Source organism: Pan troglodytes, chromosome 3, assembly GCF_028858775.2.
Source record: "Pan troglodytes isolate AG18354 chromosome 3, NHGRI_mPanTro3-v2.0_pri, whole genome shotgun sequence".
Classification (NCBI taxonomy): Eukaryota; Metazoa; Chordata; class Mammalia; order Primates; family Hominidae; genus Pan; species Pan troglodytes.
In genome coordinates this window covers 111926845-112038130 of record NC_072401.2, presented here as the reverse complement: position 1 = coordinate 112038130, position 111286 = coordinate 111926845, and the positions used below count along the sequence as shown (strand labels likewise).

Below are 111286 nucleotides of genomic sequence, written 5' to 3'. Positions count from 1 at the left end.
TCCTGACCTCGTGATCCGCCCGCCTCCGCATCCCAAAGTGCTGGGATTACAGGCGTGAGCCACCGCGCCGGCCCACAGTCTGCTTTTAAGGAAGGGATAGCTATGCCTTACTTCCTTGAGGCAGAAGCAACTACATCACTTATTTGGACTTCTGCATAGGAGATTGTGTCTCCCATTTATTGATTTATACATTTATTTATATCACTATGGACTCATGGATATTTATTTTATACTTTGGGTTATAATTCAATACTATGTTATTTATTTTCTTGCCCCAGTTGGTCCAGCTTTGGCCACTGGGAGCTCTTTCAGTTGGCTTCTGTGTCCCTCTGACATACTCCAATCATAAAGTTTTTTTATTTTGCTTTGTTTGGTTTTTGAGCACTTCCTTGCTTTCTGATGCTATAAGATGCTACTGGCTCATCTTGTATATTTCCTGCCCCAGTCCTAGAATGAGCCATTTCTCCAAGGAACCCTGGTTTCTTTTATGGGAGAATGGTGCTAAATGTGCTCCATACTACTGTGTCATTGCTTCTAGTGTTCATCAACTGACAGAGCAAGGAAAAACGTGTATATACTGACCCCTATATATACACATAGCTATAAATATCTCTATATGTGACCATTTGTTTCTACATTAAGCTAAGCATGAGTTAATACTGATGCCTTAAACTCTAATCCATTACCACATGGCTCATTCTAGCCTCCTTCCCTTGCTTGTCTGTAACCTCTCACTCCGGTAGTGTGAAACCTGGGTCCTGCCATCTTCTATTTGTGTAATTGTTCAATTCCACCATATATGTAGAGCAGATCAGAATTGTTAATCAATATTCCCATGGAAAATAACAGTCAACTAAAGTACAGTGCTTATGTATAGTTTCTTTTGCACTCAATCTTGCAAATTTCATTCATTTTCATAGTTACAGAGGTCAGCACTTTTTCCCCAACCCCTTTAAATGAGGTTAAATGTACTTGTAATACAGTTAGTTTTGGTTACTTTTTGTATTTGATCTGGGACCCCCCCTAAAGCCCCTAAATGACTTTTTTTATTTGCACATATTAAGGTTTTTTCCTGTGCTGTATATTCTCTAGGTTTTGACAAATGCCTAATGCCATGTATCCACCATCACAATATCATCCAGTAGTTTCATTGCCCTGAAATATCCCCTGTGCTTCACCTATTTACCTCTCCCCCCGGCCTCAAGCCCCTGGCAGCCACTGATCTTTTTACTGTCTCTATAGTTTTGCTTTCCAGAATTGTATATAGTTGGAATCATACAGCACGTACCCTTTCAAACTGGCTTCTTTCACTTAGTAATAGTCTCTGAAGATTCATTCATGCCTTTTTATAAGTTGATAGCTCCTTTTATTGATGAATAATATTCCATTTTGTAGATTTATCATAGTTTGTTTTTCCATTCACTTATTGAAGGGCATTTTTGTTGCTTTCAGCTTTTGGCTATTATGCATAAATCTGCTATAGACATTCATATGCAGGTTTTTTTGTGGACATAAACTTTCAAATAAGCTAGGTAAATGGCTAGAAGTGCAATTGCTGGATCATATGGTAAGATTATGTTTAGCTTTGTTAGAAACATTGTCATCCAAAAAGTACCATTTTGTGTTCCCAGCACCAATGAGTAAGTTCCTGGCCGGGCGTGGTGGTTCATGCCTGTAATCCCAGCACTTTGGGAGGCCAAGGAGGGCAGATCACGAGGTCAGGAGTTTGAGACCAGCCTGGCCAATATGGCGAAACCTCATCTCTACTAAAAATACAAAAATTAGCCGGGCGTGGTGGTACGCATTCGAAGTCCCAGCTACTCAGGAGGCTGAGACAGGAGAATTGCTTGAACCTGGGAGGCAGAGGTTGCAGTGAGCCAAGATTGCATCATTGCACTTTGGCCTGGGTGACAGAGCAAGACTCTGTCTCAAAAAAAAAAAAAAAAAAAAGTTTCTTCCTACTGCTCCACAGTAGGAAGAAATTTAAAAACTAGCTCCTATTGCTAGTTTTTAAATTTTAGTCATTTAATAGGTTTGTAGTGGTATGTTACTTTTCAATTTCCTAATGACAAATGATGGTGAGTATATTTTCATATGTTAATTTACCATCTACATATTTTAATCAGTAAACTGTCTTTCAGATCTTCATTGGTAAACAGTTTGTTCAGGCTTTTTTTTACTTTAATACATCAAAAGTTTACTTCTTATTTTTATTTATTTATTTATTTTATTTATTTATTTTGAGACAGGGTCTCACTCTGTTGCTCAGGCTGGAGTACAGTTGTGCAATCAGGGCTTCTGCAGCCTCGACCTCCTGGGCTCAAGTGATACTCCCACCTCAGGCTGCCCTTGTCTCCCCACCCCCAGTAGCCGGGACTACAGGTATACACCACCACGCCCAGCTAATTTTAAAAAATGATTTTTTTTGTAGAGATGGGGTATCTCTGTGTTGCCCAGGCTAGTATGGAACTCCTGGGCTCAAGTGATTCTCCCGTTCAGCCTCCCCAACTGCTGGGAAAATGTTTACTTCTTACTCATGTTAAATGTCCACTGAGGTATGGTTGAGGGCTCTTTTTCACACATAACTGTTCTTCTCAAACTAGGCTGATGCAGCCACTATTTAGAACTTTGACAGTTGCTGTGCCAAAAGGAAAACAGAATATATTGAAGTTCTGTTTGCTCTGGAAGCTTTTGCTTAAGAAAGGCACATGATACTTACCCCTACATTTCAGTGATCAAACCAAGTACAATGACCATGTCTGATTATTGCTTTGGGGAGATGCAATTCTAACATGGGCCCCAAAAAAGAGAAAACTTGTAAACAATCAAAAATTCATGAACAATCCTAGTGAATACTAGATACAGAACACAGATATAGATATAGCGGTAGATGAAAATGTATTCATATTTTTTCATTGTGATAAAATATACACATCTTTTGCCTATTTAAAAATTGGACTTCCTGCACTTTGGGAGGCCGAGGCGGGCAGATCACGAGGTCAGGAATTCGAGAGCAGCGTGGCCAAAACAGTGAAACCCCATCTCTGCTAAAAAAGACAAAAATTAGCCGGGCATGGCGGCAGGTGCCTGTAATCCCAGCTACTAGGGAGGCTGACACAGGAGAATCGCTTGAAACTGGAGGTGGAGGTTGCAGTGAGCCGAGATTGTGCCACTGCACTCCAGCCTGGGCGACAGAGCTAGACTCCATCTAAAAAAAAAAAAAATTGGACATATTTTTTCTCCTTTCTGGGTCTTAAGAATGCTTTGTGGCCGGGTGAGGTGGCTCACCTGTAATCCCAGCACTTTGGGAGGCAGAGGCAGGTGGATCACGAGGTCAGGAGATTGAGACCATCCTGGCTAACGTGGTGAAATCCCGTCTCTACTAAAAATACAAAAAAAAAAAAAAAAAAAAAAATTAGCTGGGCATGGTGTCAGGAGCCTGTAGTCCCAGCTACTCAGGAGGCTGAGGCAGGAGAATGGCGTGAACTCGGGAGGCAGAGCTTGCATTGAGCCGAGATCGTGCCACTGCACTTCAGCCTGGGCGACAGAGCGAGACTCCATCTCAAAAAAACAAACAAACAAACAAACAAAAAAGGAATGCTTTGTGTGTTTTTTATACAAGACCTTTATCAGATATGTGTCTTACAAATATTTTCTGAACAGTATCTTTCACAGAGCAGAAGTTTTTAATTTTAGTAAGTTCAACTTACTAGTTTTTTTATGGATTGTGCTTTTGGTGTTGTATATAAAAATTATCACCAAACCTAAGACTTTCTATATTTTCTTCTAGAAGTTTTATAGCTTTGCATTTTACATTTTGGCCTATGATCCATTTTGAGTTAATTTTTATGAAGGCTTACATCGGTGTCTGCATTCAGTTTTTTTGCATATAATGTCCAATTGTTCCCACACCATTTGCTACAAAGATGACATTCTCTCCATTTGAATTGCCTTTGCTCCTTTGTCAAATATCAGTTGGTTATCTTTGTAGCTTCTTTCTGGGCTCTCTACTGTGTGTGTGTGTGTGTGTGTTTTAATCTATGCTTCTTCTTTCACCAATACCATGCTGTTTTGATGACTGTATTTTTATAGTAATTTTTAAAGTCAGAACGTTTGAGACTTCCAACTTTTTTCTTCTACTTCACTATTGTGTTGGCTATTCTAGGTATTTTACCTTACATGTAATATTTGCATTAGTTTATCGATAGCTACTACAAGCCTTGCTGGGATTTTGACTGGGATTATGTTAAATCTATAGATCAGGTTAGGAAGAACTGACATCTTAACCATGTTGAATCTTCCAATCCATGAACGTGGAATCTCTCTTCATTTATTTAGATTTTTTAAAATTTCTTTCACAAGAGTTTTGCAGTTTCAGTTATAGAATTTTTATTGTGTACCAGGTATGATGTAGATACAAGGATTACAAAGGTGTAACTGAGAAGAGTGCTGCCCTCAAGAAGCTGACAATTTAATAAGTGGAGATGGATAGTGTTAATGACATATGATAAGTGTTACAGGTTTGTGGGAAGAAAAGGTTGGAGTAGATAGTTCTATAGGAAGAGAAAGAAGGCACCATCATAGAAATGACATAAGTATTTGCTAAATGATAACATTTGTAGGAGGCCCTCTGGGCAGGAACAGTATTTGGTCGATTCACTTTTGGAACTTAGGGTTCAATGGCTTGGCAGTGAGGACTGAGGCTGAAGGGGTGCAGATCCCAGTAGATTGAGAGTGTCAAGTTGAGTGCTTTTAAGTCTATTCTTAAGACAGGGTGAAAGGAAGGGACTGTGCGAGCTGGTGAATGGCATGCCAAGATTTTCATTAAGAAAGACTACTTTGCTAGTAGTATAGCAGGGTAGAGAAAGGTTATTGTAATAGGTTACATGAGAATTGGTAAGAACCAAGGTAGTGAATGTGGGGATAGAAAAAAAGACTTATATTTGAGAGATATTTCAGAAGTTAAATTGATAGATGGATAGGATTTAGTGACTAATTAATTGGATATAGGATAAGTGTGATTCAGAAGTTTCTGGAAAAGTGGTTATGCCACTGGCCAGAATCAGAAATACAGGAAGATTAGATTAGTGGGGGTTGTGGACAACAAGTTTCATTTTGGACTAAAACTTGACAAAGTTCGGGGTGCTTGGGGGTTATCCAGTGAAAGGTTTTCATTTAGCTTTTGGAAGTACAGGTCTCTTTAGGGCTACCTCCTCAGAGAGGCCTTCCTGACAACCCTATCTAAAATAGCATTCATCCCTCTATCCCCTTAATTTTGCCTTTTATTTTTGGTATAATATAGCTCATCGCGATCTGACATTATATATTTATTAGATTTTTACCTCTCCCCCATTATGTCCATGTGAACATTGTCTATTTTACCTACTGTGTGGAATAATGTGCAACTCATATAAACACTCAATAAATATGTATTAGGTTAATAAATGAATATATATGTCTAGGTAAGGTATAGGCAAGATATTGGCCTTCAAATACAAGTTTTAGAGGCATCCCTATACAGATGCCAGTTAAAAAACATGCAGCCATGGAGCCCTAGGGAATAGCATGTGGTATAAAAACAGAGGGAGCACAGTAGCCATATGCAGAAGATTGAAGCTGCACCCCTTCCTTACATTGTATACAAAAATCAACTCAAGATGGATTAAAGACTTACAGGTAAAACCCAAAACTATAAAATCCCTGGAAGACAACCTAGGCAATATCATCCTGGACATAGGAACGGGCAAATATTTCATGACAAAGACATCAGAAGCAATCACAACAAAAGCAAAAATTGACAAATGGGATCTAATTAAACTTAAGAGCTCCTGCACAGCAAAAGAAACTATCAACAGAGTAGACAGACAACTTACAGAATGGGAGAAACTTTTGGCAAACTATGCATCTGACGAAGGTCAAATGTCCAGCATCTATAAGGAATTTAAAGAAATTTACAAGAGAAAAACAAACAACCCCATTAAAAAGTGGGCAAAGGACATGAACACACATTTCTCAAGAGAAGACATAGATGAGGCCAACAAGCATATGAAAAAAAGCTTAATGTCACTGATCATTAGAGAAACACAAACCAAAACCACAATGAGATACTATCTCACACCAGTCAGAATGGCTATTATTAAAAAGTCAAAAAATAACAGATGATGGTGAGGTTTTGGATAAAAGGGAACACTTATAAACTGTTGCTGGGAGTGTAAATTAGTTCAACCATCATGGAAAGCAGTATGCTGATTCCTCAAAGAGTTAAAAGCAGAACTAACATTTGGCCCAGCAATCCCATTACTGGGTATAGACCCAAAGGAATATAAATCATTCTACCATAAAGACAAATGCACTCATAAGTTCATTGCAGCACTGTTCACAATAGCAAAGACATGGAATCAACCTAAATGCTCATCAGTGACAGACTGGATAAAGAAAATGTGGTCCATATACATCATGGAATATTATGCACCCATAAAAAAGAATGAGATCATGTCTTTTGCAGTAACACAGATGGAGCTGGAGACTATCATCACTAGCCAACTAACACAGGAACAGAAAACCAAATACCACATGTTATCACTTATAAGTGTGAGCTAAATAAGAACTTATGAGCACAAAGATGGAAACAACAGATACTGAGGTCTATTTGATGGGAGGGACAAGGGAGAGGAGCAGAAAAGGTAACTATTGGGTACTAAGCTTAATACCTGGTGATGTATTAATATGTACAACAAACCCTCATGAAACATGTTTATGTAACAAACCTTTGCATGTACCCCCAAAACCTAAAATAAAATTTTTAAAGGAGAAACTAAAAAAAAAAAAGTACAGAATCATAGAAAGCATTAATTTTTAAGCAGCAGGTGGAGGAAAGTAATCTAGAAAAAGAGAATGAGAAAGAGTGGTCCAAGATGTACAAAAAGAAGTCCTAAGGATTCTAGAGGAGTAAAATTTCAAGGAGGGTGTTAAGAGTTGAATTGTGTACCCCAGAATTCAAGTACTGAAGTTGTAACCCTCAGTATCTCAGGATGTGACCTTAGTTGGAGGTGTGGTCTTTATAGGTGCAGTCAAGTTAAAGTGAGATCATTAGGGTGGTCTCTAATTCAGTATGACTGATATCCTTAGACAAAGGGAAAATGTGGCTACAGAGATGCACATACAGAGAGAATGCCATGTGAACATGAAGATGGCCATCTACAAGCAAGAAGACAGGCCTGGAACAGATCTTTCTGTCACAGTCCTCAGAAGGAACCAACCCTCCCCACACTTTGATTTTGGACTTCAAGTCTCCAGAACTGTGAGACAATACATTTCTCTTGTTTAAGCCACTTGGTTGTGATACTTTATTACAGCAGCCCTAACAAACTAATAAGAGGGAGTGGTCAGTCATCGTGCTTATTTTATTTTACTTTTTTTGAGAGAAGGTCTTGCTCTGTCAACCAGGCTGGAGTGCAGTGGTGTGATCTTGGCTCACTGCAGCCTTGACCTCCTGGACTCAAGCAATCCTCTCGTCTCAGCCTCCCAAGTAGCTGGAACCACAGGCACGCACCACCATACCTGGCTATTTTTTAAAATTTTTGCAGAGATAACATCTTGCTATGTTGCCCAGGCTGTTCTCAAATTCCTGGGCTCAGGCAGTCCTCCCACCTTGGCCTCCCAAAGTGCTAGGATTACAGACATGAGCCACTATGTCTGGCCCATCTTACTAATGATTGTTCTGGTTAGATAAGAAATGAAAAAAAAAAAACCTATTGAGTTAGTGATTAATAGGTCAGTGATAGTTTAGCAAGAACAATTTCAGATGGAGAAATCCTATTTTGGTGGATCAAGGAGTGCATAGTAGCACACCAAATACAAACCATTCATACGTTTTACTTTAAATAAACTTGACACATGGAAGGGAAGGTGGTTTGTTGAGGCTCTCATCACTTCAGACTTCCTACTTAATTGTATTGATTCTCTGGCTTCTTCTGTCCATCTTGTTTTTTTTTTTTTTTAATTAAATTAGTCTTTCTCCTTTTATTTTTTTTAATGTAGGTTCTTACTCTGTCACCCAGGCTGGAGGAGTACAGTGGTATGATCATGGCTCACTGCAACATCTACCTCCTGGGCTCAAGTGATCCTCCTGCCTCGGCCTCACGAGTACCTGGGACTACAGGCATGCATCACCATGTCTGGCCAACTTTAAAAAATTTTTTTGTAGAGACAGGGTATTGCTATGCTGCCCAGGCTTGTCTCAAACTCTTGGCCTCAAGTGATCCTCCTGCCTCAGCCTCCCAAAGTGCTGGAATTACAAGTGTGAGCCACTGTGACTGGCTTATTCCTTCTAATTTTTTATTTTCAGCATTTTATTTCTCTGTTCCAAAATTTTTAGTGGTTCTTTGATTGCCTGTAGGATAAAGGCCTTGGGTTAGTTTTCAAGACTTCACATATTCTGGGCCCTACTATGCCAATTCAGATTTTCCTTTCTGCATTGGGATCCTAGTCCCTCACTCTCTCTTACATATATCAAAGTTATGAAAAACTCCAGCCTCCTTTTCTTTTTTTGTGTTCCCCTCTAGCTCTATGTTACTATCCTTCAAGGTAAAGTTTAAGCTCTATCTCCATTAGGACTTTGTCTCTTCTAACTAGTAATTAAGACCATCTTCTGTTATTAAAATGTCAGTTAAAAGCTAACAATTTAGTTTTATTTACAAATATACATTTAAAGATGTACCTACAGAGGCAAATAGTGGAAAATTGGGACTATTTCTGAATAATAGTAGTCAAGCAATCCTGCCTTTATCTAAAAATCCTACATAGGCCATTAGTTAACTGAAATCGCTAAGCAAGTAAAGCTTTGTGCCACTCTAGAAGGAGCTCCATATTGATATTGGGTTTCAGTGCATCCATAAATTATATGCCTCCTTTTCCTCCAGCTGAATTTTCAGCCCACCAAGAGATAAGTAAGGAGTTATTACAGATTAAAACTAGATTGGAGGACATACCTTAGGCGTATGGTAATAACAATGAACCCAAAGAATTAGGTAGACTCACCACTCTGTCACAGCCATTCTGGGAAACTGCATCCTCACTTCCCCTATCCTATAGGGAGCCTTTATTGCTAAGTTTGCTTCATTGCTGAAAGCATATTAGAACACATGTTTCTTTGAACAGGTAGAAGATCCCTGAAAGAAAAAATAAAGGGTAGGTTGACCCATTTGTGCCTGATTCCTGCTGCTAAACAGGAGGGAGTAAGTGAGAGAGGAGCAGAGAAAGGCCAGTACTTTTGCTCTGTTTAAAGGTGCCTCCCCTTTAAAGGACACATTAGGAGTTAGCAATAAGTTCACACCTAACAGTCAGGAAAGATTTCTTCCTGAGAAGTTTCCTAGGGACTCATAGCACTTGGATCAGTATTCTGAAAAACTTCAAGAAAGAATCCTTCCCCTCCACTCTCTCTAACATAGCCCAAAGATTAACCTAACTCTTTAGTTTACTTTGTGGATACCTATACGTTTGAATTAATAGTTATAATTTCTAGTTTTTGGTTTGAAAAAGACTGGCAGTTAACAAAACAAGGCACAACTAAAATTATGTCCCTATGTGTGAGGTACCACTTGAAATCAAAGCATCCGCATCAGATCTTGTCACACTTAAATCTTACTCCTTATTGCCTCAAAATAAAGAACCTTTTCCTCTCAATGCCAACATAAAAAAATAAAATAATCCATGTGAGAAAATTTAAACATGACAGTCAGAACCAGGATTTAAAGTGGATTCCTGGGCACAATTACTTGAAGTATGAATTTGGTGAATGACAAAGATCAGATCTCAATTGAAACCCGGGACTCTTCGCTTCATAAATCAAGCCCACCTGCTCTAAATGTTATAGATCTCATGTTGCTCTGTTCTACTCTCATTTTGTGACTGCACATTTGACTTAAGGGTTTAAGCTAAATTTTGAAACTTTATGTACAGTCATTGATTAACCTTAGCTGGATCCACAGCATAGTTGATCACTTTATATTTAAAAGGAAAAAAAAAAGCACAGCCCTTTGCTTGCCCCAAATTATGGATCTCTTAGTTTACCAGGCATTCAAGTTTTTTATTGAGACATAATATGTTACATATTTATGGGGTACATGTGATACTTTGTTACATGCATAGAATGTGTACTGATCAAGTCAGAGGATTTGGGGTGTCCATCATCTTGAATATTTATCATTTATCATGTGTTGGAACATTTCAAGTTCTCTCTTTTAGCTATTTTGAAATACGCACTACATTGTTGCTAACTATAGTCACCCCACTCTGCTACTGAACATTAGAACTTATACCTTCTATATATCTGTATGTTTGTACCCATTGACCAACCTCTTTTCATCCCTCCCCTGCTCTGCTCTCACCCACATACCCTTCCCAGTCTCTGGTATCATTCTACTCTCTACCTCAATGAGTGAGCACAGGTGAAATTTATATTTCTGTACCTGGCTTATTTCTCTGCTTAACATAATGACCTCCAGTTCCATCCATGTTGTTTCCAATAAAAGGATCCATTCTTTTTTATGGTTAAATAGTACTCCATTGTGTATATATACCACATTTTTCTATCCATTCATCTACTGATGGACACTTAGGTTGATTCCATGTCTTTGCTATTGTGAATAGTGCTGCAATAAATATACAGGTGCAGGTATCCCTTTGATATACTGATTTCTTTTCCTTTGAATAACTGCCCAGTAGTGGGATTGCTGGATCATATGGTAGTTCTATTTTTAGTTTTTTGAGAAATCTCCATACTGTTTTCCATAGTGGCTGTACTAATTTACATTCCTATCAACAGTGTATAAGAGTTCCCTTTTCTCCACATCCTCACCAGCATCTGTTATCTTTTGGCTTTTCAATTATAGACACTCTGAGATAAGATGATATCTCATTTTGGTTTTTGATTTTCATTTCCCTGATGACTCATGATGTTGAGCATTTTTTCATATACTTATTAACAATTTGTATGTTTTCTTTTGAGAAATGTCTCTTCATGCCCTTTGCCCACTTTTTAATGGGATTATTTAGCTTTTTACTATTGGAGTTGCTTGTATATTCTGGATATTCATCCCCTGTTGGATGAATAGTTTGCAAAGATTTTCTTCCATTCACAGGTTGTCTCTTTACCTTGTTGTTCATTTATGAAGGATAACTTTGCTGAGTATTGTATACTTAGCTGGAAGTTTTTTTTTTCAGCATTTTGAATATGTCATTCTCTCCTGGCCTGTAAGGTTTCTGCTGAGAAATCCTCCATTAGTCTGATGGGGGTTCTTTTATAAGTGACTGGATGCTTTTCTTTTGCTGTTTTTAGAATTTTCCCTTTGCCTATAACTTTTGGCAGTTGCACTATAATGTCCCACAGAGAAAATCTTTTTGAATAGTGTGTATTTGAGGATCTTTGAGCCTCATGTATCTGGATGTCTAAATCTCCTGCTAAACCTGAAGAGTTTCCATCTATTATTTTGTTAAATGGGGTTTTTAACGCTTTTGTTTTCTTTTTGCCTTCTGGGGCTCTGAAAACTCAAGTATTTGGTCACTTTATGGTGTCCCATATGTCACTTAGGCTTTGCTCATTTTCTTCCTCTTCTTGTTTCTTTTTGTCTGATTAGATTATTTCAAAAGACCTGCCCCCAGTTTGTGAGATTCTTTCTTCCTCTTGATCTAGTCTATTGTCAAAGCTCTGGAATGTATTTTGTATTTCATTCCATGAATTCTTCAGTTTCATAATTTCTGTTAGGTTCATTTTTATGATATATCTCTCTTTGGTAAATCTCTCATTCATATCCTGAATTGTTTTTCAATATTCCCGTGTATCTCACTGAGATTTTTTGCTGAGATCTGTTCCTAGCTAATTATTTTTGGGGTGTGTCTTATTTTTTTGCTTTTTCATGTTCACTGTGTCCATACTTTAATATTTGTGCATTTGATGTAACAGTAACTTATTCCAATTATTTGAATTTGCTTTCCCAGGGAAGGACTTTTTTTTGAAGATGGATCTATGGCGTTGGTCGGGTAGGGTACTTTGGCTTTGGTTCTGAGTACATGCAGTAATGTAGTCTCTATATGACTTCTTTGGCTGTAAACAGTTTCAATAGTGTCTGTGATTTCCTCAGTGGCTTAGGGTGCAGTTATTAGTGGAGGCAAGTTCTGCTGGGGAGTGGTATGTCAGGTAGGCCAATCTTTAGGTCCCAGTGGTGGCAGCAATGGGCTGAACATGTCTGTCTTTGGGTTTCAGGGTGGTGTATACTGGCACTGGTGTCAGTGGGCCCTGGCAGGCCAATTATTGGGCCTCCAAATGGCTTGCTCAGATACCAGGAATGGCAGCAGTGGGCCAGGCAGGTGGGTAGGCTCTTGAGCCCCTGGGCAGTGGGCATGGTGTGGGTGATATCAGTAGCAGTGGTGAGGCAACCCCCTTGGGCCGAAGAGGTCTGCTCTGATGTTGGTGGTGGCTGTGACAGGCTGGGCATATCAGTCCCCAGGCCCACAAGTGGCACATGTGGGTGGGTGCCAGATGTGTTGATAGCAGCAGGTTGAGAAAGCCCAAACTCAGACCCTGGGAGGAGTGCTCAGGTGTCAAAAGCAGTGGACTAGGCTGAGCAATCCCCAGGCCCTTGGATGGTGTGCTCAGGTACGAAGGTAGGGGATTGATCCAGGCTGGGAAGTACTGCCTTCAGGCCCCTGTAGTATGTGCAGGTGATGGCTCTTGTAGGCAGGGGAAGGGTAATCTTCAGGCCTCTGGCTGAATGCTCATGTGGAGGCAACAGTGGCTGTACTGTGGCCTTGTTAATGGGGAGGGCAGAGTGGCAATAAGAGGGAGCAGCAATAGGCAGGTGGCTTGGGATGGGGTTGGGGGATATCACAGTGATGGCAGCTGCAGACAGTGGAATTTGTCCTCAGAACACATGAACATGCACAACCACTCTTTTGCTGGGGTGGCCAGGGTTGCTGATTGTGGCTACTGCCTCAGCCCAGGTGGTAGCCACTGTGAGCTGGCAATGTCAATGGGGCTCCAGAGACGTGGAGATTCACAGGCTATTGAGCCTCAGGACAGGATGCATTCTACTGGGGGCTGGGCTCTCAAAATGGTACCGTGCTGCAGCTGCTTAAGACTCAGTGGTTTGTGGGACCCAGCATGAGCTCTCTGTCTGGAGCAATGCCTTTTTACAGTCTGCAGGCAGCTCCCTATGTTATTCTCAAAGCCCTCAAGAGTCAAGGGACTCTCCTGTGCCTAGGATTATAGGGAATTGTAGTGCTGTGGGTCTCTCATTTTCCCTTTCCCCGCATTAAGGATCCTCTTCAGCCTCCCAGCTGATCCCAAATGAACAGCCTGCCTTGTTTCCCCCTCCTTACTTGCTTTAGGTGCTTCCCATCACTTCTCTGTTGAATTCCAGTGTTCTCTCTTAGATGATCTATTGAAAGTGTGACTATCTACTCATTTTGATTCTTCTCCATTAAGGAAGCCCCTCCTCAGTTTACCAGGCATTGTGTCTAAATTTTTATAACTTTATTCCTAATAAACTTCAAGTTTGAACTTTTCTGAAAAATTAGAGAGCATGTAGTCTCTTCACAATCATGTTGTGCATAAATCTCTCGCTAAAAGCATACATTCATTTGAGCTTTTATAGATCCTTAGGCCTTTAACTCTTTGGATAAGAACCAGTTATATCACTCAGGCATAATCATTGTTATAATTTTGACATAGATCTTTTCAATTATAATACATGTTCAATTTATCTTGAAGTGTTAATTGCAAACATGTATTGATTAAAGTTATAGATTTTATGTTACTTTATCAAGAGTTGCTTTATTATTATTTTTCTCCAAGGGGAGATGGCTGAGGAGGAAGCTCGGCAATATTTTCTTAAAACATTTTATAGACTAAAACAACTGGAGCCATGTTCTGCATCCTGTAATTTTGGGGAACTTAATAATTTTGCCTCTGTGTTACAGTATATGCATGCAAAATTATTGATGTAAGAAAACCTTATCTTTGCACAATGGTTCTATTTTTGGAGTGGATTTTATTGAGATAGCTACCTCTCAACTTTCATAAGAGTATGTCAACATTTCCTCAGTTCATCTGACTGTGAAAGTAGCAATAGAGAACATGTATACTCAAACTCACTTGTTTTCATGAAACTTACCAAAATTCAACTGAGTATTTTAGAGAGATTTTCTGAAGAATACAGATCATTTAATTTGTCAGATATTCTAAAATATAACTTTAGACTTAGCCAGTTATCAGTTAAGTCTGTACTTAGACATTATTATTTTGGCTTTCTGTAGAATTGCCTTGAGAACTGACTACTGAATTTAGAAAGGTGACTTCAGCAAGCACAGTGTTAGTGGAAGAGTGGGGATGAAAGTGTGAGTAGAATGGGCACAAGAGCGAAATTTTAGATGATCAGAAACAACTATTGAGACTAAATTTTTTGAGAGAGAGCCTTGCTCTGTTGACCAGGCTGGAGCCCAGTGGCGCAATCTCGGCTCACTGCAATCTCCGCCTCCCGGGTTCAAGCAATTCTCCTGCCTCAGCCTCCTGAGTAACTGGGATTACAGGCACATGCCACCAGACCCGGCTAATTTTTGTATTTTTAGTAGAGACGAGGTTTCACCATGTTGGCGAGGCTGGTGTCGAACTCCTGACCTCGTGATCCGCCTACCTCAGCCTCCCAAAGTGCTGGGATTACAGGCGTGAGCCACCGCGTCCAGCCAGATTATGTTCTTTTAATTAGACAAGTATGTGCATTCCAGAAAAGGCTGAGGATTCAAGAATATAGAATAAGCCTTTGCAGTTGACAGCCTTTTTCCTTCTTGTAGAAAAGTAACACAATATAAACTTTTTAAAAATTTGTGCTTGTCATAAAAATTAAAATTTTCCCTAGGCATTTAAAAATACATAATTTAATATGACACATGATTAAGTTAACAAACTAATATCTTTTAAGCCATTTGTTTTATCCTGCTTCTTTTTTTTATTTTTTCCTTATGTAGTTTAGCTGCTTTCCCCAGTGCTAGTCTCAGTTTATGGGTGAAAGGGGAGAGTTTTTATTTGTATTTCACATGGACCCAGAATTTCAACAATCGATTGCCTTTATTTTAATGATAATGCATATAACATTGATCTCAGTTACTAGGACTACTGTTTAATGTTTCTATTTCTAAATTTTCAAATGGAAAAATAAAATGCCTGTCATTTTTCCCTTTGGGAAGTAAACTATTGGAAAAGAAATGAGATTCCTTCCATTCACATGCTGATATATGGTGATAATTATGACAATTTTATTATCTTCCTTTCCTTTTCAAGTAAAGTATCCCCTCACTTGTAGCTTTTCTTCCATCTTTACTTCAGTTTCCCTCCCTTCCTCTTTTCTGTCATTTTCTTCCTTCCTTCCTTCCTTCCTTCTTTCCTTCCTGTCTTCCTTCCGTCATTCCTTTCTTTTTTTTTTTCAAGAATACTTACTGGCTCCTTTTGTTAGTCTTAACAATTATTTTCCATAACATTCTTCCCTAGCTTATAAATTTTTCTTGGGGTGATGTAAAGAAATATTGCACTGGGGACTCTTTTCATTGAAACTGAGAGGCTCCATTTAAACCAGCTTACACATTGATATTATAGGCTCATTTATTTCAAAGATCTAAGGGATGTCTATATACGGGTAGCTATTAAATACATTTAGGGTCCCAAATAATGTCAGTTTCTCTGTATCCTTCCTCTCTTAACTCAGCTTTTTTCTGCTTGGTTTCTCTCCATGTAGCAGTAAAATGACCAGCAACAGCTCCAGGAATCTCCTAGATTAGTAACCCAAGCAGAAAGAGAAACTTTGCTGCCCTAATAGTTATGTACCATAACCCTGAATAAATACATTAATTTACTCTGCTCAGATCAAGTGAATACTCCTGAATTTACTACTGCAATTGGAGGATGGGATATTATGGTGAGAGGTAGGGGAAAATGAAGCTCTGTGATTTTCAGTTCTACCAAGATCACATGGAGTCCTGATGATGAAGAATCCAATATAAGAATGGGTTTTATCTTTGAATAAAAATATAAAGATTTTTCAGAATTAATGATGCAAATTCTTAAATCTGAAAGTAGAAGCAATTTGAAGGAGACAAACTTCATTAGCACCTTGACAAAAGGAAAATTATCACTAACTGTTGCAGGGACTATAAGACTTCTTCCTCAGCCAGTGCCACTCTGTGATTTATTTTAGTGAAGTGCTCAGGAGGAAAAATAAGTCTTTAAGCAGTAGTTTTATTGAACGATAAATATAGTATATTCATATACTGTAAAATTTACCCTGTTTAAGTATACAGTTCAGTGGGTTTTGGTATATTTACAGAATTGTGCAACCATCGCCATTATCTAATTGTAGAACATTTTTATCACCTCAAAAAAAAGCTTTAGCAGTCTCTCCCCATATTCCAAACCCCTGACACCCACCAATCTACTTTCTGTCACTATAGATTTGGCTATTCGGGACATTTCATATGAATAGAATCATATAATATGTGGCCTTTTGTGAATAGCTTCTTTCATTTAGCATATTTTCAAGGTTCACCCCTGTTAAAGTATGTGTCACTATGTTCTTCTTTATGGCTGAATAATATTCCATTTTGTGGCTGTACCCTCTTTGGTTTATCCATTCACCAGTTGATGGACATTTCAATTATTTCCATTTCTGCTTTTCGGTTATTTGAATAATCCTTTTGTAAACATTATTGTATATGTTTTTGTGTGGACATAGGCTTTGCTTTTCCTGGGTACATTCTGAGGAGTGGAATTGCTATATCATTTGGTAACTCTACATTTAACATTTGAGGAACTAGGGAAATCAATCTTGATGGTTTTATCAATGGTGCGTTCGAATAGGTCTGTGTGTCCTAACAGAAAAGAAAAACACATTGCTCCAGCTCTTTTCCCTTTACCACAGGAAATAATCTGTTCCAAATGCTACATGTAATCATTTATCTAATACTCCCAAAATTATCAAGGCTGAAGTAGACTCTCTGAGAGTCAGTCCATTCCATCAGTCTGTGCCAAGCAAAAGACCCTGCTTGCAGTTTTTTATATGCTACAGACAATGGGCAGGAAAGAAACACAGAGTTAAATGAAAATATAAACCAAAATAAAATCTGCAGTTCCATTTTTTATAATTCAGGCGCCAGTTCAGGAACTTCTCAAGGTATTCCAAGCAGAAATGGATTATTTCAGGAGATTAGGCAATTACATGCCATTAAAAGGCCTTGAGGGATAGAAATTAGAGGGTACATGCCAGCCTTTTGGTTTAAAGGTGGCATATCTCCACCTTTCTGATCCAGACATTAAAAACTGCTAAGATCACCCAGAAATGAGGACATTATGAGAATATATCTGAGCCTCCCTGAACCGCAGAGTTTTAGTAAATAGACAGGGACATAGAGTTCAGAGGCTGCCAATTCATGTCTACCCTCAACATTGTTTCCCCCTGCACTGTCATGGAAAGAAGAATAGCCTCTTCTCTCATTTCCTTCCGAATCTCATACGACTGCACATCATCAGCGGAACTGAAATCATGTGGAAGCCTGGGGAGTGCAGTCTTTAGCATCCCAGCCCTGCAGTTAAGGAGGACAGGATATAGAAGGTGGGAGAATTGGTGGCCCAGTGCCAGCAGACAATATCTAGCAGATCTTTTTACAATCTAAATTGCCATTAGGTCATAGACATTTTATTTATGTACATGGCAAAGGTTAATATTTAAGGGCTCTCTAGCGGAATATCAGGCCAACATATTGTCAACTGCTGAAGTTAGTCATTCTTCCTGCTCCATTTGTCTCATCCTATCCATTACTCTCTTAACTTGGTTTCTCTTTCCAATTGTTTTCTAAATCCACTCACTAATGTAGGACAACCAGTACCTAAAATAGGGTTTATTATATAACAGAAAATTTATAAATATTAGTTATTTGAATGAATGAATGAATGAGTACTTTATTCAGTTGTAATGACTAGTTTCATATGTCAACTTGACTGGGCCACAGAGTGCCCATATTAAACATTATATCTGGATGTATCCGTAAGGAAGTTTCCAGATGAGATCAGCATTTGAGTCAGGGGACTCATGAAAGTAGATTGTACTCACCAATATAGGTGGGCACCATCCAACATCCAATCTTTTGGGGACCAGAATAGAACAGAAGATGGAGGAAGGAGGAATTTGCCCATCCTTGCCCCTCTTTTTTTCTGTCTAACTGCTTGACTTCGGAGAGCTCATCTCATCTTTTCCTGCCTTTGTAAATGGGATTTACACCATCGGCTTCTCTGGTTCTGAGGCCTTCAGACTTAGGCTGAATTTCACCACTGGCTTTCCGGGATCTTCAGCTTGCAGATGGCAGACTGTGGGACTTCTCAGTCTCCATGATCACATGAACCAATTCCTCATAATAAAATTCTTTTTTAAGTCTTATATATCTTCTTTTATATGTAAATAAAATAAATTTCCATTTACACATATAAATTATATATAGATATAGCTCCTGTTGGTTCTATTTCTCTGGAAAACCCTGGCTTGTGCTAGCATTCTCTTTATTATTGCTCCTTTCCCCAGGCATTTTTGGTCTCTTGATTTCTGTAACCTTAGGTAGGACTACGTTAAGTCAGCAGCATTCTCTTACCATTATGGGTGCTTAAATAATGCCTGCAGCTTCTATTCACAAGTTTAAGGTCAGGCGGTGATTCTTAATTGAAGCTATTTGGCCACCCAGAGGACATTTGGCAATGTCTAAAGACATTTTTGGCTGGAGGAAGTGTTACTGGCAACTAGAGAATAAAGATCAAGGATGGTACTAAACATTTTACCGTGTGCAGAATAGCCCTAAAAAATTGTCAGGCCCGGCCGGGCACGGTGGCTCACGCCTGTAATCCCAGCACTTTGGGAGGCCAAGGCGGGTGGATCACGAGGTCAGGAGATCAAGACCATCCTGGCTAACACAATAAAACCCCGTCTCTGCTAAAAATACAAAAAAAATTAGCCGGGCTTGGTGGCGGGCGCCTGTAGTCCCAGCTACTCAGGAGGCTGAGGCAGGAGAATGGCGTGAACCTGGGAGGCGGAGCTTGCAGTGAGCGGAGATCGTGCCACTGCACTCCATCCTGGGCTACAGAGCGAGACTCCGTCTAAAAAAAAAAAAAAAAAAAAAAAAAAATTGTCAGGCCCCAAAAGTGAATTGTGTTGAAGTTGAGAAACTCTGGGTTAGAGTGCAGAAGAAGAAGAAAAAAAAGAACTTTAGGAGGCTGAAGCAGGAGGACTGCTTGAGGTCAGGAGTTTGAAACCAGCGTGGGCAACATAGTGAGATGCTGTCTCTACAAAAAATTAGCCTGGGGTGGTGGCACATGCCTGTGGTCTCAGCTACTTGGGAGGTTGAGGCAGGAGGGTCACTTAGGCCCAGGAGATCAAGACTGTGGTGAGCCATGATCTTTCCACTGCACTCCAGCCTGGGCGACAGAGCAAGATTCTATCAAAAAAAAAAAAAAAAAAAAAAAAAAAAAGAATTGAATGCAAAAGGAGGGAAGGAGTAAAGATGATATCCAGCAGGGGTCACCAAACTTTCTGTAATGGGCCAGATGGTGAATATTTTAGTCTTTGTGGGCCATAAAATCTATTGCAATTACTCAGCACTGCTGTTGTAGCAGGAAAAGAAGCCATAATCCATACATAAATGAATGTATGTGCTGTGTTCCAATAAAACTTTATTTAAGGATGCCGACATTTATTTAAATTTTATATAATTTTTACATCATGAACTATTATTCTCCTTTTGATTTTTTCAACCATCTAAAAATGTAAAACTATGTTTAGCTTTCAGGCCTTACAAAAACAGGCAGGCAAAAGGTCACTAAACCCTGAAGTAGAGGAAGGAGGAGGAGAAAGAACAAGAAATAAATGACTATGGTAGAGGAGTATATTAGTTTGGTGTTTATATTAGGCTAGATTATGCTACAGTAACAGACAACCTCAAAATCTCAGTGATTTACAATAACAAAGGGGTATTTCTCATTTACAGCACATGTGTACTCTGTGCTGGCTAAGTTCTATTCCATGTTGTTTTTATCCTGGAATTCAGGCTCATAGTGCGGCCTCTATCTGGAATACTGCTGCATCTAGGAGCAGAAGAAACACGGAGAACATGGCAAACCAAGTGCTGGCTCTGGACGTTTCTGCCTAAAATTGACATACATCATTTTCACTCTGTTTCACTGGCCAAAGCAAGTCACATACCATGCTAGACTACAATGGGGTAGGATATAGAATCCTCTTCCAGACCAGGGCAATTACTATTTATGAACAATAACACAGGCTAACACATAGCCTACCCTTAGTGCCTTCAGTTGCTTAGGTTTGGTTATTCCTGAACCAAGGTTTATTTTATTCTTCAAACTAGTGTCTTAAGTAGGGATGGGGAGATATAATAGTAACAATAATAAGAGCTAACACTTATTGAGTGATTGTTATTTCCTATACATATGTCCTTTACATGCATTTTTGTATTTAATCCTCACAACTACCATTGAGGTAGCTACTATTTTGATCCTTACTTTATAGATGAAACAACAATGGAGAGGTTAAAAGCACTCAACTGCCAAGTAGTTGATATTCCAACCCAGGTCACTCTGATTTCAAAAGCATATTTTTACTCTAATACAGATTAAAATGTAGATTAGAGTGATAAACTGCCTGGGTTCAAATACTGGCTGGTGCCAAATACAACTTTTGTAGCCTTGTGCAAGTTCTATAACTTCTCCATCTCAATTTCTCCACTCTAAAATAAGAACAATAACAGTATCTACTTTAAGGGGGTTTTGTAAAAATTAATGTTATGTGGAGTGCTAGTGTTTATAAAAATGCTTGAAAAAAAAAAGGAAAGTTTGATGATGATGATTACCTAACCGTGTTTTAGAAAGCACCACTGGTAATTTGAATCCCCTCTTTTCTACTTCCTTCTCATCCCCCAATTCCCTTTGAGAATTATTGTTCTAGATTTTTGCCCCTACTCTGTTTTTTTCTACTTTTGGACTAACACTTCACCAACTTGGAGGGTAAGCTGTAGGAGTATCATTACCTTCAACCCAGGTATACATCTCACCCCTGCTTCCCAAACCTCCCTTGCCTGTCAGTTTTACATCTATGTTTTATTATTTAAACTCCTAATTTATAATTATGTGGGTACCTAGCAATGATCTGGAATACAGGAGTGGGCTGCCTAGAGGGGAGGCAGTAATACTGGCCTTGCTTTTTGCTACATGACCTTGCTTCCCATATTTTCCAGTTAATTCTTGAAATTAAATGGTTACATTTTTTTCAATTAAAATTAATTATTTAAATTTACTGTGGCTTAATTTTGGAAACATCATATTAAATTTTTTGTCCCCTGTGAATACTATGCAAAACCAAGCAAGCAAAGTAATAAACTGTGCTTGGCATAGATCTATCTATTGGGCATCAGCCTTTTAAAAAACAGGTATTGTTTGAGAAGGACCTGATGGTCTAGAAGACTTATTCTGACAAAGTATAGATCCATACTTTGAGTGTGGAGTGAAAAGAAGTAAACAATTTGTTCTCAGTTTTAATGCTTAAAATAGAATGAAATAGAACAACAAAAGGAAAACGCATGAAATAGAATGTCTTGTAGGCAAGTTGAAATCTGTTTTATTTACCACCCCCTTAAACTAACATTTTTCTTTTAAAATGTATTAATTTCATAAAACAGAAGCATAAACCATCTCACCTCATAATATGTCCTACTTGAAACAATACAGAGACTTCAGGTGCTGGTTCTGATTGTGGTCAGAATTTTAAGTTAATCTTATGAGGATAGTGGGGTTTTTCTGATAAGTTATGATGTTAATATGTTTTTGCTTCTGAAATAATTTAAAATAATATTTAATATTTTTTGGTCTGGAAATTTCTTCTTCTATATCTGCCACCCACAACCCAGTCTACATTTGAATTTAGTAGTTTGGCTGTACGGATTGAGAGGTGATAATTAAGAAACAGCAACAGGAAAGTTTATAAAGTTTCAGAGTACATGATTAGGGCACATTATTGTATAAATAAAGTTAAAGCTAAGGTTTTGTTTCCATATGCTTCAACTCTCATCAAGCCGATTCTAAATTACCTTACATTTTTGAAAGTTCCAAATAAATTTAGATTTTCTAGATATAGCAGATTGAAACATCGTAACTTACCATCTTTTCTGCCTATTGGACTTACATTATGGATCTAGGAGGTATCAAGTGCCATATTAAACATATTCTTGCCACCAGCTTCTATGAAATTGATGTCTTTAATCAAGTCATGCATTTAAATTTGATCAGTGCTATTCTGTATGGATTAGGATCTAAGGGTTTATACATAAAATTGATCTATAAGGAGATATATGCTCAGATATGCAGAGTCATGCTGGGGATGCCCACAGGTCTCCCCATTTTCACACTTAGATTGCGAGGTGAAGTCAAAGCTAAATTCTAATTCCATTTAGTTTTAAGAAATAATCTGCCTTCTCTCTTTCCTGAACAGTTTCCAATTATTTAGCTTTTTTCCTCTAAAATCCATGGAGCAGAGTTAAGCACTATGTTCCCTCTAATTTCATAGCATATTTGAAGGAGCTTTGTAAGGAATGGAGCAAGAGAAGAGAGTACCAAGCATGAAAAAGGCCAGATTCTTGAATCATATTTGCAATGTGTTAAATTATTTGGGGAACACTGCAGTTATTTTTATTCAAGAGTCAAGTGACACTGGAAAACAATACTTTTTCAAGATAATCATTTAGATTTATTTTTAAAAAAAGAGGAGAGTTCTCTTATTGATTTTATAAGAGCAAAGGCAACAGTCAGCCATTCTTTTGGCTAATTCATATGATCCTCAAGTAAAACTTAAGCCCAGGTTACTTTGGTAGGATTTAAAGTAGTAAGACATATGTGAATAAAATGATATTAGGTCTGTATAATTCTGAATAATAAAATAAAGATTAAGATGGTAATATTGGTCCCTCAAGTACTGGTATTTAAACTTTAAAAATCAATCAAGAGAGAAGATTAAGTGGTGTTTCTTTGGTACTGAAAATGTAAAGCTAAGACCAAATTGTTCTACTTCACAGATTTAAGATACAAAGCATGATATTTAAAGGTATTAAAATAACTATTTCATTATCTTCAGTTTGTAAAGAATCTCTTATGAAGTACACTTAGAAGAAATCCCTGAGTATATTAAGTACTCTATTAGTATCTTTCTTCATAAACAAAGAGGAACAATTTAAAGGCTTTGCAAGACATATAAACACAGTGCTTAGTAAAAGCATTATCTGTTTATAAGGCTCTCTCCATCGTGCTTGTAAATTAGGCCACCAAATGCTTCAGAGGAGAAACAATAGATTCACAAAATTAAACTCTAACATTTGAATACATTAACCACTCTCAAGTAAATTAAAAAACCATTCTCTGATGGTGTTTCTATGTTGTTTTAGCCACTCGATATTGTTTTTCACTGTTTCCAGCACTTGTTCCCTAGGTTTTTCTCCTGCTCCAGCTTGTGGATATTTTGCAAAAAAGCTCTCCATCTAGAAAAGAGAGGGGAGTAATTAGGATTGTCATTTATAGCCAAATTAGTCTTCAAGAATTTCATTCACAAACTGGATTTGCTTTCTTCTTACCTAGAAATTCAGTATCACTGCACAACATTGAGCTACACCTCTGGCGCATCATTCAGACTGAACCCATCTCTCAGATTAGCAATAGTTACCCATGGCTTTTGGATCCCCACAGCATGTCAAGCCAAAATAGGCTCTGACATTTTGGGGAAGGATGGCAGCATGTCAGTCGCTAGCATGCCCATTTCTGTTTCTGCTGCTTTCTCTATTTTCTCTGAATTCCCCAAGGTGTTCCCTGGAAAATCTCACCTATGGAGTGATGGTTTTCCTTAGCCTTTCACTCCAGGAGTCTGGAGTATTTTAATGTACTTTCAGTTCACTTATTAAGGACTCATAAAACAAATCTTTCTTAAAATTAGTGCTGTACTCCCTCTGACCTCCAAAGCCCTACCCCAAACTCAACCATACTAGGATTATTTGCTATAAAAATAAGAATAATTTGGCTTTTTAACATACAGAAAACTCTTAGCATTCAATATCTAACACACAGATATTGAAACTTCATACAATCTCTACCTGTTCAACATTAATAGACATCTCTCCTCCTTTGGACTTGAGATATTTGAAACCTGAAAGATTTGAGATTAGTTTTGAAATTGCAAAACTATGAATTCTGAATGGAATCAAATCTTGACCTACTTGTTCCAGAGTTACATTTACAGGAGAGGCGAGACTTTCTGCCCATGATTTCATGAGCTGAACTGTCTGGTGTGGCCTTCTCAGCCCCCCGCCACCTCAACTTTTGCAGCTTTTAAACTTTCTTAGAGGCTCTTTGAATTGTTTTATGTTTAGAAAAAAAATAGGTGTACATTTTATTAGATACAAGAATTATTTCTCAATTCACTGTGTATACTTATCAGGATAAATAAAGACATGTTTTACACCTTAAATATATATAATTTAAAAATACAAAACCAAAAAGAATTTTCTTTCTCATTGTCTTCTGTGATTTGAATTGAGAAAATATCATTTCTATTTGAAAAAATAGTTTCATTCTATCCCGTTACTGGGTATATACCCAAAGGATTATAAATCATTCTACTATAAAGACACATGCACATGTAGGTTTATTGCAGCACTGTTTACAATATCAAAGACTTGGAACCAACCTAAATGCCCATCAATGATGGACTGGATAAAGAAAATGTGGCACATATACACCATGGAATACTATGCAGCCATAAAAAGAATGAGTTCATGTCCTTTGCAGGGACATGGATGAAGCTGGAAACCATCATTCTCAGCAAACTAACACAGGAACAGAAAACCAAACACTGCATGTTCTCACTCATAAGTGGGAGCTGAACAATGAGAACACATGGACACAGGGAGGGGAACATCACACACCAGGGCCTGTCAGGGGGCGGGGAGAAAGGGGAGGGAGAGCATTAGGACAAATACCTAACACATGCGGGGCTTAAAACCTAGATGGCGGGTTGATAGGTGCAGCAAACCACCATGGCACATGTATACCTATGTAACAAACCTGCACATTCTGCACATGTATTCCAGAACTTAAAGTAAAATTTTTTTTAAAAAAGTTTCATTCTGCTCCTTCTTGGACAAATGCAGAGGAATTTATCTTCATACCTGCCACAGTTGCAGTTCAGTGTTGAACGGCTCTGCTATTGTGACAATTCGGCCAAGGTTTCTGTTATTGAGTGTATATCTGGAGAGAAATTTAGAGTAAAAGGAAGTGTAAGTGCTCAGAATGTTACATATTTTCTCTAAATGCAGATGTTTCCTTTTTATTTCATAGTTTTTAAAAGTAACTTTCAAAGTAAGCAAAACACAGTAAGAAAACCCATTTTACTTAAAATCATTCTATTCGAGATAAATTCTTAGTACACTCTGCACTTCTTTTGGTAGACAAATTGACACGACCCTCTCAGATATGGAAGACTGCTTGTTGTAGTCCCCAAATCTGTTTTTTTTTTTTTTTTCTGCACACATGAGCGCCCTGCTAGAGACTGTTTCTCAGGCTCTCTCATAGCTAGATGTCCACAGGTAACCCAATTCCTACCAACAGAACATTAGCACAATGTTCAGCTGCAGCTTCCTTGCTTAAATAAAGGGAAATTGCTTGCCTAGACTTCTTGGTTTTTTTTTCCTCTTCCCCCAAGCTAGAACATGTACATACCAGTGATTCGTCTTCAGCCATGCAGACAGGATACTGGCCTGGCCTCACAGAGCAGAAGCACGCTAACAACTTGGACCACTCACTTCAGGAGTCTAACCGTAGTGAGAACTAATTACCCACACATGCCCTTTCAGCGGCTGCCTTTCTATGTTTCCGTTACGGCAGAACACCTCCAGCATCGTTATGCTAATACTCTATGCATCTTCCTACTGGTACAGAAATTTAAATATAGGCTATTTATTCTGCTTTCGAAAAGCTTTATTCGTTGCTGGCATGTGGGGGTTATGATCTGTATCAGTCTGCCTAAGCAAAGAAACCTAAAGCTAAGTTCCAAGACAGAATTTTAAAGATGATATTCTATCCCTGTTCTCTTTGCATTTTCTTTCATAAAAAGCAAGAATCAGAAGTTTCCTTATAGACCACAACTGGTTGTGATAGAGGTAAAAAAATCTCATCACAACTAATCACAGTGCAAGAAACCCACAAAATTATGTATAAACCTTAAACCCCTGGAATGTTGAGGAGGGATACAAGAAAATATGTACACAGCAATAGGATAAATTTTACATTTAAAAATTATTACAGGCTGGCTGCGGTGGCTCACGCCTGTAATCCCAGCACTTTGCCATCTCAAGGTGGACAGATGGCTTGAGGTCAGGAGCTCAAGACCACCCTGGGCAACATGGCGAAACCCCATATCTAACAAAAATGCAAAAAGTAGCTGGGCACGTGGTGGTGTGCGCCCCACAAGTAGTCCCAGCTACTTTCGGGGCTGAGGCGGGAGGATCGCTTGAACTGGGGAGGTCGAGGCTGCAGTGAACCAAGATTGTGCCACTGCACTCCAGCCTGGGTGACAAAGTGAGACCTTGTCTCAAAAAAAAATTTATATATATACATATATATAATTTTTATAAATATTAAATATTTCCGTTCCTATATATATATGCAAAGGCAGAAATCATGAAGATAAAAGCTGATAGATTGTTTTATGCAAATTAAAAACTTTTATACTGAGCTGGGAGGTGATGGTTTGCCCTTGTAATCCCTGTGACTTGGGAAGCTGAGATGAGAGGATCCACTGAGCCCAGGAGTTCAAGACTAGTCTGAGTAACAAAAAAGTTTTATACAAAAAAAAAAAAAATCCTACCATATACAAAATTAAAAGCCAAATACTAATGGAGAACAAATCGTTGTAATATATATGATAAAGAGCAAATATTTTTGCCATATAAAGAACCCTTACAAATTGGTAACAGGGAGAAATATGCCAGCATGAATTTAGCAAAAGAATGAAAATGTACCAATGAGAAAAGAATAAAATGTTCTAGTAATCAAGCATGATTTCAGTGTACCAGGTCCAGTGCCCACTCTTATCACAGATGCCACTGAATTTAAAGCCAATATGTTTTTTCATCCCTAATGTCATCAGTCATTATCTAAAATGTGATTCTGAGGCATTAGTAATGCTGCCCCTAAAAGTGTGTACTTTCTTGCCTCTGACACATTTCCTAGATCTCCCCAGGCTCTTGAACCCTTTCACCTAGCCCTCTGGAACTGTCCCTTTACAGGGAACACTACTTCTCATTCTCACTTAGAAAATGTTTATATTCCCACATCCTTTGTAGCATCAGGTCAGGAAGTAGTCAGTGTGCTCATGCTCCCCATTGCTGCTTCCAGACCAGCATTCCTCCAGCCTCTTTAAAAACCTCTGTTCCCTTATGTTAGTCCCTCGCATTTAATGATACATTCTGGTACCTGACTCCTCCAAGCCATGCCATCATTCTAGGTAATTTCTAGATCCACATAGATGAATGATATAACATCTCGTCTCTTAGTTCCTTAACCTTATTTCCGATGATATTTTCTTCACTCGACTTCAGCCACCAAATTCCTATGATACTTTGTGATCATCCATAAGTCATCTGCCTCTAAAATTGCTAATTTATTCACCCTCTATGACATGTTATGTCTTTCAGTTTCCACTGTGACTGTTCTTTCACTTTACCTGGACTTCTGGCCCTTTGACTATTCCCACCCCTCTATCACTTAAACCATCAGATCTTCCTATTCTTGCATTTATTTCTTTATGTAGTTTAGATTCCATGGTCTACCATTTTGAATAACATTTTTGCCTAAGACCTGAACCTTTTTATACTTTAATAATTTATGTATAATAAAGTATACATGTATTTGTGTGACTCTTTACTTAAAATTTGTCTCTACTCAAAGCTTCATGACGACGGAGAACCAGGTCTGCTTCTCCTTACTACTGCATCCCCAATGCCAGTCATAATGCGTAGCACAGAGTAGGTGCTCCACAATATTTACTGGATGGAAGAAATGTAATTTAAAATGAGATATCAGTTTTCATATATTCAATTAACAAAGATACATAAAAATAACAACACTGAGCATTGAAAAAGGTTGGGAACATAGGCAGTTACTAGCAACAGTTTTTAGAATGGCAATTCTGCAACATTTATCAGAAACCCTAAAAATAAACACATCTTTTCACCCAGTAGCATTACTTCTACCACAACTTGTATTCTAAAGAAATTGTCAAGGACATTAAAAAAAACAATGAAGGATTCAGTGTACAAGACTGTTCATCAATACACTACGTATAGTTGTAGGGAAACAATTCTATTGTCCAACATATAGGGATTGGCTAAATAAACTAAGATGTATGTACACATTGAAACATTATTAAGCCATTCAAAATAATATTGAAGATGCACACTTAAAGACATGAAAAGACACCCACAATATAGGATGATGAGGAAAAAAAGCAAGTTATAAACCATATTTATAATATGTTTCCATTTCTGTAAATTAAGTAAACAGCCATGGAAAAACTCAAGGAGAAACAGTAATATGACAATAGGAGTTATTTCTTGGTGGTTGCATTACAGGTAATTTTTGTACTTTTATTTTTGTTTGTATGCATTTTGTGCAAAAAACACATACCAGTTTCACAATAAGAAAATAGGAATTTAAAAAAGCAAATCACACTGAGTTGCTTTGATGAGATTCTATAGATTCAAAGAAAGTCTGCTAATTGCAGCTAATAAAACAATTTTTTCAGTGACCTTCTATAATTTCTGTAATATTTATTTCTGTTTTGTCTAAAGGACATATTTAGAAACTAGCAATGAATATGCTGAGTGAAAACTGCAACTACTTGTTTAAATACCAGAAATGCCAGAACAAAATATGTACACCCCAGGAAACTAATATCATATAAAGTATAGAAAATAAGGGAAAATATACTGCATGCTTATCATATTGGTTATTTTTAAAAACTAAAATAAGGATTTAATTATATTTTAAATAATTTGAAAAAAATTTACAAATATTGTCTTCTTGGATTTAATATTTATACAAGTATTACTGTTATCCAAAGAAATAATTTTAATACACACAAAACTTTTAAGTGCTTATTAAATTGTTTGGTTTATGAGGTAGTATTTGAAGGGTTTCAATCATGTCCTAACGACTTAGTTTTTCATCTACTGTCATAAACTAAAATCACACCACCTTATTATTGGGTCAACTCAACTTCACAGTTTCATCTAAGAGTTTATTGGAAGAAACAAAAGCAAAGAATAATTTCTGAAGTATCTTTGGGACTTTGTGGCTAAGTCTCAAACTGGCAAGGACATTAGCAGTGTGGCCATCAGTTGTCATAAAAATCACATGACAAAAGCTTTATTTAAATAGAAGATTATTTATTTCAGGATGACCATAAATTGTTCAGAAATGGAGATAGTAAAACTATTCATCCTGAAATTTGGAAAATGTTCAAGTGTTTGGGATTATTTGGATAAAGTTTGGCTCATTTTTGTTTAATTTTTATTATCCAATTTTCATAGGGAAGTTCTGTTTATTCAAGCCAAGTACAATTAATATTGGGTGTTTGTGTGTATTAGACATGTGGTTATTAGCAATTTTACGTTTGGGGCCATTTGAAATAATGTCTCATGAGAATTCGATCATTAGATTATGAAGAAATGCTAAAGCCTTGGGCAAGAGTTTTGGAGTACTTCTGGAAATAGTTTATCTTCTTATTTTATCTTGAAAAATAATCAATTTACCAGGCCTAATACATTTATTTTAAGGCCAGACACTTATGAATTTTATGACAAGGCAAAACCTATTTTTTTCTACTTCTTAATTTTCCTGAAGTGAAACAACTAATTTTTAAAAATGAAAAATGCATTATTTGAAATAAATCACAGCATAGCTACTCAAATAGGCCTTGAGAAATATTTATTCAATAAACAATAAGTTAATGGCCATTTTATGCAAAATAAACCATTATTTACTTATCTTTTCATAGTAACTCAAAAGTAACTTTTGTGCTTCATCTACATAGGTTTCCTGCACCACACACCACAGAAAAAGAGATAGTTGTATGGTCTTTTCAACTAAAACAAAATACGCAGTATTTATCACTAGCCATATATTTTTCAAAATGGAGGGTATTACCTTGCATGATATAAACAGTTACATCTAGATAATAACATATTCTTAATAGGTATATTCATTCATTCTAAATTAAGCATTTCATTTAAACAATCATAAAAGATGAACAATGCACATGTGTGCGTGCACACACACACACACACTCACATGCACACCAACCAATCTTCATAGAGATGGATGAACAGTGACACTCAATAGTTACAAGAATAGAAAAGGTAAAGATTTATCACAAGCAGGCAGAAGCAATGTAGTGTATTTTGGTTGGGAGCTAGAGGTAGAATCTGAATCTCAGAAGGAAAAGAAATGTAAATGGACATAATAGCACTCTGGTGAGCTGTGGGGTAGAAAAGAGAAAATAATTAAAAGTTATAATTAGAGTTGGTATTTCTCACAAGGCAGTCATTATCAATGAGACAGTGCCGCTGGATTGACAGGAGAGATTAAGAGGAGATAACACAGGCTATTTCCTAATGTACGGATTACAGATGGTAAAGGTCTTTTCATCAATGTTTATATGTTTATTTGGGACATACGTTTATTCTATATTCTATTTTATACTCTATCAAAGAACTGCCTTTTGGATGGAAATTGTGCATTATATTTAGAGTATCAGAACCAAGAGCAGCAATCTTTCTTCTGCACAGGCCTGAGGAAATACGAAGTTTGGAAAGGCATCTCTTTAACTGATTTTGCTCTTTTCCTTGCTATTTCCCATTTTAAAAGTTCTATTGCCTAGGAAATATAATTCCCTTTTAAGAAACATTCAAAATACTTGAAATTTCATTATCTGGTCAGGATAGGTAATAGTTATCACCCACATAAGCTCAGTATGATATAGAACTCTAATTTGAACCCAGGTCCAGTAATTTTTACCTAGCTTTCATCAAACATTAATTGAGAACTAAATATGTGCCTGGCATTATGCTAGGTACTAGCACAACAGGCAGAATTGTATTAACTTGTTTTAACCAAACTAAAAATAATGCAATTTAGTCTTCCAGATCTCAGAATCCTATAGGTCAGTTGAAACAATAATTGTTCTTAAAATTAACTAGTACATTGCTTCCCTGGAAGGATAATACCATGATCCTTTACCTCTAATAATATGCCATTTTAGATATTGTATAGATGTCAGAGACAGTGGCCCAAAGAAAAATGAAGGAACCAGTAGATAGTATGAAACAAAGAGAACAGCAGACCATTATCAGATCATCCCACCTGTTGACTAGATAGTCCCAGTTGAGTTGTATCCAATTCCAGGCCATGTTCTTCCCATAGCTGTTATATGAGATATATCGAATGACTGTAAACACATCCTGAGTTTTAATAAGGTTCGTGTCCTTGAGCAAATCCAAATACCTAAGAGAAGCCAAACAGAAAAACAATTCAAAGTGAACTTTTAATGTTCACCCTTAGCTAAATTCCAATACAAAATAGTTTTCATGCCAGCAATTCAATTCTTGAGGTATCAACTGACAAAGTTAATTAAATATGACAAATGATGAAAGACAACTTAAAATTTTCTGATATGTTTAACTGTTTTAAAAGACCAACCTATGATTTTAAAGACTAGTGGAATGTAAACTATAAAACATTTAAAATTAAATTATTTTAGAAGCACCAAAAACAATTTTAAAACACAGAATTTTAACCAATAATATTTTAAAACAGCATTTATTGAATAGAGTACTTCACACACTTACCTATTATCCCACTGGATTTTTAAAAGAAGCCAGTAAATTAAGAGAATGTATCTATGCGCTTATATTCTATAGGAAAGCAGTTGTTTGCTCTTCCCTAGATTGTAAGAAATAATCCTATAATGTAACCTATATGGCTATATTAGTTGGCAATAATTAAGAATACAAATAAGTACAAGATAAATTAAATGACTAAATGGATAGGTTTAATTGTATGCCATGGCTATACCTAGAGTAGCGTTTCTAGCCCAAGATCTTACAAGTGTATATTGTATTGAAAAAGTGTCTCCAAATAAGGTCAGCACACATTTTGTTCACTGTGACAAGGGAACCTCAAAAATAGATGTCTACTACTGATAGATTAGATGTATTTTCATGTTACTCAAGTCTTGCTGCCCCATGGCATCCTACCCATTGGCTTAATTCATTTATATCTTTAGGAAGATATTGAGATAATAACTACAACAAAGGGATCACTGTTCAACTTGAGTTGTGAGCCTTTGAGAGTCAGCCTTTGTCAAACAGAAAAGGTATTTCTAAATTATGTATGCTTTTATTAATATATCAAGACCCTTAGCATACTTGACGTAGAAATTTACCCTAAATGAGACTGGAGAAAACTCAAGCTTAAATAAATTCCATGCCACATGTGAAACTGGACAACCCCTTAAGAACAGGTCTATAGTTCAGCATGTACTTTTGTGCTATGCCAAAATGGCATGGGAGAGTGATAGTACATCGTAGGCAAGGTGAGGTGAATATATTACTGAGTTTAAGGTAATGATCCTGGTTCCTTCGACTTGTGGGTCCTGTTTATGGGAAGCTATCAGTTTCTTCAGCCTAGCAATAAGAGGCAGGGACACTGGAAGACCTGATGGGAAAACAAAAATACCATACATACAGCACAGGTACTTCATGAACAGAAGCAAGTGACTGGGACCACTGCTTTCATCTCTGGATGACAGATAGTGCACCAGAAGGTAAAATATGATCAATGAAAACTCAGCAGACTCTGGCCCAGACCAAAATAGGTAAACACCTTAAGGCCAAAGCAGCAAAAATCAGAGGTCTCTTTCTCCATCACCACAAGGGTGGCATGTCTCCCTGTGCAGAAGGACCATGAGGAAGGGAAGGAACTCTAGAAGACTGAACATTTACTCCAAGAGACTATTTCAATGAGAATTCTAGTTTAACAACTCATTTAAAAACTAGACTGGCAGACAAAGATAGTCAACATCAGTTGTTCTCCCTCTCACTGGCTCATCACTCAGCAGTGTGAGAACTCTTGGGAATAATCAGATAGAAAATCAAGGTCCTACATTTTCTTTGCACTTGCAGTTGTGTGGGTAAATCTACTTATATGAAAATACAACATATCAATCACATGTTTCAAATAAGAAAGGGATTCCAAGGAAGCTCGTACTGCAGCCTGGACTTGCTGCAGAATCTTCTTTTACTCCAGTCATTATTTGAAACTGGAAGACTCTGTAAATGGTTAAAGTAACACACTCAAATGTGAGATATGTTGCTTCCAAAATTTAAAAAAAGTTTACTAAGTCCACTAAAATAATCTTTTTCTGTGGCATGTCAGTCAAGGTGCAACAAATTTCTTTTCCTTTGGAGGGAATGTTGTGATATGCTTTAAACTATTGAACTTCCAGAAATTGCACTAAAGTGGTGGGATCCTGAATTTATTTCATCCCCTAGTTCACAAGGTTCTTACTAAGGCATCTAAAGTTCTTGCTAATTTTCTTACCAGATACAATCAGCACAATGCCATCAAAGTAATGAATTAGTGATGTTTTGTGAAATGTGAAAATGATCAAGTTCTTTTTTTTTTTTTTTAAATAGATACGAGGTCTCGCTATGTTGCCCAGGTTGGTCTTGAACTCCTGGGCTCAAGAAAACCTCCTGCCTCGGCCTCCCAAAGTGCTGGGATTATAGGCATGAGCCACTGTGCCCAGCCAAGATGATCAAGTTCTTGATGAACTGTCATGGCAGAGAGCAGGAGAATTACTATATAGCCCTGAGGAAAGAGGCTGAAGGTATATTATTGGCTCTACCTGGTAAAAGCAAACTGCTTCTGGTCGTCCTTTTAAATTGGTACTGCATTGTAATTTACTGTTTACATTCTGCCTCTCCCATGAAGCTGTAAGTATCTCAAGGATAGATGTCATTTTTATTCATGTTTTATTCATTTTTATTTCCACAATCTATATATCTATACATAGAAAGGACACCATAAGTGTTGGTTAAATAAATGAAGTAAATAACTCAGACACTATAACTAAGCAAAAAATGAATTAAGGAAGAAGCTTGTTGATTTCAAGTATAAATGCAGAGTGGGAAATGAGTCATAGATGAGCTTTGTGCCTTCTGAGTAAAGTGTAAATACATTTGTGGCAGACACTCCTCTTTCTCTACTCACAGAGCCCAGTTTTGCTCTGATACCATTAGATATCCTTGATCTTAGGTAAAACAGACGTCTACCCCAGTCCCAGATAATTCTAATTGGCTCAAATCAGCCAAAGGAATTCAAGTTCACCCTAGTGAGCAAAGGATCAAGTAGCAGACCCAGAGTGTGACTCACAATGATGAAGGGTGACCCAGTTCTGGATTATGAGGAGAATTGGAGACAATTGTCCTGTTGGCATAAGAGACAGAGCCTTGTCAGGAAACTCTTTTGCTCCTGTCCTACCTCCATTACACATGTTTGTGTAAAAACAAAATGTTTCAAGCTCTGGAAGTCATGAGACATCCAACATGTCGATCATTGAAAATCAGAAAGAGAAGAGCCTGGGTCCTTGGTGAAAATGTTGAGCCGCTGCACACAACTGGAAGCTACCTACCTCCAGAATGTGTTCATATGAGATTACATTTCCTTATTGTTTAGGCCAGTCTTACATGGATATTTTGTTTCTTGCAGGGAAAATAACTTTTAATGGATTTTTTTGGAAACAAAACATCATACTTTAATCAGACTCTTAAAGAGACTGTGACACATAAACTATTAAATACTATTTATATATGTGAAATAAAAGCCCAACTTACCTTGACAAAAGAGTAACGTTCTTCACTGATGCTAATCCATACAGCAGTTTTTCTTTTTCTTGAGCTAATGAAGTTTTCTGGTATTGCTCAAGAGTGTAGTTCCATGAAATCTCATTGCCAGAGTTCTGCATCCCATACCGATACACCAGAAGCCTGAGATTTACGGGAAGGCTAGAAGAAGAAACAGTGTTTCAGAGATTTCAACTACTCTTTTCTCAAATGTGTCTTCTAAGCATAACAATGTGAGTAATCACCTTACAGTCCCATTTAGCCACTGCTCAAATAACGAGGAAGCATTGTTCAAGGCTTCTCTGTCTCCCATCTTGCACGCAAACCCTAACACGGAGGAACGGAGTAACCTTAAAAAACAAACAAATACAAATCCAGGGCCTTAAGCACTTTTCAACAAGTCTTAAAACAAAAAACAAATGTTAAATGAATTTTAGTTGTTAAAAAGTGAGAATAACTTTGTGACATGGTCTCCAGCATCATTCCATCCCAGAGAATCTGCAATAGGCTTCACTTGACCTTGGAAGTATTCCTGAAATAAAAGTATTATGTACAATAAGTAATAATTTACTACATATCAGTAGTATCCCAATTATTATACTCAGCAGCCCCTGTTATAATCTGTTTTCCTACTAATTCAGAGAACTTTGCGCTTGTCCTTAGAAAAACAATGTATTTAATTTTTATCACATTGCAATTTTTTTCAATCCTGAAAATATAAACCATCCCGGACCTTCCTGTAATGTTTTATAAAACTTTGGGTAAGGCCCTTTTAACCCCTATTTCTTAGTTAACATATGTAATAAATAGGAAAACACTCAACCTACTTTCTGCACTAAGATTGTTTAAGCATATATGAAATAATAAAAATAACTGATATTGCTTTAGGTTTTACAAAGCACTTTCATATTATTTGATCCTCACAATCCCATTACCGTAGGCAGGCAAGTGCTGGCATTCCTAATGTACAAAGGAAATTAAGACTCACAAATGTTAAATCATTTGTTCAAGATCTTTCATTTTGTAAATAGAAGAGCTAGAGATTTGAATCCAGAATTTGTTTAAAATTACAAGTGTCCTACTTACGTGCTACAGAAATCACAAAGCAAAGAAACGGTATTTAGAATGACTACATATGATAAAATCTCAATGTGGAAATACCAGCAGTAAGAATAAGAAGATATAATATTATATTTTAGAAGAATAATTCACTTTAACATAAATAAAGTCCATTTTAAAAAAGATCTAATTAGTATTTATTGTTTAAAATGTTGTATATTTTAAGTAAAATATTAATTGTTGTATTTCTTCTAACACTAAAATGCACCTAAGTGGTATGTATGCAGAACAACAAATTCTGATGTACTTCAAATTGAAAAAGAATAGACAGCATAGCTTTGCTTTGATTAGTCAAGTCATTGCACTTTCTTTGGATTCCACCTGGCAAGCAAACATGGTTTAGGTCCCCAAGAGCTCCTTCTCTCAGAAAGCATCCTATTCTACTAATGGCTAAACATTTACTTTCATAAGATACCATAGCATTAACGTCACCTCAATCATAGGATATAGCTCTTTATCATCTTCAAACATGCTAATGATGTATGTTACAGCTGAAATTGCTCTCTGCCATGGTAAAAAATTCTCTTCCCTTTTGAGATACTTGGTCAAGTTCAAAGCCACCTTATAATCTAGAAGTTGAGCTCTGAGAAAGACAAAAAAAAAAAAACCCACAGTTAATTAAAAACCACAGACTTTAGTTTCTATTTAACTGAAAGTTTTGGCGATCAAAGCATTCCATGTTAATGAGGATTCTTCCATTCAACAATCAAGGAATTGCATTTATTGGTTGAAGCCCAATCAAAAAGTTTTGTCCGAAATTATACATTAGGGCTTTCATACATTCAATAGTAAGGAGGAAGAAAGGCATTAAGATGTACATTTGAAAAAGCACAACAGCAAAATTTCAAATAAAACAAAAGCCATTTAGCTGTACAGTTAATATTGACAAATAGAAACTTTTAAATTTTAGGTTCCCAAGTGGATTATAACACATAAAGACACTATTATAAATGTATTTTGTTGAAATTATTTACATTTGCTTATGAAGAAGAAACATAAATAACAGTACTCATTAATCCTGAATGCTTAAAACATTCAAATTGAACTTTTATTGTCCTTTATAACATCTTCTTTCTTATACATTTCCCAGTAATATTCATTAAAAAAGTAAATTTTTCTCTTCTAGAAAATTTGAAGACACTATTGATATTTTAAAGGTTAAAGAATCCACTTTCTTCCCCTTTTGAAAGAATTTTAGAACCTTTTGAAATCAGCTCAGCTTTCCCCACTTCCCTGTCCTGTTTTTTGTATTCCCTGTCTCATGAAATTACTCTCTCAAGAAACCACTAGTACAAGAACCTCTATTTCTGACTCTACTTCTAGGGAACTCAACTCAAGACTGCTAGCATTCTTACTCAACTTTGGGTCTCAAACTCCATTTAAGTCCATAGACAAACAGCAATTCTGAAGGCCAGACTTGATTGAGAATTTTCTTTGTTCAAAAATATTCTGTTTATATAGTGAGAGCCCAGCCTGGGGGACTTAAATTATAGAAGTCTACTATATTCTATAGTGTAGAGAGGTTGGAAGCTATAGCTTAAAATTTCCACCAAATAAAATGAAGAAGAGGACAAAGGTCATATGAGAGCATTCTTGCTCTTCTATATTGAGCTAAGGCACCTAGGAAGGTTGGGGGACTCTTACAGCAGGTTTGTTTTTTGTTTTCCTGAGTGTAATTTGGAAAGACTGCACAGTGCTGCTTAGAGAAGCCTGAGTTAAGTAGTTAAGTATAGTGTCTTGTCAAACATGGCTCCCTAAAGGGACAATAAAAATTGTTGAGAGGTACCTGGGGGAGTAAAACTGACCCCATGTGCTTGGGTTCTTCGGCTAGTTTTTCAGGTGGTGTGAAGGGCATAAAAAGTTCCCAGCTGTCTAGTCACTCAACTGAACTTGCCAATTAAATTCAGGTTTCTGGCTTAAAACAGTCATTTTGCAATTAACTAAATCACCTTTGGATTCTTTTCCCATTCCCCATCTTCTCACTTCCTTTAAGGGAAGTCCATGAGAGGATGGGAAAAGTTGCTTATAGAGTTCTGTGTTGTTCTCTGGTCATCTCTGCAAACACTTACAAAAATGTTTGTATCTAAGGTCCATGATTTTGGCTTGACTGATGTTCACCTGCTGGTTCTTATTTGCTAACGTGGCCATTACCTTGCATATCTTTGGAGCCAGTGGTCCTTGAAACCTGGCTGAAATTCTGCTTAGATCATTAGCTTAGGTGGTCCTTTCAGCTGTTCTCTTTGCCATTCGTCCCTTACCTAGTGACTCCTGCCCCCACCCACAGCCTTGTCAGCCAGCATACTCTGCTTTCCCTTATGTTATTACCCACCCTCTCCTGGCTGTAGCAAGAAGTGGGCTGAAGAGGACAATATAAAGTAATTGCAAACAGAAAACAAAAAACAACAAAAACTATTGTAACAAGCAGGGGGTGGGGTGGGGGGAAGAATTATTTCTGTGTCTGTTTTGGCAAGGCCCCAAGACTAAGTCCTATGCTCCAATGCTCCAAAGAAAGACGCAGGACCCCAAAGCAGGACTAACATGGTCAAGAACAAGACTGTGTGGCTCTTTGCTGATAGCCCACCACCAGCCTATAAAAGAGGTTGGAGAAACTAAGGAGAGACATTTTAGTGGAGGCCTTTCAAAGAGTGCTGTCAGTATACTGAGTACACTGTAAATGCTCTCCCCTCCAAGGGCTAGGGGACCAGATGTTTTTCTGTCTAATTAAGACTCAGGAGAGAGGTTTCAGTGGGACCACTTGAAGAGGTTTACCTGTGTCTCCTGGAACTTGGAGGCACCGTGGCTTGGTGTCTGACACCCTGAGAAATCTAAAAGATGAGAGGCTATTTGGCTACTGCTCTGGCCTCAGAGTGAAGAGATGGGACTGCATGGGGTGGCCTGTTCTTCCAAATATTGTCAGGACAAAGCACACATGACAACTTCCTATGGACCAGAAGTGGGTCAGAAGTGTCCACCTGCCCACCTCAAGGAAACTGCAGGAGAAAGATCCTTCTCAATGGAATGGATATGGGTAACAAAAATCCCATAAAAACACAACACAAGGAAAAGAATCAGCATTAAACATCAACAAAGTTCAGAGAGGACCAAAAGTAGGCAGCACATCAGGATTTTTCTCCCTCTCACCTACTCTCCCACCCTGTTCTCTTTGCCTTAACTTTGGAGAAACCAGAGGCAGCACGGTGACTTGGGAGACATAGAAGTTCCAAGCAGAGAAACGAAGAGGAAATCAATCACCCCATTCCCATTGCAGGTGACTGGCCTGAACCTGGCCTAAGCTGGGGGCAGGGAGAAGCTTTAAATGAAGTAGAAAGCTTTGATGATTTTACTTGACTGAGCAAATTATGGAATTGAGAGGGTTTGGATGAACTAGTGGTGATGGGTAAATTTCTTACCTTGAAAAGAGTCATATGCCCAGCCAGGGCAGTAAGAGTACTACCTCTTCACATCAAGTTGGAAGAGACAGGGGAATAAGAAATTCATTTATTTTCAGATGTATCATTTAGTTCTGATTATTAAATATAATGGTTACTACATTCCTTTGAATACCTCAGTAGACTTGTTTAAATTCTAATCTTGCCACAGTTGCTCACCTATTTAACTACGCATTTCTTCTCTCTTCCACCCCCTCCACCAAAGTTTCATAATGGTCTTAGCTTAAGTGGTCTTTGAAGCTGCCCTCTTGGCTCTAACCAATGCTCGTTGAATCTGTTTCTCTCCGAGTCCCATTTTCCTCATGTGCTGCAGAACCTCATTGAGCCAGGTGATAGCACAGGTATTTTCTAGCTCTCTCGTGTGATCCTACATATGTTTTGAATTTCAAATTTGTTTCATTTTCTTCCTCTCCATAGCTCTTCACAATTTTATGGGGCTGTGGCCAAGGAGCTGAGCAAATGTGAGCAAGTCTTTCAGTAGTGTAAGTTATTTGCTTTATACTCAGTTCCTCAGAGAGAGCTGTTCAAGAGGCTTTCACTTCATCCTGGAATAGAAAGGACCTCCTACATTGTGGTGCAAATTAAACTGTAGAGATAGTACAGTTCTTTGTAATTTCTAACAGTGAAGAAGCTGAGCTTTGGAACAGGACAATTTAAAAATAAAAACTAAATGATTCTGTTTAAAAATACTTATTGATCATCTCATTTCATCATTTAATTTCCCAGATTCTATTCTACACAGTGCCTGGCACATAGTAAGTTGCCAATGTTTATTTATTAAATGAGTGAGTGGTATACTGTAATATAGTGAAAATAATCTATTACATATCCAGGAGGTTAAACTTGGAGATTCACTAGAACATCATATTTTCTATTAGCTACAAAACGAGTGTAGATTACAAATTCAGAAGAGCTCTTCTAAACGCATCTTCACTACTAATTAATGGTGGATGCATTTTGGTCATGTAATACAATGTATTGAGTTTCTACATGCCAGATAATCTTTTAAGTGTTTTATGTCCATTATCTCATTTATTCCTCACAGAAGTCTTATAAGGTCATCTCTACTTTGGTGATATGAAAATTGAGCCAGAGAGAAGTTAAGAGACTTACTTAAGACTATATGGAACCAGGATTTTAATGGGGTTCAAGAGCCTGTTTTCGAACCCCATAATTCCTTCCTTGAAATATGTCAAGGTTTTCTGACTTTTAATATACTATCTAGGAACTCTGTGTAAAATAGTTTCCCCATGCCTTTAGTACTACTATACTATTCTGCCACCTCTCTATTTAGTCAGTATTTATTATCAACTATTATTGGCCACGTACAGTCAGGAGCTGGGTTTGGGTGCCTACCCTCATGAACCTTCAGTTTGATGGGTGAAATGCACAATTAATAAACAATAACAATAAAATATTATGAGGAAATATAGGGTCCCATAAGAAGGATACCCAATCCAGAGAAAGAGGCCATGGGAGGCTACTGAGGGAAGTGGCTCCTCATTCTTAGCACATTGCTCATATCTAGAATGAGGCCACTACAAAGCCAGAGAAATAAAATTGGCTGTGTCCTCAGCTTCTGCAAAGTGCTAGGAACTTAATAAATGCTTGTTAAATTACTGGTGTTAGACTATGTGAATTAAAAAAAAAATAGAGGTACCATGGATACTACTTAGTTCTCCCAATCTACACTTTTTCTAAAGAGCAGGTTACCTTCAGACTATGAGAAAAAGAGTCAAATTTTCCAAATGGTCCCCTAATTCTGATCAGTTCTAAAGCACCATAGCTCATTCTTCTTACCCCAGTGACCTGAACAAGATTTGACAATTCTAGCCATAAAATCTTACACTGGGCTTGGGCTCACAGAACTGAATTAATAAAATACATTGTTTGTCTTTATATTAAATCAAATTATGAAGGTACATTTTTGATCATTTGCAAATGTCACTTCTAATTAGCTCAAGGATCCTGATATAGACAAACCATACTCAAAGACAATAAGTTAGGTAAGTTTTTGTGTATACCTTAAGGGCTAATGTCAGTATTTTGACTATTAGGCTCATGTGAACTTTTGAAAAGAGAGTTAAGGAAAACAATAATGTTTTAAATAGTGGCTTTGGATATTTTAAGCTAAAATTTATTAATACTGCAATGTTTAATTCATTTTTAAAAGATTTATGACAAAACCCACAGTATTTTAAGTAATTTAGTCTCATTCTAAAACGCACCTTGCCAAGGCAAAAGCATCATCAATAAGACTTGCACGATCTGCTGAAGAAAACGTCTGGGAAGAAGGAGAAAGAGAGATAAAAAACACAATTCTTAAGGCAAAGCATGTTGAAAAAAATTAATATCATTAAGATGCTGTTCTTAGAACAAAAATAAAAGTTTCCAACCATTGCTATCTCTTACCTTGTGGTTCAAGGAGAGCGCTGTAGCTATCGAGTCCCAAGTTGCTACTTCATAATTTACACGATAAAACCCAATATGATCTGGGTTTATTTTGAGAAAAGCATTTCCACTAGGATTAGAGGAGTTCAAAGTGATTCCTGTAGTAGTAAATAAACACTAATGAGCAACATGTTTGCATGCACTGTGAACACAGAGAAATTAGACCCAGAGGGCAAAAAGAAAATAAAAGAAAAGAAATATTAGCTCAAGGAGGCAGGTTTGATTTGGATCCAAAACCCAAAGCCTAATTTTTACTTAGTTGTCTAACTTTAGAATACCACTATAATGAGTGAGCTAAAAAAGAAATAAGTAATATAAATAATTATACTGTAATTTATGATGGATAGTTTTTACTGGCAGAAGCTTGTCAAATGGGCGAAATAATTTCGTGCTGGTCAATCCATCAATAAAAGAAAACAATGCCTCGAGACAGAGAAGTCCATGCCTTCAGGGGTAGTCCATAGATCCCTAATCATAATGGATTGATTACACAAAGAATATTCACCAGGGCAGCCTGGGGAGGGGATACAAATGTAAATACTCAAAATAATACTTTGTTTATTAAAATCAACATTGAAGTTGATGGAAATGGCTATTGCTAAGCAGGATAATACATTGATAATCAGCAACACTTTTAAAATGTTACTGTATCAAGAAGACCTGCAATAGAATTGAGATCTGAATGAAACGTTCTTGATTTTGTAATCGACTTCACACTTGTTCTTCCAATTTATTTATCTTTGTAAAGCCATCTACTTCCTATTTCAGTTGGTTACAACAATACTTTTCCATCAATGGATTTATCAAATTAGCATTCTTTCTAAAACAACATCCATATATATGTCAGGCTCTATTGTATAGATTTTAGAAGCCCAATGCTGAAGGAGCAGAGACTTATGTTTTAGGTAAAAGATATGTACTTAAAATAATAGCTATGCTTTGATATAACCATGTTCATTAGCGTTACTCCTATATTTTTCAGTTCATACATCATACACTCTTTTGTTTACATGAACAATATACAATTTAAATAATGGTATAGGAACATAGTATAGTTGAGAAGTTTCAAATATTTTAAGGTACCAACAATGTAGGTTGTGATATTGAAAAATAGGAGATGATGCTGGAAATAAAAGTCTGGCCTCCAGTATGAAGAGCCACATGCCATGTTAAGAATCCATCTTATGAGAGGGGAAAAGAGTTTTAAGCAGAAAAATAGCATGCTCAAGTCTATTTTCTGGAAAGATTTCACTAGTGGTATGGGAGATATTTTGGAGGCGATTCTAGCGACAAGAAGACTAATTTAGAGTCCACTGTAGTCATGTAGGGCAATAGAGGATGAGGGCTTACACTAATGTGGAGATGATGAAACTAGAAAGAAGTTGATGCATTCAAGAGACTTATCACAGGTAAAATCAATAAAATCCTTTTTCTGACTTGATGTGGACAGTCAGAGGAGGGGAAAATGGATTGCACAACTGGATGAATAATGGTGCTGCCAGTAGAGAATAGGGGAAGGTGAGTCAGTTTGGGAGGAAATATGATTTAAATTTTGGAAGTGTTTGCAAGGTCTGGAAGATATCCAGGACACAGTAGTTTTTCATAATATATGAGTAACCTCTCCAACAAGACAATAAGTTTCTTTAGGAACTTTCGGAGTAGGTAATTGATAAATTATAAACCCTTACCTCACTCATGTAGAATTTCTCTTTCTTTGTCATCCTCCCATGGACAAGTTGTTGAAAGGAAGCTAATCTTTTGGCATCTGTACACTTTGAATGTTTGTATCAGAAGGAGAGTTGCTTGCTAAGCATAAAGCCATATGTTACAGGAGAAAGAGCATGAACTTTTGAGTCTCACAGACCTAGGATAAAATCCTTGTTCTGTGACTTACTAGCTGTGTGACCTTGGTCAGATCACTTGACCCCTCTGTGTCCCAGTTCACCCCAAGGAAGACAGGGACAAAAATCCCTCACAGGGCTGTTGTGAAGATTAAATAAGATAACATAGGTAAAGTGTTGGTCACATAGTTATGTGCTACGTCTCCAACAGATGGTAGCTATCCCCATTATAATGAAAGGGGATATGCTGCCAGTTCTATAAATAGTGAAGCAAATATAAATAACGTTGAGAAGTTCCTGGCAATCCATCTAAATACTGCCATATTTTAGTGTGCTTTATATGTACCTAGTTAAGCCTGTCTAGAGTTACTGTGATTTTTCTCACTTTATAGATGAGGAAGCTGAGATCCAGGAAGTCAGTAGTTAAGGACTTTCCAAGTTCATGCTACTTTTGGAACAGTTGTCAACAGCAAAATACTGTTCAGTTGTTTAGTTACATAATGAGTAGAACTAAAATACTCTAGTAAGATTAAAATACAGGACTAATATACTGTATGTTTCCTTCTGTTACTCCATTTACTATTTTTTTTTCTGATTATAACAATAGTATGTATTCTTTATGGAGCACTTGGAAAATGCAAAAAAGTATAAAGAAGAATATAAAAATTACCCACCACAGTTAACATGTTTTTACCTGTTGTGTGTGTGTGTGTATCTTCTATATGCACACATGCACAAACACACAACAAATATAATGGGACCCTACTGTTTTTATGATTAGCAATCCTTTTTCATTTGAAATTATATTTTAAACACCTTGCAATTTCATTTTATATATTTGGAAATCTAAGTTTAATGGACATATAATGCTGTATCAACTTAAAAATTGTTTTGTTCTGTTTCTTATTAGTTCTAGCTATGCCAAAAAGTATTGAATGAGTTATTTCTGAGTAGGAGCTCTTTCTAGAAAATTCTTACTTTTTTCTTTTATTATTTGCCTAGATGATAGAGAAAAGTGATAATTACCTTTTCAAAATTTTATCCAGAGCCTCTTTAATTTCAACCCTGATAGATTTCAGTAACAGAGCACAGGTAACAGTTCTTTAATGTTACTATCTATTATAAATAATTATAAAAAATTTTAGACAAGTAGACAGCTTATGATAGCCTGAGATTCCTAGAGAAAAAACATTTTTCTTAGGTGATATGAATGCTGTGTTGCACTAATCCTTTAAGTGAATTATTTTTCAATGTAAAATTACAGAGTTTACCTCTTATTAAATTTTGTGTATCATTTGATAGTAAAACAGCTGAGGCCAGGCACGGTGACTCACACTTGTAATCCCAGCACTTTGGGAGGCCAAGATAGGAGGACTGCTTGAGACCAGTTTGAGACCAGCCTGGTCAACATAGCAAGACCCCCATCTCAATTTATTTAAGAAAGCAAAAAACAACTGAAAGACACGAGTAGTGCTTTTTAACTAATGACATGCAAAATATATTTGAAGAGCTAAAAGTTTCAAGTAGAATGCATTATTAGACTTTGGGGTCATAGAAAAAAATTTTAATTTCTGAAACTAAAGCTAACATGATCCATAATAAAATGGATTGGTTATCCATTTATGGTAATGCTTTCAACAAATTACCCATTCAAGAAAGTATTAGTCATTGTTTTAGTAATAATTACAGGGTCCATTCTGAATCTCAGCAAGTGGCCTAGAGAATCTGCCTGTAAAGAAAGGTGTACAAGCATACCTTACTTTATTGCGCTAGAGAGAAGTCACTTTATTGCACTTTGCAGATACTGCATTTTTTACAAATTGAAGGTTTGTAGCAAAGCCAGTCTATTAGCACCATTTTTCGAACAACATGTGCTCACTTCATGTCTCTAGGTTACATTTTGATCATTCTTGCAATATTTCAAACTTTTTCATTATTATTATATCTGTTAGGGTGATCTGTGATCAGAGATTTTTGATTTTACTATTGCAGTTGTTTTGGGGAGCCACGAACCACACCCATATAAGGTGAGAACTTAATTGGTAAGTGTTGTGTGTATTATGACTGCTCCACCAGCTGGCCATTCCCCTGTCTCTCTTTTTATCTTTCTCTTTCTCTCTCTCTCTCTCTCTCTCTTTCTCTCTCCTTCCCCTTGGGCCTCCCTATTCTTTTAGACACAGCCATATCGATATTAGGCCAATCAATCATTCTTCAATGGCCCTAAGTGTTCAGATGAAAGTAAGAGTTAAACATCTCTCACTTTAAATTAAAATATAGAAATGATTAAGCTTAGTAAGGTAAGTATGTCAAAAGCTGAGACAGGCTGAAAGTTAGCCAAGTTCTAAACATAAAGAAAAAGTCCTTGAAGGAAATTAAAAGTGCTACTCCAGTGAACACATGAATGATAAGAAAGAGAAACATCTGTATTGCTGATATGGAGAAAGTTCTAGCTCTCCAGATAGATGGCCAAACTAACCACAACATTCCCTTAATCCAAAGCCTAATCCAGAGAAGGACCCTAACTCTCTTCAATTCTGTGAAGCCTGAGAGAGGTGAGGAAGCTACAGAAGAAAAGCTGGAAGCTAGCAAAGGTTGGTTCTTGAGGTTTAAGGAAAGAAGCCATCTCCAAACATAAAAGTTCAAGGTGAAGCAGCAAGTGTTGATATAGAAGTTAAAGCAAGTTAATAAGAAGATCTAACTAAGATCATTTTTGAAGGCAGCTACACTAAAAAACATTTTCAGTGTAGTTGAAACAGCTTTATATTAGAAGAAGATGCCATCAAGGACTTTCACAGCTAGAGAGAAGTCAATGCCTGGCTTTAAATCTTCAAAGGACAGGTTGACTCTCTCATTAGGGGTGGATGCAGCTGGTAACTTTAAATTAAAGCCAATACTCATTTACCATTCCAAAAATCCTAAGGCCCTTAAGAATTATGCTAAATCTACTCTGCATGTGCTCTATAAATGCAACAACAAAGCCTGGGTGACAGCACGTCTGTTAATAGAATGGTTTACTGAATATTTTATGCCCATTGTTGAGACCTGCTGCTCACCAAAAAAGATTCCTTTCAAAATAGTACTGCTTATTGACAGTGTGCCTGGTCATCCATGAGCTCTTATGGAAATGTACAAGCAGATTAATGTTTTCACAGCTGCTAACACAGTATCTATTCTGAAGCCAATGGATCAAGGAGTGACTTTGACTTTCAAGTCTTGTTATTTAAGAAATACATTTTGTAAGGCGATAGCTGTCATAGATAGTGATTGCTTTGGTGGATCTGGACAAGGTACATTAGAAACCTTCTGGAAAGCATTCACCATTCTAGAAGCCGTTAAGAACATTCATGATTCATAAGAGGAGGTCAAAATATCAACATTAACAGGAGTTTGGAAGAAATTGATTGCAACCGTCATGAATGACTTTGAGGTGTTCAAGACCTATATGGAGGATGTAACTGCAGAGTGGTGAAAATAGCAAGAGAGCTAGAATTAGAAGTGAACCCTGAAGATGTATTTGAATTGTTGCTATCTCATGATAAAACTTGAATAGGTGAGGAGTTGCTTCTTATGGGTGAGCAAAGAAAGCGGTTTCTTGAGATGGAATCTACTCCTGGTGAAGATGCTGTGAGCATCTTGAAATGACAACAAAGGATTAAAAATATTCCATAAACTTAATTGAGAAAGCAGCACCAGAGTTTTGGAGAAGTTCTACTGTGGGTAAAATTCTATTAAACAGCATCACATGCTTCAAAGAAACCTTTTGTGAAAGGAAGGGTCAATTAATGCACCAAACTTCAGTGTTGTCTTATTTTAAGAAATTGCCACAGCCACCCAAGTCTTTAGCAACCACCACCCTAATTAGCTAGCAGCCATCAACACTGAGGCAAGACCCTTTATCAGTAAAAAAGATTACAACTCGCTGAAGACTTAGATGATTGTTAGCATTTTTAGCAATAAATTATTTTAGTTAACATATATACTTTTTTACACATAAGGCAATTGCACACTTAGTAGACTGCAGTATAGTGTAAACATCACTTGTATATGCACTGGGAAACCAAAAAACTCATGGACTCACTTAATTGTGATATTTGCTTTATTGCGTGGCTTGGCACCAAAACTGCAGTATCTCTCAGGTATGCCTGTGGCTTTAATATGTAACATGCAATGAATAGGAAACTGGAAAAATGCAACCCAATTATCATGAGGAAAGATTACAATTAGCAATAATTTTGGTAGTTGAAAAAAAATAACTGCAAAGGAGAGTTGGGTAGTGAAGATCTGTCAATGTGTCTCCAGTGTGCCCATGGAAGTAGGTGCCAAATTGAGCTGGAACATGTGTTTCAGGCTATTTGACAGGTCTGGTCCTACAGAAAACAGTGTATGTGACAGAGACCAATTAGTTGTTTACCATACAGTTCCCTTTTCTTCCTGGGTACAGAACTGGACTATGTTAGCCTTCCTTGCAGGACATGATTTGAGAACTGGCTATAAAATGTGGGCAGAAGTAACAGATGCACTTCTAGGCCTGATTCCTTCATTATCTTCCCCTGTCTTTGAGCTAGATGCAAAAGAACCAGTGAGGGATTCCAAGATGCAGGGGATGGTAAAGCCATAAGAAGGAAGAAGACAGGATTTCCAAGTCATTATTTGGTGGAGAGCCACCTAGGAAAGATGACAGTCAGGAATATCTCCTTTAGACTGTTGCATGAACAAGAAACTTTTATTGCACCAAGCCACTATTGATTGTTTCTAAAGTGCAATAATTAGACTCACCTGGCTAATGCAATATATCACACTATCACAATTTAAAGACATCTGTAAAATAATTAATCTACCTTAACTCTTCCTTAATTCTTTTTTTTTTTTTTTTTTTTTTTTTTTTTAGACAGAGTTTCACTCTTGTTGCCCAGGTTGGAGTGCAATGGTGCAATCTCGGCTCACTACAACCTCTGCCTCCCGGGTTCAAGCAATTCTCCTGCTTCAGCCTCCCGAGTAGCTGGCATTACAGGCAGCTATGTATAAAAAAGTATATATGTTAACTAAAATAATTTATTGCTAAAAATTCTAACAATCATCTGAGCCTTCAGCCAGTTGTAATCTTTTTTACTGATAGAGGGTCTTGCCTCAGTGTTGATGGCTATGCCTGGCTAACTTTGTATTTTTTCAGTAGAGACGGTGTTTCTCTATGTTGGTCAGGCTGGTCTCGAACTCCCGACCTCAGGTGATCCGCCTGCCTTGGCCTCCCAAAGTGTTGGGATTACAGGCGTGAGCCACCGCGCCCAGCCCTTTAATTCTTACTAAGTAACTTGCTTCCTGGAAAGAGATACCTAATTAGGTGACATGAGTATTCAGATTCACTAACTAGTATATTTTAACTGTGTAAATTAACAAGTTAGCATTCTTAGTTAATCTCTTGTATGTTTGGTTTAGATAAGTAGATCTTCCAAGACTTGGTTGACTAGGGCTGAAGTGACAAATTGAGTTTCTAAACCAGCAAAACTGAACCCATAATCATCCAATCAAAGCTTGCACATTCCATGAGGCTTAGCTTGAAAAAATGAAGAAAGTGCTTCCCTCTTTGTCATCAAATACAAAAATACATGCCCATCATTATTTTGGTATTAAATATTTACGTATAATTATCACAGATGTTTAGTAAATCTATTTCTATAGAAACTCACTGGACAGTCTGGATAGTCCAAACCATCCAGAGGACACCCTCAAATCTGGAAGTAAGAGTTGCGAAAACAGCTATTGTAGAGTCCACACCACCTCCTAGAACTTAGACCCAGCCCAGATCCTATGCACTTAGAAATGTCTCTTTTAAAATATTATGTTTTAGCAAGATTGGTTACCTGATACCATATAACAACCTTCAATCCTTCTAAATGTTAGAAAGCAGTAAATTAAATGCAAAAAGGTGGTATGCTACTAAATGTAGATGCATTAACAATAGCCAAAATAGCAGCTGATACTAAAAGATGGAGACATAACTAAAATATATGCAGTTAACCTCTAAAAGTACAGCATTCTGGGGCAAACAACCCTTCATTAAACTAGGACTTTCTGAACTCAGAATGTACGTAGCACCTTGTTGATAATAGGGTGGACAGGAGACAAGAAATATGTGTAGTTTGTGTCATCAAGAAGCTTATAATTTAGTTGAGAAAAAAAAAAGAGAGGCCAGGCGCGGTGGCTCACGCCTATAATCCCAGCACTTTGGGAGGCTGAGGCAGGTAGATCACCTGAGGTCTGGAGTTCAAGACCAGCCTGGCCAACATTGTGAAACCCCATCCTTACTAAAAATACAAAAAAATATCCAGCCGAGGTGGGGGGGCACCTGTAATACCAGCTACATGGGAGGCTGAGGCAGGAGAATCACTTGAACCCAGGGGGCGGACGTTGCAACGAGCTGAGATCGCTCCACTGCACTCCGGCCTGGGCAACAAGAGCAAAACTCTGTCCCACAGAAAAAAAAAAAAAAAGAAAGAACGAAAAGAGAGAACATATGAAGCTTAATAACAATGATTTTGTTTAAAATATAAAGTAATAATACTAGGAATAAGGGCTGATGAAAGTGACAGGGAGATGATGACAGGAGAGATTATTCAGGGTAACTGGAGTAGCCAGAAAATGTTTTATAATAGAGGTTCTCTTCTTTCGTTAGAAATTATGAGTTTAGTTGTTGTTTTAACGCCTAAAATAGCACATACAATAGAAATGTAAATAAAAGACCTTGGGGAGAGTCCCACTATTGCCTGAAGAATTTCTAACTAATGAATCATAAAAGAAACCAAGAGGAGGGAGGTAGGACTGGTAACATGAGCTGGTTGCCCGTTTAGTACACTCAGGACATGTTCGTCATCCGTGCTCTAAGCTGAGAGCTGAAGATGTCCTCAAACAGGAAACAGGAACTTATTGTACAGCCTAAAAATGGAGCAGACACTTTGAAGTAGAAAAAGACCTCTAGTTTGCTTCTGGCTCAGTGACCAGACATGATTCTGAAGTTTCAGACAAAGGCAGATTTGTCATCAAAGCTCTGTGACTATCAGCCTCTTCATTTATTTGTTTATTCATTCATTTATTCAATAAACAATTATTAGATGCCTGCTGTAGATCCAGAACAGCAATAACAAATAAGCTCCATTTCCTCTAAGAATATTCTGTGGGGAGGGGAGACATAGATAGGTCAATAGTTAGAACAAAAAAATGTGTGAAATGTATTGACAAAGGGATACGAAGGAGTGTGAGAACTCCCTGCTCTTTCACTTTCACAGTCATGCTTCTGTCCAGAGCACACGTCTCCTCTACATTCAATTTTTATCACCCATTTATACTCTATCTTTAGCCTCTGAACTCTCAGCCTAGATATTTTTTAGGAATGCTTCCTGAACCCCTAAACCTGGGCTGATGCTTCTATGAGTGCTTTTGGTGATCTGCATTGCCACAGAGGCACTTAGGACACAGCATTATGTCTGCCTGCAAACCCATCCCTAGACAACCATCTACACAAGGGTTAGGATTGCTTTTTTTTTTTTTTTGCTCCAGCACTACCCCCATTCTTATCTCTGTGTTTTGCACATAAGCAATACGTGCTTGAAAGAATTAATCTAGTAATTAAGGATTAAATTTATTATTCCAAATATTCTAAGGAGTACATAACACATATTAGAACAATGTCTATTGCGAACTCTTGAAATGCATTTTACAAAGCACTTGAGTAAGCTTTAGTTATCTGGAAAATTCACTTGTATGGAAACTTCATTCCATGAAAGTGCTGGGTGAATTGTACTAGGGTAGATGAATTATTCACGCTTTCAAACTTGTAAACAGTAAATCAAACAGCTGCCGAGATATTCTTCCAATCCTCAATTAACTATGGTGACCAATGGGGAAAATATTTAGTAATAGTTAAACCAAATCCACTGAAAACCTTCCAGTGGAATTCTAACGTTCTTATTATGCCTTTTACCAGTGCTGTTACACATTGTTGAAAATGTCTTTTTTTTTCCTGTCTTCTCCCTTTTCCTCTGGCAAGTGTACTTATGAATAAGAAAATGGTCAGAAGACCACAAAAGATAGAGCCTCGCACTGAAACACAGCATAAAATACTAAAACAAAGTGGCATTGATCTGGGAATTCTGCAAAAATTTAGAATTTTTTTTGATCACGATATTACAATAATTATTAACATAAATAAGCAAGAGAGAGTTTTGTTGTAATAGCAATCCCTGTGCAGAAGGGCTTCAGAAGGATTTCACCTCTATAATGACAAAGCTGGTAGTTTGTAGTAATAGTAAAAAAATCACAAAAACAGTTAACAATAAACTTTTTTTTTTAAAGGCCCAAAGGTGGAAAAAACATGCTGGATCCACAGAAAAACTTATACACAAATGTTTATAGCAGCATTATTCATAACAGACAAAAGGTGGAAATGATCCAAATATCTATCAACTGATAAATGGATAAACAAATGGTGGTATAGCCATATAATGGGATATGATTTGGCAATAAAAAGGAATGAAGTAGAGTTACATGCTATATCATGGATGAGCCTTGAAATCATTATGCTAATTGAAAAGTCACAAAATACTGCATATACACTTTTATTTATGTGAAATGACGAGAAGAGACAAATCTATAGAGGTAGGGAATACATTAGTGGTTGCTTAGGGCTGGGCATATGGGAGGCTGCAGGCATGACAGCTAAAGGGTATGGGGTTTCTAAAACTGACTGTGGTGATGATTACACATCTGTGAATACACTAAAAAACATTGGATTGTACACTTTAAATAGGTGAATTTTATGGTATGTGAATTATATCTCAGTAAAGCTGTTCTTAAAAGGCAATCTACTGGAAACAGAGTAAAAATTTATTGGCCAGGAGAAATCATACCTCATTAATATTTTAAAATATTTTACATGAGCAACTAGGCATATGTAAATAAAGAATGAGTGATCTACTTTTATCTTCAAGAAGACACAAGTGAAAGTCCATACCAAATACTATTCTAAATCAGGTCCTCATGAAATGGGGCAAAGATGAGTCTGGTTTGTCTTAGAAAAGAAATAGTTTTGAAACACCAAAACAAATACAATGGAAAAAATATAAAAAGAAGGATTCTTCCGAGATCGCAGCTAAAGCTTGCCTTATCTATTATTTTTTTCATCAATCTGGAATTTCGTGAGAAGGTTTACTTGTTTTTATACAACTCTAACATTTTTCAAGTAAGGAAAAAATAAATCAATGGAGATAGAACACAAATATGTTTCCAAAAAATGGTCTAGTTTAATGGGAGCATTAAAAAATCCTCAGGCTTGTCATATAACAGTTAAAGAAATTCAGTGGCTTATCTGATAAAAGAAAAAACAAAAAGGAAGGAAGGAAGGAAGGAAGGAAGGAAACTTACACATTGATCTTCCAATTGTTGGGCATGCGACCCTTCTCCTTTGGATATGGGTATTTATGATAAATCAGTCAGTCAAGATAAATCATTGAAAAGAATATCTCAAGGTAGAACAGTTCTGATTGTAGATGAAGATTTGGAATCATCAGTAAATTATTTAAGAGATCACTTAGCTGAAGTTTACATAAGTTCCAGCTTTACTGTTGCATCTTTATACTTATATTAGTTTAATGTGGTACATCAATTCAAAGAAGAAATAAATCAATTAATAATATTTACCTTCTTTTTCTGACCTATTAAATAACACACTGCTTGTTATATTATCTTCAGTCCATTTAACTGGGATATTCCATGTATAACTAAAATTTTTTTAAAAAGAAAAATTTAACTTTTATTACTAAAAGATAAAATTTCAAGAGTAAAAATCACTAAAAAGCAATAGACAAGTATATTTTTCTTTTAAATGATTATCTAGTCCATACTATACAATTAATGTAGTTAATACAACATTTTAGTGATGAAGATAAGCTGTGTAACTGTTTTCAATTTCTATAAATCTATAAAATTTAGAAATTGCACCAAAATTAGCTAAGCATGAAAAAGATTATTTCAATAACATGCTTTGGCATTTTAGAATAAAGATATTGCATAAATTACACAAATATAATACATCTTATTATAATATTGAACATTCACACACATACTTGTACACAGTCTAATATGCTACCATTTCCATCAAGGAACACAAAACATTTTTAGAAATTAGAAGACAAATAGTAAACTCTGTGAAGGAAATAACACATTTTAGAAATTATGCTGAAAGTCTACCACCACCATCATCCCCTAAAGCCTCTCATACCCTCCCCTAAATATCCCCTATTTAGAACTAGAACTGAAGTGCTCAAGGGAAGAATCATCAGGTAAGCATGTTTCAGGAGTTTTCAGTGCTTCTCTTTAGCTACTTAGTATTTTCCTACAGAGTGGGTAGGTGGGAGTTAACTTTGTATTTTGATATATATACTTAACAGTTTTGTCTTGAAATCTCATTTTTTTTGGTTTGTTCTTATATCATCTCATATCAGAAAATGCAGATCTGGAGAGAAGGTGAATCTACATACCATTGGCTGGTTTAGGTTTCAACTCAAAGTTGGTTTGTCTGTCAACATTCAATTCCCTAACAGAGAATTAGGGTTAACATTTCACCTTTTCAAGATATAACAAAATTTATGTCATTCAAGGAGAATATATTTTTGCTATATACCTGAAAGAAGTAATCCCTTGTTTTATAACTATTGAAGTGTTTTACAGGATTGAGTTTTTTTTTTAATCAGCTCCTTTGGAGCATTTTACTGCAGTGGAATGTTTTTGGCTATACGTTTCATAAAACCAACATATAAATTGCTTCTTGGGCCTTATAGTGGACACTGTCAGTGCTTCCTCCATATCTCCTTAGACCCCTTTCTCTCTTTTTTTTTCTTTTTAGATGGAGTTTCATTCTTGTTGCCCAGGCTGGAGTGCAATGGCACGGACTCGGCTCACTGCAACCTCCGCCTACCAGGTTCAAGTGATTCTCCTGCCTCAGCCTCCCAAGTAGCTGGGATTACAGGCACCTGCCACCACGCCCAGCCAATTTTTTTGTATTTTTAGTAGAGACGGGGTTTCACTATGTTGGCCAGGTTGGTCTCGAACTCCTGACCTCAGGTGATCCACCTGCCTCGGCCTCCCAAAGTGCTGGGATTACAGGCATAAGCCACTGTGCCCGGCCCCCTTTGTCATTTTTGTACACCTTGGATACCAGTGTGCTTTCCCTGCCTACAATCAATACCTGGGTCTCTCTGACAGAGGACTGCCTTCCAGCTACCTGAGCAAGGAAAGCCAGAAGTTCCTGGGAATTTACATCCTTCTGGATGTGGCCCTTAACAGTGACTGACAGGTGTGAGAATGCTTCCTGCCCCATCCATCAGGAGCACTCTGAAGTATGATCTGCACTGGCTCCAGGACTTTCCTGCAGGACTGAGTCAAAGTTACTCTCTTCAGGACCTGCTTCATACAGCACCTTTGCTGGGCTTCCTTTCCTTCTCTATCCCACTGCCTGCTCCCCCACTGATCTTTCTTGGAAACACTTCCTAACAAGTCACTTTCACACACATGATCATTTCAGGGTCTGCTTCTAGGGACACCAAACTAAGAGCCTTTGCACCTTCTCAGAAGACCGACAAAGAACATTCCTAAAATGCCACATCTTACCTATATATCTCACTTTCACTGGTCTGCTGAATTGGTGCTGCCATGTAAACTCACATTTTATGCTTCCTCTTCTTTCCCCAATGCCAATCTGACTGAAACAACAGAGCAGGCAGCGTCTGGATGACCTAGGCCCACAGTTAAGATTTCCTATTTTGACTATCCTCTCTAAAACATGGCCTCTGGGACTACACCAGGCCTCAAAAGGGCAGAAGCTGTTCTCCTAACCTCATGTACAAAAATACTGCTCTGAGGTCTTTAAGAGTATCATAAGATAAAAATGATAGAAAGTTGAGGCTATACAATTTTATAGTTTTAGAATCACATAATCTAATGTAATCTAAGCTGAGTAAAATCACAGACTTGAGAGTATAAAGTGTGAAGAAATGGAAATTACATAAATGAAACGATTGAGTTTTCTACATATTGGCTAATATTCAGGAGTATCAGGATTCATTTTTATAGACATAGTTCTTCACTATCTAACCATGTAAGAGGTTCTAGCAGTATGAAATATGGCCACTCTAATTTTCTCTAAGGAAACTGACTTTGATTGCACCAAGCTGACACACTTACTCCCATTCCCTCTGCCTGTTTACATGGAGTGGACTATCAAAGGCACATATGCTTTCCTGAGAGAGACATCCCGGGATGGAGATGTGAAACTGGCTCATTTCTAAGAGATGGTTGAGGACATGGTGTTAAAGCAATAACTTATACATGGGTGAGCCATTTGAATTATAAAAAGGTTCTAGTCAGTAAGAATTCCCTAATCTTGGGTTATTTAAACAGTGATAAAATATTTATAGAAGATCATTGAACTCACAGTACAACTTAACTGGCCACACTGTCTACCAAACAGGAACACATCTGAACAGAAAGTAGATGGAAGTTAGGGTTGGAAAAAAAGCTAATTCCTTTATGGGTGCATGAAGGCATTTATTATGATCAAATTCTTCTTTTAAACAAAGAAGAATCCTTTTGCTATAATGGCTCTTTCTTATTTGTTCAGGAGCTACTACGGATTTTTAATAAACTTTCTCAACAGAGAAGAACCTCTTTTCTAAGTTTCTTTTCCTATGCATATATGACTTCTTAAAAAATAAAAATAGAATGAACATATTAACTTTATGATAAGCCATCACAAAAAAATTCATGCAACTAAGAATATAAATAAAATGAAAATAGTATCTGAAGGTGGAAACTGAAGACAAATATTAAAGACAGTATAAATGTTAATACGGTTCTATGTTCTAAGTCTTGGTGAATAAAATTTTAAAATTTATTGTTACAAAAATTGATTTTATACTGTGATGATATATTTAGTTCACTTGGCAGTAAAATTGTTTGGTTTGTGTGAAGAGAAATTCATAACCAACAAGCAGCTTGTAAAAATCCAACCCCATTAATTAAAAAAACTCCTTAGTTTAAATTGTTGACTGTCTTTGGCTTAAATTGTTGACTGTCTTTGGCTTAACAAATTAATGGATACATATGAGAGGAAGTAACATTTACTGGGAAATTTTCCCAGCGTAAGTTTATTTCTCAAGAGAGAAATACTTTTTAAATTTTAATATCCAGAGGCTCCAGCAGTATTAAATAGTTAATCTAATTTGCTAGAACACAAAACAGTAACTATAAAAGAAACACTTTATAGTTGTTAGCAGAACTACCACAGAGATTATTCCATGATTTTCGTAGTTGAATTATCACCTGAAAACAAGTCAGATCTATGTTTCAATTCATGTATCATGAAGAGGAAAAAGTGAAAAACAAATGTTTTCTCCATCATCATCTAATCTTTCCTTTCTAAAATAAAGGTAAGTAGTACACTTACCTGCATAGTTCAGGGAGTATACAGACACTCCCTGAAGGGACCTCATATTGGTCTAAGTAGTCAAATTTTCCTTTGTTGTGGTGTGACCTATTGATTTTCAGAACTCGCATTATAGCAGGATACCCAGTTTCTCTGAATGTCACTTAGTGTGGGAGGCTGGGTGTCTGAGGTTTCCAGGAAGAGAGGCCGGAAATGAGCCTCAACGAGGTGAGTACAATGGCTTTCTCAATGCTTCTCCAGTTCAGGTGTCAACTGGCTTCTTGGAAGCAGCTAATTTAATAATTCTGAGAGTTCATCATTCTCTGATGCCTTGGAAAGTCAAGTGCTTCGGCAATTTTAATTTTTGGAAACACCTGAGTGTGCTGTAGTGTGACTTATTTCCCCAAGCCCTGAATTGTAATCCAGGAAACAGGCTCTGTTACCCCCCTTATAGAGTACCCATCATGAAATGAGACTATAAAGATCTTTCTCTTCTGAATAAATATGGCTACGATCACTGTGGTGCAAGATGAGAACAATATTCTAAAAGGAGATTGTTCTCTGCCAATTCACCTGATTGAATTCCTTCCACATTGTTCTTTAATTAGGAATTTTAGCTCAATAAAATCTTTGGAACATCTGCCATGCCCTCCAGCCCACAGCCACTCCTACCTAGCCCAGGCTTATTGTTTCCATCAACTATCACGTGGGCTGCTCATTGCAATATTGTCCTAACTGGTCTCCCTGCCTCCACTCCTCCCCAACTGCCCAGAATCTGTGATCAGTTCTCCACAGTGCAGCCAGAGAAGGGCTTTGAAAAATGTAAATGTGATCCTGCCAATTCTCTCCCTAAAATCCTTAAATTTGCATACTATTTTCAAAATCTTTAACATGGTCTGCATACCTGGTCCCTGCCTTCCTCTTCATCTTCACCTCACACCACTTTTCCCAGTCACTCTCTTCTATCCCATTTCTTGGAACCAGACTGCCTGGGTTCACATCAAGCCTCCATTATTTACACTGTGTGACCTTGAAATTACTTAATCACTTTTACCACAAATTCCTCATTTACTATAAAATAAAATGCATCTGAAGTGCTTAAAATAGTGCCAACCACTTGGTCAATGTTCAATAAGTGTTGTAAATCATGTGTACAAGACTTTGGGACTTTCACATATGTTGTAGTTTCTGTTTTGGGGCGGGGGGTTTGTTCTGTTTTTTTCAGACAGAGTCTCACTCTATCACCCAGGCTGGAGTGCAGTAGCATGATCTTGGCTCACTGCAGCCTCCGCCTCCCAGGTTCAAGCGAGTCTCCTGCCTCAGCCTCCCGAGTAGCTGGGATTACAGGTGTGTGCTACCATGCCCGGCTAATTTTTGTATTTTCAGTAGAGAAGGGGTTTCATCATGTTGGCCAGGCTGGTCTCAAACTCCTGACCTCAAGTGATCCATCCACCTAGGCCTCCCAAAATGCTGGGCTTACAGGCATGAACCACCACGCCCGGCCATAGTTTCTATTTTGAACATCCAGAGCAGTCACTTCCCCACACCAATTTGCTCACCTTAAATATCACATCCTTGGAAAAGAAAGCCTTCTGTGACCCTCCCTGCCCTACTCCACCTCCTGCTTCCCTCTCCCAATTAATTGAGGCTCAGCAAATCAGTGGACTCATATAGTAAGAGGAATAATTACTGTGAAACTTTCCAAATGGAAGCTTGTTTGACAAGAGACATATTTTTAGATTTAATATCCAAATATTCCAGTGGTTATTAGAGTTGGCCAACCTAATTTGCTAGAACATAGACCAGTAACTATAAAGGAACCAGTTTAGAGTTAAAGACTTTCTAAAACATCTTTTTGTGTTATTCTAATTGCTACAAGATAATTGATCTTACAATAATTTATATATGTGACTATAAAATAATGTCAATGAAGTCATTAAGGAGAAAAAGAAGACAAAGTGTCTCTTCAGTGACCATCAGGCAGTGGAGATTAGAGGACACGTGGGTGGGAACAGGTGAAAGATTCTCTCTGCTCAAGCAAAGTATTCAAATGTTGAAAGAGGGGGCAATAAAAACTGGGCATGGGTGAAATGGGAACAACGTCCAGAGGACTAGTGATGTGCTATGCTGCCAGGATCCACTCTAGGAGGGGCTCAGCTGGGTAACCCGGGCTAGGAAGATGTCCCCAGAGTGGTACATCCCAGCTCCTGGGGCCAGGCCCCGGACTGGAGTTCCTGAGATTTTGAATTTGTTTCCTTCAGATGGGAGCAGCTGGCACCCAAGAAATACATACGAAAATAACGATTTAGTTATGCAGAAATGTTTATAGTATTAAGATTTTTGTGCAAGTTGTATTCATGCAGGTGTGATAAGTTTTGAAATCCTCAGCTGTGCTTTGCATGCTTTATCAGCCTTTACAATATATAAAACATTTTTTAAAATTTGAGGTCAGCTGCGATGGCTCACACTTGTAATCCTAACACTTTGAGAGGCCAAGGCAGGAGGATCGCTTGAGCTCAGGAGTTTGAGACCAGCCTGAACAACCTTTTCTCTACAAAAACTTTTTTACACATTAGCTGGGCATGTTGGTGAGCACCTGTAGTCCCAGTTACTTGGGAGGCTGAGGTGAGAAAATCACTTGAGCTCAGGAGATTGAGGCTGCAGTAAGCTATGATTTCACCAATGCACTCCAGCCTATGTGATACAGCAAGACCCTGTCTCAGAAAATAAATTAAATAAATAAATACATTTGGCAAAGTAGAGAAAATGACATACTGGAATTGTTTTAATTGAAATACTTAGAAAATCTTAACTCAGTAGCCATATTTAAATGTCTAGAAAAATCCTGTTAAGGGTTTGATTTTTAACATAATGAAAATGTGCAAGAAATTTGATACACTATATTTGAGTTTTAATTTGTTGGATTCATAAAATATATAGAAAAAAATTTAATTAGATTTAAAAATCTGCTTCTTTGGTGGTGTTTGTATTTTGAAATTATAAATGAATTCGGTTAAATTTTAGCTAGTGTTGTTTAGAAGAATTTGGTTACATTTATAAGTTTCTTGTAAGTGATATATCCTTAAGAGGACTTGATTAAGTTTGTAAGTGCTGTTTAAATGCTCAGGAGAATTTAATGTGTGCAATTTGTAGATAAATTCATCACTACTCAAAAACTTAAAAAGTTAGTGTTGAAAAACCACCATCTCCTTACTCACCCTTCCCACAGGCCAGCCCTGCTCGGAAGCATCCCCTATTAAGTGATCTGGTTTTAGTACTTTTGTAGTCTAATTGGACTTTAAATGCCTCTGTTGTTTTATTTAGACAATATTTATTAACTTGCCCATTGAAAGAGGGTGATTGAGCTTATATATATATTACTTTCTCTTCCATTTCTCTTTTAATATAAAATTTAATAAAATAAAATTATTTTTAGATTTTCTGTAGTTTGTAATTGTGCCTCTAAATAATATACTCATACTGCCATTTCTTGCTTCATAAATTTTAGTCTTAACTACTCTCCTGACTTAAATGAGGATATCCACTGGAGTACTGGTAAATGTTTAACACCCAGTTTTCATATGGGCAAAACGTAGTATTTGCTCATTTCCACGTAATACTCCCATCAGGAGCATTTTCAAGCTACCAACATGTCACTGACAAGGAAATGTTACTAAGTTGGGAAGACAGCCGTTCCTGCACACCACTGAACTAGTATCCCAACACTTTCTCCCACCTTTTCTCCCTCTTCCATGTCCTTTTGTTGTCAGTTGATTTTTCTTGTTACAATGTCAAGACTTTATATTTGCAATTTATTCTGCCACCATAACAAAAATGTTTACATTTTCCATTGGCTGATTATAAAGTTAAAAGTCAATACCTAATATTTATGAAATTATAGCATGTATATTGTATATAGTGTTGGTCAAGGAGTGTGGGGAGATCTATTTCTTACACCATGGTCCAATTTCATGGCCCCTGAGCCACTTAAGTAAAATTTCTCTAATATCAGAGCCTTTTCTTATACTGTATCAATGGCATAAAATCATTCTATCTGCTTCATATTTTTGTTATTTTTTAATAAAGAAGAGAGGTTTAATTTACTCACAGTTTTGTACGACTGGGGCAGCCTCAGGAAACTTACAATCATGGCAGAAGGGGGAGAGGGACATTTTACATGGCGGCAGGTGAGAGAGAGCAAGCAAGAGCAGGGAAAATGGCCTTATAAAACCATCAGATCTTGTGAGAACTCCACTTCATATTTTTGGATTATAATTTTTATATACAGTCTTTGATTTGGGTTTTTTCTAATTTTCTTTTTTATAGTTGACCAAACGGATGGGCTTTCACCAAATCCTCAAGTTTTTTTCATCTTCCCAACCGCACTACCCACTGGAGAGAATTTCTCTTTTTCCTGGAGATCGCCTACCTCAGCCCCAGTCATCCTGCCCTTACAGGCACTCACAGCACCCTGAGCATTTCCTTTCGTGGTTTTCCTAGGTTGGATGTACCGTTTCCTGGATCCCGGGTCCCACGTATTTCACTTTTTAATTTATTTATTCATATCCTCCCTTCTTTTCTTTCTCTTTCTCCTCCAACCCCCAAAACCCTTTCTAAAGTGCAGCCTTGAGTAACTTTCAAAAAAGTGTTAAGTGGAAATCATTTTCTGGGGCTGCATTTCTGAAAGTGTCTTTAATGTACTTTCACACTTGGTTTAATTTTACTGGGTATAGAACCAGAGGCTGAAAATATTTTTTGCTTCAGTGTTTTGGAAGCATTGCCTCATTCGCTTCTTGCATTCAGGGTTGATGTGGAGAAGTCTAATGCCACACTAACTTATGTCTCTGTTTTCTGAAATTTTGTGAGGGTGTATCTACATATGTTTTGGGGTTTTGGTTTTTCCTGTTTGTACTGTTTACTAAGTGGGGTCTGTTAATCAGAATCCTTGTGTCCTCTATTATGTATTTGATATTATTTGCCTCCAAGTTTCTCTGTTTTCCTTTTAAAGAACGCCTATTGGCCGGGCACGGTGGCTCACACCTGTAATCCCAGCACTTTGGAAGGCCAATGTGCATGGATCATGAGGTCAGAAGATCAAGACCATCCTGGCCAACATGGTGAAACCCCATCTCTACTAAAAAATACAAAAATTAGCTGGGTATAGCGGCGTGTACCTATAGTTCCAGTTACTCAGGAGGCTGAGGGAGGAGAACGGCTTGAACCCGAGAAGCAGAGGTTGCAGTGAGCGAACATCCTGCCATTGCACTCCAGCCTGGCGACAGAGTGAGAGTTTGTCTCAAAAAAAAAAGAATCCTATCTAGTCCAGGCACAGTGGCTCATGCCTGTAATCCCAGCACTTTGGGAGGCTGAGTGGGTGGATCACCCGAGGTCAAGAGTTTAAGACCAGCCTGGTCAACTCGGTGAAACTCCGCCTTCACTAAAAATACAAAAATTAGCCGGGTGTGGTGGCATGCACCTGTAATCCCAGCTACTCGGGAGGTTGAGGCAGGAGAATTGCTTGAACCCAGGAGGCACAGGTTGCAGTGGGCTGACATTGCGCCACTGCACTCCAACCTGGGTGACAGAGTGAGACTCTGTTTCAAAAAAAAAAGAAGCCAAAAAATAAAAACACCTATCTGCTGGGTGCTAGACTGTTCATATTTGTCTTCTCTTTCATATTTGCTAGCTCTATGTGTGTTTGCCCTGTATTTTTGGAGGATTTGCCAAATTTATTTTTAGTTGGTCTATTAATTCTTTTGAGAATCAGAAATCTAATCTTTCAGGTTCTTTTGTGTTCTCAATTTGTCCTTTCTAAGACATTCTGCTCCTAGTTCATTGGTGTAATAGTTCTTCATCTCTGAATGCATCTCATACGTTTATTTTGTTTCCTTAATTATGCATCTTATAAAGTCAGGAGTTGTTTGTTCACATGAAATTTTAACCTTTTATCCTTCCAAATTTTTTCATGTATCTTGTGATCTTTGTCATTCATATTTAAGAAAGAGTTAAATTGATTCTAGTGGCTGGCGTGTACTCTCTCTATTATCGAGAAGGGATTTTATACATACATATATGTGTATATATATAATTATTTATTTTATTTTATTTTATTATTTTTAGGGATGAGCTCTTGCTCTGCCACCTAGGCTGGAGTGCAGTGTTGTGATCATGGCTCACTGAAGCCTCAAACTCCTGACTTGAGATGACTCAAGTCGTCTTCACGCCTCAGCCTCCTGACTAGCTAGGACTACAGGCATGAACTACCATACTCCAGTGCCTTTAAAAAATTTTTTTGTAGAGACAGGCTCTTGTTATGTTGCCCAGGCTGAAGGGAGTTGTATTTTTGAAGTAAGTTTCTCTGCTGAGCAGAAGGTCTGACTGGGAGCTCTGCCTGTGTGTATGAGGGGTGCTGTCAGCTCCAGCCCACCCATCCTGCAAATAACATAATGAGGGAGGCTTTACTCTGAGAGTCTCAACCAAATGGAAATCCTTAGCTCTCCTCTACTGTTTTAGTCAATTTCTTTAGGAAACAAGCCCACTGTATTTTTTCCTGGAGCCATTGCCAGATTTCTGAGAGCTCTGTGCAGAGAAAGAAATGGTAGGTGGCGGAGAGAAAGTAGGGGTGAGGGGTGGGTCCAACTGGCACAAATTGTCCTGAGACTAGACTTTCAATTCATTGTCCTATTTTCAGCCTCGCTTCTTACTCTTACCCTTCAGTCTTCATGCTAACACTGAACCTAGAACCTGTCTAGGGTTAGGGAAGTTCCCTTATTATTATCTGGTTGTATTTTCCTCAGTCTGTATTTCTCCTTCTACTTTACTTCTTCAGAACTCTGTAACACTTACAGCCCCTCCCTTTATTTTCTTTATTCTTGTAGGTTTATTTCTTTAGGTAATTCCATTCCTCTCTTCAATATCTGTAACGAACAGGATGCGGATGGATGTGCTCTGCCCACCATTTCAAACCTGGAAATCACTTGGCTATTTTTGAATTCCTTGTTCCCCTAAAGGCACTGCGGCTTTATACTTGTATATCACTCATCCATCATGTACTCAACAATAGGATATAAACAAATTACCAATATTTCTGCCAAATTTCTGTGTTTTTTTCAATGCATTATAGAGCCTTACCCAAGATCTGAAGGGGGCTGAGAAGGGTTAGCTCTTGGGTCCAACAAAAAGCGTTTCTGTGTGATGTTCTTGACACCGTTCACGTTAAGCACAGGATAACCCATCTGTCTGGTCCAGGTGTCCATTACTTCTTTCACTGGTAGCCTACTTGCCTAAGATTGAAAACAAAATGGAGATTAATTAATTAACAAATATGAGAAAATAAAAGGATAGAATAGTTAGATTAGAAAATGATTGGTAAGCCATTTGTAAATCAGACAAAGAAATATTTGGGGACATATACTCTTCCTTACCTCTTCCAGTGCTGCCCAAAAATCAGAAGTTTTTGCATTCTTGAATTGGTATTTTTCCAAGTACATCTGTGTGTAAAAAATAATCAGCATGTTAGAAGTCAATGTTTGCTTTTCTCATACTTTCACAAGATGAACCGAACCCCTGCTACTCAATTCTACCTCCATTGTGCAAAACCAGCCATAGATAACATGTACATGAATGAGCACGGCTGTTGCATTGATATTTGAATTCCATACAATGATCATGTATCATAAAATATTCTTCTTCTTTTGATTTTTTTCAACTATTTAATAATGTGGAAACCATATTTAGTTTATGAGCCTTAAAAAAAATACATGGATGGTGGGCCAGATTTGGCCAGCAGACAGTAGCTTGCTGATCTCTGCTCTAAGGAAATAAATATACAACCTTTCGAATAATAATGATGATGATGGTGGTGGTGGTGGTGGTGGTGGTGGATGAATTGGGGACATTATTCACTGTAAAGCATAAGTCTTCACTCTTCAAATATTTTAAAGTACAAGTCTTTTAGATTTAAGCTTCTTTTGGCAATTTTCTTTACAAAACCTCTTTCTATATGTGAGTTTTCAAATATAGTGTGATTTATCCCCAGAAAAAATTCCCAGTCTTCTAATCCCGTAACTGGGAGCCACTTGGAGTTTGCCAGTAAACTTTCCTAAGTTCCTGCTGTATCACTCCTCTGTTGCTTTCTAGAATTGTCCTGACTGAAAGTGGAGGTCTTTGATAGAAAATGGAACCATCTTCAGTGTTCTTAATGTTAACTTTGCACATATCATTTTCACTCTAAGTTGCTATAATTTTCAGTAGGTGCTGTACCTAAATCACGTTACCTCCTAAATTCCTCTTCTTTTCAGACATAGAGATAAAACAGTATTAGAAGGACTCCAAGAAGCCTGGAAGAGGGATGAAGCCACTTTGGAATGCTGCCTCCATATTTGTTCTTTTGGTTAATTCACTTCTTGGCACTACCACCAGAGGGCAGGCAAAGGAAGGGAGAAGCAGCAATCACTTTTAGGTATTCATTACAGAAAGTTGCACAAATCATTCATCATATCTTAATAAAATAATTGAATATTTGGTAAATCAAACGTCTAATATTTTTAAATAATAATAATTGAATACTTGGCATAGTAATAATTATAACCATAGCTGTGTTTTGATGACAATTTCTGTTGAATATCTTTTAAAATTAATTTAGAGGAGTTTGACTACTACAAGGTCTTGAGCTTAGAACCATGCAATCTTGGAACTGGAAGGGACTTTAAATATTATTTAATAAAGCTCCCACATTTTGAGGTGAAGGAAACTGCTCTCCCTAACTACCTGGGTGCCTTCAGAGGTGAAGAGATTTGCCTGAGATTATGATGAGGAGAATTCTGAACCCTGGATCAGTGTGTGTGGTTTTCATCACTGTTATTGTTGTTACTGTTTTTAAAATTGCAGTTTCTTGCTTCTCATGAACCACAGGCTGAATGGAAATTTATGTAATCAGCATATTAAAAGGTACTAATTTTATATTGTCTAGATTAGTGCTTTTGAATATTCTATATTAAGACACTTCCCTCTTCACCTTGAATAATCATGTAATCATTCAAGTCAAAATTACACGATGACCTAGGTCACAGTTCATTATTAGTTGGAATCAGTAAGCACAAAAGGAAACGAACAATGTTTCTGTTACTAGTATCCCAAGAAGGGAAAAGACATTTTCCAGCTGACCCATTCCTGTCTTATTGACAGTACTACTGATACTAGAAAAAAAAGAAAGGAAGAATATATTCTCGGTTTCTATTTTATGACCACATATTGTTATGAATGTCCCCTTCTCTATTACATCTTTTATGTACACGTATAGCCTTAAAGATTTTCCAGTTGATAATTTTGCTCTTATTTCCCCCATCCTGCACCTACTTTGCTGTTTGAGGTTGAGTTTGGGGCAAGGTGATGAGCATGAAAGAGAATAGACAAATGGCCAGCCCCAGATTTAGTTCCACACCAGGTTAGCTAATAAAGAGTCACTTTGGGCAGAAAGTTAGTATTTGCAACAGAAATACCTTGAACTCCCATTCATAGCCTGTGGGATTTCAGGGCAACAATCATAGAGTGATGATGACAACTCAAGGAGGATATTGTTGGGATGCTCAAACTATGTGAACTATGTTCCAGTTGGTCTGAGGGTTTATTGGATGTGGCCCATATCGATCATATACTATTTTCAGATATTAGCTAGTGTTTGAAGATTGAAGGAAAAGGGTGTTTGGGTGTTTTGTGTAAATTCATTCCATAGCACTATAATGGCATGAAATATTAATATCTATTCTTCATAGTTCAGTTTTTAGCACCATCTGTGATCACAGTTAAAGGAAGACTTTTAACTTAAGAATTATTAATTTTAGACAAAACCGGTTTTTTAAATTAATTATAACATAGATACTAGGTTAAAGGAAATATGAGAGTTTTATGGAATTATTAGGATAGCTGTTCATTTTCAAGGAATCTTAGTACTTCTCTATCAAAGTCAATATGAAAGATTATTTAATTTGAAGCCAGCTCTGAAGATGCCAAAATTATGTTATTTATTAATTACAATTTAATTTAGAATCAAAACTATACAAACTGAATTTTAACTTAATTTTTGAAAATGAATCTTCTTTATTTCTATGTCCTGTATAATTTATTATAGGCTATTCACTCATTCATTCATTTAACAAACATTTTCAGGATGACGTAACATGTGTAATTAAACTAGGCCCTGCAGTATGGGTAAAGATATAGAAGACAGAGTCCCTGATTAAAGATGCTTACAATGGGCAGGGCACAGTGGTTCATGGCTGTAATCCCAGCACTTTGGGAGGCCGAGGCGGGCGGATCTCTTGAGCTCACAAGTTCAAGACCAGCCTGGGCAACATGGCGACACCCCGTCTCTACTAAAAATATAAAAATTAGCCGGGTGTGGTGGTGCCTGTAATTCCAGCTACTCGGGAGACTGAGACATGAGAATCGCTTGAACCCGGGAGGCAGAGGTTGCAATGAGCCAAGATCACGCCACTGCACTCCAGCCTTGGCGACAGAGCGAGACTCTGTCTCAATAACAATAATAATAATAATAATAATGCTTATAGTGAGGGAATATACGATAACATTTGAGTTTGAAACTTATGGAAAAGTTACAAGATGTTCTCATGATGCAGAAGCACAAGCACATAGCTTCTCTCTTTGCACCTAATGTCTCTACAAAATATTTTACTAATAGACAAAGGGTTAAAATATACTGATATACTTCCAAATATTTCCGAAATCTTGACTTTATTTCTTACTTTAATAATCACCTAGATGTTTCACTATTGGGTAGAAGGGGGCCGTTTTCTTTTAGAGTAGTGTAGAGAGGGCTAAATGCCACATAAGAAGGCTTGATGGGAGTGAGATCTATGTGAATGGTGACCTTCTCCTGGGGAATCACATACAGAAGAAGTACTTTCTGTGGCAGCCAGCAGGGGGCATTTCTCCAACCTGTTTTCTGCTCTCTGGGATGAATACCGTCAGCACTGCTACTCCTGACTACCTGGGTTATCGCAGCAGGCAGGATGTAGGTGGAAGGGAAAGAGTAGGAAGAGAACTTCATTTCTAGGCTGGAATGGGGCCAACCTGCAGAGACGGCAGTTATAGGGACACATTGTAGCTACTTTGATAAAATTAAAAATAAAAACAAACCTGGGACGATTGGCTTAGGGTCTGTTAGAAAAACGAAAATGAAACAGAAACATCTCCTGGAATAATACGCTTAAGTGGGATGTGTGAAATGTTTCAGAAAGTTTATTGTCATTTCTGTTACCAAAAGGAAATAAGCCTCTTTATTCACTGACTCCATTGTAATAAGCATACTAATATTGATCTTTTCTAATCTAATAATAAGGGAAAAGTCTTATACTCAGTATAAGGGATGACCTTTATAAATAAATTTAGATGTTTATATCATGTTGCTATGGAAAGAATTGTATTCCCTGAAATTCATATAAACCCTAACCCCCAGTGTGATAGTATTTAGAAACGAAATCTTTGGGAGCTGTCACATTTAGATGAGATCACGAGGCTGGGACTCTTATGATGGAACCAGTATCCTTATAAGAGACACCAGAGTGCTCTCTCTCTCTCCCTCTCTCTCTCTCTCTGCTATGAGGACACAGTGGGAAGTCTACCATCTGCAAGCCCGGAAAAGAGGCTTCACCAGAAACGGAATCAGCCAGCACTTTGATCTTGGACTTTCTAGCCTCCATAACTGCAAGAAAAATGCATTTCTATCGTTTAAGCCACCCAGTCTATGGTATTTCCTTATGGCAGCCCAAGCTGACTAAGACACATGTAAGGAGTTTCAAAAATAACTAAGTAATCTGTTTCAACTTCTCCATGAGACTTCTGCTAAATGATCATTACAGATACAATGTAGGTACTCAATTGGATGTAAAATCATCTTTTTATCTTTTGCTATATTATCTATGCCTCAGTAAAGAGATTAAAAAGTAATTATCCTTGATTAATCACATATCTTAACATTCACCAGCCACATATCAATGTAGTTTACTTTTGATATCACTTAAAGTAATAAATCATACCTGACATCCTTTTTGAAAATTCTCTGGTTTTATCCAGTCTTCAAGCATTCTCAAAATGGAAGATCCCTACAATGGGGAAAAAAAGACAAATGAAACTAATAAAGGCTATGTAAGGAACAATGATCAGTTATTACTCTTGCAACTAGTATTTCATGATCATATTTGTGAGATTAGTTCCTCAAGATGATTCTGCTAAATTATATGGCTCTATGATTTTAGGATGAAAATACCACTTGGCACAGTCCCTGTATCTATGCATCTAAAATAACTAAAAGGTAAAGAGAAATTGCTAAAATGGCCATCATTTCAGGGACTTCAGATTCAAATAATTATTGCACTTCCCGAAATAAACCAGCAGATGGGGCTTTCTTAATGAAAGAGAAATAGTCTAAAAAATCACATTCTTTGATGAATGAGGAAAGTAGTTTCAAGGTAAAATTCTGCCAACTTATTAAATATATTTTCATATTTGAAAATAAGAATTAGATTTAGCAGAGGGAAGTAGATAGTCAAGGAATTATCTGGTCAAATAGCTTAATATACATGGATACATAATTTAGGCATACAATCTTTCTCTTCTCAGTGGTCTATCTCATTTGCTTTCCTTTCATCTGAAGAATCTGATGAACATCTTGGCTCTGTACTTTCTTTTTATGTGTTATAAGGTTAGTACTGAAATGCACAATTTGTAATATTTTAAACCAATTTTCAAGTAACTGAATGAAAAAAGAACACTGCCCCCCACTTAAATTAGTAATTTTTACTGTAAGTTATTAAGCATTCTAAATTAATTTTATACCTATTTAGAAAGCTAAAGGCCTAGAAACATTTATTTATCTTGGACATAATATCTTAAACCTGAGGAGTATCTAGGACTAAGGGGAAAAATGATTGAATAAATTTAAACTTCTCCCATGTGAATAATTAGAATAGGCTATAAGTGGATTCGAAATTTTCATTTTGACATAAAGATAAAAGGAATCATTCATAATATCAAAGAAAAATGAATACAAGAAGGCTGAACATACACCATGGGAATCATATGAGAGGGAAAGTCAAAAATATGATGCTAAGAATTTCAAATGCTAATACATAGAAGCTTTTTCACTCAAGTATTCATTTTAATAATTATAATATTTTTGACTCAAATAAAACTTTAGGTATTACTCAGGATAACAAAATGTATTAGCTTGCAGTAGCTTCTAAGCACCTCAGTGTAGTGGGAAACCCATAAGAAGCTGAAGTAGAAAATGACTAAAATAAAAATTTAAATTATGTTACATACAGATGTGGAATATGTTTGAAGAAGAGACTATATGAAATATTATGGGACAGAATGTGTCACATAAATCTTGGAGTTACAGATTTCCAGCAACTTTTCATAAAATATTAGTGGAGAAAAAATCCTCACCTACAATATGCTAACAAATTCATCTTTACATCTTCCAAAAAGGAATAAAAGTATTTCCTTCTGAGTTGGATTTAAATGTTTATTGCAGGCATTAAAATGTTCTACTAGAAAAGCTGTGCACATATACGGCATTTCTTGTTGACCACGTAGAAGAAAAAGATTTATTGTCTTTTAAAAAATCAAATAAAACAATTTTAAATGTGATGCTTCAAGTCTAAATATTAAATTATCAGAATGAAAATAATTATATACAAATGTGTAAAGAGAAATTCTTAAAAATCTCTTTTAAAATTCTGTGACAATGACCAGCACTAAATTCTACTGAAAAGTACAAACTATTGAATATTCAGCACTCAGAATAACTTCTACACCGTTTTCCAAAGCTCACTGGCACAGTGTGACCATTCTTACCATTTTTAGGTATCCACTAAAAGAAAAGTCACTAAACAGGAAGATGTTCAAAACAATGTTCTATTTCTCCCACCTTGCTATAGGATATTCCATCAAAAACAGATGTTATTTCATCAGGGGTTGTCACAGTCACAATAATTGGATGCGAAGACATCAAAGAATCATCCTCTTGAACAGGTAATACATCTTCAAGTAACATTTGGTCACGCTGAAATGAAAGAATGAGCCAAAGGAATATAGTATTTCCTTTATACTAGTTTATAAACTAAAATACCATATATAAGAAAAATTGGAGGAAAATAAATATAAATGACTTAAGTTACTTAAACATTAGGTCTTCAAATTAATCATATTTTGCACTGATTGAGCTATATTGATTTCATTCCCTTCTTCTACTTCTAATTCCTTTTAATTTTTCCCCCAGATGACAGGCCGAGAAGACATCAACTTCTGTGAATTCTGCTTCTGCTACTTCTGTATGACTTTTGGATATGTGCCAAACTTTTCAAGCCCTAATTCTATATCTGTGCAATGAGAATGATGACATCACTCCACAGATTTGGTCTAAGAATTAAGAGAGGTTGCATATCAATTTGCCAAATATTGATGTTCAGGTTTTTCTAATATTAACTTGTTATTGGAATTTGGATACTTCATAATTAATGAAAGAAAATATTGGCAGTTTATCCTTTAGTTCTAATCACCTCTCGTTTCCCTCCTAGGTTTTGTCAGCAATACAGACTGGTTGACAGGCCTAGCAGTACTGTCAGATTTCCTTGGTTCAAAGCTCAGTCTTTTTACTTTCTAGATATGTAAGTTTAAGCAAGTTTCCTCACCCATTAAATAGAAGTAATTATGGCCTGTACTTTTTGGAACTGTGCACAGGACTCAGTGATAAAATTCATGGTTAGTACTTGGCATAGTACCTGGCACAGAATGAGAACCTAACCCATTAGCTGCTATAGTTATTTTGACTCTTAAGCAGTAAGATTCTGAAATCTAACTCTGCTAAATCACTACTAACTTTAAAAATTTCATTGGCTCTACTTAATTAAAAATATTTCCAAAACAGGAGTATGCTGTATTAGCTTACATTTTCCAATTATGCGGGTTTCATTTATAACAGGAAAGGTACTGCTGTCAAGTGATGACTGCCAATCAAGATAATTTTGACTTGCATTTTGATTTTTGTATACCTAGGAAGTTTACGTATGGTGAGTAGAAAGATCCTGTTCTCAGTGTCAGGAAGATTGACTATACCAGCTGTGTGTGTGATTTTGGATTTTGCTACCAGCTGTGTGTGTGATTTTGGATTTTGCTACCACCTATCTCTGTGATGTTGGAAAGTTCTATCATTTTCCTGGCCTTCCGATTTTTCACCAGTGAAACGAGGTATTCCATGATTGTGGTATTTATTGAGCTCGCTTATAAAATATCTTTATCTATCTGACCCTTCCATCCGCAAGACCTTAAATTGAGAACTCCTTAAGGGCAAGAAGTGTATTTTATTCATTATTCATTTTGGAGTCCTCCATTTGCTGAATGAAGAATGAATGAATGGGCTGGGCTCGGTGGCTCATGCCTGTAATCCCAGCATTTTGGGAGGCCAAGGCAGGCAGATCACCTGAGGTAAGGAGTTCAAGATCAGCCTGGCCATCATGGCAAAACCCCATCTCTGCTAAAAATATAAAAATTAGCCAGGAGTGGTGGCGAGGGCCTATAGTCCCAGCTACTCAGGAGGCTGAGGCAGGAGAATTGCTTGAACCCAGAAGGTGGAGGATGCAGTGACCCGAGATTGCTCCACTGCACTCCAGTCTGGGTGACAGAGTGAGACTCCATCTCAAAAAGGAAAAAAAAAAAAAAAAAGGAATGAATGAATAGATGAAGGAATGAATTAATTGTTGTGTTGAACGATGTGATTAAATTTCATTTGAGAAGTGCATAGCAAATTCTTCTGGAATTTAGCCATCGCTTTTGAAACACAGAACTTGGAATATTAGACAATATTAAAATGTTATAATTTCTTATAACAGTTTGCTATAAGGGCCTCAGTATACTGTATGGGAGAAAATAAAGGACAACACAATTTTCCATTTATACAGTTTATTTTCAATAAATTATAAAATCAGCAATTTTCCATGTAGATGAGTAGTTTTCAACTGGAGGAGATTTTTGTCCCCCACGAGACAGCTGGAAATATGTGGAGACATTTTTAGTTGTCACAACAGGGGCTGGCAGGTTACTGGCATTTAGTTAATAGAAGTCTGGGATGCTAAGTATCCTATAACGCACAGGAAAGTCCCGCACAAAAAAAGAATTATCTACTCCAAAATGTCAATAGTTCCATAGTTGAAAAAAATCCAGATGTAGATAAGATTTTTAAAGAAGTAATTGTTGTAAATTAGCCTTTTCGCTTTGTAAAGCAGGCTAGAGCAACTGTAAGGGCTTCAAGCATTTAACTTTTTTGTTCTGTCCAGTAGAGGGCAGTATTTTACACAGTACAAAACCTCTTGTAATTAGACACATCCACACATTTGCACATTCATATATGCAATCAAGAATACTCCCATGATATAAATGTAAATAACAACTATACCTAGCTTTTCTGAAAAAAAATTTTAGAGTTCATAAAAGTTTCTATTCCAGGCCTCTGAGGGACACACTACCTGTTAATAGTCATTACATGCACATTTGGGAGCTTTTAAGCTTACAAGATAGAAAATAATGTTCTATTTCATAAAGGAGAAAATGGACTCAGATATTATGTAACTTGCTCAAGGTCATATTCCCTGTCATGCATCTAAGAAATGATGTGTTCAGGATTTGAACTTCAATCTAACTAATCTAACTACTAAATTTATGTTATCTCTTCATCACACTGTTTCTGCAATCTGTCTGAAATAAAGTAAGTCGTTCACAAATGAGACTCTGACATTTTTTCAAAGGGTTAGTGCTATAGATACTTTCTGGAACACAGAGTTAACATTTTCTATGCCACCTGTTTTTTTTTTTTTCCTGCCTTGATAATGTGTTTTGAGTGACTCTGTCAAGGATATCCCCAGATTGTGATGATCAGCTGCCCTTCTAGGTACTGGGAAAGGGCTGTAGGCAAGGTGTAGTCAGTGGAAGTCAGCTGGCTCCACCCTATCCTCACAGTGGAATTCCCCGCTCACCACTGTACTTGCCATCTGACTCGGGACCATTATCATAGTCCAAAGGCTTCCATCTGCTTTGCATGAGGAAAAGAGAGATTTCAAGTTTATGTGTTTAGGACTCACCATTTGCCAGTCTGTTTCTGCATGGTTTACTCCCAGAAACTCAAAGAAAGAAGCAAATCCTTCATTTAGCCACAAGTCTTCCCACCAGTCCATGGTCACAATATTTCCAAACCACTGAAATTATAAGCAATAAAGAGATAATTACATTCTTATGGGTATGGTAGAGAGGCCTAGAAAATGTCAAAACATTTATTTGTCCGTGCCAATGTTGTCACTGTGACAGAAGTGGCAGGCATTGTACTTAACATTTATTTCCTGCTTTATTCTGATTATTTAAATGATATTAAATTGTCTTTAGTTTATTGCCTTTATTTAGTTATTACTGGGGTATATAAATTTATATGAAGGCCTTGTGCATATTTCCTAAAGGCAAAACAATGTGGTTCAAAGTCTCTTTATGGCTAAATGTTTATTAGTACCAAGAAAGATTTTCATGCAAGTTTTTCTGAGTTGGCTATTTTTTATTTGCTAAGTCATAAATAATTTGAATTATTCCTGTGGTCTTAAGCCACTTTAAAAAAACAAGCTGATTCAGTGCTAAGATTCTGTACCTGATGCACAAGTTCATGGGCAACCACAGTGGCCACCCTCTGTTGGTTTGATGAGGCTGATTCCTTAGGGTCATAAAGCAGGTTCGTTTCTCTGTACGTGATGAGTCCCCAGTTCTCCATGGCACCAGTGCCAAAATCTGGAATAGCGATTTTATCTATAGAAGAAGAAAGAGTCCAGTGAGAAATACATTCTTTCCATTTGTTCATAGCTTTCCTTACCAAATTAAGTTATTTGGATGAATGTTTTTTAAAAGCCTAAAAATAATTTCTTAGAGTAAAGAACTGTAATCATGTGTGCGAACATTTCAGTCGTAATGCACTCAAAATTTCCATAGAGCATTCCCTGCTGGCTCCAGATATCAATGCTTTGTTTTTGTTTTAAAGAAGGACACTAATGGCAATGCCTCTATAATTTTATGTCTTTTGTTTCTCTCTGTATTTCATTTTTATTAGCTACATGTGTTTTAGGGGATAAGCCGTGAGGAAAAAGAGAAGTTTTCAAATTAGTATTTAGAAGTTCTGAGCTTCCAAGTGTATAGATACAGTCTTCCATCCAAAGACACAGATTATTCAAGAATATAAAACTCCATTTTTCTCTAATTCTATAAAATATTGATAGAAATACCAATCTAATAGCTTATCATCCGCTTTTATGTATTAAATTGGTTGGAGAAACATGGAGTTGACTATATTCTCTCTAGATTCCCTTACAGTTCTAAAATGTTGGACAGGAGTTTCTATAGTCTTACACATAATATCTGACAGGAGGAGGCAGTGTTGATCAGTTCTATGTTAAATCCCAAGACAGAAAATGCTCAGATGATTAGTGGCCAAAATACAGCTTCCCCAGTTAATGAACTGTAAACAGAATGTAATTTCTTTATTATTATGTATAATTTAAATGAGGCACAGAAATGAAAACAAATTGATTTTTCACTTAACATATAAGAGAAGGCCCTTTCTTTCTGGTTAAAATAAATATTCTTTCTTTTTTTTTGAGACAGAGTCTCGCTCTGTTGCCCAAACTGGAGGGCAGTGGTGAGATCTCGGCTCACTGCAAGCTCTGTCTCCTGGGTTCACGCTATTCTCCCGCCTCGGCCTCCTGAGTAGCTGGGACTACAGGTGCCCACCACCGCGCCCGGCTAATTTTTTGAATTTTTAGTAGAGACGGGGATTCACCGTGTTAGCCAGGATGGTCTCCATCTCCTAACCTCGTGATCCACCCACCTCAGCCTCCCAAAGTGCTGGGATTACAGGCGTGAGCCACCGCGCCCGGCCAAAATAAATATTCTTAAAGCTTTTTATAAAAGAATGAAGAGGGATGTATCTTAAGTAGAGGTCAAGATTACAATAGTAGTTTCCTTTTCATGTTATCTCATTTTTAGGTTTGGTTATTTTATCACAAGACAGTCATTTCAAAAGTAGAGAAGTATCTCCCCCAAGGGCCAATATTTTTCATAATGTTGTGGAGTGCAGTTTGCACTTAATCCTTGAACAAAAGGAATTTTTTGCAATCTCTTTTTTTTTTTTTTTTTTTTTGGTCAGTATTGGCATTGTAACTAACTAATTCTTGTATATTTAACTCTTTGGAGTCTAATAAATGCAGAAGTCACCTCTAAGGAGTCTAAGATATAATTAATTCTGAGAGAGTTGAAAATGCACATAAAACAGAATAAAGGAGTTGGGGAGAGGGAGAAAGAAAGAGAGGAGAAGAGAGTAATAAATGTGTGAGATTTCCACTTCTCAGGTTATCCTGGGTGCTACAACTGAGATAAAAGGCAAAGGATCTTTAAATTCATGTGCACAATATTTTATTAAATATTATTCTGATATTTTTAAATTGAGATGAGGTCTTCTGTCACCTAGACTGCAGTGACACAATCATGGCTCACTGCAGCCTCAACCTCCTGGGCTCAAGTGATCCTCCCACCTCAGCCTCCTGAGTAGCTGAGACTACAGGTGTGTGCCACAACACCTGGCTAATTTTTGTATTTCTTGTAGCGATGGGGTTTCACCATGTTGCCAGGCTGGTCTTGAACCTCTGGGCTCAAGCGATCCGCCCGCCTGGGCCTCCCAAAATGTTGGGATTACAGGCGTGAGCCACTGCACCTGGCCCAATATTCTGATTTTGATGAAAACTTGTTTCTTTTTCCAGCTCCTTCTCTAACATTTGTTAAGCAATCAAAAAATAGAATTGTATCCATTGAAGAGACATGCAGCATCTACAAGCTTGCTCTGAGCCACAGCCATTCCCATGCAGAGAATTTGGCATTCCCCTCGTGTGCATTGATAATTTATTAAAGTAAAGGCAGAAACAGAAACAGGAGGCCAACTGTTGGCTAATTTGTTTTCTTACTGCCTTCATTTCATCCCTACAAACATCTATATGGGTGTTATATTTAAAGTCTTTGTTAATAGCTCTCGAGCTTATTAATAAAGCATTTCCACTATTGATAGAAATGTCATATGCACACCATTTTGGTTGTAGCCCCACTTTTGCTTTATGAAGAATGATGTCTCCCTCTGTATTAGAAAAAATTATTGCTGGAAGGAGCACCAGTATTTCTTTAAACTGCTGGGGAATCTAGAATTTGCCTTGTACAACAATGGAAAGACTGGAAGCACATGGGGCTCTTACAACATCATTTATCCCTATTATTTTTTAACTTACTGATGACAGGGAGGCAGAGCAAGTATTGGGATGAATGCCGATTTTGAAATCAACTGATCTGGGTTGCTATTTGTGGCTCCATCACTACCAAGCTCTGCCATTTTGTGCACATACTTTCATCTTTATTTGGAAACACAAGATTATATATTCATCAGATAAGAACACAGTACAGGCTGGGCATGGTTGATTAGGCCTGTAATCCTAGCATTTTGGGAGGCCGAGGCAGGAGGCTTACTTGAGCCCAAGATATTGTTGGCATAGAATAAAAGGACTTAAGGATAACTGTTAACTGATGGTGACATAATTAGAAGAAATGAGTTAACTTAGATAAAAACAAAGGCAATATTAAAAATAAGAAAATTAAAAAATGATCCTCACCTAATTTAGGAAGAGAATAATTCATAGCAAAGTATTCTTCAAAATAATCAAACACACTTTTAGTTATGTTTGCAGCATATTCGGCTGTGTGCTTTTGCTCTGGCTGGACATAAATTGTAAGCTATTAAACAAAACACAAAAAATTCAGTGAAAATTATTCTTCATTCAACAAAATACAAAAACTGTGATGCATAACATACTTGAAAGAAAGTGGGCTTTGGGGCCAGATATGTCTAATTTGAATTCCAATTCTGCCTCATACTAGCCGTGTTGTCTCATAAATCACTTCACATCTCTGAGACTCTGGAGGAATTTTATGTAAAATGTTAATAAAACTTCACAACTCACTAAGTGATTTTAGTGACTAGAAATAATGTAAGACACAACGGTTGGCACGATGTCCCAGACATTTGAAAAATGTTATTAATTTTTTCTACTTAGAACATATATTATCTTCTTAAAATCTATGAATTTATCTATTCATCCATCCATATACCCACCTATCAATTTCTCTCTTGCGCGCTCTTTCTCTTTCTCTGTCTCTGTCTCTTTCTCTCTGTGTCATTTGTCCTAGAGGAATTGAATTAATGGGATTTTTCTCATGTAAAGAGCCCCTGAATACGTGTTATCTACTTGTGCTATTCTATCTAGTTATTTCAAAATAACCCTTCTGATATTCCAACTATTCAGCTCCAGAGCCTAAAATATAATGATCCAAACTTTCCCTGAGAGAAAGTCATCTTGGTAAGCTACATCAATTTTCTAAGTCACTACTTTGTGTCCTTATGACATAATTTATAAATCAAACCAAGTACAGATTTTTGTCCCCAATTCTAAGCATGTCTGGCTTTATAAAAAATTTTCAAGAATCCTCTTCAACATAGTGTTGTGAAAGCAGATGTGGTCTCTGGACAAGAATATTACAGGTGTTTAGGCATTTCTCAATATCTGAAAGAGGAAGCAGTGCCTCAGACAACTAGTGTCTGCTAAAAGTTTGTGAGAAATTCAAATAAAATATACCTGCTAAGCCTACAACCTGATTCAAAACCCTCAAGGAAAGCAAAAGATGTAATCATTTAGTAAGTTCAAGACCATTTACCTAATTAGAACAGCTGACTCAGGATTTAAACAAGAAAAAAAGAAAATATTGCCCACTCTCTTTATTATTCCCAATGCGTTGCTAGTTTTGGTATTCACTTAGGCACACACATCTTGAACCACCTTTTCCTAGAAGCAAAGAACACTGGAATGATTCACGAATATAAAGAACACATTCTGAAAGAGCATCCCTTAAATTACCAGTGCTGGCTCACTATTCTCACATCCACTAGGTAATTGGCATTCTTGCTTTATTTGCATAAATAAAGATGTGTTCGTCTTCACCTCTGAAGACGGCACAACTCACTCAGTCATCTCAATACTCTTAGAAGTTTTTTTTTTCTTACAGAAGTGATGATACATTTTCTCTAATAGTTGTTAAGCCATCAAAAAATGAAACTGTTTGGATTACCCTCCTGTCCTCTTTGTGAACAATGACAGGTATTTTTCCAAGAAGTTGAGTGAAACTAAGGCTCCAGTTTTTGGCCATTGAACAGAGTAAAGGGAATTAACCGTCTAAAATAAAAGTCACCACGTTCGTACAGGATTGCCATGTCATAAACCAAGAGTCTCAGAATTTTTCTTCTGTGAACTAATTGGTGTGTCAAAACTCTCAGATTTTCTATCACATCTGTTCTCTGCATTAAAAACTTCAGGAAGTGCAGTCCTCTTGACCCACTCCACTGTTGTCTACATATTCAGTGCTTAGGTGCTGCACATAACATTTGGTGAGCGAAAGAGAATTGTGAAAGAAGTTGAAAGATCATGGTGAGGTCTCCCACCGTAGGTGGAGCAATGGGAAGGAGACAGACTCAATGTGTTCTTTCCACTAATGTTTTCTCATTTCCCATGTCAGTAAATGAACTCCCTTTAAGCAGTATGCTTCTGAGACAATGTAATTCATTTTTCTTTTTTTGTATTTCTGTTGGTGACAGTGGAAGGCAGTGTTTAAAGAAGATTGATGTTAATGTAAATTCAATCAAAATAAAAGCAGTCCCTTCCTCTTTTGTTTCTGAGAAACTCAAGTCCATAGAAATATGCTCTGTCTTTGCAGCCTGGTCAGTCTGCAGATCATCTGTGATCTATGACCCTTCATAATCAGGGTCAGCTCTTCACCAAGCAGGGACCTCAGCTCAGGCCAGCAGTGCAGTGGCCCCATCCCCTGGCTGAACATTCCCAGTAGCAGCAGCTCTGCATTTCTCTAAGGTGGATCTCCCAGAGGCAACTGAAAGCCCCTCTGCCATGGCTGCTGCAATGGTACTGCCCTTGCTGCCCTTGGACTAGGTATGGATCAAAGACCCTGAGTGCTTTAATCATATCTCCAGTAAGCTGCAGCCACCCTAAGGAAAAGAAGCCAGTTTGTCCCAGCCACAACCCCCTGTTACCCCTGCTCATCACCAGGCAGGCCCTTGGCTTGGGCCCACAATACAACCACCTGACCCCGGGCTGATTGCACCAATTGGTAGTGGCTCTGCATTTCTCTGGGGTGGAGTTCCAAAAGACCGGTGAAAAGCCCTCTGCCACAGCAACTGCCAAGGTCGCTTCCCCTGCTGCCTCCAGGCTGCAGAAGGAGCATAAAGCCTGAGCTTGCTCCAAGGCTGTGGTGAGCAGCCCAGGAGTGCCAAGCTGAGATCTGCAGCCAGTACTTGAGTTGGAGAGGAGCAGACAGTTTCAGAGCACTGAGAGAGAGCACAGCTGCAATCAGGAGGAAACACAGAGGAGCCATGTGGCTGAGCAAGAGCCTAACTACTGGCCATTATGCTTAAGCACCATCTACTGAATCATAGCCCAAACTTCAGCACCAAAAATACTTTGCTAACATAACACCCCTGAGAAACAAAGGACATGAATTCAGCCGCAAATAATGACCCAGCACAAACACTTCGTCCTCTGAAAACATCCAGGAAAGAAATCAACTGACTGTACTCAAATTACAGCACAGTTGAGGGAACATCAGCCACCACAGTTGAGGGAAAGTCAGCCCACACAGACGAGAAAGAACTAGTGCAGGATCTCTGGCAGCTCAAAAAGCCAGACTGCCTTGTTTCCTCCAAACGACCACACTAGTTCCACAGCAAGGGTTCTTAACCAGACTGAAACGACTGAAACGATAGCAATAGAATTCAGAATATGGATAGGAAGGAAGATCATTGAGATTCCATTGAGAACCATTGAGAAAGTTGAAACCAATCCAAGGAAACTAAGGATTACAATATAACAGTACAGGAACTGAAAGACAAAATAAGCATTATAAGAAAGAACCAAAATGACCTGACAGAGCTAAAAAAAAACACAGTACAGGAATTTCATAATGAAATCACAATTATTAACAGCAGAATAGGCCAAGCTGAAGAAAGAATCTCAGAGCTCAAAAACTGGCTCCCCAAACTAATTCAGTCCAACAAAAATAAAGAAAACATCGAGTTCATGTCCTTTGTAGGGACATGGATGAAGCTGGAAACCATCATTCTCAGCAAACTGTCACAAGGACAAAAAACCAAACACCGCATGTTCTCACTCATAGGTGGGAATTGAACAATGAGAACACTTGGACACAGGAAGGAGAACATCACACACCAGGGCCTGTCGTGGGGTGGGGGGAGGGGGGAGGGATAGCATTAGGAGATATACCTAATGTAAATGACGAGTTAATGGGTGCAGCACACCAACATGGCACATGTATACATATGTAACAAACCTGCACGTTGTGTACATGTACCCTAGAACTTAAAGTATAATAATTAAAAAAAAAGAAAACATCGAATAAGAAGAATCAATATTGTTAAAATGGCCATACTGCCCAAAGCAATTCACAGATTCAGTGGTGTTCCTATCAAACAACCAGTGATGGTTTTGACAGAATTAGAAAAAACTATTTTAAAATTTATATGGCACCAAAAATATAATAGCCAAGGTAATTCTAAGCAAAAAGAAAAAGCTGGAAGAATCACATTACCTGACTTTAAACTATACTACAAGCCTATAGTAACCAAAACAGCATGGTACTAAGACAAAAATACACACACAGACCAATGACACAGAATAGAGAGCCCAGAAATAATGCCATACACCTGCAACCATCTGATCTTCAACAAAGTTGACAGAAAGAAGCAATAGGGATAAGACTCTCTATTCAATAAATGATGCTGGGATAACTGACTAGCCATATGCAGAAGATTGAAACTGGACCCCTTCCTTACACCATATACAAAAGTCAACTCAAGACAGGTTAAAAAGTGTAAAACCTAAAACTATAAAAACCCTGGAAGATAACCTAGGAAATACCATTCCAGACATAGGACCTGGCAAAGATTTCATGACAAAGATGCCAAAAGAAACTGCAACAAGACCATAAGTAGGCAAATGGACTTAAACTAAAGAGCTTCTGCACAGCAAAAGGAACTATCAATAGAGTAAACAGACAACATACAGAATGAGAGAAAATATTTGCAAACCATGCATCCAACTAAGGTAAAATATCCAGAATCTGTAAAGAACTTAAATCAGCAAGCAAAAACAAACAACCCTATTAAACAATGGGCAAAGGATGTGAACAGACACTTTTCAAAAGACACTTTTCACATATGGCCCACAAGCATATGAAAAAATGCTCAACATGACTAATCATTAGAGAACTGCAAATCAAAACCACAATGAGATACTATCTCACCCAGTCAGAATGGCTATTATTAAAAGGTCAAAAAATAACACGCTGGCAAACTTGTAGAGAAAAAGGAACACTTATACACTGTTGGTGGGAATGCAAATTAGTTTATCCATTGTGGAAAGCAGTTTGGCAATTTCTCAAAGAACTAAAGCAGAATTACCAAATGATCCAGCCATCTTATTACAGGATATATATACCCAAGGAAATATAAACTGTTCTGCCGTAAAGACACAGGCCTCCATACGTTCATCACAGCACTATTCACAGTAGCAAAGACATGGATGGAATCAACTTATTTTCATCAACAGTAGACTGGATAAATAAAATGTGGTATATATACACCATGGACTACTTCACAGCCATAAAAAAGAATGAGATCATGTCCTTTGCAGCATCATGGATAAAGCTGGAGTCTTTTATCCTAAGAGAACTAGCATAGCAACAGAGAACCAAATACCACATCTTCTCACTTATAAGTGGGACCTAAACATTGAGTACTCATGGACCCCAAGAAGGAAGCAATAGACATCAAGGCCTACTTGAAAGTAGAGAGGGAGGAGGGTGAGAATGAGAAAACCACCTATCGGGCACTATGCTTATCACCTGAGAAGTGAAACAATCTGTACACCAAACCCCTATGACATGCAATTTACTATATAGCAAACCCGTACATATACCCCTGAACCTAAAATAAAAGTTTAAAAAAGAAATATTTTACAGAAGTTACCATAAAAAAATCAGGTCATAGATTTTATTCTATAACTGCTACTTTGATCAACAGAGCCAATCAGAGAATATATAGCTACAGCCCATTAATTTTGTAACATATTAAGCCAAAGCATAACTGTGTCTTAACTACCATATATCACAAACATTTTTATATTAAAGACTCTACCAACATGCCAACATTTTCTGTCATTTAAAGCTCCAACATGGTTTCTGTAATCCATGTAACAACAGAACATCTGTGATGTTTGGATTTGGTGATTTTGAAAGCATCCTCCCTTGTGCTGATGCCTTCACTCATCCTCACCACACTTTTCCTGCTCTCTGACCCCACCTTTAACGTATGCTCCATCTGCATCTCCTTCTCCTCTCTCTGGGCTTTGGCAGAGGTGACTGACTCTCCCCTATCATCTGCTAAGCCTCAGCACTTCTGTACATGATAAAGTTCAGGCAATTACCCCTGACTCGTCATCATTATTTAATAATTGACATTTTTCTAGTTTATGTGCTTGCTTTACTGAGATGATTTTTTAAGTGTGTGACAACCCATATTGAAATAACATGGAGTGAGGAGGGATGCATACATGTATTTTCTTTCTTCTTTATCTTTTAAAAGAGTCATATATGACTTTTTAAATTTAAGAACCCTATTAACGTTTAAATATAAAGTTCGTATGTCTACTTTATCACTTTATATGTAAACATTATATATAAACATAAATATGAAGCTTATAAGTCTTCAAGAACCTAACTTTCATGCATATATTTACTTTTTGAAGACAGTAACTTCCCTAGGCAAATTAAATTACCTGGTATACTACTGTTGGATACCATTAGTCATCTTTCAAAGCACTGAATCTATGGAGCTAGTATCAGTGGAAAAACTTTGGGCTTTATACAGCCTTATTCAGCTGATATTCTTTTGGGAGGTAAGATATATCTGCTTTAACATAGCTTTTGCTTTTCCCTTATCATATTGGAGCCTGCTGTAATGTAGGCTCTTAGAGTTCTTAATGTTATCCCTTTCATTCAAGTGTCTCAAACCATTTGAGAGATAGAACTTAAGTCCATGAGAATCGATTCCTGGTTGATTACCATTACTTCCTTTATGTGTCCCTTTGCCACACTTGACTTCATTTGACAATCATGACTAGATGCACTAGATCAATCTTCCTTGAACAATTTAATGAGGCTGTGCACCATCTTTATCTTCAATGATTATTTATGTCCCTGCAACCAAAACCAAGCACAAAGCTCAGCGATAGTATTATGATTACTTATTAGTCTTATTATTGAGAACTTAAATTTTTTCAAGGAATGTGATAAGCATTTTCCATGCAACATTTCTTTTACTCCACACATCAATTCTATGAATCCAGAATTATTAATAATAATAGAAAAAATATTTTGCATCACTGATAATTACCCCAATCCGTTCACTGGTCCAGTTCCCACAACCCCTAATCCACACTAATAAATCCAATGAGTTCTAAAACTTTTTATATGTTTAAGCAAACTAATTTGGCAATATCATATGACCTGAACTGTTAAGAGTTTTTCAAAAATCTTTATTTTTCTCACTATAAAAAATTGCTGCAGAAGTATCACTGATTATAAGACGTTGCCCCAAATCCCACTGTAGTTAATCATTAACATATAGTATTCAAACTACATTACCTTTCACAAATCTGAAAATTTCTGAATTCCAACATACAACTGGCCATGAGGGTTTGGGACAAGGATTGTAGACCTCTATTTATAATTTTAGAGTTTGAAGGTGATTTGAAAATAAACTTCCTCATTGTATACATGAGAAAAATGAAGTCTAAGACAGGACTGACGCTAGAGTTCAGGACAAAGTTTGTTTTCACATATCATGCTGCCTATTTTCTCTACTTGTAAGACTGAATCTTGACCTCCCCAGCTGTAAAATAGATATAACAACAGCACTTATGTCATAGGGTTATTTCGAGTATTAAATAACACATAAGCAAGTTTGACATGTAATAGTTCTATGTGTCCCATCAAAAGTGTTAGTATCATTAGAGATAATACACTGAATTATTAACCTCTGTAATTTTCTGTGTGCGTACTTCCTTATATGTGATTGATACTCACACTATGGTGTCCACATTGCCAGTAAGAACATTGAAAAATGCAGGGGAAAAAAATAGATGTTATGGTTTTGACTTTCAAAGTAGGCTCTTGATGCCCACACAACACATTTAAAAGCCCAAACTTTTTGGATTGTAAGGGCCTGGTTTCAAAAGACTTTTAGCAATAAAAACAGAAGGCCAGGAAAAAAGCAAACCACAGGGTTTTTAACTCTAATAATAATTGAAAAGAGAATAAAGAGATGTCCAGGCTACTCTGTCTCAAAAAACTAGACAAAATTTACCTGGGCCAGGGAAGGTGAGGGAAGGTTGAAGGGACAAGACCTGAAACAGACCCTGAAAGAGTGTGAGGGGACTGAGATGAGAACCTTGAACTTGGGAAGACCATGGAACAGAAAAGAATCAGCTTAAACAGACTGCCCGTTACCACTGCCACCGTCACCTGGGTCAGAAGCCAGGCAGGGCCCTGCATGGTTCCACCTGGGAGTGCCGCAGCCCCGCCGTGCCCTGGATCCACATCCTTATTGTCCTTGTCTATTGAGTGTTTTCTATTGATAGAGGTGACCATACATTCAGGTTTGCCCAGGAATGTCCCTGGAATGTAAATCTGTTGCTTACCTGTTTATACGTCTTGTTCCAGTTTAATTAATAACACCTCCTCTATTATTTATTATATATATATTTATAGATGATAAAATATATTGTCACTCTACTTATTGAGAGCAGCCTGACTTTTCACTGCTGATCATCCCGCAGAAGTAGCACCATTTACCTCTTGAGGTTTTTTTTTGCAAGGTCTCATCTGAGCTGTTCCAAAAAGCCACATCATTTTAAATGACGAGCATGCTTAAGGGATCCCCCAAAAACAAGTTGAGATCCATGGCACTCAGTGCTAGTAAGACCAAGAAAGACCTGAAAACACACTTGGGTGGCACAGGGCAATGGTGACTGTATCTGGTGCACATCTTAATTGAAGTACAGATATCAGCATATTTCACTCCCTTCAGGGTTTAGCATCCTCCAGTGCGCATAGTAGATGCTCAATAAAAACGTACACAATAATCAGTTTGAAAAAACTGTTTCATTATCAATACTGAGGTAGCCAGGATGAGAAAGAGAAAATAAATCTATATTGTTTTTAAATCTATAAATGCATATTTAAGGTACATAGCTGGTATTACTGAACATGCCATTAATGTGTTAAATTTTATAAAGTTTATGTTCTTTTAAATATTCTTCCAGTGGTAGGTGGAAAGTTAGCAGAGGAGGGTACTTAGTTGAAAGGAATAGTGATACATCAGTTTTTTTCTTTTTAAGTTCTGCCTTATCAATGTGATATATTCTTTCTAAATTTTAGTTTGCTCCTTCCTCATAGATAAATTAGTATGAATATGCAAAACCTTGGTTTGAAGTTTAGGTGAAAAAACATCTTTTTTTCCGCTGTGGCTATGCTGGTTCAAAACATGTTCGGACTCTGAGTCGGAACTCACCTGCTATGAATTGCTGTTTGAGAAGAAACTCAGCATGGCCATTAGGTTACACAAAGCATTTATTGGCCACTTACTTTCCATTTAAGTTAAAATTTAAGTTGTCTGATGCTTAGTGATTATTACTGCAGTATAATTTTTAAGAAATTAAAAAATGAACATTAAAAAATCTAAATAACCCATAAAATCTTACATTATTTTTATTATTTTGTTTATATTTTTGTAAATTTAAATAAAAAATAAGAATCATTAGCAATCCTCCATGGCTTACTAAATTAAACAGATTCCTTCAAGGAAGATTAATAACCTTCCATTTAAAGATAACCCTTCCAGTAAAGAAATTAATTAAATAAAACTAATTAAAATGTTCTAGAAATCAAATTCATTCTGAAAACTTAGCAAAGCCACAGCCAAAATAAGTTTTTAAAATAATGAAATGACCATATGTCAAAAATAATTCTGAGGAAAACAGAAAAATCACCTTTAGAACACCACAATAACAGCTGTTGTGGACATCCACTGGGGAATGCTACAATAAGTGGTCAAAACCTGAAGAACAAACAGGATATTCACACAGCCTTTAATTATCACTCCCTAAATATTTATTAATCACTGTGGTGGTCGTAATGTATATCCATAAATTCTTTGTGACTCCTCCCTCCAGGAAGTAGAGCTTAACTCTCTTCCCCTTGGGTGTGGACTGCATTTAGCGATTGCTTCCAAAAAACAGAAGATGGGAAAAAAAACTAGTAAACTGAAGCAGAGAAACCTAGCAGACACCATCTCAACCAAGTGATCAAAGTTAGCATCACCAGGAATAAGTCATGAGGATGTCATGTACCCCCTGATAGGATGTGATGAAAAGGACCCTTCACCTCTGTGGTATTCTCCAAAATCCAAAGCCTCAGTCTAATCTTGAGGAAACATCACACAAACCCAAACTGAGAAACATTCTACGAAATACCTGAACAGTACTCTTAAAAAGTATCAGGATCATAAAAAAGAAAAAAACTGAGAAATGTCATATATCAGAATGAATTAAGGAGACAGCATTGCTAAGTATAATGTAGATGTATCATCTATTGGATTTTGGAATAGAAAAGGCACATTAGTGAAAAAACTGGTGAAATCCAAGTAAAGACTGTTGTTTAGTTAATAGTATTGTATTACACTGATTTCTTAGATTTGATGAATGTTTGATAAATGGTTATATAAGATATTAACATTAAGGGAAGGTTACATGGAGACTCTTGTGTCTTTGCAACTCTCTGTAAATCTAAAATTATTTCAAAATAAGAAGTTTAAAAATATATCTCTGAGCATTAAAGCAATGAAACTTAAAAAATAAGATTATTTCTATGAAGAGAAATATATAAATCAAAGTCTATGGCACAAAACCTAAAACTGTTATAAAGATAGGCTGTTTTTAAAAATCCATGGCCTATATACATACATACTCTGCCTTCAGCCTATCTTTCTAATCCAGGCAAACAACGGACTAAGATGGAAGCAAGTTAGAAGACACAGACAATAGGAAGAACCCATTCACAGAGAGAATCCTAGATGCAATTATTCAGCGATCATCCTGTAAGATTTTTGGAAGAAAGTACAACATAATCCCTTCTACTGATATATTAGAATTAATATGGTCATAGTACAAACCTAATTAAATGGATAATATCTTCCACCAGCATTCTCTCAGTGAATAATTCCTCCCAACTTCCTCCTCTGTTCAGGAAAGCCAAGGAAAACTTGACTAGAGTTGAAATAATCTCCAACAAGGTAATTTCTTGTTTTTGCACGTACTTCTTTATAAAATACAGATGCCAAATGCCCCCAAAGAAATTCAAGGGCTCCTGAGATTTTTGTTTCTCAGGAACGAAATCACTCGTGCCATTTATTATTTATTTATTTATTTATTTATTTATTTATTTATTTATATTTTTGAGACCGAGTCTTGCTCTGTCACCCAGGCTGGAGCGCAATGGCACCATCTCGGCTCACTGCAACCTCTGCCTCCTGGGTTCAAGCGATTCTCTTGCCTGAGCCTCCCGAGTAGCTGGGATTACAGGAACGCACCATCACGCCCGGCTGATTTTTGTATTTTTAGTAGAGACAGGGTTTCACCATTTTGGCCAGGCTGCTCTCAAACTCCTGACCTCAAGTAATCTGCACACCTCAGCCTCCCAAAGTGCTGGGATTATAGGCATGAGCCACCGCGCCCGGCCACCATTGCCATTTAACTCGTCCTGAATTTGATTCCTTAAAGAATCATGCAAAGCGAAAGCATTCTGGGAAAGTTACTGTAGGTCAACTGTACCTCAGAAAGCAACACAAACCTAACAACTTCAAATGATTTTATATATACTAATACGGAGGATTTTCCTTTTTCCTACTTTGCGTTTTCCAAATTTTCAATAATGTACATGAATTAAACCTATAATTTTAAAAACTCAAAAATATATTTATAATGTACATTGTTCTTGGTTTGAAAATGAATTGCAATAAATTCCAATGGGGAACTTTGTGCTGAACTCTCAGGTTCATGACATGCTTATTGGGGATATTGTTTCCTCTCTGATGACTCCTGCAGGAACAATAGGATTACATTTTTTTTAAACAATAACTCAACAGTTTGTTCACATAACTAAAAAGTCGTATAATCTCTCTATAATATGCACAGTTCAGGGTGTGTCCACTTGTTTGTTTTTCTGGGGTGAAATTCAGTGATTTCATTTACTTTAAAACCCTAATCAATCAACTAAACCTGAAGAAGGCCTCAGGAGTAGATTTCTTGCAGAATTGTAAAAAATTCCTTCCATCAGTGGCTGGCTTCAATTGTTGCTAAACTATTCTAAGTAACTCTTCATGTTACTCTGTTTAGCATTGAATCAAAATGCAATGCAATTAATTTAAAAAGAAAATATGAAGAGTGAAAAGACTTCTGAGCTACCTTCAAAACCAATTTAATTTTTCTCATGAGCAACAAGGATATTTTAAACATAATGAATGGCTCAACTCTAAAGTCTGCTGTACTCTCTCCAACTAAACTATTAAGAATGCAGGCATTGATTCTGTGTTTATTGATATAAAGGAACTATTGTCAGAGAGGTGAATATACCCAAGCAAGTTGAATCAGGGCATTATAGATTCTTAGATTGCATAGTATAATCTGATTATGAATAGCAGGTGGTTAATGTACCAGAATAATACTGTCAGAAGAAGAATGGATAAGAATAGTCACCTATTAATGGTGTACCTAACAAATACATGGCTTCATTTTTTATTTTTGTTTTTTACTTAAAAAGTAATAAAGGACTTTGGGTACAGGTGGTACAGTAAAGGGATGCTTTGATGCACCCCACTAATCCTAATACTCAGAAATTAGTGATAAAATATAAAAATGGGAACAAGACATAAGGATCAGAAGCTATAAGCATATTGAGCTCCAGTTTTGGAAGGAATGGGTCGGAAACAGGTTCCTGGGGATCAGACCCAAGCCATGCTTTGGAAATCATGTTCTAAAACTCTGACTACTATTTCTGATTGTTTTCTCATCACTTTTTGGTTTTTCTTTTATGACGATCATATTCTTGAATTTTTGAATATATTAATTAAAGTTTGTGTGTGTGCATGTTTAATTTTGTTATGACTTTTTCGGAATTCTCTTTTGTTTCTCCAGTTATCACTATTTACTCCCATGGTGTTTCTATTTGTCTTGGATGTTTTTCTTTTATGTTACTTGTTTTCCTCATATACCTGGTTATTCTTAGCTTGTCTGTTAAGTTCTAAGAATGTAGGACTCTGAGGCTGGTGTGAGTTTCCTCTGATGTTACATTTCAATAGATTTAAGTAGGTTGGTTTTTCTGTAACTCTCTGGAGTGGGAAATCATACCAGGAGCAGTTTGTACTTGGGTGGGTGTCAACTATTAGATTTCAACTTACAGTGAGTGGGTAGGGAGCCAGGAGGGGAACCTCCCAAATGCCAAAGAGGAGGAACTCACTGTGGAGCATTTGCATTCACACTAGATGCCTTAAATTTCTCCCATAAGGTTCTGTTCAACTTTTAAAGGAAACGGCCCCACTGTTTTTTCAGGAGGGGAAACTCTGGCTGCCTGTCTTCTATGGAAGGGTTGGAGGAAGGGGAAAGTGGCACATCTCATTTTCTTGTAATTTTTCTGGCTCAGAGCCTCTGAGAAGTTTCAAAAGGGAATTTGGCTTCTGTTGATCTCTTATAAAATAGATGATTGGACAGTAATGTATTAAAACAATATTATGTTTGTTTCCCTCCCAAATGATGGAACGCATCACTTATTTAAGACAAAATGTTATGCTCTTAGTTTTCATAGAAGAACCATTTAAGAAATAATTACCACCTACAGGACATTTTGGGATCTTTTGCAAAACTGTATTTTTTCATTATGTCACTTCAAATCCTTTATATAAAATCCATCCTAAGAACCCAGCTAACTAACTGGTACAGGCTCTAGTGATTTACCTAGTTAGTATAATATTACAAGTAAATGTCCTTGGTCAGAGGACCTGGTGATAGAGTCATATTGGAAATTCAAGCTCACTGTCACTATTAGAAAATAACTCCAAGTACTATGTCCTCTGCTGATTGGTTAAATGCATTGTTCTTACCTATGAGACTTTGTCATCTTTAGTACAATTGCTTAGCCTTTCTGTTTCCTCTTGGTATTTCTACCTCAAATAGAAAAATATGCTCAGAATGTAATAATAATTTTTAAAACTTGGTATGGGAAACACCTGCACATGATGAAAGACAGTCATGCAATTGAATTGTCAATGATGAAGAAAGCAGCTTCAGATGAAAATTGCATGTTTGTTATGAGACGGAAAGAAAAAACCAAGCTTGACTAATGTTCTCACCTCTATATTAAGCAAGAGGAATGCCATCGACTGCACTCAGCACAATCTAGAAAAAACAACTTCCTCTTTCTGATGCCATTTCCTTTTCATACCAGTATTATCTATCAGCCACTGGTAGTTCCCTTTACCACGACTGAAGGTTGCATCAAAGCAACCTATGTGTCAAGGGAAAGTTAGAATACGGATGAGTCCTCATGATATGCAGCCCCTTTGAAAAGGTCTGTGGACATCCCCCACTCGCTATAATTTGTATACGGTATAGGCAGCATGCTGGCAACCCAGGTTGAGGACATCTGAATATCAACTCCTACCACACCAAAGCAAAGGCAAATTTTCCCTTTGTTCATTTCACAGAAATAGAGGAACCCATCCCCTCTCCTCCAGTGACTGATGAAGAGGTAAAGATATTTTCAGAATATCACACATCAGAAGGCTGAGCAAGATACAGTATTTGGAAGGAGTTTGGAATTTAAGTTTCTACCACTTGCCAGCTGGGTAATCTTGAATAAATAGCCTAAATTTATTAAACTTCAATTTTTCTCATCTCTAAAATGGGGGTGATGACTTCCTCCTTATAAAATTATATTGCAAAGATGATGAGGCTTTATATATATGACATATATGGCACAGAGGTGAATTAACTGGCTTAATAGACAACCTAAACATATGTTCAGGACATAAGCAAAATGGGGGCCTCCAAAATGAAAAAATTAATTAGGTAAAAGTATGTGGTTCTTCAAAAGAAAACGATTGGGCCGGGCTCGGTGGCTCATGCCTGTACTCCCAGCACTTCAGGGGGCCAAGGCCAGTGGGTCACCTGAGGTCAGGAGTCAGAGACAAGGCTGGCCAATATGGTGAAACCCCGTCTCTACTAAAAATACAAAAATTAGCCGGGCGTGGTGGCGGGTGCCTGTAGTCCCAGCTACTCAGGAGGCTGAGGCAAGAGAATCACTTGAACCCAAAAGGTGGAGGTTGCAGTGAGCTGAGATCATGTCACTGCACCCTAGCCTGGGTGACAGAGCCAGACTCCATCTCAAAAAAAAAAAAAAAAAAAAAAAAAAGAAAGAAAACTATTGAACTAGTCGTCTTGATATTTTTTAAAAAGCTTATTTATATTTTATCATACTTTTAAAAAATGCTTTTGGGTACTTTGTTGCTACCTATTTTGATTACATATAGGAATGGAGCCATAAACTTTTCAGTGCCTTGTCATTCGAAGGATGTTCCTTTACCTCAAGTTTCCTCCTCTCTCTCTAGTCTATATCTGCGAGAGGTACACATATACCCAAACATTTTATTACACTGGGCATACCCAAACATTTTAATATATTTGTGCTGGTATAATTAGGAGCTAGCTTTTGACTTACAGCACATGTTTCCCTTGAAATAATTTAAGGCCATAAATATCTATGTCTGTTGTGTTGGTTTATTTTTTACCTGTATCCTTTCAGCCTACATTTTTCTATATTGTTCTATGTATTATCAAGTCCACAGACCCTGGGGACTAATGGGCTTTTCTGGCATGTTGTTTGAAAAAAAAAAAAACTACCCAAAAAAGGTAGATAATTAATTACAAATGCATAGGTGGTAAATTTTTAAAATATAATGAGACTCACAGGTTTTCCACTATTTGATATTCTCTTTACAGAGTCAAATTGATGTACAGCAAAGCACACCAGGTATGTGCTCATGGGGACAGACTTCTCAAAAGTTGTTTGAGTCCATTTATCATCCACTGACTCTTCTTTCTATTGAAAAGAAAAGATAAACTTTTATCGATCAAAATATCAATCATATATATGCAAGACAAACAAATAAACGGTTGCCCCAAACCTTGCTTTCTAGCCAGAAGTCCTTTGTCAAAGTTTAGAGGTCAAATTGTTTGTGGTGATGTTGAAAAGACTATAGGAAATTTTACTTTGTTTTTAGAACTGTTAAAGACTGACTGAATTACACACTGTATTAGGTTTTTCAGGGAGAAATAAAATTTTGAGTGGACTATCAGTTGAATAGGAGTTTATCTGTCTACACTAAATACATCATGCTGACCATAATATTTGAGAGTACTGCAATCTCCTAATGAAAAACAGGCTCGTGCTCAGATATTTGCTGATTCGACTGGCAGGAGGGCAATTGCTGTACCTGATGTAGTGGAACATTGGCTTCTCTTTTCCGTCTTTGGTTGTCTACATCAAACACCAAAGGTATGGTCACCAAAGTCAGTGGCTCGGTCTCCATGGACAGAGAGGAGGATTCTATTGCTTGACACAACTACTGAACTATCTGGCTTGTTTTGTCCATGCCAGCTCTGCTGTCCTCACTGTCGATTACCAATCCTAACACTTCAACCACGAATACTTGCCCAACTTCTGCTTCCATTATTAAACATTTCCACATCTCCTGCAGCCACTCTATTTGGGATGGTTTAAAAAGAGATTAAGCGAGGGAGGCTGGATTAGAATGGGTGCGGCTGACACTTCAAGCACGGGTGTGCATGCCCTTGTATAATCGTGGTGGGGCTCCAGGCTATATTACTCTACCATAAAAACCTAGTAGTGTTAGTTTTGATCTCCTAAGAACCCAGAATATTCTCCTTCTTCCAGGACTACTATCGGGATCTAGTAGAAGGTAAAGTGTAACTCTGCACAGTGAAAAGGCCATAAGGGAAGATCTTAAGCAGAAGTTGGTGAATTTGCCATTTTTTCCCCCCACCTTCATCTAGATTGGTGTGTCATACTTTAAGTTTATCCTTTCCTCTTTCTTCTCCAATCAAACCTTAGAAGAAAACAAATTGATAATTAACTCTCACTGAGGCGTGGATGGCTGCTAAGAGTACATTTTAATCCTCTTAAGTGTTTATTTGCTTTATTTTGTTGTTGCTTTTTCAAGGAATATTTTATCATTTAAAAAGATGAATTTTAATGACAATATTTCAAATAGTGGATCAGAAAGATGGGAGACATAATTTGGGGCTGGTGTCCTTCTGATTATTATACCTAAAGATGAGGCTGACCCTTTTACATGTCGAATGTGTTAAGCATGTAAACCTCAACTTTGAGGCAATGAAACTCTAGGTAACAACATTATCCATTATAGGGATGAGACACAATAACAGAGAGAAGTGTTTTATGTTAACAAATAATTTATACAGCAGAAATTATCAGCCTTTTTAAATTCTTTTTTCTTTTTTTAATTTTATTTATTTATTTATTTGTTTATTACACTTTAAGTTCTGGGATACATGTGCAGAATGTGCAGGTTTGTTACATAGGTATACACGTGCCACTGTGGTTTGCTGCACCCATCAACCTGTCATCTACGTTAGGTATTTCTCCCAATGCTGTCGCTCCCCTAGCCCCCCACCCCTTGACAGGCCTTGGTGTTGATGTTCCCCTCCTTGTGTCCATGTGTTCTTGTTGTTCAACTCCCACTTATGAGTGAGAACATGCGGTGTTTGGTTTTCTGTTCCTGTGTTAGTTTGCTGAGAATGATGGTTTCCAGCTTCATCCACGTTCATGCAAAGGACATGAACTCATCCTTTTTTATAGTCTGTTTTTTTTTTTTCTCCAGACATTTAACAAGCACTTCCCACTCACCAAAGGAGTCTATGGGCAAAGTGTTCCCTGGAGTTTGCTTCCACAACCCACTATTTAAGTGATGATTTTTTTAAATAGTAGCTTTATCTTTTTTAAAAAAACGAAACAAAAACTGGATTTATATTCACCTGAAAACTAAATAGTGAGTAGCCCTCAAATATTTTCAAGTCTGTAATTCCATTAGTTTGCCATTACTGTAATCTGTCACGACTCAGGGATCCTGGCAGCTAAGCAGAGCCCAAGCTGATGTGTGTGTCTATGGCATTGTCTCTTGCATAGAAACACCAATCTGGCTTTCTTACTGGACTGTGATACCTTACAGACTTCTAGGACTCAAAGAAAAAGATTGCCAAAATGTATTTCACTCAGCTAAATAAACTATTAGTGCACATTTAGTTTTAGAATTCAATGGGTTCTCTTTCACAGAAAATCAGGTAACTGGCCTAATGTTGTCAACAGACTCTCTGCATAAACAAAACATTTAAAAAATACTTACCGCCACTGGCATATTTGAAAGTGCTCCATATTCTTTGGGATGGGTGATAGATATTGTATAAGTTGCCTTTTTGTTGGGCTCATCAAAACAAGGAAAAGATTTCCTGGCATCTGTCGGTTCATGATCGGTGGCCGCTATGCTCCTTAGAAACAAACACACAAACAAAATGCATGCTGCCTCTTCTGACAACCCCTATGTCTCTATTCCTAGGGAAAAAAAAAAATCAGCTATGCAATTATAACTATTACATTTCTAAAAATTAGGTTCCATCTAGAAGACTATCAAATATTTGTCAAAGGTTTTCCTGGAATTTTTAGGTCAACAAATTTTTTAAAAATTCTGAGTCAGATTGCTTCAGATATTTCATTCACATATTTATTTGTCAAAAACCACAGTTACTTTTGCATCAACCTAACAGCTATTTTGGTGCCATAACTAAAACTCTGTGGAGGAGCAAAAATAAATCCAATTATGAGCTAGTATTCTCTCCACCCCAAACCCATTGAGCAACAAGTAGATAAACACAAAGCCAAACTTAAAAGCTTGTGTCTAACTGCCCTTATGGGAAGTGAACAGCTGTCTTCTGTCACAGAGTGGAGGTTATTCCAGAGTCCCCAGTCCCTGTCCCTAATGGCACATTCTTTGTTATTTATGTTACAACAGGGACAAAACCCCCAGTTTCATTTCCATGTAAAGGCAGTGCTGAGTAATCTCCTAGGTGAAGTAACCTTTGTCCTAGTTTAAAGCTCACTCTTAAAAAGAGAGAGCAGCATTTTTTTTTTATGGCTCTAACTAGGCATATGCTGGTGTAAACTAAAATGTTAATGTTTAGTATTTTCATAATTTCAAGGTGAAAATATTATTTTCTGAGCAATTGCTCAAAAAAATCAATAGCATACACTTTTTACATGTAAACATATTACAGTAACAGAATATTGTATATTGGCTTATTAGAAAATGAAGCAAAGTAAAAAGTATAAAAGTAAAGAAATGGTAATTTCTATTCATTAATAATTTGTACAAACAAAAATTTTGTCCTTCAGGATTCTGGAAACTAAGAAAGACATATCATAAAGAATATCAGGCTAAATTATTATATCATCCATTCATCCAAGAAATATTAATTGAGTCCCTTCCACACACACACACGTGCACACACAAGCACCTATGCATGCATGCACACATTTGCAGACATTTTTCTAGCTGCTGTATGAAACCGCCTTTGCAAAATTATAACAGAGGAAATTATGACAGTGAAAAAAGTCAGACCTAACTGACTCCATCTAGCTTTTAACCTTTAAGCTGCACTTGTTCATTCCTGAGCATAGGCCGAACTAATTTTGGGAAGGAATTCAGTTTATGGTTTGACTCTGAAACAAAATTGATAATAGCACTTTCCTGAAAAGACCTCCTTCTTCCCTGGGGACCAGTCTGCCTTTGCAGGACTAACAAATTAGCTACAAGATTAGAAATTACAGTTTAGGGGTCATGCAGCCTCTGGCTGCAAGAGTCTCAACCTCCACAAATTCCTCATGGGGGATAACATTACTACTGTAAAACCTAAGATTAATGCTTGAGATATTTTGCAGACTCCGTACTTGATGGATCAGCTGACACCACCCAGACCAGTATCTGGCTCAACCAGTTCTGCCATCCCACCCAGGAACAGAAAACAGGAAGAAAAACTCACTTCGACCCTCTATGACTCCATCTCCAACTTGACCAATCAGCATTCCCCACTTCCCAAGCCCCTACCCGCCAAATTATCTTAAAAACTCTGATCCCCAAATGCTCGGGGAGACAAAGTTGAGTAATAATAAAATTCCAGTCTCCTACACAGCCGGCTCTGTGTGAATTACTCTTTCTCCATTTCAATTCCCCCCATCTTGATAAATCGGCTCTGTCTAGGCAGCAGGCAAGGTGAACCCATTGGGCAGTTACATGTATAGATAAGATTCCAGACTGCTTACAGAGTGTCAGACAAGAGACACACAAATAAATAAATAATTTAGGAGAGTGATGACAGCTACATAGAAAATAAAACACTGGAAGAGACAGAGAATGACTAGGAAAAGTGGTAAACAACATTAGGTAGAGTGGTCACAATCTCTTGGTTTGCCGAGATCTGAATAATGAGAAAAAGCCAGGCAAGTGGAGGTTCAGGGAAACATGTTCAAGTAGAAGGAACCATAAGTGCAAAGTCCCTAAGATGAAAAAGAACCTGCTGTGGTTGAAGAATTGAAAGGTGTCCAGTGTGGCTAAAGAACACTGAACCAGACGGACTGGAGCCAGAGATAAGTTTGACATGAGGTCAGCAGAGGCCAGATCAGGAAAATATCAGAGATCATGAGAAGAGCATGCATTTTATTTTGATTCAAGGACTTATTACAGCCAAGGATTTGACTGCCTTTGGCAAATTACGGGAGTATTGGAACATCACAATAAACAACGGGATAATAACTCATTGAACAAATTAACAATCTCTGAGTCCTTACTCTGATTTTTTAAAATGAATAAATAAATGGGTGAGAAGGGAAAGTTATTCCTTCCAGTAGATTGCCTACTAATAATATTTGAAGGAAAAAATTATTTTAAAAAATCATCAGTGGATGCCAAAACCAGGGGGTGAAAGTTTGGTGAGGAAGGGATATTTGCAAGGTTTCAAAAACTCCCTGAAAGTTACCTAAAGAGAAACCTTGTAACTTTACAATGGAGACACTTGGTGGACACTACCTTAAGCAAGCTATCAAAGGAAGCATCACTAATGATAGTTCAAATCAGCACAATGTGTCTCTAATGTGATTTCCTGAGAGAGACACATCACTTCTGTGATAGTCCTGACAGAAAAAAAAACAAAAAACTTAACTTGCATTTTTAAATCATGAGGAAAATCAGACAAACTACAACTGAGGGACATTCTCAAAATAGCCAGCCTGTATTCTTCAAAAATATTAACTTTAGAAAGACAAAGAAGGACTAAGAGTCTGGTTTCAGTTTAAAGGAGTCTAAAAGGGCATGACGCTAAGTGCAATGCACCATTCCAGACTGGGTACTGGACTGGGAAAAAAATTGTTTAAAAAGACATCATTAGGTTAGTTGATAAAATTTTATTACAGACTGTGAATTAGATAGTTGTATTAATGTTAAATTTCTTGATTTGGATGACTGTACTATGTTTATTTTAGAGAATGCCCCCGTGCTTAAGAAATATGCTCTGATGTTAAGGGGTAAAGGGAGAGGATGTTTCCATGTGCTCTGGAAAGGAAGGGGAAGGGGTACAGGCTAAAACGTAAACAATTGGTGAATCTAGGTTAAGTATTTCTAGGAATTCCTAGTACCGTTCTTATAACTTTCCTATGAGTCTGAAATTATGTCACAATAAAGTTACCCAAGAAAAGCCTCAGTTAAGAATTCATTCTGCAATAGAACAATCATTGATTAGTTTTGTGACATTAACAGTTTAGTCAATTGAAGTTTCTAAACATCTTGCAGATTGTAGTTAATTGCAAGTATATCAAACTCTAAAAAAGCCTGTACACTTTCCCAGAGTTTGAAAGTTTTATAAGATCCACCAAGCTCCAACCCCATGTTTAGTCAGCTGCCTTTTCCTTCTGAATTCTTCTGACTTCTGATGTCTTCCAGAGGCAGGGAAAAAGGAAAAGTCACTCCTTGCAAGAATGTCTCCTCTGAGTCACACCTCAGAAATAGGCCAGCTAACTAATTTGAGAAGATGAGTGTGTGTGTGTGTGCGTGCATGCGTGCACCACACACATCTTCGTGTGTGGGAGGTGAGAGGAAGGAGGAAGTGGAATTACACTTTCCTAAGCTATAGCCATGGGGTATGTTTTCAAATACTCTATTTTACTCTTGGCTGGATGCCAGAATATGAATATTATATATAATATAATATATATAATATATATTCCTAAGATCCCAGGAAAGAAAATAATTTTCAATCCTTTTCTCACCTTCTCTCTTTAAAAGACATTCTGCTTGATTGTAGGCAAAAACTACCTTCCTAAACTAGCGTATTCCTGAGCTTGCCAACGGACATGGAACAGAACAGTGTGGGAGATTTCTCTGTGCGGTGTGTTTGGTCCAGCTCAGTGGTCCTCTCAGCAAATGCCAGTCACAGAAAGTCTAACTCAATCACAGTGACCCAGATATAGATACAGTGACATTCATCAACCCGAAGAGCTATATAATGTTTATTTTCTTTTTCTTTTTTAAAGTTCAGAGCCAATATGATTTTATGGGGAAAACCCTTTTCTAAGAGCAAACATTCTTACATTCTAATCCACTTCAGCTACTAAAGTGTGATCTTGACCAAGTCACAAAACCCCAGACTTTTAGTGTCCTCATCTGTAAAACCTGGTCACCAGAGCATGTATGGCCTCCTCACAGCGTTATGGGGAAGTGAGAAGGGGTAGATTACATGTAGCAATACATTTGAAACTCCCTTAAAATTTACATAATGCGGTTAGGATATACCTCATTCTACATCTTATAAATCTAGAATGCTAGTGCTTTCTGACATGGCACTTTCACAATCTGAAATATTTCAAATCCTTTCATTTGACTGCAATATATACTGGAACAAAATTACTTGGTGTATATACACTATAGGCAATATAAGCATTTTTAAAATGGTAACCTGTTCTTTTTCTCATGAACTTCAGAATAACTCAAAAGCTCCTTTTTATATATCCTAAATTCCATCAGTTGGCCCTAAACTTTTCTAAGTGTGTGCAAAGTTGAAAACAAGGAATAAGAGATAACAATACAAAACAATTCTAGATCACAACTTCTTTGGGAAGATTTTATTCAGTGATTAAAATCAGATGACTTGTGTTGCAAATTAAGAGAAAAAGGCTGACTAATAGCACAATATGTTCAGGAGTGACTTGTGGGTACGTCCTGAATAATTATCGCGCCAGGCAAATGTGTTGGAGTAAACCACCTTCCCACAAGGGCCTCCCTATGCCACATTAATAAGTCACTTTCTAGACCTAGCACAATAAAATGATAGTCTATGCAATTTAGTCATTTCCAAAAGGGAAGAGCATTTCTCTGGCATCTCTGAGTGGATCAGATCAAGGTGACTTTAAGAAAACTGAGGGAGAAGGGGCGATGGCACAAGTTATGGCTTGGATCACTCTGAATTGACTCTAAAAAAAAAACCAAAAAAGGTACCTAATTATCTCATAAATCATCTGGCATGCTGTTTCCAGTGAAGACTCTCTGGCTGTGCTGAGCAATTTTATAAGTTGAACCAGCAAAATAAACAGCAAGTTTTGGGTGAAATCCTTAAACACAGAGCTTCTGATTCGGGACAGGTAGTCACAATTGCTAGGGGTCTATATAGACTAAATAAAGGGTTCCAGAATTACATAGAGGAGCAGATTGGTGAAAAACAACCCCTCTAGATTGTTCAGACCTCTATGTAATTTTATGGTGGTTTGAATGAACCAGTTAGTTATTTAACTTTATTTTCCAATTTTTTTTTCTATGTAGAAGATATTCAAGGTCAAGTAAAATTTCTTTTTGTTTTCTTGCTTCCAAAATAAAAGAAATTTACTTAGCCTCCTGCAACAAGTAAACAAGACCAAAAAGAAAATGTATTCTTTTTTTGTTTGTTTGAGATGGAGTCTCTCTCTGTCACCCAGGCTAGAGTGCACTGGCGTGATCTTGACTCACTACAACCTCCGCCTCCTGGGTTCAAGCAATTCTCCTGCCTCAACCTCCAGAGTAGCTGGGATTACAGGCATGTGCCACTACCCCCGGCTAATTTTTGTATTTTTAGTAGAGGCGGGGTTTCACCATGTTAGCCAGGCTGCTCTCGAACTCCTAACCTCAGGTGATCCGCCCACCTCAGCCTCCCAAAATGCTGGGATTACAGGCATGAGCCACCTTGCCCAACCTAAAATCTATTGTTATTGACATTTTTATTGACAATGGGATAATAGCTCAGCATACTAATCTAAGAATATAATGAACAAACTGACATACGACAAAAATTTCAAGATCAAAACTACACGTGCTTGAGTATACATACACATCCATGCAGGTAAGAATACATTACACACACACACTTAATGATGATTATCTCACCGATGTTTCCACTCAACTCCTAAATCTTTATTACAAGCTCTAACCTTGTGTTTCAGACATACTTATGCAAGTGCCTACTAGTCATCTCTTCCTAGATGTCTGACAAGCCATCAACACATCTGACACTGAACTTACGACCTTCCCTTCTAACCTGGCTACTTCCCACCTATTTCCAATATCAATTGAGGTGAAGGCTAGCTGGGGTATCCTAGACCCATAACTTTAACTCACCCTTCCTCATAGTCAATCAATCTGCAAATCTTGACTACTTTACCTCCAAACTATTTTCTCCATTGTGCCCTCTCTTCTCTATCCTGAAATCACTTTTCCTATCTGATCCTTATCTTCTCTTTCCTGGATTGCTCCAATATCTTTCATATATCCAAGTGTATGGTTGAGTTAACTCTTTCACCATCCATATCCAAAAAGTCATGGGGTAATTTCTCCTTCATAATGCCTATCATGGCTATTTTTCCTTTTCCTCCATAAGGGTTTTCCTCAGTGATACCTAGCTAGCCTGTTCATATAAACTTCCCCTACAAACCAATTTTCTTGTCCCCACTCTGCTTTTCTGACTTGGTACCTTTCCTTTTTGCCTGCTTTTAGTTTCTCACTTGTCTCTGCTGCTGAACTCCCACCAGAACATCAAAATTCAGCTTAAATCCTACTAGCGCTACGAAGAACACCTTGGAAGCCCAAACTAGAAATGATCTCTAAAATTCCGGTTGTACTTCCTGTCAATTCCACTGTTTCTCTGCCTTTAAACTATGGAGATTGCATTCCTAAGTACAAATATATATACATATTATATATATATATATATATATATATATACACACACATATACACACACATATAAACTCTTCCCTTCCACAGGGTAGGCAGAAAAGGAACCAAGGGAAAATTTTCACCCTAAGTGGGAATGTAAAGATGTTATTGGTGGAAGTTAGGCTCGTTTATGGGAGAGCAGCTGTGGTAATGCAATGTGTCCCAGCATTTGCCAGAGGATACTAGTCATGTGAGAGCTTATATGAAAATATTTCCATATATTCCATTTGACAATATTTGAGTGCTCACTGTGTGCCAAACAGTAAAGGAAAGACATATATCCCTACTCTTAGGAACCCCACAGAATAATCCATAGTCACAGACAGTTGGGAAACTACATAGAGGACATTATCATATAAAAGCCTCTGAAAACCCTATAATCCCAGCTACTCGGAAAGCTGAGGTGGGAGGATCACTTGAACTCATGAACTCATGAGTTCTACCCCAGCCTGGACCTCATCTCTTTAAAAAAAAAAAAAAAAGTATCTGAAAAGTTCCATAATTAAAAACAAAATCCAAAACAGATCATTTTGTATTTAGTATTATTGCACAAACTGATTTAGCCACAGAATCTGTCCCCTACTATTTTTCTGGTAATATCTACTAAGATCCCCATGCAACTAGAATTCTGCGGTACATACTTTGGGAAGTGCTAAGTAAGCATAAACCAAATGCTGACAAGGAAAAGCCAAATCTTGGAGAGAAGAAAATATATACTTTGGAGTTTGAGTAGAGGGAAACTCTTTTAGGGAAGGGAACAGCTGGAAATCCTACATAACACGGTGAGAAAATGGGAAGAAGGAGGGTGTGGTCAGAGAAACATTCCAAAGGTTCCAATCCTTCCAAGTGGTTTTCCTCAGACCCTGAAGAATAGACTAGCGAGTAGGAAGAGGTAGATCGATAAAGGAAAAGCAACTGGATGTTTCTCAAACTTTCTCCTTCCACGCCCCACTACAACTCTGTCCCCAGAAAGACAATGTGGAATTCTAAATTTTGTCCCCTTTCTTCCCCATGTCTCAATCTTGAGAGAAAGCAACTTGGGTAGCTGTGAAGTTTGTGAAGCTCAAAGTCCTGATTGTATTTGCAGAAATTAAGTAATTTTGGTTACTACTGAGTGCAATCCTGTTTAGTTTGCATTGTGGTTGTCACATTAATATCCCTAACTGCTAATACTCAATCCTGGAGTTACACTTTACGTTAAGGTCAGAAAATATAATTTTGACTCCGTACTTCAAATGTATTACTATGATGACGTTTAAAATGATACAAACGTCACATATGACGAAGCTCACTCTATAGTATGAAAGAAAGGCACTGCCCCCAGTGAACTCCCTCTGGTGGCCCTTATATGGAGCCTGTGGATGAGAACTCCTAGAGGCTGCATTGCCAAAATATTACTCACAGGCTAGAAAAAAAGCATGATGCACTTTTCTCATATGCTTGAAATATTTCAGACAAGGATAACAAAAAGTATTCCATTTAGCCTAAATGAGGTTATTGAGCTGACGCCAGATCTGTTCCAAAACCATGTGTGTGCAGTACAGAACTGGCAGCATCTTTTGTAATGTGAGAGCTTCAACTGCTCCCAATGAAACATACAAACTTGGGAACACCAATCCTCAGTGAGAACTGAACTGAGCATCAGCCTTCCTCACCGATGTTGCCATCATTTCGTAATCTCCAATCAAAAGTTAAGTCAACTGAGCTTCAGAAGGGCGGCTCTCTGGTATATATTTTATGGCAAAATTAACTGGTACACTAAAATAACTCAAAGAGTGAGAGTATTTGTGTATATAATGCTTTTTTTAGACTTATAAAGTACATAATAGAAACTTATTAATGGAAACTATATAGTTCCAATTTTTGGCCTTCCTAATATGTGTAAAATTTTATTTTATTATTTTATAAATATTTTGATGGTTTTACTCAGATAAAATTTCTCTTGTCTGTATGATCTAAGAAGCAGTTTTAAAGTTTTAGCAATAATATTTAAAAAGTCTTGACTCGCTTTCACTTCAATGAATTTTTAGAATCTCTTTAAGGTGGATATTCTTCAGAATATTGCCCTTCCCTCGACCATTGGCAAACGCTTTTAAAAAATCATTGTATTGTTAGTAAGCTCAGAGGAATAGTCACTTTCATACATTGTTGGTGGAAATGGAGTTTGGGACATATTTTTTGGAAGTCAGTTTGGAGACACACACATGCATACACATGTTCATGCATATATATGTATATGCATGTACACATATATACACAGACATACATGCATTTATACACAGGTAGTTTTGGCCCATCTTCTAGGAATTTTCTTAAATATTAGAAAATGTCCATAAATAGTTATTTACAAGGATAGTCAATATAAGGATGTGCCTTCTTCTAGATCCTTATAGGTGAAAAAATAGGAGCAACTTAAATACTCATATTTAATGGAAAAGTGAATCAACTACATTGTAGTCATACAATGGCCTACCATGTATCCAATGAATCATTTGTGGAAGAACATCAAATGACATCTTAAAGCATTGATGCTATATTGAAAAAGCATGTTACACATTACTATGTATAATATAATTATGCCACAGCTATCTATGTCCAGAAAAGTACTAAAAGAGTCTCTGCCTAAATGTTAACAATGGCTATACTTGGGTAAAGAATTTATGGATGAATTTATGTTTTCCTATAATTTTCTCTGTTTTCTGAGTTTTCTTCAATAAATGTGTATTATTTATGTTATCAATAAACAAAGTAACTATTACAATATCTTGGTATATTTGTACACTTTGACCCAGCAATTCTATTTTTAGGACTATATCCTAACCTAAGGAAATAAACAGATGCACACACAAAGAGGTATTTAGAAGTATGTTATTTGATGATTTGTTTATAATAATAAAATACTAGAAACAACACGAATGCTCAACAATATAATTTGTTTTAAAAAATTACAATGTATTCAAACAATGGAATATTTCACATCTTTAAAATCAGATTCTTGGCTGTGTGCAGTGGCTCATGCCTATAATCCCAGCACTTTGGGAAGTGGTGGCAGGAGGATTGCTTGAGTCCAGGAGTTCAAGACCAGCCTGGGCAACATAGCAAGACCCTGTCTCAATAAAGAACAAAAAACAGATTCTTGAAAACATGTAAGAATAAGGGGAACTTCTCAAGACATTAAGTAAAAAAGGCATATAGATAGACAGATATAATGCAATTAAAGGTTTGATTGCCTAGAAAAACATTAGAATATACATTAATATGCTAGCAGGGATTACCACTGGGCAGTGAAATTACTTACAGATTCTTTTGATTATCGTTTTTGATAATTTTTATGCTTTCAATGATGTAATTTTTATGAACAGAAAAAATATCTAAATGGTAAGAGTGTTTTTTTGCTAGCAGTATTAAGGTATAAGATCTATATAAGCATGACCCCTACAGATATTTTCTTCAAACTATCACTTCTACTCAATTTATCAGTTTACCAAACAGGAATATAGGAATATTTAAATGTTTTGTTTTAGTCCGTGGGTCTGTCTGACAAACAATAGAAAGAATTTTGACCAAAAAATTTGCTTGCTCTGTAAGATGCTTAAAACAACAGAAAAAAAAGGGATATTTGTGGGTGGACTGGCCCAAGACTCACATCTCTAAACTGTGACAAGAAGCTTTCTTAATCATTTACCTCTTCAGAATCTAAGCCAGCAAAGGTCAAAGCAGTCCAGAGACAACACAAGGTGTAGTGTAGCCTTCCTCCCTGATGCAAGGGCTACATCCACAGTGTGAAGGAAGTTTTTTGGAGTTCAGTGAGAGAGTTTATGCCTTTAACATAGCTCTGGTAGTAGCCACTGATCGATACAAAGGCTAGACAAATAGGTGGGAAAGTGGAATAAATACCTATCTATCTAGATAGATATTTGTATACAAATATTTGTATGTATTTAACTACTTAATATATCTTTTATGTTGTAAAAGGCTTAGCATTATGTTTGCACATTGCATCATGAGCAACAAGCCTCCAAATTTACCTATGCCACTGATGTGTGGACTCAATGAATATTTCCTGAAAGCCTATGTGTAAAGCATGGTCCTGGCCATTGGAGACAGAAAAAAACACAGTCCTGTCTTCCTTTCCAGATGAAGACACAAAGACAATTCTGTGGATCACATGTGATTTTTCAATGTCTCTCTTCTCCAAAAAAGAGACATTGGACAAAAAAAAAAAAAAAGGACAAAATAATAACTGAAATTTACTGATGTTTCACGTAAATTTAGTGTAATACCACTTTAAAAGTTCATATATATTGCTATATATATATTGCTACATAGCCTGGGAATATCACTAGTGAAATTTACCAAAGGCAGTTCTCAAACCTGAGATAATTTATGGAAATCTTCAAGATAGGGTGCAGTATATTATGATTTCTCCTGATGGAATAAAAGACTTACACTGACTTTTGACTCTACGAAGCTCATTCACTACTGTCAAGTTTTATGACAGGGTTTGGAAATACAATAGGGCAACAATTTTGGCTTCCCAGATGGACAGCCAGAATTGAAACCAAGAGCCGATCAAGATCAGACCAACAAAATAATTAAAAGTGGAAAGTGAAAAGGAAAGGAAAAGAAATGGAAAGCAGATATGTGAGCTTAAGGGAGGTAAAGCAAAAATTAATATTTACTTGACTTGTCCGTTCTCCGTGTAGGTGGTTCTATAAAATCCCACGAGGGAGCCGTTCAGCCAGCCGGCGAACTCCATGGTCAGGAGATACAGGCCATCTCCACTGCTGGGGGTAAGCTCTTCCTCCGCCTCGACCACCACGTACTCCTGCTTTTTGTACTCGAAACACCTCCGGACTTGCACCTGGTCCCCAGAGGGCCTCTTCAGCTCCGGGAGCCGGGTGATCCTGGTCTCCCGGAGGTGCAGCCACAGGTACCGGGTGGGAGCGCTCAGGTTGATGGAGATGCTCACGGTGCCCGTGTAGGTGTCCTCCTCCAACAGGGGCTTCACGTGCAGGTCGTAGTGGACTGGGTTGACGAAGTCCGGCAGTCGAAAGTTTTTCCACTGTCCGCTCTCATCCTCACTGCCCGGGCAGATGTCCTGGTCCGGGGCAGGAGGACCTGAGGGGCTGGCCGTGGAAGAAGGCAGGTGGGAAGGAGCTGGCGCAGTGCCCGGCCCGCCGTCCCCGCTGGAGTCACACGATCTGGTCAAGCCCACGGCAAGTCCCACTATTAATCCTACACCCACCACCACCGCACAGAGAATGGCCACATGTTTCGTTTGAATGCAGTATCTCTTAGAGCCCTCTCTCTCCGCAAAGTTCATTTTTGCTTCCTAAGTCAAGTGTTACACATAAAAAGATGTTAAATTTAACTAACTAACGTCAGCAGACTTCCTTTTTAAATTGGAAGGAATCCCCTGATTTGGCAGCCTGTTTTCGCTTTTCCCACACCCCTCTCTCTGGCTTCTTGCGCCTTTTCCTCTCCCTTTTCACGTTCCCACCAGCCACTCAGGATGAATGCGGAAACAAGGGGGGTGGAATGAGGACTCCGTAAGAGGAGCCGAGTGGGAGGAAGAGGGCTGGCAAGAAGATTGTCACAGCTCCCCTTATAAACGACGCATCTCCACCCCTACCCCTCCTGCACTGCAGCGAGTTAAATATAAAACAGGGCTTCGCTTATCAGCCAACGGGAGGATGAGCCCTCGCCAAAGCTCCGTCAGCAGCTTTCAGGGAGCAAGCGTTTGGGTGAGGTGTGCTTACGATAGAAAATCTCAACCTTTGCCACTCAGCCTGGGGCTTCTTCCTGTTGTGTTCGCAATCTCTCCCTCCTAACTAAAGGGCTTCTTGAATTTCAGCTATTTTATCAGATAGCTTGCCAAAGAAGCTAAGTGTTTTCTTTTATTTTTTTCCCCTCATATTATGTAAACATTCCAATTCTGTCCTTTGAAGAAGTCATATCCTGGAATTGGGTGCTCAGGGTGATTCAAGGACCACCTAGGTACTCAGTAAATATTTGTCGAATTAGATTAGGAAAGCATAGCCAGGTAATCCTAAATCAGTTCAGCTGGTGCTGGGTGAATGAGAGAGGTGGAACCCAAAGAAATTCGCCAAAGCAGTAGTGGAGCTGGAAAGCTTAAGAAGAGAGAGGGAACAAGAGGGGGAGAAGTCTGAAAGGACAGAGGGACAAGGAAGAAGGCCTACTTGTCTCTGCAGTGTGCCTCCAAGTGAGATTGACTTCCTTAGACTTTGATGTGATAGAGCACGTTTAAAGTAGATTCCAGATGTGAAAACTGACCTGTTAGGAAATCCATCATCCATGCAAATCTATCATTTTGTTTCTGAATGACAAGCTTAGGAAGAAAAATCGCAATGAACTTCATATTTACTGGCAGCTTAGCTATGGACTGACATTTAAAGAGGTTAAGCTATTGCTCAAGGTCACACACCTGGCAAATAGCAGAACTGGGGTTTGAACCCACGTTGTCTGAGTCTAAAGTCCATATATCTGGCCAGGTGTGGTGGCTCACGCCTGTAATCTCAACACTTTGGGAGGCTGAGGCAGGTGGATCACCTGAGGTCGGGAGTTTGAGACCAGCCTGGCCAACGTGGTGAAACCCTGTCTCTACTAAAGATACAAAAATTAGCCAGGCGTGGTGGTACACATCTGTAATCCCAGCTACTCAGGACGCTGAGGCAGGAGAATTGCTTGAAGCTGGGAGGCGGAGGTTGCAGTGAGCAGAGATTGTGCCATTGTACTCCAGCCTGTGTGACAGAGCAAGACTCCATCTCAAAATAAATAAATAAATAAATAAATAAAATTAAAAAAATTAAAGTCCATATATCAACGATCGCATTCTACTGCTTCCATGCTCTGAGGAGGATAAATATTCAAGGGTTAAGTAACTATGAAAAACTTGGTATTTCCCCAGATACAATCCATGGATATTAACAGATCTACTTGCCAAGCAAACAATGCTGGGTTAAAGTGAAAAATCTTCTTTTACTACTCTCCATTCTTGCAGAGCCTCCAGATGGTGACACACATTATGAGCCTCCCAGAGAGGAAACGCGACAGAGTACTTTCCCCATTTAGTTGACAAGACAGCTTTTTCTGGTGAGGTACCTTTTGAGGGCCCTATGTTCCACAGAGCACACTCTGAGAAACGTTGTTTCAAACGGTTCTAAATTACAAACTAAACAAACAAACAAAAAAACAAAACTTTAAAAGCAAACGGGTCCATTTTACTCTGTAACATTTCTGCTGTTTTTCTCACAAAATAGTAGTAACAGAAAAAGAATTAAAGGAAAAAGGGATATGTTTTTCTAAATTGTAGGCCCATCTTGTATGGATTAATTTTACATTCTGAAGCAATCCTAAACTTCTTGAGATCACAGTATGTTTAAGTTTGGCACATTAACTTCCTGAATTTTAGCCCTTGAAACCCTCTTTTTATTGAAAAGATCATCTGACATTTCAATAAATGTTTGATGGGTGAAATATTTTGATATGTTTCTTAGGAATGAAAGGCAAAAATGTGGCTCAAATTTACCTAAACATAGTGAAAGGAAAAGCAAAAAGTATTTGGAAGAATGTACATAAAATTATGTTAAACTGGAAGTATTTTTTTAAATCTCAGATGTGGCAAACATTTGAAATCTCTTAAACTTGACCTTGTGGCAAACATATATGAAATCTCTTAAACTTGCCGTTATTTGGAAAGACAACAATCTTATCACCAGGTCTTATGTACAGAGAAGATAATAGACCTTTGGGTTGGGTACACTTAAGGAAGATTAAGAATGGCCACCTGCTATGAAAAAGCTCTACTACTCTGCCTGAAATTCTACCATAAGGAATATACTATTTAAATGCATTTTTTTTTTGCCAGAAGAAATAAAATACCCTAAGTCCACATATGGGGTGTGTGTGTGTGTAGGCTTTGAGTCCACAGCCCAGTTCTAGCCACAGTATCTTATTAGTACCAACCTGTGTGAGCTGACTGCAACCAATGAAGGGCACCACATCTTGTGAGGATCAGCATATTAGGGTGACCTAATACAGCCAGATGAGCAGAGGTAGAAGG

The 111286-nt window shown here is 37.4% G+C and overlaps 1 protein-coding gene across 1 annotated transcript; it reads right to left on the bottom strand.

Annotated features, from left to right (window-relative positions):
- Positions 1 to 21681: 21681 nt before the first annotated feature.
- ENPEP (glutamyl aminopeptidase) lies at positions 21682 to 108822 on the bottom strand. Its single transcript, XM_517397.9, has 20 exons — positions 107883 to 108822; positions 96262 to 96403; positions 93786 to 93917; positions 78185 to 78305; positions 75136 to 75290; positions 74585 to 74698; positions 71380 to 71514; positions 69485 to 69550; positions 64853 to 64918; positions 64560 to 64711; positions 53648 to 53727; positions 42078 to 42214; positions 41894 to 41949; positions 36649 to 36799; positions 35556 to 35629; positions 35343 to 35447; positions 35089 to 35259; positions 31556 to 31696; positions 25303 to 25381; positions 21682 to 23622 (listed from the first exon to the last, which is right to left on the bottom strand). Exons 1-20 carry the CDS (start codon positions 108524 to 108526, stop codon positions 23470 to 23472), a joined length of 2874 nt encoding a protein of 957 aa, XP_517397.2. The 5' UTR covers positions 108527 to 108822; the 3' UTR covers positions 21682 to 23469.
- Positions 108823 to 111286: the final 2464 nt, after the last annotated feature.

Excerpts from the sequence above, each read along its gene's own strand:
- ENPEP (XM_517397.9), bottom strand. The coding sequence starts at position 108,526 with ATGAACTTTGCGGAGAGAGAGGGCTCTAAGAGATACTGCATTCAAACG. Across the intron at positions 41,950-42,077 it reads CGCTCTCCTTGAACCACAAG|ACGTTTTCTTCAGCAGATCG; the intron begins GTAAGAGATAGC and ends CCTTCTTCCCAG. Across the intron at positions 35,260-35,342 it reads TGGCTAAATGGGACTGTAAG|CCTTCCCGTAAATCTCAGGC; the intron begins GTGATTACTCAC and ends TTCTTCTTCTAG.